The sequence below is a fragment of the Rhinolophus ferrumequinum genome, chromosome 18 (genome assembly GCF_004115265.2).
Source record: "Rhinolophus ferrumequinum isolate MPI-CBG mRhiFer1 chromosome 18, mRhiFer1_v1.p, whole genome shotgun sequence".
In the NCBI taxonomy this organism is placed as follows: domain Eukaryota; kingdom Metazoa; phylum Chordata; class Mammalia; order Chiroptera; family Rhinolophidae; genus Rhinolophus; species Rhinolophus ferrumequinum.
Genome location: NC_046301.1, coordinates 40,179,028 through 40,285,946, shown reverse-complemented (window position 1 = coordinate 40,285,946; position 106,919 = coordinate 40,179,028). Strand labels below are relative to the sequence as shown.

Genomic DNA, 106,919 nt, shown 5'->3' with positions numbered 1-106,919 from the left:
GAACCCTTAGTTTTGTTTGAGATATATTTCTCATAGCATACAATTAACCTATTTAAAGTGTACCATTTGGTGGCTTTTGGTATGTTTACAGAGTTGTGCATCCATCACCACAGTCAATTTTAGTGCATTTTTATTATCACAAAAAGAAACCCAGTGCCCCCTCAGCCATAATTCCTCACCTCATCCCCCAAACTAAGGCAACTACTAATCTACTTTTTGTCTTTATGGATTTGCCTTGTCCCCACAGTTCATATAAATGGAATCTTACAATATGTGGTCTTGGCATCTAGCTTCTTTCATTTACATGTTTTAAAGGTTCATCAGTGTTATAGCATATATCGCTTCTTCATCTCTTTATTACTGAGTAATATTCCATTATATAGCTGTATCACCATTTATCCATTCATCCATTGATGGACATTGGGTTGTTTCCACTTTTTTGGCTATTATAAATAAATAATACGGAATACCTTTTAAGCAGTGATCAGAGGGAAATTCACATACTAAACACTTACCAATAAAAACAAGAGAATAATAAAAAGTAAATACAAGCTCAGAAAACCTTGAAATAGAGTATCAATGCAAATCAAGATATAAAAAGTTATATAAGAATTTACACTACATAAAAAGCATCAAACCCAGATTGGTTGGTTTTGTTTTTGGGGTTTGTTTTTTTTTCCCCTCATAATAGCCTTGTTGAGATACAATTTACATGCCATACAATGCACCCATTTAAAGTGTACATTCAGTGGTTCTTACTATATTTGCAGAGTTGTGAAACCATCACCACCATCAATTTTAGAACAATTTCGTTATGCCCAACTCCCGATCTAATCCCCAGTCCTAAGCAGCCATTATCTATATATTGTTTCTATGGATTTGTCTATTCTGACCATTTCATATAAATTAAAGAAAAAAAAATACTACGTGGCCTTCTGTGACTGGTTCCTTTCACGTAGCATAAAATTTTCAAGGTTCATCTATGTTGTAGTGTGAATCAGTGTTTTATTCCTTTTAATTGATAAATAATACTCCTATCAGTTGATGGTCATTTGGGTTGTTTCCACATTTTAGCCATTGTGAATAATGCTATGAAATATTTATGTACAAGTTTATGAATGGACATGTTTTCATTTCTCTTGGTTATGTGTCTAGGTGTGGAATTGCTGGGTCATATTGTAACACTATGTTTCATCTTTAGAGGAACTGCCAGACTATTTTCCAAAGTGGCTGCACCATTTTACAATGTCACCTGCAGTGTATGAAGGTTCTCCCCATCTTTGCCAACACTTACTATTGTCTTTTTTTAAAAAAATTACTATAGCGTACTTTATAAAGCATTATTATTACACAAACCTAGTTGGTGTGAAGTGGTATTTCATTGTATTAACAGTTTTGATTTGAATTTCCCCAAAGACTAATGGCATCGAGCATTTTTTCATGTGCTTATTAGTTATTTGTATATCTTACTTGGACAAATGCCTATTCTGATCCTTTGACTATGTATTAATTGTGTTGTTTATAATTTTATTATTGAATTCTAAGAATTATTTATACATTCTAGATTTCATTCCCTTATCAGATATAGAATTTCCAAATATTTTCTCCATTCAATAGGTTGTCTTTTTACTTCTTTATATGTTCCTTTGAAGCACAAAAATTTTGAATTTTGGTAAATTGCAACTTGTCTGTTTTTCCTTTGGTTGCTTACACTTTTGGTGTCACATTTAAGAAACCATTGCCAAATCCAAGGTCACTAAAGATTTAGCATTATGTTTTCTTTTAAGAGATTTATACTTTATGCTATTACATTTAGTTCCTTGATCCATTTTGACTTAATTTTTGCATATGGTGAGGTAAGCATCCAACTTCATAATTTTGTATGTGGATATCCAGTTGTCTCAGCCCCATTTGTTGAAAAAATTATTTGTTCTCCCCATAGAATTTTTTGTGGCCCACTTGTCTAGCATCAGTGTACTGTAAATTGTCAGCCCAGAAGTTTTAGATAGGGGAATTATACCAAAACTTCAAAGTTCAGATAGTTCCAGTACTCCATAATTGTTTCAGAGCAATGAGAATGAACAAACACTTCCTAATTCCTATTATGAAGCAACCATAACATTCATATAAAACCTGATAGGATACCAAAAAATGGAAATTTACTTATGAATATTGATTCAAATGAACTATGTTAAAAATTAGCAAACAGCTCACGAAACCACATTAAGAAAATAATAAACTTCGCCAAGTGGAATTTACTCTAGGAATGCAAATTTGATTCAGTTGTTAGTAAATCCATTAAATACACCACATAAATACATTTGTCTAAAAAGATAAATCATACAATTATATCCATAGATGCTGACAAAGCTTTTGACAAAATTCAACACCCATTATTAATATAAGCACTTGAGAAAATAGAAATTGGTGAATCTTAAGATGATTGTCTATATCTACTTGTGTGTGTGTATTCATGTATGTGTGTGTACCAGTGGTATTAGCTAATGCAATTATATAAGAGAAATTAATTAGAAACATAAAAATTGCCCCCCCAAAAAAGTAAAACTATCTCTTTTTGCAGATGATTTGATTTTATACATGGAAAGCCCTAGAGAATCGATAAAATTAATATAAACAATAAAAGAATTTGCTGTGTTAGCAGGATATGAAATTGCCATCTAGAAATCAACAGCTTTCATCTACCAAACCAATAACCAGTAAGGTGATATAATGGTAGAGAAAACCTCACATATAATAGCAAGAAAAAGATACTTCGCATTAAACTGCCCAATAAACATATAAAACCTACACTAACTTTAAAATACTTTATTTTGTTTAACTTTTATTTATTATTTAAGTGTGTTTTTCCAGGACCCTTCAGCTCCAAGTCACGTAGTTGTTTCAATCTAGTTGTGGAGGGTGCAGCTCACAGTGGCCTGTGTCGGGATTAAACTGGCAACCTTGTTGTTAAGAGCACCGCACTCTAACCAAATAGCTAACCGGCCACCCCTAAAATACTCTTGAAAAACACAAAATAGGCTTGAACAGAAGAAAAAACAATCTCCCTTGTTCTTCTGTAATCATCATAAAGATATCTATTCTCCCCCAGGTAAATTTAAAATGTAACATAATTCTAATAAAAATGCCAGCAAGCTTTTTAAAATCAAGTTAAGCAAATTGATACTAACATTTCTATGGGAGAATATATAATGTTCTTAAAAACATCTTAAGATTTCTTAATAACATCTGATGGTGCCCAAGAAAATACTGAAAAACAAAAGTGATGACACATTAAAATATACTGTAAAGCCACTATAATTAAAACTGGTATTGGCATATGAACAGAAAACAGATAAATGGAATAAAATGGAATGTCTAAAAATAGATCCAAGAACATATGGAAATTTACTTCATAAAGGTAGTAATTCAGATCACTGGGGCGAAAATGGAGAGTGCCAACGGAAGAGTTGCGATTTCTTTACCTTTAATGAAAGGTGCTAAAACAACTAACTGATTAGCCATCTGGGAAAAGATAAAACTGCGTATATATCTCACATCACTCACAAAAACAATTTCCAAATGGATCATGTATCTAAATGTCGGGGGGATGAGGAGAACCCATACACATATGTAAGGTATTCAAGAGATTCCGGGACTAATTAAGGGAAAAGAAATGACCATGCGGTGGCAGCAGCATACAAAGGTTTCATTGGGGAAGCACTTCGACAAGTTCTCATGTGGGGAAACTCCCTCATAGTATGAGAAAATCCAGAAGCTATGGCATGAAAGCTACTACTCAGAATGGGACTAGGCAAACTCCTACTCCAGAAGGAGAAGGCGACCACAGAGAACCCGTGTCTCCAGGTGATGTTGCCCTTGAGCCTGCGGTCAGGAGGTGTCTCTGGGTGAGACAGCTGAAGGGCAGCAGCAGCTTGGGGTCTTTACAGCTCCAGGATTTATCTTATCTCGGACTAGCAGATGTTGGGTATAGTTTCATGGGGTATGCAAAGCAAGTAGGCTCTAAATGGCTGAAAATCTCCTTATCTAGGCTATGTTTAAAACAATTGAATGTATAGAATTGTGAGTTTGGCATTTGTGGGCTACTCTAAATAATGCTGCTGTGAACATTGGTGTGCAAATATCTATTGGAGTGCCTACCTTCAGTTCTTTTAGATAGATATACCCAGAAGTGGAATTGCTGTATTATATGCTCATTCTCTGCTTAATTATTTGAGGAAATTCCATACAGTTTTCCACAGTAATCACACCGTTTCACATTCTCACCAGCAATGTACAAGGGTTCCAATTTCTTCACATCCTCACCAGCATGTGTTATTTTCTGTCTTTTGGATAACAGCCATCCTAAAAGGTGTGAAGTGGCATCTCGTTGTAGTTTTTATTTGCATTTCCCTAATGATTAGTGATGTTGAACACCTTTTCATGTGCTTATTGGCCATCTATAAATACCTTCTTTGAAGAAATGCCAACTGTCTTGAAGTCTTTCTCTCACTTTTGAATTGGGTTATTATTTTTTGTTGAGCTCTGAGGGTTCCTTAGAGAGTCAAGAACCATATGATTATACTGATACGTGGGATATAAAACTGAAAGCAACAAGGGAATAAGACAAAGAAACAAAAACTCATAGACACAGACAATAGTTTAGTGGTTACCAGAGGGTAAGGGGGAGGGAGGTGGTAGATGAGGGTAAATATATGGGGATGGGGGCAAATATATGGTGATGGAAGAGCTGACTCTGGGTGGTGAGCACACAATGTGATATATAGATGATATATTACAGAATTGTACACCTGAAACCTGTGTAATTTTACTAACCATTGTCACCCCAATAAATTTTAATTCAAAAAAATATTCTGGATATTAATCCCTTATCAGATATATGATTTGCAAATATTTCTTCCATTCTGTGGGTTGTCTTTTCAGTCTCTTGCTATTGTCCTGTGATGCACTAAAGTTTGTAATTTTCATGAGGTTCAGTTTATCTTATTTTGTTGCCTGTGATTTTTATATCATAGACAAGAAACTACTGCTGAGTCCAATGTCATGAAGGTTTTCCCCTATATTTTCTTCTAAGAGTATTATAGTACTAGCTCTTACATTTAGGTTTTTTATCCATTTTGAGTTAATTTTTGTGTATTGTATGAAGGAGGCGTCCAATTTCATTCTTTTGCATGTGAAAATCCGGTTGTCCCAGCACCGTCTGTTGAATAGATTATTTTTTCCCCATTGAATGGACTTGGTACCCTTGTCAAAAATCCATTCACGATAGGTGTGTGGGTATATTCTGACCTCTCAACTCTATTGCTTTGGTCTCTGTCTATCCTCATGCCAGTATGTTTTAACCATACTTTTAATTCCTGCAAATTGATGCTTTCATAGCTACAAAAAGGCCACTAACTGTTAGTTGTTTCCAAGTAAACCCTGCCTCACCCAAAAACATCTCGAGACTTTAGATAGCCCCGAACCATAATCTCTAACAGTCACACTGAACATAAATTTTGTGGAGGAACCACTATCATATAGAGCTAGTCAATCCTAAGCCTGTTTACTGTGCCTTACCCATTCCCACGGAAACCAAATAATGGTGCTTGTGCCCACTTCCGCTCCCTTCCTCCGCTTTATGACCAACCCCCGTGCTTCCCCTAGGTGGCGCTGCCCGGAATCTATGCTTTCCCCCAAGAACTGTGAATATAACAGAAGGGTAAAACTCGGGTTTCTCTCTTGATCTGCATCTGGCTTCACCATACCTCACCCAAAGTAACATGATGAAAACAACTGGGACAGTGAGTAGGATTGTTTGGCCCCAAATGAGAAAGAGATGCCACTGGACTGCTCTTGGCCTACTAACTGGATTCCCTAGATGGCAGAGGAGGCCGGGAAGACACCATTGCCTGCTGGTGCATGTGCACTTTGACCTATGTGTTGTTTGACTTTGGTATCAGGAAAATGTTAGCCTCATAGTATGAATTTGGAAGTGTTCCCTCCTCTTCAATTTTTGAGAGTTTGAGAAGGTCTGGTGTTAATTCTTCTTTAAACGTTTGGTACAATGCACCTGTGAAGCCATCTGATTCTGAGCTTTACTTTGTTGGGAGGTTTTTGATTACTGATTCAATGTGCTTATTAATTATTGATCTGTTGAGAATTTCTATTGCTTCATGATTCAGTCTTGGTACTTTGTATGTTTCTAAGAATTTAAACTTTTCTTCTGGACTGTCCAACTTATTGTCTTATAGTTGTTCAAATTAATCTCTTGTCATCCTTTGTATTTTTGTGACATCAGTTGTTATGTCTCCTCTTTCATTTAGAACTTTATTTATTTGAATCCTGTCTCTTTTTCTTGGTAAGTCTAGCTAAAGATTTGTCGATTTTGTTTATCTTTTCAGAAAAAAAGAAACCAACTCAGTTTCACTGATCGTTTCTATTGTTTTCCTGTTCTCTATTTCATTTATTTCTGCTCTGATTTTTATCTTCTTCCTTCTGCTAACTTTGGGCTTAGTTTATTCTTTTTCTAGTACCTTGAGGTATAAACTTAAGTGGTTGATTTGAGATCTTCTTTCTTATTACTGGCATTTATTGCTATAAAATTCCCTCTTATAACTGCTTTTTGCTGTATCCCATAAATTTTGGTATGTTGTGTTTCCATTTTTGTTTGTTTCAAGATATTTTTTACATGCCGTCATGCTAGGGTTTGTTATTACCAGTTCTTATACTTCATGTTGAAATACAAACTGCTATTTTGGAAGGTATATTTGACAATTCTAATAAGAAAATTCTAAAATGCAAATATCTTTAGCTCAGCAATGCCACTTTTAGGTGTGTATCTTATGAAAAAACTACAATACAGGTGTAAAAGATATCATTATAAGGGTATTCATTAAAGTACTGTAACAACAGCAAGAAAGATCGGAAACAAGTCCTAATGACAGGGCATTGTTTAAAATACAACTTATTCATGTGAACAAACACAATGCAACCACTAAAATTCTTGTTATGTTACTTTTGATTTCTTTGTTTATATCTTGTCCCTTTCTTGCTATGTTTATTTCTACGTTTTAAAAATATGTTCTACCTATTGAGAATGGAAGTTTTCCCCATTTCTATTTTTACATGAAGCTTGTGTGTATGGGTGAGGGTAGAGTGTGGGTGTGGGTATGTGTGTTGTCTTGTGCCTAGTGTACCTGAGAAAAATTAATATTAATAGTTTTAAAATGGAATATTTTCTTCCTATACATAAAACCATAACTAAAAATATAGATAATATTGTCTCTTCTTTTCTAGTATTTATATAAATTAGTTCTAGACACTAGAATCTACAAAGCAGTGTTAACTAAGCATGGAATATATGGGAAATCTTGACTTGTTCTGATTAAATGGGAATTATTTTGACCCTGTACCATCAATTAAATGAATTCTTTAACAGAATTATTAAATAAAAATTATTCTACTATTGAAATCTGAGTAAGGTCTGTAGTTTAACAACATTGTGCCAACGTCAACTTTTTGGTTTTGATCATTGTGGTATGGTTATGAAAGATGTTACCGTTAAGGGAAGACGGGTGTACTAATTTTGCAATTTCTAGTTAGTCTAAAATTATTTCAAAATAAAATTTTTTTAATTTTATTGGGGAACAGTGTGTTTTTCCAGGGCCCATTAGCTCTAAGTTGTTGTCCTTCAATCTAGTTGTGGAGGGTGCGGCTCAGCTCCAAGTCCAGTCGCTGTTTTCAATCTTTAGTTGCAGGGGGCACAGCCCACCATCCCATGAGGGAATCGAACCAGCAACCCTGTTGTTCAGAGCTCACACTCTAACCAACTGAGCCATCCGGCCACCCCCAAAATAAAAATTTTAAATTCTAGTATTATTGATTTGGGGTACTGTTCAATCCTGGGCATGTACCCAAAATGCCTACTTGACATCTCCACTACTGTGTGTGATGGTCATGTTAATTTTGAGATGCCTTAGACTAACTCATGATTTCCCCCAACACTTGCTCCTGTTCGGTCTTACTCCATTTCCATAAATGAGAATTCCGTTATTGCAGTTGCTCAAGCCAAAATTCTTGGAGTCATCATTCTTTTCTTTTTCTCATAGACCACATGAAATCTACCACAAAATCCTACCTTCAGAATATATAAAGAATACACAAAACGTATTTACGAGTCATCTCATATCACCACCTTTACTGCTATCACTGGACTTCAGGTCTTACCTGTTACAGCAGCTAGCATTACCTAAACTAATGTGATAGATAAAGAGAGAGAGAGAGATCTTTGTAGTACTTGTGGTATATGTGATTCTAGCCTAGATACAAAGACACGAACTGCTAGGCCACTTGGTATGATTTTCACTTTTATAAAAACATCTAATTATTCTCCAAAATGATTATCATTTATACTCAATCCTATCTGTGTAATAAAATATCAGTTTTCCCACATATTTACCTGTATTGAACTATAAAAATATTTGCCAACCTGATGGGAGGAAACTAGTGTCTCCATATTACTTTAATATACATTTCCCTAATTGCTTCTGAAAATATTTTTTTAATTGTCAGGTCTAATTTTATCAACATATGAAATTTTGTTTCTTCTGGTATTTTTAACATATCCAACTGATTATACTAAGTAATAGAAAAAAACTTTTGTATTTTTATGTTCTTATACTTTACTTATGGATTTTATTTAACGATTGTTTCAGTTGATTTTGGGTACAGTCTTGCCTTCATCTCTTTATCCATTTTTCTGAAGTAAGTTTCTCTCATTTGTGTAAAACGTCTCCTCTCAGATCTTTTTATAAACAGTGTTAAACTTCAATAGTGATGTTAAAACTGAGTTTTTTTTAAAAATTCATTATTATTTACTCATCTGTTAAAAATAACAATAAACCATTACATGTAAACATAAATAACATTTTATTTTGTTTATTTTGTTTTTCAAAACAAAATTTAGAGTGGCATTATTCAAAACAAAATTTAGAGTGGCATAGAGTGACATTTTTGCATAACTTTAATATTTGCTTAATAGATAACAGCTGGGTTCTCATATCTGTTTCTGTAATCAAGCTGTTGTGATTTTTTTTTTTTACCAGTATGAAGTGGGACTTAATTTTTAAATTAAATTCATTCCTAATACCACAACTTAATTTTGTCCTTTTTTGCCTTATAGAAATGGGATCATACAGGGTGTTTTGTTTTTTTTAATTTGGTTTCTTTCATTCAACATTGTGAGATTGATGCATATTATTGTGTATACCTGAGCTGGGCGGGGCCAAGATGCCCACCGAGGTGATATCGCCCTTGACTGCCGTCTGGAAGATGTACACTTCCACTTCCGGTTTTGTGAGCAGGCAGAGAGGTGCCCAGAGCTTGGGCGAGGCACAGAGGGGAAAAGGGAGGAGCCTGGAGAAAGCAGAGGGATCGACTGTGTCCTCAAATCTGTCCAGTCTGGGGCAAGTAGGATAGGGACCGGAATAGTGTCCGAAGGGCGTTGCCTGGGTTGTAGACCCATCCTACATAGAAGGCGAGGCTAACAGTAGCCACCAGATTCGGTGGGCGGGTCTAAGGCGGGCTCCAAAGTCAGAGGGCGGAGTCGGAGGTGGGGCCAGGTGTGAGGGCGGGCTTACGCGGGGTTTAGGCGGGGCCTCGCTTCTAGTCGACCTGCCCTCAGGATGCCCAATGAAAGCTTTTTTTGCTCTTTTTCTCTATGGCTAAGAGGCCCTATACAAAAGAACACCAGGCATACAAAGATATCTGCTAGTCCACAAAGTGGATCACACCTCCAGTTCATCCCATTCCTTCTTCGGGCTCTTGAAGAAAGTTTTAATTTTCTTCTTCAGTGGATTGTATCTTTCAGTTAGGTTAACTCCTGAACATTACATATACAAAGGGTACCAAAAAAATGAATACACATTTTAAGAAAGGAAAACTGTATTAAAATTGTAATACTCAATATATACCGGTAACAAAAGATGAATACAAGTCATGTTTGATTTCTGGAATTACAAGAGGTGCTCAAAGTGGTTACCATCAACATCCAGACACTTCTGATTACAACGAACTACTGCTTGCAAACGTGGCCCAAAGTGTCATCTTGTATACATTTTTTTGGCACCCTCAGTATATACATACATTCAATTTTTTGTTTCATTTCCCAAAATTTATTATGGGGGAGTTCTGAAAGATGAGGGTCATGCATGCTCTGACTTAAATCACAAATGTAAATCAGAGCATCCAGCTGATATAACAGATGCCCAACAAATACACATTCCTTTCACTTTCCCTCTTCTGAAGGGTAAAGATGTATACAAATGTTGGGAATTGCTCAATTCCTGTGTTAGGAGGACACAATAATTTACAGCAAATCCAGTGATGTGCTTCCATCTGCTGGGGATCACGGGTATTACAGTCTATCTCAAGCCACTGTTCTGGAAACCAATCAAAACCTTCCGTTTCTATTAGAAAATTCCTATTTAAAAAAAAAAATGTTTTCCCGTCCCACTGTACCTTTGGGTTATAACATCTGCCTAGTGCTTGGGCTGGTGGGAAACACGGCGGTGGGGGGAGTGACGGGGAGATGGCAGGAGAGGAGTGACACTTTGACAGATGAGAGTACTAAGGCCCAGAGTCATCTGGACACAGAGTCACACTTCACCCCCAGCAATCAGACTGAAGAAATTTAGGGAATGTCTGGATTTCTGGGGAAAGAGTAAACATCAAGTGCAAAGGCCCTGAGGCAGGAGAGTGTTTGGCCTCTTTAACCAACAGCAGAAACCCAGTGTCTGAAAAGTTTAAAGTGAATTGGGCAGGATGAAGACTAGAAGGAAGTGAAGTCAGAGAAGTGAAGTCAGAGTTAGATTATACATCATCACCTGGGCAACTGTAAGAATTTGGGGTTTGACTCAGTACAATGGGGGCCCATGAAGTGTTTGAGCTACAGGAGCAACATTATCTGATTTATATTTTTAAAAGATCACTTTGTCTTTTGTGTGACTCTAGGGAGGCAAAGATAGACTCGGGGAGGACACTTAGAAAGATGGAGCTAGCTGGACAAGGGCATCAGGTGAGGATGGAAGGAGTGGGACTTGGGTATGAAGGCAGAGCCGATGGGCATCTGCTGATGGACTTGATGTGTAGTTTGGGGGCAAGGAGTCAAGAATGACTCCAAGGATTTTTTGTCTGTTTTCCACAGTCAAATAAAAATAATTCTGCACATTGGTAAAGAGAGACTTCATTCAAAAAGATTATTGCAAGAGGGAGAAAAGGGCTATTGCAATAAGGAAAACATTCTGACCATAAAATTCTGCAAGCATCTAAAAGGTAGGCAGAAAAAAAAATTTTTTGCAGGGAGGAGTTAGCAAAGCTCAGGGAATGTCTTTGTGTGTAAGGAGGTGCAGTGTACGTGCCTGACATTAAGATTTTGATTGCTGAGGCATCCATTTCAAAGGCATCCATCTCAAATAAACATTGCCAACTTCATGACAGTTACTAGCTACACACCAGATAGAAACCAGGCTGCCCATCCATTGTTTCCCTTTTATAAAGCCCTGGGTAACCTAGGTAACTGCCACTTGAGTAACCCTGCTTTTCCCTTCTCAGGACTTAATTCCTGCTTTTAGGTTTTAAATTCATCAATAAAGAGTGAACCTGCGAAAACTGAGGCCCCCACCCTCGACCCAAATAAAGGCAGAGCTCCAGGTTCTCTCTCTCTTTCTCTCTACCTGTGACCTTACAGTGTGGCCCCTCAGCATACTGTGTACCGTCCAGGATCTCTGAGTAATAAACTTTGTCTTTTTGAAGTTTCCTGCTGATTATCGCACAAGAACCGCAAGGGCTGGAGGAGGCACGTTGGCCCTGGTGAGGGAAATGTCTGTGGGTCTCACAAGTTGTAGGGGCCCAGGTGAATGCCCTAGGCAGTCCTAGGCACTCCCAGTAGGCTGAAACCCACACAAAACACGTATGCAATCTTTCTTTAGTCTGAGTTAGGGAAGAAACTCCATTCCTCTGGCCTTCTGTGTCCGAGTAGGTTTGAATTCAGCTGAAGGGATAGTCCTGACCTCTTTGCACACACACCCACATACTTTTTATCTGACTAGTGGGTTTGGAAAAAGGAACTGAGCTTCCTTGGTTCACGCCATTTCTCTCTCTTTCTGGGAGTCTGCCGGACCCCAGAGAGAGGGTATTTTGACCAGGCTGGGGCCTGGCAGTGATCATCCAGAGGAGCCTGTGGTTGCCCAGCTGTGCCATGCATGAGTAGATTTGGCAAATTCAGGGGTGAAATAATCAGAAAGACCCCTGGGGCCTCATAGTGAAGCGACATGCTCCAATCCTGCTTTTCTCGGTCATGAAGCTGATTTGACTGGTTTCAAACTCAGGAGGGAAATTAAGAGATGCCATTGATTTTCTCCAGTCCCAACAGTAGACCAAGCAAGTTCTAGAAGATTATATGCCAAACGTTTCACAATGATTCCCTCTGGGTCCTGGGATTAGAAAGCAGTTCACTTTCTGTAATGTTAACATTCTTTACAAGCCTGTATTCTTTTCTACATCAGGAAAAATTATTTTTAACAAAAAAAGGACATATGTTTAAACACAAATATTCATCATCTGTGAATGGATAATAAATTGTACTGTAGCCATACGATGGAATAGGTAGCCCGCCCTTATCAACAAGAGATAAGTTCCAAGATCCCTAGTAGATGCCTGAATATAGTTTATATAGTACAGGGCCCTATATATACTGCATTTTTTCCTATACATACATACCCATGATAAAGTTTAATTTATAAATTAGGCACAGGAAGAGGTTAACAACAATAATTAATAATAAAATAGAACAATTCTAACAATACAAAAGTTATGTGAATGTGGTATTTCTCTCTTGTACAGTTACGATGTGAGCTGACACAGTGCCCACAGGCTGAGATGAAGTCAGGTAAATGACATACACATTGTGATGTAGTGTTAGTGACATTCTGACGATAAGTCAGAAGGAAACCATCTGCTTCGGGTGACCTTGGATCTTTGAGGCATGACAATGTCGGTGGTTGGGGAAACTGAATGTTTTCAGACCATGGTTGACTGCGGTTACTTAAAGATGATGGAAATGTTTGTTACCTTTTTTTTTTTTACTTGGAGAATATTGGGGAATAGTGTGGTTTTCCAGGACCCATCTGCTCCATGTCAAGTGGTTGTTTTCAATCCAGTTGTAGGGGACAGAGCTCAGCTCCATATCAAGTCATTGTTTTCAATCTAGTTGTGGAGGGTGCAGCTCACTGGCCCATGTGGGAATCGAACTGGCGACCTTGGTGTTATGAGCACTGCGCTCTAACTGCTGAACCAACCGGCCGCCCAATGTTTGTCATCTTGATTGCGGTGATGGTTTCATGAGTGTATACATGTCAAAAGTTATCAAGTCACTCAAATATGTGCAGTTTATTATGTTAATTATACCTCAATAAAGCTTAAAAAAAAATTTTATATGTCTAGTCTTTAGTTCCTAATGGGCACAGATACTGGGCACTCCTTTCAGACACTATTACATGTCAACAAGGCAACTTCACATTATGGTTAAAACTGTGGAATAAAATTAGTCAAGCTCTGCTATTTTAATAGCTATGCAACTTTGGGCAACTTAACTTCTCTGTGCCTCAGTTTCCTCCTCTGTACCTTCCTCATTGGGCTGCTGGTAGGAGTCCATGCATGAAGGATTGAGCACAGTGCCTGACACAAAATAAATGCTCGATAAATGTCAGCTATTGTCCTTAACCTTTATTGGAGGGAGAATTAATCATGTTTTTATTTCCTATATTTTATGATACTTTGACATCTTAGGGCCATGTTAGGCTAATTCCTAGTGATGGAAAACAACTTGCTTTTGAGCTCACCTTTAAAATGAAAACCAATTGATTCAACCACCTATTTTATCTGTCTCCCATACTAAACCAATATTCCTTCTGCCCTAAATCACCCCAGGACCAGTTAACAGACAATTAGGGACCACCCCTAGAACTTAGAGCGCACTGAAATTCTTCAAACTCGCCAATCCTAAGCTTGCTAAGCTTGCCTACCCTGCTTCGCCCATTCCTTCCCACAAAAATCCTTCTGACCAATTCTGGTGCTCCCTGGTGTGGCCCTTCGTGGCATGGTATGCCCCCTTCTCTTGGGAATTGTAATAAACTGTCAAAGACAAGTCGTCTTCCTGTCTTGTCATCACACTTTCTATAATGTTAAAATTCTTGACTTCCTGTCTGTCATCTTGTCATTAAAACAAATCCCAAGTACACCTTTAAATGGAGGGTAGGTATCCTTAAACCTCCAGACCCTTATCTGGGGGAAGGCAATGGTTAGGGTAGGGGGATCCCAGGAGGGGAGGAGTTCTATCTGACGTCCCATAATCCCACCACCCCTCAGAGCTAAGCCAGGGAAAGGGTTATTATGGTAGAGCGAGTCCTCTAGAAGAAAGATATCTCTAACCAGTGCTGTGCTACAGCCAATTCATGGCAGCTCAGGAGAATCAATTGCTAAACTTTCAGGAATTTTGTGAACCAGTTGTTACACTGTGGGTAGCTTGAAATCAACCGTAACAGTATTTACACCACAGACATCTGCACACACTACATAGTTCCCCCACCACCACCACCTGCTAACTCTGGCTGTTAAACATTTACACGTGTAGCACTGCCTCTAACTTCACAACTTCTGCTCCATTCCTACTGGAAAGACAGGGAGGAGAGGAGAGGAAGGAAGCTTTTTTCCCCTGGAGCAGCTCCTGGTGGAGCACCTGCTGCCCACCTCTGGGACTACCAGTGGGGCCCCGCACGGGACTGGTGTTGACCCTTCCGTCATCCTCCCCACGATGGACCCGACCTCGACACCTTCTACCAGCAAAACAGACCTCATTTCCCTCCGACACTTCTCCGATCCCCATGCCCCAGCCTAGATCAACCCAGTCACCCAGGTGCCAAGCTGGAACTGCCGGGTTTGTCAGTGTTGGACAAGTAGACCCTAACCGGGGCCTCACTGAGGGAGAACTCACACCCCAGTCCTCATGTGGCCTCATGGGGAAGGAATTTCTACTCCACCATCCGGTGGGAAAAACGGAGAAACATCTGGGGCCTCTCTGACGGGTGCACTTGGAGTAAGGAACCAAGGTTACCCAGCTCGGCCCCCTCTTCCCTCTCTGGCTCTGCCCACCACCAAGCAGGCACACTGGGCTGGTGGGACGGTGGTGAGCCCACAGTGCCCTCCTTCCAGCTCACATCCTTAGTAACGCTCGTTTCGTGGGTAGGCACCCGTGATCGCTACCAGTCCGCCACCTGCATCTTTCAAGTGGTTCAGACTCAAAAGGCAGGAAGTGCAGCCACCGTGAGACCCCATCATCTCTCTGACTTCACTTCCTACTGCTCACACCTTGTTCTCTTGACCAGACAGACCTTTTTCTGGTTCCTGGAAAATGCCACGTTCATTCCCATCTCAGCACCTTTGCCTTTTCTGTCTTCCTCAGCACTTCCCGGGGCTGGTTTGTTGTCACCGCTCAGGTCTGGGCTCAGAGGCCCCCTCTACCATAGGCGCTTCCATCACGTGACCCTCTTTTACCGTCTGTGTTTCTGAAACTGTTCCATGGATATGTTCACCTGTGTATCACTCTGCCTTCTTTTCAGGTCCTGTGTGTTTGGTTCACAGGACCAAACTGTGGCCCAGTGCCCACAAAATTGCAGGGACTTAGAAACGTTTGTTGAATAAAATGAAGGCTGTTTTGGAAAAAATGAGTATTTTTCTTTCATAGCAAAATAATATTGTGGAAAACTTGGAAGAATACAGAAAATACAATTTAGAACCTTTATTAACATGTTGATCATGAGAGACGAATCACACCTGTGCTTTCTGTTTCCACCATGCACGCAGGTCTATCAGTGGTGTGTAGGTTTGTGGGTGCCCCTGTGGACAGTCCTTCCAGGCTTCCTAAGGGGCCCCGACCCCTCAGCTTCCTCTAACTCCTAAACACACCCTTCTGCATCTATCCTGTTCCTGAGGATGGCCCTGAGAACGACCCTTCATTGAGGACCTCCTCAGGCTTGGGGCTGATAACGTGTAAGGCTTTGCAACATAACCATGAGGTAGCTGTGGTCCTCTCCATCTCCAGATGTGGGGACCAGGCCTCCAAGAGGCTGGCGGATGTTACACAACTGGCAACACAACGAGGCCACACAACTGGCAAACAGCTCCGTCTGGAGGCACCAAGGCCTCAGTTCTCTACCTGGGGCCTTCAGGCCTGTCCAACCTAAGTACCTGCCCCCTGCAAGGTGCTGCTCAGAGGGCCAGGGGCTCATGAATGAAAACTCAAATGGGTCTCAGGAACCGGCGGTGCAGTCACATCCACCAGTCCATGGACTCTTTGGGGCAGGCCCTGACGATGACCAGACAGTGGGGCAGCCCCTTACACAGGGTCCTCTCAGCCTCCTGCCCCTCCCACCCCAGCCCCTGCAGCTCAAGGACCTTGAGCTTGGGCATGGTAAGGCAGGAGGAGACGATTTCCGCTGGGGAAGGCATTTCTGGGGTGATGAGTGGGCCCAGAAGGCACAGGTTCTCCAGGGCCGGCATTCCCTCCAGGACTGACAGGCCGGTGGCAGAGAGCCCCCTCACAGTTAGCCGGATCTTCCGCACGTCTCGGAGGTGGCGGCTGATGGCCCGGAGGATGCTGTCGGCTGATAGGGTGCAGCCCAGCACCTCCAGCCTCTGCAGGTAGGTCAGCTCCTGCAGGCTCGCATCCAGCCCTGTCTCGGTCACTCGGTAGGTGCCGCCCAGCACCAGCGATCGCAGGGCACGGAAGCGCGTCAGGCCCTGCAGGTGCTCGTCCCGGAAGGCGGGGACGCGGTCCAGCACGATGCACTCAAGCTGGGGCAGCACAGTGGGGTCCTGCCCCTTGAGGAGCCAGGCCATGGAAATCTCACAGCTGTGCAGCTCCAGAATCTTCAGGGTGGAGGGCAGGCTGGAGATGGGCACCGTGCTCAGATCGGCCACGTGCAGGCAGAGGCGCTTCAGGTTGGGGCACTTCTGGCCCAGGGCCCTCATCAGGGCTGGGGACAGCTGCGGGGCCTGGGAGCCTGAGAGCAGGAAGCCGCCCAGCCGCAGGGAATGGAGTCGGGATGCCATGTATCTACGAAGGAGGTGCCACATGACTTTAGGCCGCATCTGTAAGACCCAGAGATAGGGGTGACCAGGTGAGAGAAACAGGGGCTCTTCCAAGGTCCCCGCCTGCCTGGAGACAGACAAGCCCCAGCGGCGTTCTGTTGCTCCCCTGGAATTTTGTTCTTCCACCGCCAGCCTCACTCCACCAGACACCTCCCCAGGGTAACAAGATGATTCAACCCCTCCATTTTGACTTCTAGATTTGAACAGAAGCAATGAGGGAAAGAGAAGATCATAACAGATCTGTCTTTAGCAACAGAGGGGCTTCTCATTATCTTCTGGAGTAAGAAAGAAAAGCAACCCACCGCAATTTTTATCCACCTTCCCTTTTGTTCTTGTCTTTTTTATTTTATACCTTTCTTAATGACCACCTCAGATAGAAATAAGTAAAGCAAAATAAAACTGAAAAAGGCTAACACTGCCCGGGATAAATTAGATTTAGGTTAAAAAAATAAATTGCAGCCACAGCTACAAAAATTAACCCAGGAAAGTTAGACTTCGTAGAAAACAAACAAAATATAACTAACTGAAAGCACGGTGCATGCATTTCACTGTGTGTACATTTTACCTAAAAAGTAAAGAAAAAAATGCATAGTATAAATTTTGTTGACATCTTCCTGGACAAATTAAAACCTGCAAGTTTGTACTCAGGGGAAGGCACTCAGTAGAAATACTGGCCACTAAAAAGTAACGCACAAGGGTAGAAGCCATGGTTGGCAAAATTAAGATGGACACAAAGCCAGTGGATGAATCAACTTTTACTTGTAAAAGGACAAACCCTTTATGTTTCAGAATAACAAATACTGGCTAGGATGAGGAGAAGCTGTTCTTGAGCCCCGCTGGTGGAAATTGGTCTGGCTACTTTGGAATGCAATCTGGTGGTTTCCATTAAAATTTAATATATACTCACTAACACCTGTTTTGTTTTGTTTTTTAATACAGATGTTTGTGTTTCTGCATGCAGAGAATATCTCTAGAAGGATTCCAAAGAAAATGGGAGCATTTGCTGGGGGAAAGAACAGGGTGCCTTGGGTGACAGAGTACAGAGGGCAGGGAGAGACCTTCCTTTTCACCTCTGACTATTTTGCATATTTTGAATCCTTTGTACAGTATGTATTATTTTTAAAAACTAATTCTTTAGTTTGTTTAAATGTATACATTGCCTGAACTAATAATACCTCTTTCTGGGAATTTACCCTAGAAAAATAGTGGTTTCTGGCAGCATTGTTCTAACAGTAAAAACTAGGAAACAAACTGAAAGTCCTTTGATAATAACAGCCACGTAGGTAGCAACTAAGAACAAAGTAGATCTAAAGATACTAACATATGTAACTCAAGAGGAGCAGTAAAGAGTGGCAAAATGATACCTTATAGGTAAAAGAAAAAAGAAACAATACTATATATTTTACATGGATACAATTATCCCAATCATAATGGTAACATTTATTGAGTACCTATTGTTTGCCAGGTGCAGGGCTGAGCCAGCAGTAAAGAGTGGCAAAATGATACCTTATAGGTAAAAGAAAAAAGAAACAATACTATATATTTTACATGGATACAATTATCCCAATCATAATGGATAACATTTATTGAGTACCTATTGTTTGCCAGGTGCAGGGCTGAGCATTGAACTAGAAAGTTCACACCTGGTCCTGCAGCAGGTGTCTGGAAAAATGTCTTGGCCAGAATCTTGTTGCAAAATAGAGAGTGCTGAGATTGAACACAGCCTGACTCCAAAAACCAATCTTACTCTTGTAACTAACTACTGTACTTTCCTTCCCTGTAGAGGCACAAGGGTGTAAATGCATAGAAGATGGGACAGAAGGAAATACTCCACTCTTATGATAGTGGTTACTCTGGGGAAGGGTTAAGGACACCAGGAAACAACTGTCAGAGGCTCTTCGCTTCATCTGTGGCAATACTTCAAGTTTTGTTTTATTTTTTTGTGGGTGTTTTTTTTTTTTGGTTTTTGTTTGTTTTTCTGCAACTTATTTTGTAATGCATTTAAAAAACTAAAATGGATTGATGGATGTAAAGAGGGATGGCTGGATGGATAAATGGATGGATCAACAGGTGATAAAACAAATGTAGTTCAATATTAATGGTGGATATCTGGGTGTTTTCTGTACTATTCTTTCAACTTTTATGTATGTTTGAAAAATTTCACAATAAGATGGTGGTATAAATAACTAATAGAAAACAATAATAATTTTTTAAAAGGTGATCTCTATAAAAATAATTTCTATACAGGGCCACAATTCCTTATCCAAAACCCCTGGGGACAGATGGGTTTCAGAATTCAGAAGATGGTGCAGATACCATATATAACACCATCAATGGGGTCTAGGGCAGCACCCCATTATCAGATTAATATTATTCAGTATACCATAAGACTATTTATTCTAAGTGGGATAAGGAAAAGGACATTAATAGCCTCACACCACCAGTTCAGGTCAGGTTTTGCCACCAAATGAATTTGTGCCAAGCTTCCAAAAATACTTTCCACTTTGAAAGATGTTTTATTTTGGAATTGCACATAAAGAACTGAAGATGAGAAAATATAAATGACCCTACCTCTCAGAAATTGCACTTCTAGGTTTCAGAGTAACTTGTACCTGGACAGAGGACAGACACAAGGACATTCTTGTGGAACAAGGACCAGCAACATGGGTAACACCTGGGAGGTTGTTAGAAATTCAGAATCTGGAGCCCACTCCAGGCCACTGAATCAGAATCTGCATTTTAACAAGCTCTCCAGGTGATTCGTTTGCACAGCAAAGTTTGAGACACTGTCTTATAACACTGTAATAAGTCAAGAGTTGGAAATAATCTAAACATCCAACAGGAAAGTAGACAAACAAATTTGGTATATTCATTTAACAGCAGTTAAAGGTTTAGATTTACACATGCCAATTAGAATAAATCTCAAAAGTGATGTGTGAATAAAACTGGTTGTGGGTGGATACATAAGTAAAATAGCATTTAATTATCTAAACAGTAGAATAGCATTATCTCTAACATCAAACACACAAACAACCCAATTAAAAAATGGGCAGAGGACATGAAAAGACATTTCTCTGAAGAGGACATACAGATGGCCAACAGACACATGAAAAAATGCTTAACCTCACTAATCATTAGAGAAATACAAATAAAAACCACAATGAGATACCACCTCACTCCTGTCAGAATGGCTATCATCAATAAATCAACAAACAAGTGTTGGCGAGGATGTGGAGAAAAGGGAACCCTCATGCACTGTTGGTGGGATTGCAAATTGGTGCAGCCACTATGGAAAACAGTATGGAGGTTCCTCAAAAAATTAAAAATGGAACTACCTTATGACCCAGCAATTCTACGCCTGGGTATTTATCCAAAGAAATCCAAAACACTAATTCAAAAATATATATGTACCCCTATGTTTATTGCAACACTATTCACAATAGCCAAAATATGGAAACAATTGAAATGCTCGTCAATAGACAACTGGATAAAAAAATTGTGGTACATTTATACAATGTATATTGTATATACATATACATGCTATAAAAAATGAAATCTTACCATTTGCAACATGGATGGACTAGAGATTAGGCTAAGTGAGATAAGTCAGACTGAGAAAGACAAATACCATATTATCTTATTTATACGTGGAATCTAAAGAACAGAATAAACAAGCAAACAAAACAAATAGACTCAGCATCACAGAGAGAAAAACTGATTGTTGCCACAGGGGAGGGGGGTTTGGGAGATGGGGGAAGAGGTGAAGGGATTAGAAACTACAAATTGGTAGTTACAAAATTGTCATGGGATGTGAAATACAATATGGGGAATATAATCAATAATGTTGTAAAGATCATGTAGGATGCCAGCTGGGTACTGGACTTTTATCAGGGGATCACTTCATAGATTGTATAGATGCCTGACCACTGTGCTGTATACCTGAAGCTGAAGTAGAATAATATTGAATGTCAACTATAAATATATAAATATAAATATATATAAACACATATATATATAGTCATAGGATGTAAAGTACATCATAGGGAATATAGTTAATGGAATTGTAACAGCTATACACCATGTCAGAGGGATAGTAGACTTGGGGGGGGGTATCACTCTGTGAGGGGTGTAAATGTCTAATCGTTATGTTGTTTTATACACCTGAAACTAATATAATAAAAAAAAGCAAAATGTCAAAAAAATAGCATTAGAGAAACTTCAGAAACACATTAACAATACCATATGTTGCTTATGGGCACACACATAGGAAGTGAATAAAAACATCAAAGGAGGGCTACAATTCCATTTTGTAACAGTGTTTACCTCTGAGGAGAGTTTCAAAAAGTGCAATAAATATATCTGTATGTCTACATACATGTATACATAAAATTTGTATGTGTGTTTCACACGATTTGCAGCAAATAAGGCCAAAGGTTAAAATAGGTTAAAGCTAAGCAGTGAGTACATGTTTGTGATTTGAAACCATGTTATCCTCTATACAGTTCTATATATTTGAAATAATTCATAACGAAAACAAGAAAAATAAAATGCAAATGGTAGAAAGCGGAAAAGCTTCGGCTGCACTACTCAGAGAATTCTGGAAATAAGCTGACTATGAAAAATGATTTCCCCACGAAAACTCATCAATAATAAGTGATTATCTAATCATCAGCCAGCATATATTATGTTTGCTATATATATCCCAGACACTACTCTAAGCCCATTCCTTGCACAATCTCAGTTATCTTCATTTTGGAGACGTGGAAACTGAGGCGGGAGGTCGCAGAGTAGCAGGTAAATGACAGGGCCAGGACGCGCCCCGGTATGCCTGGTTCGGAATCCAGGGTGGAGGTCCGGCCACCTGACTGCGGCCCAGGCCCGCCCGGTCGGCCCCACTTACCTTGTAGAGTGTCAGGTCGACGTGTCGCCACAGCCACCGGTCGTTCACCAGCCTCTTCCAACGGTGACAGACCCTGAGGAAGGAGACCCGCCGTTAAAGCAACCCCGACCCCGCTGAGACCGGATCCGCTTCTCCAAGTGCGGCCTCCCCGCGGAGTGGGCGGGGTGGGGAGCGAAGGGTCAAGCGGGGGGCGCACCGGGAGAGGCGGATCCGGTCCCGGACCGGGAGGTAAGAGAAGATCTCCAATAGCACCGAGTCCGGCAGGTCTGTCCAAGTTGCCATGATCCCGCCGACGTGCATTTCACTTCCGGCTAAATGATGTCTGGGACGCGCCCGGAGGGCGCTCCAAGGGGGCAGAGGTAGTGGGAGTGTCGGCAGGGCGATGGCCACGGCCTCCGGAAGCGGGCCGAGAGTTTCAGCTTCACTTTTGCAGGAAGGTGGTTGAGTCCCTGCGCTAGACTAGCGGGGCTGTGTATGCCCCGCCTAAGACGTGGCTTTGAACTTGGATGAAGCTCGGAAGGCGGGGCTACAAGAAGACCCAGTTGGAGAGGCGTGGCTAGGGCGGTGACCAGGCCGTGGGGCAGGACTGTGACGAGGCTTGGGAGGCCACAGCTGGGGACCAAGGCGGAGCCCGGGAGGCAGAGCTGAGGTGATGAAGCGCCCTGAGGGCGGGGTTGGGGGCGGGACCACGAAAGGGGACGTGTCGGAGAGCTTGACTTCTACTTTTTAGTGCTTAATACTTTTTGATGCATATGCACGAGGATATATTTATAGAAGTGAAATAACTGTTAAAGGGCGTGTTGAATTTTTCGTTTTGATTGATAGGGCCAAATTGTTGGTCACAGAGGCTGTGTTGACACTTCCACCAAATGTTACTTTTAAAACAGCAATTCGTAAGGGTAGTGAAATATATTGAAACATTCCCTTATTTCAAGTTGCTGCCAGATTTGTTACCACAAACAACACTGGGGCATTCTTTTATATATCAGCAAATTTCTGTTTACTAAATATCTGCTCTTATCATCCTGTAATGACCCTTAGCAGTCCCCCAAGGCACTTTACCTCATCCCTAGTTCAGAGTGTCTTATGTACCCCAATGCCCCTTGCTATCTCTGTACTACTTGGTCATGTGGGGTCTGTGCTCTCTCAGGTATGTGGGGTTCCCAGATATAGGAAAATTCTGACAATTAAGTTCATGAACTTGTTGCAACAATGTTGCTAACCTTTTTTTGGTTTTAGAGTGATTATTCACAAACTGGACAGTTAACCAAGTTTACTATGTGGAAGTGCTGAAAATGATGACCTGAACTTTTCACCAACAATTCATGGCTCTTGCATCACGACAATGCACCAGCTCACACGGCACTGTCTGTGAGGGAGTTTTTAGCCAGGAAACAAATAACTGTATTGGAACACTCTTTCTATTCACCTGATCTGGCCCCCGATAACTTCTTTCTTTACTCAAAGATAAAGGAGATAGTGAAAGGAAGACAGTTTGATGACATTCAGGACATCAGAGGTAATACCACAACAACTCTGATGGCCATTCCAGAAAGAGTCCCAAAATTGCTTTGAAGGGTGGACTGGGCACTGGCATCAGTGCATAGCTTCCCAAGAGGAGTACTTCAAAGGTGACCGTAGTGATATTCAGTAATGAGGTATGGAGCACTTTTTCTAGATGAGTTCGCGAACTGTATGTATTAAATTTGGTTATTTTCTCTTGCTAATCTGTCTCATGTCTATTTGATTATTAGACCAGCAAAAAGAACCTTGAAAGTAGAAGTAAGTTTCTTCCTCCCTCATAGTATTTAGGTGTATGCATACATACACCGCCTACGTTTTTATTTCTGCAGGATAAATAACCAGGAGACACTTTGATGGCTCAGAGGACACATGAAGTTTACTTTTGACGGGTGCTTTTGAAAAGGTTTTGCTAAATCACACCAAGAGCCTACAATGGTGTTTTTAATAAACACATGCAAAAGCAGGAATTGGAGATGTTGAAAATTGTTTTAAAAAGAAATGCAAGACTCATTAAGATGTATACATTACATGTGTGCAATTTTTGTATATCAATTATATTACAATAAAGGTAAACAATAGATCTATATGCTCACATTTATCCATAAATAAAAAGTAAAACACTATGGTTTTCACATATCAGATTAAGAGATGAAGCAGCCAGCAAATACCACCTTGGCCTTGGTGTAGGAAACAGACCTTCTCAACCACCGCACGTGGAGCACAACTAAGGCAAGTTCTTTGAAGGCACTTTGACAATATCAGATTGCAGCCTTTGTTGGACTCAACAATCCCATTTCTAGGACCTCAGCTTGTCAAAAAGAATGAGGTAGGTCACTCTGTGCTACTTGGAACAATCTATAGGATATTGTTCACTTTTGAAAAAACAAAGTGTAGAGAACAGTACATATAGTTTGATCTCACTGAATATATATATGTGTGTGTGTGTATTATATGCATACACACACACACACATATCCAATAAAATGAATACACAATTTATGATGTGTTTCACTGTATACATAAAGGCCTGTATAAAACTAAGTTGTTTGCTTCTGTCCTTTGACATAACAAAATATTGTATGTTACTTGAAACTACAAGGTCCCTATCTCTATTGAAACATGTTATTAATATCTGGTTTTATCATTTTCTTGGGAGATTCAGTATCACACATGTTTGAAGATGCAGAGACTATCTTTAGAAAATGGAAACTTTTAAGGGTAGTTGTTCCTGGGGAGCGGACTGTGGTCAAGAGGGTAAGCAGACTTTGTGTGCTGCATATATACTTTTGTACTGCTTGACTTTTTACCATGTGCAAGTATTACCTTAAAAAACATAAATTCTACATGTTTATTAATAAATCAAACGTTTGACATTTTTCCTCAAACAAGAGCACTGAAAAAATGCTTCCTGCTCTGGCAGCCATCTGTCCACTGTGGAAGGAAAGATCAAAGGAACTGCACAGAGGTGAAGTCACTTGCCAGGGCCATAAGCCCAGATCTTTCTGATGCCAGCACATGGCCCTCAACCACAGTGCTCTATACAGTCTGTCAGTCGTGATTCCCTCTGGAAAGCCCACGCCAGCATGCAGAGGCAAAGCTCCCTGGCTCCCAGCACTTAGGCTTCCCCTTCAAAGCACCTGTCCCAATGTATTGCAACGACCTCTTCACTTGTCTTCTTGTCTTCCCTCTTCGATCAGAACTCTGGGGTGGCAGGTCGGCCTTAGTCACTGCTGTATCTCCAAGGCCTGCTGACAGGCCAAGATGTTGGGGAAAGCAACTCCCTCCAAACCTAAGATGATTTCCCTCTAGTGAACCCAGAACCCAGGTATCCCTGCCTTTGGCACAGTTGCAGTGGGTTCCTAAGAACCATCTCCTGCCCCGTCTGCAGGGTAGAGGGAAGGGATCCCCACATCCAAGCTCCTGACTGTGGGTCAGAAACCGAGGAAACAAAGGTGGGAAGGGGACCTGCCCAGCTTGCTCTTTGGGTCCTGACCCAGAACTCTCCCTCCTGGGAAGTACCTACCTCCCCCAGAAGGAGCAGCTCTGACAACAGATCTTACTACCACCCAGAGATGGGGATGGGGCTGCCCTGGCCCTTCATGGGAAGCCCCAAGTTATAATTCCCAGGAGGTGGGGAGGCGTCACTAACGTGAGATGTCCTGTCTCCTGAGGCCTCTCCCCCTCTCACCTGGGTCCAGGGTAAGGAGTCTGCGCAGCCTTGGCAGTCTAGTTCCAGGACTTCCCTTTGCCCCACCCCATCTCCTCCGCAGGATGGCTCTGCCCAACTGGAGCTGGCAGCCCCTCACCCCCCCACCCCAGCTCATGGAGACCAAACTCCCAGCCATCCAGACTTTATTTTCCTCCTCTTTCAGCAGCACTCCCCACCCCTTTCCAAACCACCCCAGCCCATAACTCAGCATCGTCATCCTGTGCTTGAGCTATCTTTGAATCACCGAGAAATTAGAATTTATAAAGAAATAAACAGCTAACATTTACTCCCCTCTCTCCCCAATTACATATGTTCATTGTAGATAATCTGGGGAAACACCAAAAGCACCAAAGAGAAAAATAAGCCTCAACAAGTGCACCATCTTGTGGTAAGCACCATCAACACCTTGTGTGACCCTGTATTTCCATGTGAATGCAAACACAAGCTCCTTCCAAACTTCCTGGGCACATCAGTGCCCTCAGCTCACCCTTGACCTTCCAACCTCGCCTCTTGCTGCATCTGTTCTTCCACAGACAGACTCTTACAGGACTGTCAGGGGCTGGTCCAGGACCTGTCCTTGGGGTGGGAATTACTATCCCCTTTCCACAGATGAGGAACAATGAACGGGGCTCACTTAAGGCAAAGATAAACCTTTTACTAAAAAAGTCATACGTCTGGGGCATGACTACTCACCATGACCTGCCCAGTTAGGAATTTATGATCAGATCACCCTGTTAGGTTATTTTCCGTAGCACCCCTTTTCATCCACAGAACTTAGGGAAGGTGCCCCTCTGTCCCACCAGCCCTGGGGAACCACACCAGCAGTCCAGGAGCTGCCAGGCAAGGTTGAGATCTCCTACAAAGTGCACACACCACACTCACCCCCCGCCCAGGGCTCGGACGACCTTTCTTGAAGATACAGACCTGGGAGATTTTTGCACGTGTGTTGTTTCCACCTTCCTCCTCGGTGTTGCAGGTTCGCGACCAACGTGGACTCCATTCTAATAAGTGCTGATATAGAGGTCAGGATCAGGCAGCTCCTCCGCTTATTAACCCCAGGTGGCCCGAGGGGGCAGAAGCAGTTGCCAGAGGGGTGGGGTGAGCAAAACGCTTCCGAGACCCAACCCTGAATGAGGGCAAGAAGTTGGACGGGATGATTGCAGGACTCGACCTGGCTCCCCGTAGCCCTGTTGGTGCAGCAAGAGGCTTCGTGGGGCTCAGGAACGGGAGGTCACACCCCTCTCGGATGTCCCCCAGGTCCCTATGGAGTCCCCACCAACTGACGGTGTCTCCCCACAGCGAAGGGGCCTCAATGAGTTGGGCGCCGGCCCCTGACCTTTGACTCTCCCTCCACGCGCCTTCCCCTGTCCTTGCGAACCGACCCCAGTGTCCCCCTGCCCAGGATCGGACCCCAAAGCCGCGCCTAGGAACCTCAAGCCCACGCCAGGTTTGGGACGATAAAGAACCGGCCGGATGTTGATAGGCACAAGGAGGGGCGGGCGCTTTCGGCCGCGTACTTCCGCTTCCGGTTCTCAGCGTAGACCCTGGTCCTGGTTCTGCTCTCCAGCGAGGAGGTTGTGGCGTCGGCAGGTTCTAGGCGTTTCGAGGTGAGGGGGGCCAGGTGGGGCGCTCCGGAGTCGGGGAAAGCTAATGGGACCCGCCCTCCTACGGTCCACCGGCCGGCGAGAAGCGACCTGAGGGAGGAGGCGCGGCTGCCTGGGATCCGCCGTCCTGGGACGAGAACTTGGGCCCCGGAGGACTCGGGTCTGGGGGGTTTGGGGAGTGAACAGGAGTCTCAATAACCGGAGGTTTTGGGGTCTGGGAGACCCTTGACCTCCTGACTCTGCTGCCTCCCAACCCCCTCCCCGTGTAGCTCCCGACAGGATGATCGAGGTGGTTTGCAACGACCGTCTGGGGAAGAAGGTCCGCGTGAAGTGCAAGTATCCACGGGTGGCCAAAAGGCAGTAGTCTGTGGGGTGCTTGGCATGAGGCATCTCAGTGTGTGTTTGAGGGTGATTTTAGTTAAACGCGGGAGAGGGGGCGAATGGGGTCCTGGCAGAGCGCGTTCAGCTCTGCAGTGTCGTCCTCCCCGTTCCATTTTCCTTAACTCCTCTGCTCCCAGCACCGATGACACCATCGGGGACCTTAAGAAGCTCATCGCAGCCCAAACTGGTACCCGTTGGAACAAGATCGTACTAAAGAAGTGGTGAGTGCAGTGGCAGAGCTGGGGGCTGGACTGTTGGGCCGGGGGAGTGCTGCAGGCAGCCCTTTGCTTAGGCAGGGCTTCCACAGCTTGCCTCCGTGGTCTCTGTCTGAAAGGTTTTTGTCCCCTAGGTACACGATTTTTAAGGACCACGTTTCTCTGGGGGACTGTATCCTTTGTGTGATTTCTTGAGGAAGGATCTACATACCCATCCTGGTTCTCTTTGTTAAATACTGAGTCTATCTGAGATTATGCACATAAGGTGCTTAACTTAGTATGTGGTAAGCATTTACAAAGTGGGAGTCACGTAATTATTTTGTTGGGGAAGGAAGGTGGTTGAATGGTGAAATATTTTGAGGTTTAGAAGACACTTTAAGGTCAAAATACTTATTACTGAGTTCCACCTAGTGTGGACAGGAGGTCAGGGTGGAGTGAGACTCCAGTATGTCTGTTGTGCAAAAGCAGCATGGACTTTTTTTTATAGTTTTGATTCTGTCCAGATCAAAATGACAGAGTCCATAATGGCTTGGTTGGCCCTCAGTGGAGCGCTCAGCACCGTGATCCAGCTGAGAGAGATGAGAGGGGTGGGGATGGAGCCCACAAGGATTCCTTAACACCTTTACTTCAGATGAAATCCACGATGGGATGAACCTGGAGCTTTATTACCAATAGAGCAGAATTCCTTACCCCTGTCCTGCCCTCCCCTCTCGTCACCCCCTACTTCTCCCACCGTCACCCCCCACACTGGTATGGATGCTTGTTTTTAAAAAGTCATGTTAATAAAAACTTAGAAGCAGCTTCGTTGTTGTCATCTTTGAGTGAGGGCTATCTAATGAGGGGAGCTTGATATCTGGTTGTCACTATACTCTCAGTACCCAACTACTCAGTAAGAGCCCAGGGTTGAGTGAGGGTTCAGTGAGGGAGGAGTAAGCGAGTAGATTGGGAGCCTGTGTAGCAGCCCCGACCTCTGGGGCTTGCCATGGGTCTGTGAAGGGCAAGAGATCCTGGGATTATTCTCATCCTAATAGACCAAGGAGCCTCTGGGTAGGGACAGTACATATAGTTAGGAATACAGGTTCTGGATTCAGACAGACTGGGTGGAATCCCAGCTCTGATACCAACAGCGACCCTGGGCAAGTTACTTACCCTCCCTCAGCCTTCATTTCTTTTTCCAAACTGCAACTGATAGTGTTTACTTTATTGTCCTGTCGTGAAGTATAGATGAGATAAAACATGGTTAAACATCTACAGTTCCTGGCGCTTATGAAATCCTAGTGGACAGAGCAAGACTGTGGCATAGGCTGAAATTTGACTGATCTTACGTAGTAGTGGGATTTGGGGAAGTCAGCCTCTCTGATCCAGAGTGTTCCCCTCGAGAAAGGGATACCATGATGGCTTACATCTCAGTGAGATAATGCAGTTAAAATAACACGATGTCTGATAAATAGTGCTATTAGGTGTCTCCAGCCTTCTCCCATGTGTGAGCAGACGACGCCAAACACTCCATCTCTGTTCCCCTAGCCACAGACCCTGGGGTTGACCTTGGCCCTGTCCTTTCCCAGAGCGGCATTCTGGAGCCGTTCTCAAGAGCTTCACCCACAACCTGGCTCCATCCCTTCTCCCCTCTCTTGTATTGACCTGCCCTGTCCTCGGTTCACAAACACAGTCGAGTGTAGTCCACTGACCCTTCCCTTCCCCCAAAGTCCCCCCAGCCTTCTGCCTTCCCTTCACTACCAAGCTTTTTTTTGTTGTTTATTTGTTTCTTACTACCACCAAGCTTCTTGGCAGCTGCACCTGCCAGCTGTCTGGGGGCTGCTGGCCTGTAGCCCATTGAGAATGGTCTCTCTTTGGTCTCCCATTACTCACCTCCCTACCTATCTGTTGGCTTCCCTCCTGTCCCTAGGACTCCACTTCCTCCTGACATGTCAGACATGTCTGTTTCCTGGTACCCTGGCCCTTACTGCATTTACAGCTCAATCTCGCCCCTTACTGTCTGTTAGAAAAACAAACCCAACAATTTTTTTTTTAACTACACGAGGGACTTGACAAGGTAATCCCTTATTAATTTCAAATCAGCCTAGAAAAGTACATGCTAAAAGTAAAACCCCTTTCCTCACCCGATTCTCTCTGCTGAGGTCAGACCTTTTCTAATGTATTTTTATAAACTTCAATTTGGTTTTTAAAAGATGTCTATGCTAATATCTGGTTCTTAAATAACATTCTCCAATAAAAGGAACTAGGGCTTCTTGGAAAAGTGATTGGTTCAAGAGCCAGGGCAGGGAAAATACAAGCTAAGCGTGGAGCATCTTGTGGTGTCAGGAAGTAGGAAGTGCTCAATTAAAAGGATGGAAACATGGAAAGAGCACAGAAGCCAGCCTATGAAAGAGCTCCCAGTAACCAAATTTGGAACAACTTGAGCAACAAAATAACGATAGTATTGGACTATAACCCAAAGAATAAATACCCTTGAGCCCATGATCATATCAATAAATAACTGAATATATAAATAAATGGAGAAGGGGCAACTCGTCATTACAAAAGGATTTCAATTAATAAACGTAGACGATTAGAGGAAATAAGAAATCATCCACCATTGGCATACCATAGTAATAATTGCTGTAGGCAAGATGCACTGATAAATGCTAAACTCGGTGGGTAAAAGTTTAAGCAGAAGTAGGATATTTGCACACTCTCAAAGTATCTCCTCAAAAGTATTTATTCATTACAATAGTAACTTTAGAAACTGCCTAGACCAAGTGATCAAAGTTAATATTGCCAAGTGTGGCAGGCAGCCTGTAAGATGGCCCCTAACGATCCCCCCATTCTGGTATTCACACCCTTGTGTAATCCCTTCCTCTTGAGTATAGGCTAGACCTCGCTTCTAAGAAATAGGACATGGCAAAAGTGGTGCACTATCACTTCGGAGATAAGGTTGCAAAGAGACTGGATTCTGTCTTGCTTGCTCACTTGCTCATTGATGAAAGCCAGCTGCCATGTTTTGGAGAGGCCGCCAGCCAATAGCCAGTGAGGAACTGTGGTCCTCAGTACATCTTGTTAGCAACTGAATCCTGCCAGCAGCCACATGAGCAAGCCTGGAAATAGATCCTGCCCCAGTCAAACCTTCAGATTAGACCACGGCTACCCCTGCTGACACCAGCTAAACTGCCTGGATTCCTGACACATAGAAACAGAAAATAAAATGTTACTCCCCTAAATTGTGGGGTAATCTGTTATGCAGCAATAGATACCCTAATGTAACCAGGAATACACTGCAACACCGTCGATCACCTGGTATGATGCACTGAGAAGGGCACGACGACTCTGGGGTACCCTTCCCAATAACTTCAATCGAATCATGAGAAAATACTGACAAACCCCACCATGACAAAACATCAGAATGAAGGCCAGTTCTACTCTTCAAAAGTATCAAGATCGTGCAAGACAAGGAAAAACCTAAAAACTGTCACATACTGGAGGAGACGAAGGAGACATGACAATGTGGATGCAAGTCTAGTTAATAGTATTATACCAAAGTTGATTTCTTAGTTTTGATAATTACTCTATGGCAGAGTTTCTCAGCTTTGGCACTGTTGGCATTTGGGGCTGGATAATTCTTTGTTGTGGCGGCTGTGCATTATAGGATGTTTAACAGCATCCTTGGCCTTTACCCATTACATGCCAGTAGCATTTCTCTCCCCCGACTTGTGACAACCAAAAATGTCTGAAGACATTACCAAATGTTCCCTGGGGAACGAAACCACCCCTGGTTGAGAACATGTTCCTTTACTATGTACAATGCTAATATAAGGGAAGTCTGGGTGAAGGGCATATGAAACTATATTCTATACTAAGTCTAACATATTTTTCAAAAAGGATTATGCTAACATGTGCTTGTAAAAAAAAATGAAAATCATATTAAAATCTAAGTTGCTCATTTCTTCACCTGCATCACGTGGCAGCCATTATCGTATTTGAATGAATCCAGAAATTCTCTATGATATAAACCTATAGTTTTTACACTTTTCAATTAATAATACATACTCTACATACTGATACTGTTCAGCAGCTTGCTTTTTATCTTTGATATCTTTCTATAAACGATGTCATTCTTTTAAAGCAATTTTATTTGTTGGTTTTTGTTATGCTTTTCTATGTACTATCAATTGCTATGCTGTACTATGATTTGCTTTTTTTTGCCCAGCAAACACATTCTTGCTATGTATAGGCCAGGCACTGTTTGAGTGCTTTATATAAATTAACTCATTTGATCTTTACATCAAAGGTATATATGAAATATATTTCATTTCTTATCCTCATTTTGCAGATGGTAAAGCTGAACAGCAGAGGTTAAGTAATTTGTTCAAGGTCATGGTAAATGGTAGAGCCAGGCTTCAAACAAGTAATCCGTCTCCTGAGTGCTCTTAGCCTTCTACCGCATCCTGTCTCTACTTTCTCGTGAACATGTTTCCCTGTGTTTTATGTCACTGCGCCTCATTCTTTCTAAGTCATATGAGGGTCAGTGCTATAGATGAACTGTAATTGAACTCTTCCCTGTTGGTAATCTTTGACTTCCATAGCTATCTCCAGCCCTGGGTCCCCCACCACCTCCTCAGTGCCCCATGGGTGCCACAGACTCCATTTTAAATAGAATCAAACTGAACTCATCCTCCCACGCTTGCCCCCTTCTGTGTCCCTCTCTGAGTGGCAATGCCATCACCCACCAGTCACCAGGATAGAGGCAAGAGACAGCTTTGGAGGGAATAAGTGATGTAAGTAGGTTCCAAAGAAAGTAGAAGGTGTTTGGGTCATTGGTAGAGGGAAAGGGTTAGACTTGCACAAAAAAAATAAAAGGGGATGGGTTAGCTTGGGACATCTGGAGGAAAGAGATGGGAAGAGGGAGGATGGAAGAGCCAAATTTAGGCTTCTGGTGCTTAGCTGCTCATCACCAAGGCAACTGCGTTGCTGTGGCAACAGCAAAGCCAGCATCTCTTCTCCCAAGTACCTCGTCAGCTACCGTTACCTCCACACCAGCCAGACACTTCCGTATAGGGGGCTGCGGCCCTCCGGAAACGGCTGAGGAAGGCGAGAATTGCTGCTGCAGTAGCCAATCGGATGGGCTCTGTGGCGAAGGACGCAAAGGAGGAGTTGGGACTTCTTTGAAGCTCGCCAAAGGGCTTTGAGAAGGCGGGAGTATATCCCTTCCCCACCACTTACAGGACCAGGAGAGGAAGGGGGCGGGGTCGGGTGAGGCCGACTAGGGGGGGACCGGGACCCAGGTAAATGTGGGGAGGATCCGCCCACTGTCGCTTCTGTGCAATAGAAAGCCAGAAGTCCAGTCCGGACAGTTGGAGTGCCCAGTGAGCGTCGTCTCCAGGCCCTGGTGCAAGGCAGGCCTAGCCAATCGGTGGCGGCGGTGGGCGGGCGGCAGAGGCGGTGCGGCGGAGGCGGAGCGGGCGCTGCGGCAGGAGGGAAGATGGCGGATGAGGAGAAGCTACCGCCCGGCTGGGAGAAGCGCATGAGCCGCAGCTCAGGTGCAGCGGGGGTCGGGGCTGGGGCGGGGCCGCGCGGGCCTGTGGAAGCAGGGCTCGAGCTCGCCTCTTGGGCGCGGTGTAGTTGTCCGATTTCCATGGGATCTTGGCTCCTCCGAATCGTCTAGGGTAACGGCCCCGGCCCGCCCTGTGGAGGCTTTGAGCCTCAGGAGCCAGGAAACCGAAGGAAACTAAGGCGGGGATGGGACCGGGAAAGCCTAGGGCCCTGTGGGGGAAACGGGGGGAAGGGGCCGGTGATCCTACGGCACTCCTCCGAGGGATGGTCTTGGTCCTGCCGACCGGGCTGACACTTTTCGGCCTAATGCACCTGACGTCGCGGGGAAACGTCTGTGCACCCCGCTGGGCCCGGGGGCACCCCTGGGGGAGGAGACCCTCTAAACCCATGCTCAGGGCGTGGCCCTAGAGTTGCCCGGCCTCACATCCCCAACCTACTGCTAACACGCGTGCCATCCACACCTAATGCTGAGCCTATGGTGAAATTCTGCCCGAGGACGGCCCCCGTGCTGGGGCCCGATTTAAGGCACATGTACAGTAATGGCAACACCAGGGCACTTTTATCAGCGTCGAGCATTATGCCGGGCGTTTTAAGTGTTTTCTGTCACTGAATGGCCACATCTCCTGGAGGTTGGTAGTCATTACCCCTATCTTGCAGGTGAGGAAACTGACGCCAGAAAACTTAAGGAACTCGCCCAAGGTCATTCATTTCAGGGGGTGGGGGCTGAGTGTGAGGTTAGAACCCAGTTTGTCTCCAGAGGCCCCTGCCCTTGTCACTGCAAACTGCTGAGAAGCAGGCCCCGCTCTCATTCCACTGCCTCCATTGCCCATAGCAGTCAAAGTCGCAGTAATAATTCTGGTTTATTGAACGCCAGGCACTCTGGTGAGCACTTTGCATACATCATCATTTTCTCTCCACTTGCACCAACCCCATAAAGTCTGATTGTCTCACTTCACTGCCACTTTTCAGCTGAGAACACTGAGGTTGGGAGAACTAGAGCCCACTGCCAAGGTTTTAGAGGCCGTCGTGGGTTCCGCTCTCTCCCACCCTGCCTCAGCCCTGGCCTGTGGCTATGGCCTGCAGCATAAAACTGATGCACTGTCCAACTCTGGGCCCCAACTCCTGCCATTCCTGCTCTGCTCAACCCTGACAGCCCTCCTCAGGGGTGACATTCAACCCTTCACGGTGCTGGGCACAAGTCCTCCATGTAACCCAGGCAAACTGGTTTTGTGGAATGATACCCCGTCTCTCCTAGGTCCCTCTTCAGGCTTCTTGTGTGCCGTGTTCGCTCCATGCTGCTCAGTCCCTGCCTAACGTCTGGCCCCCAGTAATGCTGGCCCCTTGGTGCAGCACAGTACGCTGTAGGGGAAGAGAGCTGAGCTTTGGTGTCTGACACGCCTGGGCGCAGTTGTGCCTGGAGCCCACTGAACACTCAGGAAACATACCTAGTTTTGTCATCTATAAAAGGAATATAATCATAGCTATCACACTCTTAATGTGTGCCAGGAGCTATCCTGAGCACTTTACAGATAAGAACTCATTTAGTCCTTACAATGGCCCAACAAGCAGGCGCTGTTGTGTCCGTTTTACAGGTGAGAAAACCGAGGCCTGGGGAAGGTAGATCATACAGTGAGTAAGTAGCAGAGGCAGATTTGAACAGGCAGTCTGGCTGCTGAGTGCATGCTTTGAACCACTCCGTCTCCCCCACCCTGGCTTCCTCTCTACTGTCACCCTGGGTTATTCAAAGTTATCAGTGACTGAAGTTATCCTGTTGTCTCATTTGCCGGCACCTAGAATGTTAGCTCCCTAAGGGCTTGTGGCACGTGGTGGACACAGTGGATTTGCTGAATGATGGCATCTCATAGACCAGTTCCTTATCCTGGCCTATGAGCAGGTCCCAGCTGAATTCCTGCCTCCTCTCCCTTCAGGCCGGGTGTACTACTTCAATCACATCACTAACGCCAGCCAGTGGGAGCGTCCAAGTGGCAACAGCAGTGGCGGTGGCAAAAATGGACAGGGGGAACCTACGAGGGTTCGCTGCTCACACCTGCTGGTCAAGCACAGCCAGTCACGGAGGCCTTCGTCCTGGAGGCAGGAGAAGATTACCCGGACCAAGGAGGAGGCCCTGGAGCTGATCAACAGTGAGCAGGGCTGGAGATGGGCTCTGGGGGGCAGGGCGGTTGGTACCTCTCCCCCTCCAGGGGCCAGAGTGGGCCTTGTACAAATCACACCAGACCCTCCATCCCACTTGCTCAGCTGTCAGGTGTGGCGTTGGCCAACACAGAAATGCCTATATGTGACATGAGCCTGGCCCAGATGGCCACCTCTTCCCACTAGGGACGGTAGGACCCAGCCTTGGAGCCTGGCAGACCCAGGTTAAGAGGGTAGCTATGTTGCCCTGTAACCTCCATGACCTTGGGGATTCAAGTCACCTCCATGAGACTCAGTTTTTGTTATAAAATGGGCAGCGTCATATATTGTCTATAAAATGGGCACCTCTGAGGGCTGTTGTGAAAATTCAGTGGGATGAGACAGTGCATGAAGCACAGTGGGCCCTCAGTCAGTCGGAGCTATTGATGATAATATCATCAAGCAGGTTTCTGTGGCACATGTGTGGGTGGGTCTGGAAGAAGGGGGAGGGGGAGGGAGGTTGGAAAAGTAGCAGCACAGAACTAGCCAGCAGTTATAAGTTAATTCTGCCCCAAGACAGGGGGCTGTTCCTTGCTTTGTTTTGTGTTTTCTCCACAGTCTAGAGCAGCAGTTGGTAACCTTTTTCTTAAAAGGCCAGATGGTAAATATTTTAGATTTTGTGGGCCATACAGTCTCTGTCAATTCTGCTTTGTAATATAACAGCCATAGACAGTATGTAAACAAATGGACAGGGCTGTGTGCCAATAAAACTTTGTTTACAAAAACAGGCTATGGCTCGTGGGCCATAGTTTGCAGAACCCTGGTCTAGAGCACTCCAGTATAGCTGCCACTACCTACATGTGGCTATGTCCATTTACTAATTAAAATTAAGTGACACTAAAGCTTGGTTCTTCAGTCGCACTAGCCACACTTCAGGTATTCAGTAGCCACATGTGGCTAGCGGCTGCCATCTCAGGACAAATAGAAAACATTTATGTCCTTGCAAGAAGCTCTGTTGGACAGTGCTGGTCTGGATCTCACGTGTGGTTTTATCATCCATTTAGCCTTTCCCACTAGAGACCCCCCGACCCCTCCCTGGCTGTTCTTACACCACATAGCTGGTCCTTCACCCACACCCAGACAGCCTGAGTTCCCATCCAGCTCTGCCAGGTCCTGGCTGTGTGACTTTGAGCAAGTTACTTAACATCTCTGAACCTCAGTCTCTTTCACCTATAAAATTAGTATCATAATAATAGGACCCAACTCATAGAGTAATTGTAAGGACTCTGACGTAATGCAGTAAAGTATGAATAATAGCACCTGGCATCTAGTAAATGTTCTATTATTGCCAGTGGTTATTGTGGTGGTTATTATTAGCACAGGCCTGGCAGAGTGCACACTCAGTTAGTATTGGCTATTGTTTGACTATCATATCACTTGGTCCAGTACTTGGCCCACACCCCCCATATGGTGTCTGGCATAATTGGCACCTGTTAACCTCATGCCTCGTAGCCTTGTAGAGAGGAGCTGAGTTCTTGCGCAGAATGTTGAAGGCAGATGAAAAAGCTCGCCTCCAGAGCTCTGAGGGCAGGGACTGTATCGGTCTCTTACCCCATTATATTCCCACCACTCAACACACAGCCTGGTCCATCTTAGCTCTCACAGCATTGTTTCGTGAACCAATAGGAAACGAGGAAATTGCCTCCTGGCAGAGAAAATAACAGAAATAAAGGCCTGCGGGCTGGGCTGCAGCCAGGACTCGGGAAGGCTGAAGAGGGACCAGACCCTTCAAGAGCAGGTCCTGGCCAGGCTGAGACCCCAGAGCAAGGCAAAGAGTTTGAGGCCTTTCCTGCAGACAGCAGGAAACACATGGCCACGTGTGGCTGGAGAGGGGCCCTGCTGTGCTACACTTTCAGGAAAGAGCTGTGTGGCTGGAAGGTGAAGGGCCAGGGAAGCCAGAAGGCCCAAAGCCCAGGCTGGCTGGGACCCACTGTGAGCGATGAGGGGAGTCTGGTTGCCTCCACGGAAGAGGAGGAAATGGTGGGGAAAGCCCAGAAAGAATCCTGAGATGATGACCTCTTGTGTCTTCCCAGCTGAAGTGGTCTCTGTTCTGAGGTTTCTGGACCACATGGGAGTAAGCAAGAGGTAACAAGCATTCAAGATTGAGTGGCAGGAGGTGCCACCCCTGGTAGCAGGGACTCACTAAATCTGAGGAGCCCAAGGAAGAAGCATTGGGGAGGCAGCTGGGAGAGTAAGAGCCTGGGTTCAGCATGGCATCCAGGCCAGAGGCAGAAACTCTTGGGACAATCCTGGCACAAGATGGCAGGAGGCTAAGGCAGGTAGGCGCAGTGAGATCTCAGCATGGCTTGGAAGGAAAGCTGTCAGGCTGAGGGGACTGCCTGGAAGTGGCAGGTGAGGGTGCCTCCCCCATCTCTAGGATGGACAGGGGTGTGCGTCTGGTGGGGCTGTCGCTGCGGGGGGCCTTGAGAGTGCTGAGGTCAGCTCGGGCCTTGGGGAGGGTTACCTTGGCAGGAGCAGGGGGGCGGTGCCCCAGTAAGCTGCTAGGCCCTGGGGCTTTACCTTAAGTGGATGCAGCCTGGGATTGTTGGCAGGGGTAGGGCGCCTGCCTCTGCTAGAGGGCCTGCTGGAAGCTGGGGGAGGAATTGCAGCTAGAGGCAATGTGACTTGAACTTGGGGGCGGGTGGGAAGGGTGGTGCAGATTCTAGAGACATGGAGGAGGCAGAATCGAGAGGACGGGGTGATGGATTAGATGCGTGGGGAGGGGTAACGTGAGGGCCAGTGTGGCCCACTTGTGGCCCACCCTGGAGTCACACACAGATGGATCCTGTGCCAGGTGTGTGGCCTTGAGCAAGTGTCTTCATTCTCAGAGCGTTGGTTTCCTTTTCTGTAAAATGGGGGCAAGGTAGCCATGAAGATGCAGGGAGTGCCCAGCAGAGCAGTAGGCTCAGTGTCCAGTGCTCACTGTCTACGCAGCGGAGCCTTGACCTCAGTCCTTCAGGCGAGTGTGGGGGGCCAAGGTCAGGACACGGCCTCTGCTCACTGACAGCCCCTGCTGCTTCCCCGAGGCCCATGGGAAGAGCTCTGGGCAGGGATGTGGAGGCCAGTGGGCTCCACCGGCAGACCCTCAGGTGACGTTGGGCGGTGACCTCCCTCTCGGCCTCAGTGTCCAAGACACTGAGATGGGCCAGGGCAGGCTTCCTCGGGGGTTAGGAGGGAGCAGTGAGACGCAGGCATGGTGCCGTGTCCGCAAGCTTTGGGCCTTGGGGCCTCCTTTTCTCGAATGGAAGTGGATGTTCCCCCTGCCATGAGCTTGTTCCAGGTGCTCAGGAGGTCAGGATCTGGGCAGCACGCTCTGTAGCTGGCAGCCTGGGTCGGAGGCTCAACAGTATCCATTTAGAGCCAGTGCTCCTCGTTGCCCAGAGGGGATAGGCTGCCTGCAGTGAACCAGCACGTCCAAGTTTTCTGCTGAGACTTCTTTTTCCAGCGTCGGCTCGCTCTGCAGCTGCTGGACTGCGGTCAGGGATCCGAGGCCTGGCTGCCCGTGGTGCCGGTGTCCTTGTCAGAGGAGGCCAGGCCGTGGAGAAGCCCTCCCCACCTGCTCCCCTTCCCTCTGCCCCAGCATGCCCAAGGCCCGAGGGCCCCAGGGAGACCCCCACACATCCCCATCCCCAGAGTCTGAGGGCCACTGAGCGCCTTTGGCCCAGTGTCCCCACTCCAGGTTCTTCCAGCCTGCTGGCTTCAGGGTGGGGGTCTCTGGGCCTCTCCTGCTGGATCTGGGGTCTTCTGGGATGGCAGAACTAAGCCTGTCACCTTTTTCCTGTCTAGGCTCCTTCCCTAGATTGTCTCCAAACCCTTTTAGGGTTAGAGACCACCACATTTGTTCACTCACTGTCCCTTAAGTGCATATGCTGTATTAGCTCGGGCTGCTATAACAGAATACCAGAGATTAGGAGTTCGACAACAGCTATTTATTTCTGACAGTTCTGGAAGCTAGAAATCTGAGATCAAGGTTCTGACCGATTCAGTTTCTGCTGAGGGCTCTCTTCCTGGCTTATAGGCAGCCACCGCCTTCTCACTGTGTTGTCACACAGCCTTTCCTTGGTGCTTGTGCGTGGGGAGAGAGAGGTGGAGCTCTCTGGTGTCTCTTCTTATAAGGACACTAATCCTGTTGGATCAAGACCCACCCTCTGCTGGTAGCACCAAGGTTGCCGGTTCGATCCCCGCATAGGCTACTGTGAGCTGCACCTTCCTTAAAAAAAAATAAAAGCCCACCCTCATGACTTTGTTTAGCCTTAATTATTTCCATAAAGGCCCATCTCCAAGTACAGTCACATTGGAGGTTCGAAGCTTCAACATAAATTTGGGGCACACAATTCAGTCCATGTTATGGGAACTGACGGCTAGTAACTGTCAAGGGCTTGTTCTGGGCCAGGCCCTGCTCTAGCAGTAGCTCTTTTACTCCTCACAATAGCCATCCAGGGTGGGAGCTGCTGATGAGCCCATTTTACATGCCAGGCAAATGAGGCTCCAAGAGGGAAAGTCACCCACCAAGGTCACAGAGCTCAGGAGCAGTAAAGCTGGGATCTGAACACAGCACTTGAGGTCCAGAGTCCACCCTCCTCGGCCTCAGGGATATATATGATCTGCCAACAGAGGCAGCTGCTGTTTTGTTGTGCATCCTGTATCAGGGGTTCCTGAACTCCCCGAAGCAGGTGGCAGGTGCCTGCTCCAGACTGGGCTCCTTGAGAGGCCACCTGGGTCTGCCGGCTCTCAGCCCGTGCCCCGGCCAGAGCCTGGTTACATGAGGCACTGTCTTGGTGACCGGTGTTGACTTAATCAGGCAAGGTCTGGGCATTGCCAGGAAAAGGCCAGGGAGGGTTGCACTTCCTTTCTTGCATCCTCTAGCACTTGACTTGAGGTTCACAGAAAAAAGGCATGAGATTCCAGCATTTCTGCCAACAGAGCCCAGTGGTGGATCCCTCGCCCTCCTTCCCCATGGCCTGTTCCTGTCTCATTTATTCACGAATTCCTTCAATGTTAGTGGACACTCGTTCTGTGCACAGCACTGGGTGCTGGGGACACAGCAGTGAGCTAGGCCGACCCAGCCCCTGTCCTCTAGTATGAGGCAGGCGACAGACGCACAAACAGGACGGTGGTAAATGCAGAGCCCCGGGAGGTCCCTCATGCAGCGCAGTCTTAGGGAAGGCTCCCAGGTGAGACCAGAAGACAGCAGGTGAGCTTCAGGCAGGAAGAGGCCTAAGCGAGGGTGGCATTTAGGGACACCATCGAATTGGCGGGATGGGTGGGGGTGAGGTGAGCAGAGGAGCAGGGCCGGATGGGAGGGACATTGTGGTGGGGTGTAAGACTGAGCTAAGGTCATACCGGGGTCAGGAGGTTCCCTTGCATCTTGGCTTGTGGCTAGGACCAGACAGACCCCTGAAGTTCAGCCTCTAGAAAGGTGAACTCAGGAGGAAAGCATTTTTAAAAAAATATTTCAGGCTCCATCTAAGCAGAATATTTCTGAGAGCTGGCTGGTTAGAGGAAGATTTGGGTTCTCTGAAGGGGGGGCATGGCAAAAGCTTGTCGGATATTTAGGCCAATAGTACTTGCACCCTGTACTTCTTGGCCAGGCCATCTAGTCTCGGGGGTCCCTGTGGCCAGGCCCACAGCCACAGCTGCTGGAGAGGGAGGCCACATGGTGCTTGTAGTGGGCTTAGGACCGGGCCTGGCTCCAAAGGTGCTGGGCGGACAGTTGTGCCTCCGGGGGGCGGGCAGGTGCACGGGCAGGGGGTGCTGCATCGTGTGCTGGCGAATCGAGGTTCAGACAGAAGGAACCTCGGTGCTGTGTGGGTGAGAGCGAAGGGGTAACGGGCATCAAGGAAGAGGGGTATTTAAGTGACATCTGGTTCAGATGGGAGTCACCTGTGCGTGCTTCTGGCACAGGGGGACCACCTAGCAGCCCCAGGGACGTGTCCTGACCACACCAGGGCAAATAGGCAGAAGCCACTGCAGCGTCCACGCCGTAGTGGCTGGGGTTTGTGTCACATCAGCAAGCCTTCCTGACCTTCAGCACATCACTGTGGTGGCCAGGTCAGACTGAGACGTACCAGCGAGGACGACCAGGGATGGGCAGATCAGAGAGAAGTGGGGACAGCCTCATCACAGGGACATGCAGCCCACGTGGAAGGGAGAATGGTGACAGCAAGTGGCATTTGTCAAAGTCTCACTCTGTGCCGGACACTGTTCTGCTTGTCACTGTGTCCTGCTGGTACATGACAAACGATTCAGACTCAGAGGCAAAGGAGTGGGTAGGACGGGACAGAGTGACAGGGTGACAGTGGTGGTCATGGGAGCGTCAAGCTGGTCAGATACCAGGACCTACAGTTGCTGCTGTGGTGTCAGCGAGATGGGGTGACAGGCATACAGTCAAGTTTGTGCCGTTTTAACTGCAGTCCCAGGCAGATGGAGGGTAGTGACCTTAAGATCAAACGAGCCTGAGGCTGACGGGCCCGGGGAAGTTTGCAGCAGCCCAGCGTCAGGCAGATGCCCCCAGCTGGGTATCTGGGCCCCAGGGCACCAGGTAGACTAATCCACAGTGTCCCTGTGCTGCTCGGACAGGTACCAGGCAGGCGTGTCGCAGCCTTGTTAGGTCACACAGTGGGTGGAAGTGTCACGGTGTGCAGACACCCTGACAGGTGTGACAGGGTGACCCTCCCATCTGAGGCGTGACCCACGCCCCATCACTGAGCTGGTGCGTGCGTGGTCCTGGGCACCCCCAGGGGCCTCAGGGAGAATGCCCCCAGTAGAGTGGCTGTCAGGACGGCCATGCAGGCCCAGACCAAGGGAAGTCTGGGGCCAGGTGTCCTGGGAGCCCTCCCTGGGGCTGCGCCTGGAGGCAGGGAGGAGCCTGGCAGGGATGCCCAGAGCAGGATAGGGGTGTTTCAGGGAGGAAAGGACGGGTTCCTTTCCGCTGGCTCCAAGGGCTCCACCCTGGACTCAGGAGAACAGCTGCTGGCTCCTTCCTACCCACACACACAGCAGTGGTTCTCTGCGCTTTCTGCCCCCCAAACATTAAGTTGCACAGATGCTCGTTGCTGGCCCCTGCACCCTCTGCTGGGAGCCCTTTTCCTCAGTCACCCTTTTCCTTCCTTCCGTCAGCCTCGGCCTTCTTCCTCCAGGGGCAATCAGGATCCAATGGGGACAGTTTGAGCTGTACAGAGGGTGAATCTGGTGCACTGCCAGCACACCCTTTTGGGGTAGCTGGGAGAAGAGCCATGATGGCTGTCTCTGGGGCCATCATAGTCCATGGGAATGACAAGTGACTATTCCCAGGGTCTCTTCATTGCGCCAGTAAGCAGCCCAGCCCTTCCCTCTGGCTTACGACAGATGGGGACAACTGAGGCTCAGGGGCCGAGGACGTGGCCAGCTCCTGTGGCAGAGCCGGGCTCATGCCCTGGCCTGCCTTTCTCCTAGAAACTTCTAGAAAGCTTTCCCACCACTGCCCTGGGAGTCTTAGGGGGCCCTAGTTCCCAGCATCCCTCTTTGTCTTGTTTCCTGGGGTCCCCCCCAGTGAGGCCTGGAGGTAGATTTTCTCTCAGAATATGTGTGGGGGGTGGGAAGAGGTCATGCTAAGTTCATGTTATATTTATGTGCAGTGGGGATGGTGACAAAAGGAGCAGGGGTTTAGGACCGGGGTGTGAGACCAGCATGGCTGTTGAAGTCACTGCAGTGTCACATGCATGTGGAAGGCACCACTCATGGACACCTGTGACTCCAAGCGTGACGGCACATGTGTGCAGGGAGAAGGCATTTGTGGGTGTGTTAGCATATGGGGTTGGCGAGGGTTCACGTGTGTGCGTGGGTACACGTGTGTGGGTGGGTACACGCGGTAGGGCAGGCGTTGCACACCCCTTTCTCAGCGATGTGCCAGCGTCCATCTGGAGCCCTCACCGGGCCCCACCCCGCCCCTGAGAGGTCTGTGCCTCATGTGTCTGCAGGCTACATCCAGAAGATCAAGTCGGGAGAGGAGGACTTTGAATCTCTGGCTTCACAGTTCAGTGACTGCAGCTCGGCCAAGGCCAGGGGAGACCTGGGTGCCTTCAGCAGAGGTGCGCAAGCGATGGGCACCCCCAAGCCCCGGGGACCCTCTGTCCCACAGCCGGTAGAGGATGGGGGAGACGGCCCTTGCCGCACAGGCTCGCGGGGTCCACCAGGTGGCAGCACAGTCCCTCCCTCAGGCTCCGGAGGCTGCCTTGCTGCGGGGGGCGGGGGTGACTGCAGAGCTTCTCCCCGGTGTCATTCCCTCTTGGGATAGGGAGTCAGCCTGTGTTCTTCTCTGCGCAGTTGTCCCCATCACGGGCCTGCCAAGCTGCCATTTGCCTGTCCTCTTGGGGGTATAGGGCAGGGCCCCTTGAGAGCCCCAGGGCGTGGCCTTCAGAATCCTCCGCCCCGCCCCGCCCCCCTCCCAGGTAGGGAACCAGGGCTGAGGGGACGGGGGCGGGGTCCGATCAGCAGCCTGAGTTGAGGCTTGTCGGGCTGGGGCAGTGGGAAGGGAAGAGCAGAGGGGAGCCGGCCAGCACCTCCTCTGTCCTCCTTCCCCTTCATCCTCTTCATCCCTGAGGTACCCAGGATGGGGTGAGGGGTAAGGTAAGGAGCTGCCACCTACCCCAGGAGGCAGGCAGGGCAGACCACGTGGAAGGCCTGGAAATTGGGCCCAGGGAGACGCGTTCATCACTAAAATGCGTCTCTAAGCACGCAGCAGTGACAGCAGCTCTGCCTGCCATCCCTCATGCTGTCCTCAGGCTTCCTGGAGCCTCCTTAATGGCCCTGCCAGCCCCAGCTGGGCCGCTCAGCCCTGTGACAGGGCCATAAACCGCGTGACCCATGAGAGAGGCTGGGCGCAGGTGGGAGCCCCGTCCGGCCGCCCTGTCTGGTCCTGGTCTGCAGCCGGGTCCCGACCCCACACCATCCTTCATGCTTCCCCAGGTCAGATGCAGAAGCCATTTGAAGATGCCTCCTTCGCGCTGCGGACGGGGGAGATGAGCGGGCCCGTGTTCACGGATTCCGGCATCCACATCATCCTGCGCACGGAGTGAGGGGCAGCTGGGCCGCACACCCCGCTTCCCACCACCAGCACCCGTGGGTGCCCCTCCCTGCTGATGCCACACAGTATTTATTGTTCCCACAATGGCTGGGAGAGGGGCCCTGTACCTTTAGGGGGCTCCGTGTCTCCCCAGGCTGGGGCTGACCCCGCCAGATTCCCCTCCCCTTTAGGGATTGACTTCAGAAGGGCAGTGGGGCGGGGAGGCTCCCAGAGCTCCCAGACCCTGGGGGTGGGGTGACCTGTCCCAAAGGGAAGGCCTAGTTAGCTGAGCTACCCCCTGTGTCCCCCCAGGTCCAGGACGGGGGCAGGAGGGCCTTACGTTGTTTCTGGTTATGCCATGTTATTCTGTGCGGTCGCAAAAAGCGAATGTTCCATGTGGGGCCCAGCTGCTCCCACCTTGGGGCCCTCTGAGCAGCAGTGCAGCACCCTCCACACCCTCCATTAAACCTGGAACCACTGCTCTGCGTCCTGGTCTCATTTCCTCCCTGTCGCGGCACAGTCCTCTCCCGCCACCCCTGGTGTTCAAGGGTCCAGGCTGTCTCCTCCCCAAGATGCCTCTCTTCACCCTGGACCCAGGGGTGTCCTCCAGGAATTCATCCCAGTAGCCAGACTCCAGAGAAGTGGGGCATGGTACAGTGCCAACTGTCCTCAAACTTGGGTGTTCAAGAATGTTCTAGAACGCAAGGGCCCTGCTTTGACCCCACAGAGGGATTCAGCAGGTCAGGTAGCTGGGGATTTGCACGGGATCCTTGGGAAGCCAGGTTTAAGCCCCTCTGCTCTAGGTGCTCTCTGCACCCCCTGACTCCCTCCACACATGGGCCACCCCAGTTAGAATGAATGATTCCCACACCCTGGTGCCTGCTTCCCTGGCACGCCACCTGCTCTTCTGGCAGGTTGTGCCTGGGTCCTGCCGCCTCTGCAGATGCTGTTACCACAGCAACGGGGGCCAGCCAGGAGGGGAGGGGACTACTGCCTAGCCCTCATGGAGTAAGGCTCTCTGCTGGAACATGGGAGGGTGGTGTCCTCAAGCAGAGGAGTTCCCTGTGGCAAATGGGGCAACTCTCCCTCCTCTCGGGGCACCTACTAGGGTGGGGGTCTGTGGGTGTGGCGAAGCTGCTGTCCGGCACAGCCTTACAGCTGCCCCCGTGCCAGGGTCTGGGCAGGGGGCTTGTTCATCCTGGAGATTTACGAATCTGTTAGAGGCGGTTATGCCTACTGCCTCTCCCCGCCCCCTCCCACATCACGGAGATAGCAGGCCAGCAGGGCCTGGGCACCTGAGCAAAACAAAGCCTTGTCTGGCTTGACCCCAAGGGAGGCCCCCCAGGGCCAAGCCTCTAATAAAGGCCTGAGTCTCATCAAGTCACCTGGGCTGACTCCCATCTGACACGTTTCTGGAGCGATTGCTCTCTGCCTGCCGGAGCATTTGTCATTAGGAAGCTTTAATGAATTTCCTCTCACCTCTGGCGGGCTGGGGAGAGCCAGCGAGTTGGCTGCACCTCCAGGCAGAATCTTCTGTCCTATAGGGGCCACAAAGCAGGCAGCAAGCAGACCTACTATTTGCGTCAACAGTTCTGTGGGGTGGAAGTGATCGCACCCCAGCTCGCCCAATGGAGCCTCTGGGAAGGATCAGAAATGAATGCTTGGCGGGGGCAGGAGCGCTCGTGGGATTCTCCAAGGCGAAGTGGTCACTGGAGAATGGGCCCGTGCCCTGCTCTGAATACCAAAGGATAGACGTCCCCGGCTTCCCAGGCATCTGAGATGTTGCCAGGGAGGGCTGTGTATTTTCCTGTGCGGGCTGGCAGAGAAATGGTCTTTGTGCACTCCCTGTAACTTTGGGCGTGTGTGTGTCTCCAGATGTGCACGTGGTTGTATGACACGTCCCTAGGTGTGTCCATTGCAACCCTGGGAGTCCCCCTGTCTGGGTGTGACTCCCCTGCCTCTGTGGACCCCTTCCCCTTCCTTTGTCTAGCTGTGCAGCAGCCAAAACCCAAACACAAAAGAACACTGCTGTGAGATAAACATGCCCCTGGAGCCCACTCACCATCGGGCTGATTCATGATTCAGTAGCTGTGGCTTCCCTCGTCTGCTCCATGTTCTCCCCACCCTCTCCTGCCTGGAAGTGGGGCCATAAATCCCAGCCCTTCAGGATGGCAGCACCAGGGTAGTCTTCCCTCCCAGCCAAACTCTACCCCAGGGGGCTAGTGTCCACTCCTCCTCCCTGTGCACTAACCCAGGCTTCGGTGGCCACAGGCAGGGCTAGGTCAGGTCCCCCCAACTCAGAGTAACACAGGTATTGCCACGGGATGGGCTACAGTGCTTCCCCAATGTAGATAGGTGCGTGTCCCTGAGGGGAAGTCACAGCTAGCAGAGGGGGGCCTGAACCCCAGGGGTGCCATGATCCTGGCCTGGGAGGGGTGTGGGGTGTTATTCCTGCCTGTCCTTGGTTGCAGGTACAGTTGACCCTTGAACAATGCAGGTGTTAGGGGCACCAATACCCCACGCAGTCAAAAATCTGTGTATAACTTTTGACTCCCCCAAAACTTAACCACTAATAGCCTACTGTTAACCGAAAGCCTTATGGATAACAGTTGATTAACACTTACATTGTATGTTATATGTATCATATACTGTATTCTTAGAATAAAGTAAGCTAGAGAAAAGAAAATGTTACTAAGAAATTCATAAGAGAAAATACATTGACTATTGAAAAAAAATCCACATATGTGTGGACCCGCGTAGTTCAAACCCATATTCAAGGGTCAGCTAAATCCATATAAGTATGTATAATATACTTAGTGTATATCTATAGTATATAAGTATATCCAATATAAGGAACGCTGGACCTCCCTGTGTGTGTGTGTGTGTGTGTGTGTGTGTGTATGAGCGAGAGAGACAGAGAGAGAGAGCAGCAGTTACAACGCCAGGCACTAGTGGCATCCGTTGGAGGACTGTTGTGCAGATGTGACAGACACCCACATCTAGCCCTTCTCCCAAGTCTGTGTGTCATGCAGGGTGTCATGTGGGGTCTCTGGTCCCACTCCCCACATAAGAACGCAGGACATGGTGAGGCCAAAAAGGAACACCCACGGAGCCATAGATAGGGGAGTCATACCACTGTAGTCTCGATGGCAGCTGGGTTGGAGACACAGGAAGCAGGAGCCACACGATCCGCAACCCGCCATGCGCTTCTCTGCCAACCTACCTCCTTGCTAGCTGCAATCCGCCGTGCTAACTGCAATCCGCTCTTGCTAGCTGCAATCCGCTCTTGCTAGCTCAGCCACCGTCTTCTTGCTAGCCCCCATTTTCCTGCTAGCGTAGCCACAGCAGTTGTATCCATGGCCATTGGCTCACTGGTTACAGCTGACAGCCAACTAGCCACAGCTGATGGCCATCCAATCACAGTTGACGGCCATTTACTACCTGAGCCAGCACCTTTCCACGTGAGGCCGCGAGCCTGGAAACTGCACTCCTGGCCCCGTCCCCACACTGTGTTTTAGACAAAGATTGTTGAACTCAGCGCCCTCAGCCCCCGACCTTAATTGGAAAGGACATGGTATCAGAGACCAATGGCCTGCCCCCCACCCCCATGCTCGCCTTGGAGATTTGCCTCCAAATGAACACACTCGGACGGCTGGTGTACAAATGCTCCAAGTGTCCCAGCCCTGTGCCTTTTGTTTAAGCAGGTACACAGCAAAGTGCCTCTCAACATGTTTATCCAGGAATTGATTTCTTTTTCTATGTCATACTCGATTTAAGTGGAAATTAATTGCTTTTCTTGAAGATTTCTTTAAAAATTAGTTTTAAATGACTGCATTAGGCAGTCACATTTATTATTCATTGGTTTCCTTCACAATATGGCCCCCGTGTCCCAAGTTCCCGGAGATGCCAACACGGAGCGGAGATGATTTAATCAAGAGGCCATTAATTAGAGATGGGGAGATCAGGGAGATCCCGGAGGAGCAGGTTTCTGCAGCCTCTGGCCTCAGCGGGTAGGGGTGGGGGCTGTTTACACATTGTTTCTGCTCAGGAGTCAGTGGGGGACGGAGAGTTGTGGTAGACAGCACTACCTTTGTTCCCCACCACCGGCCCCAGAGGTCACTCTCCCCACTCCTTGCGGTTCATCTCCCCCAGGCCACCAGGGATCTGGCTAAAATAAAGCCTTCATCTCATTCTTCCCCTTCCGTGATCCCACAGCCTTCCCTTGGTCTCGTCACCAAAGGCTCCTGAGGATTAGGCCTCAGCTGGCTTCTTCAATGTCGTCCCCACTCCCTCACACACCCCTGCCGTCTCCGTACTTCCCAGCCTTGCCTGCCCTTCCCCTCCAGGAGCCCTCACAGGCCCATAACCGCCCAAGACCCTTCCAGGCGAATGGGCTCCAGGTGTGTGTGTGCAACTAAAGGCACCCAGTGCACCTTCAGGCTGTTTCTAGCCTTTGGTTATTAACTCAGAACAGGTGCGACTCATACAAAATGATTTTGAAATTACAAAGTAAAAAGAGAAAAGGAAAAATTCTGTCTTACCCACTCATACCCAAATTCATAGAAGCAGTCAAATTGTTAAAACCCCATTTAAAAAGTTGCCAGCCTTTTCGGCAATGCACCAGAGTAATCAATGAGTGAAAAAAAACAGTGATGGAGAATATTCATTTGAGGCCAGTTTTCATCGTGATAGAATTCTCGGGTGTTTGGATCAAATTGCTTAAACAAATTGTTTTCGATCGAAATAACTTTGCCTATCTTCCCAAAGCGCTTGCCCTGCCAAGCCACCCTCCCACGTCCCATGCTGGTCTCGCCTGCCCCCGTTCACAAAGCTTGCTGTATGGGACAAGGGGTCTCCAGGCCCGGACTTAGCCTTCACCACTGCCTCCTCTGCCCCTTCCAGACACAGAGCAACTGAAGCATCAAATGTCAAAGGTCCCGTTTATTTCCAGCAACCCGGAAAGAAAAGGTGTAAAATAAAAAGAAACAAATCCATGCACTCAACTCCTTGGGGACTGGGAAGAGGGAGGGGTGCAGAGAGAGGGAATGGGGAATGGATGGGAAGCAAAGAGGGAAGCGAGGGAGGGATGAAAGACAGGCAGAGACAGGGAAAGAGTGGGAGAGTCAGATCAATAAAAAGACAGAGGGACATCAATAAAAAGGTAGAACAGCAAAGAACTGGAGTATCAAAATCAGAGATCGATAAAGAAGAGACAACATTGAGAAAATGCACCAATAGAAATACAGAGGCAGAGAATGAAAGCTGGGCAAAAGGCAGGAGAGAAGAAAAAGGACAGGAGGGGGGAGAGAGGGCTTGGGCATGACAGACAGATCAACTTGAAGGGACACAGGCAGAGTAGAAAGGGCCTCCGGTGGCCCTCGTGTGGCAGCCCCTAGGGGTCCCCGGCAGTGCTGATGACATGGAAGAGGGTGACATTGTAGAGCACCTGGTGGCCGTTGTTCCAGGTGTAGAGGGCCCGCTCCCGGGGGTTGTAATCCAGCATGGAGATGTGGGAGTACTGATTGTGGAAGGGCACGTCCGTGTACTCATAGCTAGACGTGTTGGTGAAATAAGCGAAATAGACCTTGGCCCCGGCCAGGTGGGAGTTGGTCACGTAGAGCACACCACAGATCATGAAGGCCTCGCCGGCACTCCGCTTGGGGTAGCCGGTGTCCCAGGACCGCATGACCTCGAGGGTGTGCGGGTCCAGCCGGCTGACCACAATGTTGCCCGCGTTCTGGTTGGTGGTGTACACGGCCCAGAGCCCGCTCTCATCCACCATGAAGTCCATGTCGGAGAAGCCGCCCCAAGAATAGGGGAAGGTATTGTTGTAACCCGCCCCCGGGAGACTCCTCTGCACCAGCACGGAGCGTGATCGGAAGTGGTACTTGACCACCACGTTGCTCTGATACTTGTTGTAGAACAGGGAGCCGTTGTACACCACGTGGCCCGTGCCCGCCCATGGCTGGGGCAGCAGGTGCTGGATAAAGTTCTGGCCTTTGATGAAGTCTCCCAGGGTGCGGAATTCTAGGACGCGCCGGCCCTTGTAATAGCCATCCATGTACCAGACCTAGGAGAGAGCCACTGGTCACTGGGGGACCACCGCCAATGATCCAAGGCTCCAGCAACCACCCAGGAATCAAGCGTGGTCATTAGGGATCAACAAGTGACTAAGTGGTCATTCGTCAGCCATGGGACAACCAATGACCGACCACTCATGACCCTTCATAGTCTCAGCGACTGGGGTCATTTGGTCAGGGACTGCCATTGTTCTTCACACACACTAAGTGGATGGTGCTTGATCCCAAAGGATCAGGGCAAATTACAAGCCCTGGGGGCTCACTGGCCCTGGAAATTCACTGATCATTGGGTACTGGATGGTAGTGGTCATTGGACAGCCACTGGATGATGAGAAGTCACTTGAATTCATTGCCCATGGTAACCCCTGTAGCCACAAGATGCCCAAGCCCGTAATCAGCATCTTCCCCATCATCATCACTCATCACCACCACGTTCACTAGCATTTGTGAGTGCCCTTACTGGGGCTGGTTATTGGGCTAAGCATCTTAAAAACTCTAATGCCAACATTATCATAACCTTTTTGAAGATAAGGAAATTGAGTCTCCAAGACATTAAGGAACTTTGGACAGATATGAATTGGAACTGAGGTGCAAATCCAAGTCTGATTCCCAAACCCAAGCTCTTAACCACCTGGTTGAACTACCATAATCCCTGGGAGACCAATGATGATGGCAAGGATATCAGTCACCAGGACAGTCACTGGGCAGTTCCTGTGGGTCAGAAGTGATGGGAAATTGTGAACATGGAGGCCACTGGACGTCCAAAGGTCACTGAGCAGTGCTGGGGATGGGGAGTCTCTAATCCTTGTGAAGACACCGGTTACCGTGTAGTAACTTGGAGGTCAGTGGTCGTTGGGAGCTGGTCACTAGTACTAGTAACTATTAGTCTGTCTCTATACAGTTATCAGAGGTCAACACACTTGGAGATTCACAGGGCTAGAAGGCCCTTGGTCACTTTGTGGTCACTAGACAGTCAAGGGGAGGTGCAAGGGCCCTGAAGGTCCCAAGACACTTTGAGCTACAAGAGAATCATTGGTGTGAAATCACTGGGCACCTATGGGCAGCCATAGGCTATGCCCCTCCCAGGCTCTAACCCCTGGGATGGGCACCGTCACTCACCCGGCTATCCGCACTGGGGGCCATCGTGTCGGTCATCCAGGAGCCGAAGCGGGACCCCATGGCCCGAATGGTGATGGGGTTACTGACCCCAGTCAGCTTTCCACAGCCTGGGAGGCAGGAACAGGGGGAATGAAGGGGTGGGAAGTGGGAAGAGCCCAAGGGAGGCAGGGCCAGGATAAGGTGGGACTGAGAAGAGTTGGGACCAGAGGTGAGATAGGATCCAGTGATCTGGTTCCAAGATGGAGTTAAGTTGGGGGTGAGGGGCTGGAAGTCAAGGGTCAGGGCCATTTCCAGCTTTAGGTCTATTCTTGGCCTTAAGTAGGGAAGTCAAGAGTCAAGGTTTAGAAGTTACAGGTCAACTAAAAAGTTTTGGCACAGCAAAGGAAACCATCAACAAAATGAAAAGGCAATCTACTGAATGGGAGAAGATATTCACCAATGATAGAAGTTAGAGGTCAACACTGTCTAGCTTCTGCACACACAGGTGGTGTTGGGGTTAGGCATGAAAGTCAGGGGTCAGGGGTCAGGTCAAGGGTCAAAACATACCCAACTTCTGGGCACAGGCATGGAGCCGGGCCTCCAGAGCCATCACTCGCTGCTGCAGATCATCATATCCGTAGGCACCCATCTCCTCCTGGATGGTTGCAAGGCTGCCGGACAGATTCCTCACCTCTTCTCTCAGGCGCACAATGGTCCGCGTGTCCGCCTTATACTGCTCCAGGACTGAGCTCAGAGGCAACAGCTCCGTCATCCTGTCCTTCAGCTCCTGCCCACCAAGATGGAACTGTCATGGATCCCTACTCCTGATCTTTGACCCAGATAAAACCCCAACCTTTGACCCATAACCTCACCCCCCCCTTTTTTTCTCACTTCCCCACTTTGATGCACATATGGCCCTTGACATTTGGCCTATACTGGACCCTAGATCCCAGCCAACCATCAGTCTTCCCAGATGTGAGCCCACTCTCGAAACTAATGGGCACCATTCCCGATTCTTCCCTTGACCTCTAACCTGAACCCCGAAGGACCCACCTGGAAGCTCTTGGCTGAGAGGGACCCATCGGCTGCCCGGAGCCGCGCATCCAGGCTCCGCATGAGGGTCTCCATGCTGCGCATGTACTGGAGGTCACGGTATGTCCTCAACTCAAGGACCTCCATGGACTGGGAGACATTCTGGACCTAGGAACTGGGAGGGTTAGAGAGAGCCAGACTCCTGCCCCGACTCCTGCCCCAGACAAAACCTGGCAAACGCCCAACCAACCTTCTCCTGCCCTGATCTCACTAGCAGCCTCCCAATGCCCAATCCATCCATTGGCCCCACCTGGAATAGACCCACCTGGAACGGTTCACCTCTCACCTCTCCCCTCCTTCCGGCCTCCTGGTCCCACCCTAGATCCCAACAGTCAGTTCTCCACACAGCAGCCAGAGAGGAACTTTTCAAAAGGAAGATTGGATCACCTCCTGCCCTTGTAAACCCTGCAGGCTGGTCCTGCCCGCTCACCTACCTCCCCCACTTCATTCACTCCAACCACAAGCCTCCTTTGCTCTCACAGACTCTAAGCTCCTTCCCTCCTCAGTGTCTTTGCACTTGCTGATCCCTCTATCTAGAGCGCTGTTCCCTTCATCTTCCTACAGCTGGCTCCTTCTCATCCTTCAGGTCTCAACTCCAGCATCACCTCCTCAGGGTGGCCGTCCCTGACCACCCTGTCTTAAGTAGCTGCTCACCCTCTCTCCGCTTACCCAGTTTTTATCTCCCCAGCTATGACTATTATCTGGAACAGTCTTATTCACCTGCCTCCTTCAGGTGGGATCCTCAGAGGCAGACTTGGTACCTAGCATGTCCACAGTTAAATCCCCAGTGCCCAGCATTGGTCCTAAGCCATCGCTTAATACTTTTCAGCTAAATGAGTAAACTGAAATTCCCTAGCCCTGGCCTGACCCAGATTAAGGCTTCCTAGCTCCCACCTCCACCTGGGTAAAGTGACTTGCACTCACCTGGCCAAGGTGAGCCTCACTGGCTAAGGTGAACTCAAAGACAACACTGGATGCTTATTGAAACACACAGACTTTCCAGGTGACCCCTGGAAGTTCTCAGAAACCCAACAGCCTGATACCCACTCTGGCCACCACAGAACATTTTATAGCCATGGCCCACAATCAGGGGACATCACAGGGATGTCCAAAACTGCTGAGGAAAGCAGTTCTGGGGCTGTGGGCGGGGAAGCATCCTGCGGAGTTAATGCGCGGGAGACTCCAGTGCCGAGAAGGATCTCTTCTGTCCTTTATAGGGTGATGTGGGGAGTAGCTGGTCCCTTTCAACACCAACACCAGAGCTGTTTAACGGGCATTAACAGGGCAGTGGCAAGGGACAGCAATCAGTCCATAAAGGGCACCAAGAAATCCTTGGCGAGGTACTGAATGGGGACCATTTTCTATTGAACTCAATCAGAAAGGGAAGGAACATTTATACGAGTCTCTTGAGATGGAGGGTGAGACCCCTCCCCAAGGGACACAAAACACCTTCTTAGCAGGCAAGCCTAACGAACTAAGGGGCTGAGTGGGGTGTGCACAGCAGGGCTGGAGCTCACACATGCAGGCAACGCAGATGTTGCCACTGGGGCCCTCTTTCCTCCAGGGCCCCACGTGGCATGCAGCTTCTCCTCCAAAGAAGCACTGAACAGATTTTCACTAAAATACCCACCTAGACGGAAGGCAGGTTATCTGCCAGCTCTGAATAACCCACATGGCTAGATGTGGCCCTGGCTGACCTGAATAAGGACAGAGGGCAGGGTGGCAATTGGGAGATTTCTGCAGTTTCCCCAAGGAATCTAGAAGGTTCTCACCTTCTCCATCAGTTGCCGCAGCTCCCGACTTCTGCCGTCCCGGGAGCAGGTGCTCTGTGCAGGGATCACAGCTGTGCAGATGCATTTCCCATCAGGGGCCTGGGCCGAGGTGTACAGCTGCCAGCCTTCCTCTGGGCTTTGGAAGAGGGTCTGTGAGGAGGTCAGAGGTCAGAGAATGGGAACTCAATGGGGGACTCAGCCATCCCCACCAGGGGAGAAAGGAAGCCCGGGAAAACAACAGATGCCCTTTGCTGGACCCCTGGAATATGCCAGACCATGTGCCACGTGTCTGACAAGATAGAGTATGAGGGGTTAAGGAACTTGGCGAGGAACTATGGGATTCGAGCCCTTCCCCAGGACAGGAATTTATTCTCTCACACACATTCGCCCACATGCAACACTGCCTCCATAACCACCATTAGAAATAGACCTGCTCATACTGACACCCAAACCTGGACCTCCCTCTCTGCTTCCCCAACCCAGGGTGACACATAAGGTCTGGATATACCTCGGGCCACTAAGCACAGCCCTATTTTTGTCCCCACTTTCCCTCCGCCCCTGCTCCTGAGAAGCCAAGGCAAGTAAATGGCCAAAGCCTGACAATCGTCACACAGACTTCTGGGCTGCTACCTTCAGATTCCTCCTAAACTAAACTTCAAGTCTGTTTATATCACTCAGATCACTCAGAGATCATTCACGGATGTTTCCCAAGCCACGCTCCTTGGAACACTGCCGCTCTTACCAGGCGTGCTGGGAAAAGGGTCCTCTACTGGGAAATCGGTTTGTGCATTGTTCAAAAAGCAAAGACTACCACTGGATGGAACATGCTGGGTCCCCAGATCGGGCCCCCCTTGACCTTCCCCAGAACATACTGGAGTGAGGTCCCATATTTTTTTTATTAGGCATGATGGTCTCATTTGTTCAACAAGTATTTGTTAAGTCTCTACTGTATGTCAAGCTCTATTATGGATATTGAAAACACAGCAGTGAACAAAACACACAAACACAAAAGCTCTTCTAGGAGCTTACATTAGAGAGATAGAGATGAACCAATAAGTAAACACCAAGTACTTAAAGGGTGATGAGTGGTGTAGAGAGAAGTAATACAGGGAAGAAAAGATGGGGGCACTGGGGTTGGAGGAGGTTAGGGGTTGCAGTTTTAGGATGGCCTGGGAAAGCCTGCATGAGAAGATGCATTTGAGTCCAGACCTGGAGGAGGTGAGGGAGAAGCCACGTGCATATCTGGGGAAGGATGTTCCAGGCAGAGAAAACAGAAGGTACAAAGGCCCTGAGGCAGGATCATGCCTGGTGTGTTTGGGAAACATGGAGGAGGTTGGTGTGGCTGGAGCACAGTAAGCACAGGGGTAAGTGGCGGGGAGCAGGGAGGAGGGAGACGAGGGCAAGAAGGGCAGCACATTCAGGCCTGAAGGCGGTGGGGAGGATTTGGTGTTTGCTCTGAGTGAGGTGGACGCCATGGAAGGGTCTAAACAGGATGGATGTGACCTGACTCAAGTGTTCACAGGCGCCCTCTGGCGGCTGTGGGGGGAACAGACTCTGTGTTGTGGGGGCGAGGGAGAAGGCGAGGGAGCGGGAAAGGCGAGGGCAGGAGACCAGGGCAGAGGTGACTGCATGTCCAAGCAAGCGATGATGGGTGGTGACCGTAGGGGGGTGGGGGTGAAAGATTCTGGTCCTATCCAGGATGAATTCCTACAGACAGGGAAGAAATTCTGATAAAACCCCAAGTGTTTTCAAGAGAAAGCAAACCCCACAATAATTGATCATTTGCAAGCCGTTTACTGACCGCCCAGCAGAAGCTGTTCCCCTGCTGGAGCAGATAAGCCAGGCTGTGAGCTACGCACAATCCTGGAGTCTCCAGCTATTATAAGCCCACCTTTTTCTCGCCTACTCAATAAAGTCTTTTTTAAGCTTATTGGAATGTGAACGAGTGATATAATTGTACAGATGAGCCTGACTCCTCACTAATTTATAAGAAAAATAAACCATTCATAAATGCCACCTGACACAATTGTAATTAGTCATTCTTTGCACCTTACGTGCACCCTTTCGAAGTTGGGGGAACCCCCTTTATGAATCCACGCGTCCCCTGTGAAGGAATGAAGTTCCCCACCTTCCCAGCCTTCCTTGCGTGCAGGTGTGAGTTAAGCCAGTCTTGCCACGGAATTGCTCAGGACCCCCCCACGCCAAGGGCTTCGTTTGGCGGTCCTGCGCCGTCCGCCTTTGACTAGGAGGCAGAAGGCCCTCCCACCTGCAGTCCCCACCCACGCCTCATAGAACTTAGTGATAAATACCAGCCCTCTCACTTCTCCAGTGCGTTGCATGCAGTTTCCCAGGGGAGCTCACTGGGACCTGTGCCCCAGGTGCCCAGGCTCATGAGCTCACCCCGCATGGGTTTCCTTCGCTTCCCATCTCACTGGTTCCTCTTGGGCTCACCTCCCAGGTGAATATTTGTACTCAACTTCTCTCCTCCAGCTCTGCTTCTGAGGGAGCCCGACCCAAGACAAGAGGGGTGAGCTAAGGCAAGACAGATGAGCCAAGACAAGAGGGGTGACCCAAAAATCTTCCCCCTAATCCCTAGTAGCCAGTGATACCAGACTGGCTGCCCCCGGGATTCAGGAGCCAACCTTCTGCCTGGAAGGACCAGGAATTGTTTTTAAACCAAGACATGGGTTGTTTGGGAGAACATAGAACTAGCTTTGCCTCTTTTCATGACAAATCCAGTTCTTAAAAAACAAAACAAACAAACAAACAAAACAACAATGAACGTGAGTCCAAGCATCCTTATCCACGTCCCTTTGGCTCTCATCCTCAAGCAATTTGGACAGAACCCCCTGAAAATTCTCATTTGTGCAGAGACAAAGCAGCCCAGTCCAACATAATTAAGATCTCCTTCCTACATTTCCTAGCCTGTTCTTTGAAGCAAACAATCCACTTACTCTCAACAATTGAAATACTGAATTGCAAAAGAGAAGGCAGATTTAAGTGGCAAGGAGAGGTGGCCTCCACGGCTTTCCTAAAATAATTGCCTGCGTTGGATGCACCTTGCCGGAAAGCTCTCTGCAGCAGTGTAATCAAATGCCTGGGGTTTGGCTGCCAACTCTCAGCACAGCAGAGATCCTGATTTTTGCCCATCGTCGTCAGGTTCAAGATCAAATACACAGACAAGTTCATGTCCCCAGAGACTGCTGGAATGTCTTGGAAGGCTCCATGTTTGAGAGCCAAATGCCTGCTCTCCCACACAGGGTTTAGCTTGGAACCAAAGTCATGAACTCTTGGAGATCACAGCCCTAGGCACAGAGGATGGTCTATACTAAGGGAAGTGCTGTAATAGCAGGTGTGAGAGCCCAGGAGCATCCAGACCCCTTCGATGACGTGGCCTATCTCACCTCGGATGTGGCAAATGTGCAGGAGAAGCCAGCCGCTTTCTTCGCTCAGCTGTTGGTTCCGAGTTTAATATTCCTGCTAATGGGCTCTAAGAGGGTAAGCTATGCATTCGGAGGCTGCTCCTTAAAGTGTCTTTCTGGCTGTGATTTTTTTTCAAATACTTTTGCTGAGGCTGCTGCCCCAATTAAGCCGATGTCTCCGTAACAGATCCAGGATTGACTGTATGAGAAACGCAGGAAAAGTTTTTCTCGCTGTCACACCTGAGGTCATCATCTCAGCATACAGCTCCACCACCTATGTCTTGGTTTAAAAACAATTCCTGGTCCTTTCAAGGCTAAGGGCTGGCTCCAGGATCCCAGGAACGGCCAGCCTGGCATCACTGGCTCCCAGGGATTAGCCCACAGGAACAGAGCAAGTGGCTGCCTCTTAATAAGACAAGGATATTACTGTGTTTGAGGCTGGACAATTTAATCAGGAAACAGAAGTGGCTTGGGGTTTATGTATTTATTTGTACCCTGCCTTGTTCCGGAGAGGATTCCAAGTGGTTTACACATGATAGCTCCAGTTAAATAGGAGACTCAGAATTAGATGTTTCTGGAGGGCAGTCTGCCAATCCAGAGCCAAAGCTTTAAGGTTTCTGCATTTGCATGTAACCCAGCCAATCCGAGTGTAGGAATTTAGCCCAGGGAAACTGTGTGGACAAGCACACAATTGCTCCAAGGATGCTCATTAAAGCACCGTTTAAAATTGGACAACTGGAGTTTTCCCTCATGTTGGCTAATGAGAGGGGCATTGATTTCAAAACTACAGGTGCATCCACAGGAGGGAATTCTATTCAGCCATTAAAATTGGGGATTAGTGGGGATTTTTATTGCCATCTTCAAAAATATCTTATTTTCTAAGTTTTCTACAACAAATGTATTTTTTGCAACGGAGAAAAGGAAGAAAGAGAAAAGTGGGGACACAGACAGAACCAGAAATGAGACTAAGAAAACCTCATCCCTTAAAAACCTGAACAGCCAGCATATGGATGGGCCATAAATGGGTCTCCAGCCTCCTTAGCAGTCAACGCAAAAAGGGAGAGCTGGCCATTTGTGCAGTTCTCAGTGTCCTGAAACAAAGCACGCCAGATGCTCAGGAGAAAGCTTACGTATTTTTGGTACCAAGAACAGGCAAGGATCTCTCCCACGGTCCTTCCAAAAAGGAATGAATCTCTGTAATGTCACCAGCATCTTTCCAAACAACATCCCTCCGATAGAAACAACTCCTTCTCTGGATGTCTCTCATTCCCACTTGGATGGTAAAGTAGAGCCAGATGGTGAAGAGCAGTGTCCAGGGCTCAGGCGGCCTGGGCTGATGTCCTGCTTCAGCCACTCACTTGCTGTGTGACCTGGCAAGTCAGTGCTGCCATTTCTTCATTTGTAAAATGGACCTAACTGTACCTACCTCACAGGGTTTCTGGGAAACTTAAATGTGTTAACACTATATGTACAAGCAATTAGAACAGGCACCAGCGTGTAGTAAACACTACAGAAGTGTTTGCTATTATTTATTATTATTATTATTATTATTATTATTATTATTATTATTATTATAACCCTCATGACACTCTAAAGCCAATTCAGTAACTTCCCGAAGTCAAAATAGTTTGAGCTTGAAGTCGCTGAATTGAGACAATCTGGAAGAATTGATGAAAGTCCTGGGGAGTTGGGGCGGAGGCTGCAGAACGAGGAGGAATAACAGAAAGGTCCGTGGTGGAGAGGGGTGAGAGTCGAGCCCCGTGGAGGATGCGCAGAGATGCTTGCCGCGTCCTGGCCCCCACACGGCTCGGTGCCTTCTTATCCTGGGGCAGCTCCTTGACATAACTTGGCAGAGGCAAGTCCCATTTCCTATTAACCAGCAATCAACAAGGCTCACGCTGCCGTATCCTCTCTGGCCCAGTTCTACCCTTCCCAGAACACACCGTACTTTTTCCCACCTACAGGCCTTTGCACTGGTTGGACCCTCTGCCATCAACCCTCTCACCCCATCTCCTGGCCAGGCTCACTCTTCCCATTACCGGGGCTTCCAAAAGCAGGCTCTGCTGTACCTGTCCCAGGTTACCCACCTCTCAGCGCATCATGTGCTTTCCCCCTAATATTTCTATTCTTTACTATATAAGCATTGTTCGCAGCACTTTGCATATTGTAACTAATGTGATTCTCACCACAACGCTAGGAGGCAGGCACTGCCATTATCCACCTGTGAGAGGTGAAGAAACTGAGCGAGAGTGGGCTCACATCTCTTGGCCAGAACTTCGCAGCCTGCTAGTGGTGGGCCTGGGATTTAAACACAGGCCATCTGGCTCACAGTCTGCACCACCGTGCCGCACCTCCCCTGTCCTCCATCAGGCCCTGATCGCAATGGCCATTAGGACCTCATGGGTGTGACCACTGGCTCAAGGCCTGCCTCTGCTCCTGGACAGGAGACGGCATGGGGGTGGGGAGTTCTGTCTGCTTTGCTCATCACTGAATCCCCGGGGCTTGGCAAAATGAATGTTGGTTGAATGACCAGACGCTTGTTGGTTGGTGGGACAGAGAGCAAATATCTTCACAGATCCACCATGCACTTCCCTTTCTGCCAGCGAACTGGCTTCCATCACTCCCTGGGACGGATGGTCTGAGATCAGGTTGCAGACAGGCGCCCAGCAGGCTCAGAGGCAGCTGTAGTATCTCTCGGACTGCTGGCATGGCAGAAGGGCTGTGATGAATGATCAGGGACATGGTTGTCTGCCACGTCTGAGCTGTGACAGGGGCCGCATCCCTTTGGAGGGCTTGAGATAATAGCAGGCTGCCCCTGCCAAACCTCAAGATATTGGGCAAATCTCCCCTGAGTGATAAGCTTGACAGGTCCTAAAGAAGATATCAGCTAACCCATACCAAGAGAGAGAACTAGGGCCTCCCTCAGCCTGTGAGAAACTCTGACCAGGGGATGGGCCAGGATGGGGGCAGAGGGAGCAACCGTGAGTTCATTCATTCTTTCATTTATTCATTCATTCCCTCCCAATGTAATTACCGCATCTTGCCCTGAGAGGCTATCCAGTCTGGCACCCTCTGAAGCCATCCAAATCTTGGCAGAAGACCCCAGTGCCCCCTGAGACTCAGTCCAGGCCAGTACTTACGTTTCAGCATGACTTAGTCTCTCTCTGCCATCACAGTGCCAATGTGGACCAATAATCAATTAAATAGATTTTCTTGGAAAAAGCAGGAAGAGAAACAAGTCTCTGAGTTCAACTGACTTCCCTCCCTGGAGTCCAGGGAAAGTGTGGAGGAGGCTTGCCTTGTGCAAGAATTTGCAAATGTGAAGACACAAATGAAAATCAGAAATGAGGGGCAGCTGGATGGGTCAGTTGGTTAGAGCGCGAGCTCTGAATAACAGGGCTGCTGGTTCGATTCCCACATGGGCCAGTGAGCTGCGCCCTCCACAGCTAAATTGAAGACAACGAGCTGCCGCTGAGCTTCCAGAGGGGAGGCCGGATGGCTCAGTTGGTTAGAGCACAGAGCTCTTAACATCAAGGTTGCCGGTTCAATTCCCACATGGGATGGTGGGCTGCGCCCCCCCGCAATTAAAGATTGAAAACGGCGACTGGACTTGGAGCTGATGGGCCCTGGAGAAGCACACTGTTCCCCAATATTCCCCAATTAAAAAAAAAATCAGAAATGAAAGAAAAGCTACAAGGACACCACAGAGATATAAAGGACTACAAGAACACTGTGAAAGGCTATCTGATACCAAATTCGATAATCTAGAAGAAATGGACAAGTTCTTAGAAATATATAGCCTTCCTAGACTGAATCTAGACTAAAGCATGAAGAACTGGAAAATCTAAATAGACTGATTAACAGTAAGAAAATTGAAATAGTCATCAAAAACCTCCCCCTGCCCCGCATAAAAAGGTCCAGGACCAGATGGCTTCACTAGTGAATTCTACCAAACATTCAAGATTTAATAACTATCCTTCTCAAACTCTTCCATAAAGTTGAAGAAGAAAGACTAATTCCTAACTCGTGTTATGAAACCAACATTACTCTGATGTCAAAAACTGGTAAAGACAACACACACAGAAAGAAAATACAGATCAGTATCTCTTATAAATATAGATGTAAAAATCCTAAACAAATCAAATACAACAATATGTTAAAAAGATAACACATCACAACCAAGTGGGGTTCATCCCAGGGGCACAAGGATGGTTTAACATACACAAATCTATCAATGTGATGCACCACATTAACAAAATAAAGGATAAAAATCATATGATCATATCAATAGATGCACAAAAAGCATTTGACAAGATACAACATCAATTTATGATTTAAATACTCAGTAAAATGGGTATAGAAGGAAAATATTTCAACATAGTAAAGGCCATATGCAACAAACCCTCAGCTAATATCATACTTAATGGTGAAAAACTGAAATCTCTTCCTCTAAAATCAGAAAAAAGACAAGGTCGCTCACTCTTACCACTGTTATCCAACATAGTATTGGAAGTCCTAGCCAGAGCAATCAGGCAAGAGAAAAAAATAAAAGGCATCCAAATTGAGAATATAGAAGTAAGTTTGTCACTTTTTACAGATGACATGATTCTATATATATAAAAAACTTTAAAGACTCCACCAAAAAACTGCTAGAAACAATAAAAAAAAATACAGTAAAATTGCAGGATACAAAAATCAATGTACAAAAATCCATTTCGTTCCTATATACTAACAATGAAATTTCAGAAAAAGAAATGGAAAAAACAATTCCTTTTCCAATTAAAGATTTAAAAAAACAAAGATTAAAAAGGTTAAAAAAAACAAACAAACCTAGGAATAAACTTATCAAAAGAAGTGAAGGACCTATACACTGAAAACTACAAGACATTCTTAAAGAAATTGAAGAAAACACAAAGAAATGGAAAGATATTCCATGTTCATGGATAAGAAGAATCAACATAATTAAAATGTTCATATTACCTCAATCAATATGTAGATTTTGTGCAATCCCCATCAAAATCCCAAGGGCATTTTTCAAAGAAATAGAAAAAAAATCATCAAATTTGTATGAAACCACAAAAGACCCTGAATAGCCAAAGCAATCCTGAAAAAAAAGAACAAAACTGGGGCTATCACACTTCCTGACTTCAAATTATACTACAAAGTGATAATAATCAAAACAACATGGTATTGGCAGAAAAACAGACACACAGGCCAGTGGAACAGAACTGAGAGCCCAGAAATCAATCTACATGTATAGGGGCAACTAATTTTTGACAAAGGAACCAAAAACACAGTGGAGAAAGGAAAACCTCTTCAATAAATGGTACTGGAAAAATTGGGAAGCCACATGCAAAAGAATAAAACTAGACTGCTATTTGACACCATACACAAAATTAACTATAAATGAAACAAAGACTTAAATATAAGACCTGAAACAATAAAATACATAGAAGTAAACATAGGTACTAAATATATGGACCTTGGTCTCAAAGAGGCTTTTACGAATTTTACCTCAAAGGCAAGGGACGTAAAAGCAAAAATAAATGAATGGGACGACATCAAACAAAAACGATTCTGCACAGCCAAAGAAACCATCAACAAAACCAAAAGGCAAGCAACTGAAGGGGAAAAGATATTTGCAAACAATACCTCTGATACGGGGCTAATATCCAAAATATATAAAGAAGTCATGCACTCAACAACAAAAAACAAACAATCCAGTTAAAAAATGAGCAGACGACCTAAACAGACACTTTTTCCAAGAAGACATACAAATAAATGGTCAACAGATATATGAAAAGATGCTCAACTTCACTAGCCATTAGGGAAATGCAAATCAAAACCACACTGAGATATCACCTCACCCCGGTTAGAATGGCTATCATCAACAAGACAAGTAATAACAAGTGTTGGAGATGTGGAGGAAAAGGAACCCTCATACACTGCTGGTGGAATGTAAACTGGACAGCCACTATGGGAAACAGCATGGAGGTTCCTTAAAAAAGTAAGAATAGAACTACCAAACCCAGCAATCCCCCTTCTGGTTATCAACCCCAAAATTTTGAAAACATTTGTTCGTAAAGGTATATGTGCCCCTATGTTCATTGCAGCATTATTCACAGTAGCCAAGACATGGAAACAATTTTAAGAGTCCTTCAGTGGGTGATTGGATAAGGAAGATGTGGTACATATACACAATGGCATACTACTAAGCCATAAGAAAAGATGAAATAGTGCCATTTGCAACAACAAGGATGGATCTTGAAAGTGTCACGCTAAGCGAAATAAGTCAGATGGAAAAGGACAAGAACCATATGATTTCACTCACATGCGGTATATAAAACAGAAAGCAACAAATGAACAAACAAACTCATAGACACAGAGAACATTATGGTGGTTACCATAGGGGAAGGAGGTGGGGCAGAGGGTGAAGAGGGTCAACAGCATCAAATACATGGTGACGGAGGGAGACCACACTTTGAGTTGTGAGCACACGATGCAATATAAAGATGATGTATTATAGAACTGTACACTTGAAACTTATATGTCATTCACCAATTAAAAAAAAAAAGGAATTTACAAACGCAGTCAGTTTCCTCTGCGTGTGGCCCAGGCTGTGTTGAAACCACCATGGACTCCTGCAGAGAGCTCTAAGAGTAGGATTTATGGATAGAGGGCTACATCGAGGCTACAAATTCTCACACAAGAGCCATCCTAAGCCTGCTTTGACAAAGTGCAAGTCTCCCACCCCAGCACTCAAGAACACCCCATTTGAGAAGACCCGTCTTGGAGGAAGCAAACTCTCACTTCAGTCTCCTGAATCTCATGGACCTCCTTTCAGGCCCACAACAACTAAAGAGCTCTTTTTCAGCCCAGGGCTTTTGAACATCCTGCCCACACCCACAGGCATCTAGGGGAGCCATGAGGAGGTCTTGCACCACAGTTGATATGACAAACAAATGGGTAGATTCTTGTTTTATTTTATTTAAAAATATGTTTTCAATGACTGTTGACAATCAATTTTATATTAGTTTCAGGTGTACAGCATAGTGGTTAGACATTTATATAACTTATGACAAATGCTCAGGATACTCTCCCCCTCCCCCTTCACGTATGCAACACCTGCTCAGGCCTCAGCAGAGTGGGTACCCGGGCTCCAGGTTGAGCCCTGCCTTAATCAGTTCCATGGTATTTTAGTATCCTCCCCCCACATATACAGAGAGTCCTGTGACAGTGGGATATGACAGTTCTATGCAAAGGAAGGTCCTTCAGCATCATAAAAATGGCGGCCATCATTATAATTCTCTCCATCAATAATAGCTCACATTCGTGGATCATATATTGTGAGCCAGGCCCTATTCTAGGGCTTTGCAGCTGATTCGTCACCCGTCCTCAGAAGAATCTACAAGGATGAACCACAATCAGTGTTCTGGATCTGCCACTTCCTGTTATTTGTGAGTTCCCAAGCACATCTCTGCCACTGTTATTTGTAAAATGGCGATCAGAACTGTCCCCTGACCTACTCCTTCAGGCCCTCCATGCACACACATGCTTAAGAGTAAGATACCACACAGCTGAATTTTCATTCCCTTTGCCTCCCCTGCCCTGCTCCGGGGGCTTGGGAACTAAATTTCCCACACTCCTTTGCCCTCTGGCTTCCAGGAAGGTTCAGCCAATGGGAGGCATTCACGGAAGATCCAAGGGCAGGACAAAGGAAGAAACAGAGGTAGTTCCCACCTTTCTCTGCTTCCTGTGCTCTTCAGTTGGCTGCATCTCTTCTGTGCCTTCAGCTCCCACTTGTAGTCACACTCCTGGGCTCCATTTATACCACCTCTTCTATCCCTGGGTGGGGTAGGAGCTCTCTGCTATTACTAATCTCTGAGTTTCCTCTCCATCCTCTGTTCAGTTTCTCATCTCTTCCATCGTCCGTGTAACCAATTCCCTGGATTTTAATTCATCTAGGCTAATGAAAAGCCTAGAAGAATTCTGTTTCTCTGGTCGGCCCCTGAGAAGGCACAGTGGCTATTCAACAAATACCTGTGTGTGAACAGCTCCTTGAGTCCAAATTCTTGGGCAAGTAGCTTAACCCCTCTGTGCCTTTCTTAACCTCTCTGCTTCCTTGTTTAAAAGTTGGGATCATAATGGTTGGGCTTCTCAAGGTTGTGTCAAGATAATGAGTTCATACATCAATTTGTTCTAGAATAGTTCCACGTCTCCTGCTGACTTTTTTTTTTTAAATAAACCTTTTTATTTTGGAATAATTTTAGATTTACAGAAAAGTTATGAAGACAAGACGAGAGCTCCCATATGTCCCTCACCCAATTTCCCCTGTTGTTAACATCTTACATGTCCATGGTCCATTTGTCACAACGAAGAAACCAACATTGGTGCGTCACTATTACTAAACTCCAGACTTTATTTAGACTTCTCCAATTTTTTCACTCATGCCCCTTGTCTGGTCCAGAATCGCACCCAGGATCCTACATGACATTGAGTCATCACATCTCCTTAATCTCTTCTGGTCTGTGACAGTGTGTCAATCTTTCCTTGCTTTTCATGACCTTGGCAGTTTTGAGGACTAGTGATCAGGTATTTTGTAGAATGTGCCACTGGCTTAGAAAGGCAGGCACTGGGTTCTAATCTGTCCCTGCAGTTTCCTCAGCTCACAGCCCCACATCTGGCACAGAGAAGCTGCTTCCCAGACACTTGCTGAATGAATTAATACATGAATGGCAGTCATTTACTGCTTTATCCTCCCACACTCCGTATTCTGTCGACATCCCTGCCAGAGGCTAGATCTACAAAAGTTCACAATGAAATAAAAGCCCTTCTCCTTTCAGAAAGGTTCGTTTTTGATCCTTTTTTGTAGACATCAAGGATTCATTTCTTTAATATTGGACCAAAGAGAAACAGCTACATTTGCACCAGACATTTCATATTTCAATGCAAGTGAGAGAGCTTTCTAGCAAGATGGGGATTCTTCCTTCGCAGAGCCGTCACTTGATTTCTCTGCTTCTCCCTCCACCACCTTTGGGCCTCTGGCAGGGGGCAGAGTGGGGGTGAGGGGCTCTGGAAATATCCACACTTTGATGTCCTCTCTGCTACAACCCAAGGAAGCTTAATTAGAACCTTGTAAAGTTGCCGAGACTGAGTTGGCCTCAGGAGCTGGTGCAGGAGCCTGGCGATGAATTAGAAGCTTTGCTTCCAATCCCTCTGAACGGCTCAGTATTTGCCACGGGGACCAAGAGGCCTGCCTTTGGGTACACAGAACGTGCCCTTTTTTTAACATTAGCTGGTCAGAAATGGGAATTCCCTTTAACCACACCGGTCTGCAGGCCTGGCTGCTGTTTATTTTTCAGCCCTGAGAGGCCACGCGGAAGGCAGAGAATGTAAGAAATATGCCCGCAGTGAGGTCGTTTCCCCACCACTACAATCCCTGCTGCTAGGAGACATTGGCCCAGGTTTAATCTCTGGACTGAAGTTTGTCAGAAGTAAAAATGAGCCTGGGTGAGCTTTTCAGACACTTCCCTCGACTTACAGGAATTCAATTTCTGGCATGGGCATAAATTTGCAGCCGTCGGCGCCTGTGGTGGGGGCTGGGGCTGGGCAGGCTGGCTGGGGATGGATTTCTGAAATCAATCCATCAGCGCATGGAAAAGGTCGTCATGGGGTAAATTTATCTTCTGTGGCTGGCGGAGGCATTTCACGCCAATAGGCAGGGCCACCCCTGCACAAAATGGAGGTGTCTGCTGCAAGGCTCCCCGGCAGGGGCTGGACAGAAGAGGTCCTCGAAGGCCAGACAGTGTAGCCAGCAGGTGACAAGGGACCAACCTGCCAGCTAATAACTCACAGGGATAACCAGGTGCCAGCACTGCCTGAAAACCCACTTTCATGGGCTCCATGTGTTTCCCTGGGGGAGGCAAGTTAATTTGGGTCCAAATTTTTTATCATGTAGCTGCACCCTGGACACACATTCCAGTGTTTCAAAGAAATGATTCTCAAAGGCATTCAGTTCCCCTGGCCAAGGCGAGGCAACAGAGTATGTCATTTAGGGTGCCAATGCTGGAGCCAGGTGGCCTGAGTTCAAATCCCAGTTCTACTGTGTGGCTTTGGGCTAGTGACTTAACAACCCTGGCCTTCCATTTCCCCAGTTGTGATATGGGGCCAGGAATGGGTGGTTGTTAATATAATCAAATGGCTTAACATAGGCGAGATAATATAAGTGAGTGCAATAAAACTGATTATGGAATAAAAATCAGCAAATAGGTGGTTCGAGGGAGCACACAAAGGCAGTCTACATAGTCGGAAAGAGACACATTTAAATCGTGGCTCTGTGTTACTGTGGGCAGTTTACCTCCCCTCTGTGCACCTCAGTCAGTTTCCTCATCTTTCAAAGGGAATGGGGGTGAAGACAATGTTGGTATTTTGAGGGTTAAGTGAACTAAGACAAGGAAGTGGCGACTGTAAAATGGTGTGACACGTGCTATGATGGGGACAGCACAGAGCGCTCTACGAACAGAGGCTGGCGATGGAACCTGGTTGTGAGGGTGTGGGGACAGCCTCCTGGAAGGAGCAGTAGCTAAACAGACTGGAAGGATGAGCAGGAGTCAGCAAGGTGAGGAGAGGTTTCCAGGCAGAGGGAACAGCATGGGCAAATGCCTGGAGGGGAGACAGCATCTGTGCAGCTCACAGATATTTACTGAGCACCTACTATGTGCCAGGCACTACTCTAGGTTCTAGAGACACAGGAGCCAATGAGACAGACAGGCCAAGATCCCTGCCTTCGTGAAGGCTCTAATCTAGTAGGATGAGGCACGGCATACCTAAAAAGTGTCCAATGAGGAGCCGATGCTCAAATTGGGAAGCCCCTGTCTGCCCTTCCAGATCCTCTCTCCCCACTTCTCCATCACTCTGTGCTCCGGGAGGCTGACCCCTGCAGCCTGCAACTCCCAGAATCTCCTGCCCTCCATCCAGCCTCTGGCAAGATCTGGCCAATGACAGGGGTCACAGAAGACTTGGGGGCGGGGAGGGGCAGAGGCGAGAAAGCCTTGGGTATGTACTCCCCTCGTTCCGTTCCTGCCAAGCAGTGGTTCCACGCTGCATGTATTCCTCTCCTGAAGCTGGTAGCTCCCCTGGGGACCTCCCAAATGCATATATTGAAGTCCTCACCCCCAGAACCTCAGAATGTGATTGCACTTGGAGAGCGGGCCTTTAAACAGGTAACTAAATGAGGTCATTAGGGTAGGTCCTGATTCAGTATGAGTGTTGTCCTTATAAAGAGATCAGGACACAGATGTGCACAAGGGGAGACAAGGAGACGGCGGCCATGTACAAGCCAAGGAGAAAGGCCTCGGAAGAAACCAATCCTGCTGGCACCTTGTTCTCAGACTTCTAGCCTCCAGAATGGTGAGAAATTAAGTTTCTGTTGCTTAAGCTGCCAGCCTGTTACTTTGTTGTGACAACTCGTGCCTGCCCCAGGGGAACACTCTCCTACGGCCACCATGCTTTGAGGCTTAAGGGTGGCGACAGCTCCCCTTAGTTGCTGACCCCAGCGGTCTTCAACATCCCCTTGCTTGTTCTCTTAACCCTGCCCAGCCCTCTGAAAATAGTCATTTCGTGGAATTCTCTTCACGTGTCTGTTTTGAGAGAGCCAAGCTTCCCGCCAGACCCTGACACACAGCCATGTCGAGCCTAGTAACACAGGGTCTTGAATGATGGACTCAAGAGTTACCCCGAGGGGGTGGGAAGCCATAAGGGCACGTGCATTGGTTTGCTGGGACCACCACAACAAAGTTCCCCAGACCGGGGGATTTAAACCACAGAAATTTAATTTCTCTCCATTCTGGAGGCAGAAGTCCCAGATGAAGATATCACCAGGGTTGGTTTCTCCTGAGGCCTCTCTTCTTGGCTTGTGGACAGATGTCTTCGCCGTGTCTTCACACGGTCTTCTCTCGTGTGTGTCTGTGTCCTCATCTCTTTTTATCAGGGCACCAGTCATACTGGGTTAGGGCCCACCCGAATGACCTCATTTTAACTTCATTACCTCTTTCAAAGCCATTTCTCCAAACAGTAACATTCTGAGGTTCTGGGGGTGAGGACTTCAGCATATGGATTTGGGGCGGGGACACAATTCAGCCCATAACTGTGTGTGAGCAGGGAAGCATCTGGTCAGGAAGATCACGGAGGGCGGACTGGCCAGGGCAACCCTGAGGCAGAGATGTCCTCCAGGTGAGCACACAGGGCTGCGGTGGACGGCCTGACTCAGTCCATCCTAGGAGTCTTCCAGAGCTTTCAAAGAAATGAGTCTCAAAGACAGAAAACAGCTCCAGCCAGCTGTAAAGCACATCCTCCACTCAGAGGGGAGGGGGCAGTGACGGCCACCTGGGTCACTGGAGCCCTTTGTTAGCGAGAATGGGCCAGTTGAAGGGAAATCGATTCTGGCTAAGCGTTGGGCAGCTGCTCCCAGCCAAAGCTGCCAGAGAGAGGCCCTTTGCCCCCTCTCCTCCAAGGCTGGGACAGGAGCCAGCAGGAGTCTGAGATTGTTCTTCCAGGTGGCAGGTTCCAGAAGGGCCTTCAATCAGTGTGCACTGTGGCCGCCAGTGCCTGCATCCATCTGAGGTGGAGTTTCAGCATCACCTCCATCCTGAGCACTCAGCAGAGACCAGCTCCACATGTCATAATTCTCATTATTCTCAGCCTTGCCCAGGACTGCCCGTATGCCAGGCACGTCACATGTACAATGTGTGCGTGAGGGACCTCCTAGTGCTACCTTCTAGCCGTGTGACCTTGAGCAAGTGACTTGAACCTCACCGTGCCTCAGTTTCCCCATAAAACAGAGCTAATCGTAGCACCCACCTCTTAGGATTGTTCTGGAGGTTAAATGAGCACCTGTGTAGAGCTTCAAACCATCAGATAAGAATCGTGTAAGGTCAGCTACTGAGAGCGTTGTCTCCATTCACCTCACAACAGCTATGTGATGTTGAAGGGCAGAGAGGAAAAGTCAAGTGGCATCAGTCTGTGAAGGGAACAGAAGCCATGCCGGATAGTTCATGGAGGACATTTAATATGGGAAGTTTGATGCTGCAGAGCCAAAAGGGCGGAAAGAGGGCAGTGGAGAAGGTGAAGCGATCAAAAGAAGAGCAACTGCAAGATGCTGCCGGGCTGGCAGGGCAAAGGGAGGAATGTTACCAGTGCCCTCCTGGGCTGGAGTCACCAAGCAGGAATCACAGCTGCCTGAGTGGACGCCAGGTGGTAGCTGGATTCGTGGAGGAGAGATGCCACTGCCTACAGCAAAGAAACAGGGCGAAATCCCCTGGCTTCTCTCTTCCTCCCACCGCCGAACTCCCACCATGGCATCCCATTAGCTGAACCTAGTAGGAAGCCAGTGAGCAAGGGAACCTGGGAAGTGTAGTTTTCAAGGCTCAATCCCTGAGATACAGAGTACAAGGGAAGGGCAAAGAATGGATATGAGGGACACCAGGTAAATGACCAGCTAACAGAACTCAGGGCCCAGACTGCCTCTCTCTAAAGTTGTCTTAACCACCAAACTACATACTCAGGGAGCATTTGCTCATGTCAACTGTCCTGTTTCACCCCTTACAACAAGCCTTTGAAGGAACAGTGATAATGCTGGATCCTTCTTGTCCATACTTAAGAACTAAATTTAAAAGTCACCTCCTCAGGGAAGCCTCCCCTGACTGCCTCCTTAAAGAAGCCCTTCTCAGTCCCCAACTCCCTGCCTGGCATTTGTCATAGCAGAAACCATACTAAATATATTTGTTGGCTGGTGTACCAATAGGAAGGACATGTATAAGGACCTCATGTCTTGGTCATTACCATGTTCCAAATGCCTAGAAAAGCACTTGGTACATAGTAGATGCTCAATAAATATTTGTACAATTTTTTAAAACCTTGAGGTGATGCTGCTTGCTCTATATATTAAGTGGTAGAGCTGGAATTATGAACCCAGGTCTGTGGGTGTTTCTTCTCTGCTGCCCTCCTGACAGCTACACCAGGACTCTCCAAACTCTGTCCATCCGTCAGGGCTTAGAGGAAACATCACCACTTCCAGGAAGCCTTCCCCATCCCTGCAAACAAGACAGGGTCCCCTCCTGTGTGCGTCTCCCCAGTTCATTACCCCTTCCTTCTCACAACCTTCTTACAGTTTATTCTCTTCCTTGCCTGGGTGAGAGTCTGTGTGTCCTATTACACTGGAAGCTCCAAAAGGGCTGAGGTCTTTTTTCTTTTCCACTGTGGCCCCAACACCAGTACACGCTGGACGAAGCAGGCGTGCGTCATCAGGGCATGAACGAATGAATGCCTCGCGCACACTCCAAGTCCTCCACGTCACCGCTTTCCCCTCACGCTCCGCACACCTTACGTTCCATTCTCTCAGGTTCATTTCCCTTTTTCCCGTCCCTCCCAGGGTAGATACAGGAGCTCTGGGTTTTGAAGGAGTCATGGGTCTAAGGCAGTTGAGTGTAGCTCTGAAGCAAATAGACCCCAGAGCCTAGTGACTTGAGTTCAAATCCTGATTCCTCCACATTTTAGCTGTGTGGTCTTGGGCAAATGATTTAACTTCTCTGTATATCCATTTCCATATCTGTAAAACGGGGATGACAGCAATGTCTTCCTATAGGGCCACGGAGAATTAAATGATCCATTTTGACCTGTTTTAGGATGGCATCTCTTCTTTTCAGCTCCCTTCTGCAATTCCCAGGCAAGTCTGGGAAGCAGAGGGCTGAGGCTCTGGCAGGTAATGAATCCGGAAAGGATCTCAGCTGTGTCAGGGGAGCCCCGGTGCCAAGCTGGCCTCATTTTCATCCCAAGAGAGCTGAGAACAGGCTCTTGTGTCAGACATCCATGCTATGATTGGCGTAAATGCCTGGTGCTCCTCTGACCCTCTTCGGTGGAGCCTGGGGCTCTGCCCAGATCTCCTTACTGACTGGGTGCATCCACCCCGCAGGTGTTGAGAGCAGAGGCTCACAATTAGCACCTGTGACCTTCTCCAGAAGCCTGCCCTTGGCTTTTGGGAGCCAGCATGCCCTGGAGATGCCTGGGAGGCATCCCCTATCCCCAAGAGCAGCCAATGATTAATTGGTGCAGTGGCCCAAAAGCCCACCCCTCTGCAGTGCAATTTACCATCTGGAGAGGGCCCCGCTCCTATGGATCAAACCAAGCCTGGACTTTACCTGAGACCTCATCCTTAGTCAATCCATTTCCCCCCTCAGTCCGGTTTCCCTTAGCCCCCTTTCCCAATTAATTGTGAGCTCCAAATCCCCATCTCAGGTTCTGCTTCTCGGGAACCCAACCTAAGATGGAAAGAAATAATGAACATTCAATGTAAGGGGGTATTTATGAGGTGTCCCTTCAAAGCTCAAATTCATACCTCAGCACCAAGTTCTGTCATTTCCACTTACCTATGCAATCTGTCAGCCAATCCTGAAAGGAGCTCTCACTTTAAAACGTATCCCAAAGTCTGCCCAGCCACCCAGTCCACATGTGCTGTCCCCATCACTCTCCAAGGCCCGCTCTGCTGCATTTTTCTGCATAAAACTTCCTACCCCCTGACCCTAGATTAAAATTGATCTTGTTTCGTGACTGTCTTCTTCATGATACTGACAGATCCCTAAGGGCAGGATGATTACCACTTTGTTCAGTGCTGTGGTCTCAAGTCAGAACAGTGCCTGACACATAGTAGGTGCTCAATAAACATTTCTGGAATTAAAGAATGAATCCTTGAAATGCATTCATTTAGAGACGGCTTTGTTTCTTTCTTACACAGCTTTACAATCAGAATTTACTTACTTCTCCACCTTCTGTGAGCCAGCCCCCAGTGCAGTTGCCTCTGGCCGGGCGCCCCCGGCTCCCACCCTCGCCCTCCACAGCCTGTTTCCACCACAGCAGCCAGAGGGCGCCTGTGAGCTCTTGAGTCAGGTCACATTCTTCCTATTATCAGAACCTTCCATGGCTCCCACCTCATGGGGGTAAAAAACAAAGTCTTCCCGGTGACCCACAAGGCCCAGCAAGACCTACCCTCCCCCACACACACCCGTCCTCACCTCCACCATGCTCCCCTTCGCTCACTGTGCTTCAGCCACACGGAGCCTCCTCGCTGTTCCTCCAACACCCAGAGCATGCTTCTGTTATATCTAGTCTTTGCACAGGCTATTCCCTCTGCCTAGAATGTCCTTCCACCTCCTTCAAATCTTATTTAAATGCCATTGTTTCAAGAGGACTTTCCTGATCTCCCCTCCGCCCCCAGTCAGAACTGCAAGTGTTGCAGCGCTAGCCATCCCCTCCCCACCCCCGCCTTTTATCAGCTTCCAACACACTACGTCGTCTGTGCACTCATTTTACATATTATCTTTCTTCCCCTCCAGAATATCAGGCAGGCATTGTTTTACTTGTTTTTGTTCACTGCTGTGTCGCCAGCACCCAGAATAGTACCTTGCATACAAGAGGCACTTTACCCACTTGTTATTTTTAAAAATCTGCACAACTACCCTGTGAGGTAGGGACCCTCTGCACCCCCTTCACTAGATGAGGAAAACGAGGCCCAGAGAGAGTAAGTGCCATGCTTGGGTTGTGGGTCAGGGAGCGGCCTCTGTGGCATGTGTGATCATGTGCCATTGCGTGTTGTGTGTGCCGGTCTGAGTGGACACAGGAGGCTGCCCAGACGAGTTCTACGTTTCAGGGTCTGCGTGTGGAAAGATGACAGCAGGCCTGGCCCAGGAGGTGCGAATGTGTGTCTGTGTGCTCAGCTGTGTGTGGATGTGTGCATGTATGACAGTGCGCTGGACAACAGGAATTTGTTCATCCACAGCCAAGCCGTGTGTGTGTGTGTGTGTGTGTGTGTGTGTGTGTGTGTGTGTAGGGGCAACTCTGCGAGGCTTGGATGTGGCTTGAGCTAAAGTTGAAGGAATGTGGTGGGTGAGGGAAGAACCCCATCAACCACAGGCCTGTTATTTATAGACGTATCCTGATTCATAAATTCCATTTTTTTTTATCTCCCTTACTGCCAGAGCCCTATAAATATTCATGAGTTTCCTGCCTTGGAATATCTAAGTAGTCAGAAGGAGGAGTATGGCAGGACTTGAGAGGGGAAGGAGAGGGTCCCAGGTGGTGTTGGGGGAACGTGCAGTGCGGAGGGCGGAGGGTCTCCCTGGATTTGTCTTCTCCCCGCCGGGCTCTCCTTCCAAGTTGCCGCTGGCAAGATGGGGAAGGTTCTCGGCCAACACAGAAATCTCCCAATGCCTATTATTATTCTTCCCCAGTGTCTGTGGAAAAATACCGCCCACTCTGGGGGCAGAGAAGGTGTCTGCGCTGTTTTTCTCATCTCTGACTCTAGCTCTGGCTTGGAAATTTGTTACCCTGGGACCCCCCGCTCAGGAGGGAGGGGAAGACCCCTCAGATGTGCCACGAGGCAAAGGCACTTTGGAGGCAAACTAGGTGGAGGGCATGTGTGGCTTCCCGCCTTGTCCCATGGAGAATAACAAGTCATAAAGACCGGTCCATACGGGAGGGAATAAAATGTGCATATGTGGACTGCATGTGAGTGTGTAACTCTCTGAATGTGTAAGAAACTGTGGCAGTCAATAGAACTGTTCACAAATTTTCCAGTTCTTCTCTCTTGGGCACAATAGAGCTGTACTTCCTCAGCGTGGCGTTGCAGTTTCCTTTACCAGTGCCATGTGAGTGGAAGTGACTTCCAGGTAACAGTTTTAAGAGCCATGTTTTTGCCTCAGCAACAGCAGAATTTTGTTGATGAGAAGCTTTTGTCAACTGGTATCTCTGAGTGACTACACTAGGCAGAGACCCTTGCTAACACGTATGTGACATGAGCAATAGATCGTTTGGTTGTACTAATCCATTGAGACTTGAATATGTGTTGTGCAGCACAGCCTCACCTCCACTGACTGCACAGAGCCTGGGAGTGTATGAGATGGATGTGTGGCATGTCTGTGTCCATATGGCCAAGAACACACATAAGTGTATAGCCATTTATAGGCCTAAGTGTGTGAGCATCAGCAAGTTCATAAAACTACACATATGTAGTGTGTAAAACCAGAACTCAGAATGTGCGAGACGGTGTATGTGGCTGAGAAAATGTGAATGTGAAAGACAGGGCACTGCATAACTCCAGGGGGCACTGTTCTCTGAGAACACCACGTCCCCTAGGGGGTGCCACTGTTGTAGACGTGAAAGTGTCCTGGTGTGGGAGGCTATATCTGAATGCGCTGGCTGGACGCTATATATATATCTGAATGCGCTGGCTGGACGGGCTAGTGTGAGACCGTGATGTGGTCTGTGCATGTGTGTAAGGATTTGTAAATGGCTGCTGGGTCAATGCGCATGTCTGTGCAAAATGTGTTGCTGTGTGTTTGAGGCATGTGCCTGGGTTCGGGTGCTGTGTGTGTGTGTGTATCTGCTGTGGTATGAATATGTGAGTCCCTGTGTGTGCTGAGCATGTGCTGGAATGTATCAGAGTGATCACAGCCAGCATGGATGAAGGGACGGCCACCCTGGGCATTCCCAAGCCGTCAGCTTCGCTGAGCATGTTTCCAGGTTCATGGGCACGAGCTAGCTCAAATTGAGTCCTCAGATGACCTGGCATTAGAAAATAAAATTCACTTCCCCTCATTAGTCCTGGGACATTCCGCATCATTTGCAATGGACATTAATCCCAGAGGTACTTAACAGTTTGAGCAAATTGGCTCAACAAGGAGGGAGACCCCTGCAGGGCAAATCCAGTCTACCCCAACTTCTCCACAATCAGCCCGTTTTCTGTTTCTATCCTCCTGAGCTCTGAGGTCTAGCTCAGGATGTGGGCCCAGCAGTGGTCCATCTCAGGACTCAGGTTCAACTCTGCTCTGTTCTGCGTTTGGTCTTGTGTATCTCAAGCTCGTACTGTAACCCTGTTTTATCCAGGACTTGGATGCGGTCCTGGTCTCCCCGGTCTCCTAAGGACCAGGTTTGGTGTATCCCTAGATCCAAGTTCAGCCTTTGTCTATCCAGGGCTGTCTCTGAGTCAACCATGGAGTACCGTAAGACCTCAGGGATATTTCCCTGTTCTGTCCCAGAACTTGAATTAATCTACAGTCTCGGGACCTGAGCTGAGCCTAGTCTCTCAGAACCTGGTTTTCCTCAGTGTGAGTCCACCTTGCTCTTGCTCAACTTTCACGATCAGGTGAGAAATACATAGCTGAGGTTTCTTTTTCCTGAGTATCTCCCCACTATGGAGCACTTCCCTCCACAAGTACTTAGGAGTCCTAGATGAATATCCAGGTGTGACTCAGGATTAATGATGGTAAGGGTATTTTATTTTTCCAATGTCATTATCTAAAATTCATTAAAGTAGATTTTATGGTCTTTTTCAAGGATGATTACGAGGCTTCCTTGATGGGCTATTGCAAACGGCACTAATTTTCAAGAGTTGGGGACTTTATGAGAACCCATCATGGGTCTTTCCTCATAAGTACTGGAGTTGGATATCCCCCATCTGAGCCCTCTCTAGGTTCAGATGCCAAACCTCAGGCCAGAAGTTCAGGAGGGGGCTTTGAAGAGGGCTTTCTTCATGGGTGTGTACCATGGGGAAGGCCAGCACGCTGTCGTGGGGTGATTTGAAATAAACAGGAAGACTCAAAACATTCTCCATTCTTTCAGGGAAGAATCCCTGACCTCCCAGAGAAAATAAGAGCCATAAAGTGGAATCCCTCTCCTTCCCTGCCATAATTTACAAACTTTTGTTCCATCCTGGACCCTCCCTCCTGTTACAATGGAGGAGCTGCCCTTCGTCTTAAGGTTCATGCACCAATTGCTTTGGTCCTTTTCTACCTTCTTGGGAATCTCATACAATCAATATCTTGCCTTTATCTTGCGTATTCAACATCTTCCTCTCAAGCAGAACTTTCCCATTGGTTTCTAAATAAATGGAAGTCTCTCCTATTAAAAAACAAAACCCCTTACTTTACTGCTTCCATCTGTCTCCTACTTCTCTCCTCCTCTTCTTGGTTGCCTATAGCAACTGCCTCCATTCTCTCACTTCCTGAACTTGCTTCTCCACCACAACTATCTAGTTTCTGGCCTCATTGTACCGACACAGCTCTGGCAAAGTCCACCAATGGCCTCCATGTTTCTAAATCCAACGGACGCCTTTTAGCCTGCCATCTTTCTTGACCTCTCAGCAGGATTCGACTCTGTTGACTGCTCTCTCTTTCTTGATATGTTCCCTTCCCTTGGCCGCCAGCACATACTTGCATGGTTCCCTCCACCTGGCTATTAAGTGTTACTCTAGACCCACGTTTTTCAACCTGAGCACTACTGATACTTTGGCTGGATAACAACTCCGGACACTGTAGGATGTTCAGCCTCGTTCCTGGCTTCCACCCCCTAGATGCCAATAGTACCCCCTCCCAGTTGCAACAACAAAATATCCCCAGACATTGCCAAAAGTCCCCTCGGTGCAAAATCGCCTCCTGGATGAGAACCACTGCTCTAGACTCAGCCTTAGGCTCTCTCTTTACCTCGATCTTTTTCCAAGGGTTCTTAACCTTGTCAAATCTCCCATCACCACCTGCATGCATATATGTCCCCAGAACTCCAAATCCATATATACGTCTGACTTCTTGAGCCTCCAGCCTTGGATGTCTCAAAAGCATCTCAATCCCAACACGCTCAAAATAAAATGCAAGACCATCTCTCTTGAACCTAGTTCTCGTCCAGTACTCCCTATGTCACCAGCTCCATTCCCTCAGGTCAGTGGTTCAGATGCCCAGGCATTATTCTCATCCCCATTTCCACTCCTTCACCAAGTCTGGTTGACTTTAACTCCGAGATATTTTTACATGCATGGTTCTCCATCTCTGTCACCACTCAATGGTCTAAGTCACCCTCCCAGTTCAGAAAGTCTCTCTGGTCTACCTTGACCTACCCTTTCTCTCATCAGTCCATTCTACACAGAGGAGCCTCAGGGAACTTTTATAAGGCACATCTGATCATATCATCCTCCCAACCAAAACCTCGTTGGTAAATTCCTTTTATTCTTAAGCTACAGATAAAACTCCTTAACATCACCACAAGGCCCTGTGGATCTGCCCTTTACTTACCTCTCTGCTTTCATCCTACACTGTCTTTCCTCTCCAAAGCCTTTTCTAGTCTGTCACACTGTCCACACTTTCTCTTACTGCCAGGCCTTTTGCATAAGCAGTTCCCTCTGCCTGGAATACCCTTTGCTCCCTGCTTCTGATTTCAGCTCTTACTTCCTCTGAGCTTCCAAATTAGATCTATCCCTTTATTAGAAGCTCCTGTAACACGAAGGATCTTTTCCTCAAGCTGTTATTGCAGCTGCGATATTTGTGAACATTTGATCCTGTTTCTCATTTTAAAGGAAGCTCCATGCACCATGTCTGCTTGGCTCGCCATCTTATCTCCTGTGATGGTTACACATAGTAGGTCCTCAAAAGTACTTGTTGAATAAATACATGGATGGGTAAATGGCTCCACTGCTTTCAGGATCAAGTTTGAGTGACTTGCTCCGGCACCTGAGGTTCTCCATCGCCTCCAGGTCTGAGCTCTTAGTCCAGATAAAGATTGGAGCAGAGACCGAAGGGCAATAGATGGGGAGTAATAAACAACAGAAGCAGGAAGCTGGAGGCCAAGACGACCAAAAGAATATAGGCCCCTCATGGAGGGGGAAATCTCGAGGAGACACTGGCCTTCCATGGAGCGTGGAAGGGGGTTCAGGCCATTATCTCTTCCTGGCTATTAAGAGGGAAGGGGACACAGCTGATATCTGGTCTATTGTGGTCCTGCCTCCCCCGATCTTTCAGAAAGTCTCCCTAGGCCTCATGCTTCTCTCCGGCTACCACCTGTGTGTCTGTTTCTGTCTTCCTCTCACCCCTCACATCTACTTCATCAGCAAGTCCTGATGACTCTGCTACTAAGATGTGAGCCAAATCTGCCCACTGCTTACCATTCCAGATGCTTCCATCCTGGCTCAGGCACCCCTGGCTTTTGCTTGGACTATTGCAGTCACCTCCTCCTTGGCCTCCCTGCTTCCACCCTCTCTCCCTGGAGTCCTTTCCCTATCACAGAACTTAGAGGGATCTTTAAACAATGGGAATCAGATCATGGCGCTCCTCCCCACGGCAACTTGCCCAGCAGCTTCTCATTGCACTTAGAATAAAAACCAGCAACTCACTTTGGCCTGTGAGGCCCTGCATGCAGTACTCCCTGCCAACCTGTACAACCTCATCCCCTCCTCCTCTCAAGCCACCCCGCCCTCTCTTTCCAGCAGACACCAAGCTCGTCTCCATGTCAGGGACATTTGCACTGCAATTCCCTCTCCCAGAATGCTCCTCTCCTATTCTTTCCACCACTGACTCCGTCTCATCTGTCAGGTCTCTGTTCAAATGTCACCTTCCCAAACTTCCAGTTATAAGATGAGTAAGTTCCGGGGATCTAATGTACAGCATGGTGATTATAGTTAACAACACTGTATTATATACTTGAAAGATGCTAAGAGAGTACCACACACACACATAATTATGTGAGATGATGGAGGTGTTAACTAACCCTAATGTGGTAATCATGTTGCAATATATACATGTAGCAAATCATTTCACTGTACACCTTAAACTTACATAATGTTATACATCAATTATATCTCATAAAACCTGGGGGAAAATGTCACCTTCCCAGAAAGCCTACTCCAGTGTGCCAACAAAATGATGTCCCCCAGTCACTTTCTTTAATGTCTCCTTATTATTTTCTTTACAGCACTTATCTAAAACAAACTGTTTATTTGCTTACATGCTTATTGTGTCTCCAGTATAAATACATATCACAAGACAGAGGTAGACCCACCATACTCACAGCTATGTCTCAGCACCTACAACAGGGCCCGAAACTCTAGGCACTCCATAGTTTGTCAAATGAATGAATGAATGAAAGAATGAGCGATGATGTCTATCATTGACTCGCCTCCCAGTGCACCTTCCAAGAGACGTTCCTGCCCGTAAATCCCTCCTGAGAGGGAGACCTCTATAACCACATGTCCCAGGAGTCCAAGGTGTCCAGTCTCAGAGAAAAGGACAAGTGGATTCCTGATGCAAGTTGAAAGAGGCAAATTCTCCAGTCCAGGGAGATGGAATTGGAACGGGGAAGTCAAGGTGATTAAAAGGTGTGGGGTCATGGAGCTGAATGTGCATAGGGACCGGGGCTGCAGAAACCCAGAGTCATGGGCCGGCTGGACTGCGGGGTGCAGAAGCAAAGGGCACTCAGAGTGGAGGGGAGGCAGGAAAGTGGGGATTTGCTCCTAAATCCAAACTAGCGCCACCTGCACGCCATCCCCCCGCCCTGGTTTAACGTTCAGCACAGCATCATTACTGGATGGGGATTTCTCACTCGTTTGTTTGTTACTGGTCTCTTCCCATTAACACGTCAGCTGCGTGTGTCTTGTGTATCGTGTCTACCTGGTGCACAGTAGGTGCATAATAAATATTTGCTAACTGAATTGAGAAATGAGTGATGGCTTTCCAAGTCCTTGGAGCTTCAGCTACTGGGTTTTGTAGGTTCCCTGCATTCCTTTCATGAAGGTCCTATTTCACTGGGCCATGTTAGGGGGCTTTCAATCCCAACATGCTCTCTGATAGCCACCCACCCCCAGGTATACAGACAGACCAGAACTGTGATGCTTGGAGGCAAATGAGAATGAAGAGAGATATCAGGAAAGAGCCCACTGGTGAGAAAGGAAACCAAGGCTTTCAAGGACTGACTCTCTCAAGCGAGAACAGGAGAGAAACAGAGGAAGCTGGAAGGCTGGAGGGAAACTAGGGTGGGTGCTAAGACAGGCAGGGGGATGAGAGGAAAGTCTGGAAAACTAGACAGAAAGGAGCAGGGTCTCTGCATTTCAAGAATACTCATACTGGTAATAATGATTCCACTCAATAATAACGAGGCTCCCCAGCATGCACTGGGCTCTTTCTTGTGCCAGGGACCACGTTAAGCCATTTCTGAGTCTTGGCTGCCACAATTAGCTCTGAAGGGAGGGGTGTCAACAGGGGAGAATCTTGGCTAAGACAGCCCGGTGAGCAAGAGTGGGCTCAGGGCTCTGCTTTCCTGGATGGCATTTCTGGGTCACCCAGGCACCCATGTGACTCTGTACTTCCCCTCCATGGTTCTCCAAAAAGGGCCTGTGCAGTTCTGAGGCCACCCTTGTTGGTTTTGAAATCTCACTTTGCCAGGAGTTCAGGGAATATGAGGGGATTTGGTCATTTGTGTCCCAAAATGGTGGCATGTAGTTATTGGGGCCTACACAGGCTCTGTGGCTGCCCGTGGATGTCCATGTTTATCTATAGGAACTGTGAGCCACATTCTGGACACATATGGCAGCTCCGTGACTCGCCATGTACGCAGGTGCCCACTCCGGAAGCCCAGACAAATGCCGGTGTGCGTCAGGGGACACGTGCAAGTACATGTGCAGCTTGTATTGTTGCCCACGGTCATGAATATTCCCTTCATCCAGACATGTTCACAGCATTCACTTCCCATATATTCTGTGTATAATTCATGAGCCCACAAATCAATCTTGATATGTCTACACTGGATATATTTGTGTCTACGTGCCTCTCTCCCTGAGCGATGGGGTCCATGGGCCTCCCTGTAGCCATGTGTGTAAATGTATATCGTTTTAACCACAGACAGCGCTGCCACAGTGCACCCATCACACAGGTGAATGCCTCCCTGTAAATACCTGTGACCCTCTGTGTACTGTTCAGGACAGCCTTATACACATGTCTACCCAGAAGCCACAGACATGTTACCTATCTGAGTCCGTTCAAGAACATCCATGCCCTTCCTCGTATAATTCTCCAAGGCCACACATGCCCATCTGCCTGTATCTGCAAACACTGCTACACTCCTTTCAGTAGGAAGTGACATCTGTGTACATTCTGTCAGCGGCTCTCTTCGGTCACCCCAGCTCACTCATTAGCATTGCAGTCAGTCCTGAAATACTCCTGCAAAATGTATGTATTACTAATAAGCCTGGTGTCCTGCTGAGGTCAAATAGCACTTACAAGGGCTAATGAAGCCACCCTTGGCCAGCAGGGGTGGGGAATCCTGGCCTCCTGGAATAGCCAGGGAACGCACTCCCCAGAATGAGCAAATTCTCCTTCCTTCTCACTGCACCAAATGTCCCAGCCAGCGTCTGTCTGCAGAACCAAAGTCACATTTCGAGATGTTTATGGCCCCAACACTACCCTGGCACCATACTCACGGCTGCATCACCCGATTTGTCAGTATACTGAAGGCTGCGTGGCTCCTCAGGGCGCTACGCTGAGGGCTGCGTCAACAGACTTGTCATTCCATTCCACCGCGAGCTGCATCACCTTGTTGGACGGCACAGTGAGGGTGGCATCATCAAACCTGCCTCCGTGTGCAGACTGAAACACCCTTTTGGTCATACCACTGAGGGCTCCAGCCTGAGCATTACCCTGAGCGCTTCACAACTAGAAGGTAAAGCTTAAGCAGCAACATTTTCCCTCTGCCCTGGGAACTGTTCTGTGGTGTGGGAAGGGACAGGCAGAGGTGCGGTTGAGAAGTCATCCTAAGGGGCCTGGGAAGACTGTAGCAAGGGGGAAACTGGGGACCCTGAAGCTCTGCACTGGGGGCGGGACGCTACAGAGAAGCAAACGGTACATCAAGAGCTGGAACTCAAGCCTCCTGATCCACCAGTGCCGAAGAGGCTGGGGAGATTCGGAGTGTATAGCAGGGGCGGGATGTGACCCGTTCCTCCTGGAAGCTGTAGATATTGGCATGCCCCCACTACCTTGGCCAGGGGCCCTGCAAAACATACTATGCCATGCCGTTCAGGAGGGATGCGCCTGACATACTCAGGCATGCTATGCTCAAAAACTCCCCCTGTGACAGACACGCTCTGACCTGCTCCAACATGTCCCACGGGCTCAGGCGTGCCCAGCGGCCATCGGACTCTCCTTATACAATGGAGCAGGCCTGCCACAAAGACATGCTGTGACGTGTTCGAACATGCTGTGACCTGCCCTGACACAGTCCGGCACACTCTGGGAGGCCAGCAGGTCTCCAGCCGCTGCCCCCTGAGTCTATATGTGTGTGGCCACCTTGCCCTTCCGGATGGATTGACGGGGCTTGGAGAGAAAGCAGCTATAAATTAAACATTGAGACAGTCTGAGCACCAGACTGCCATCCACTCATTGGCTGGTTTTCTCCCAGGAGGCACAGGACCACAGGGTGGGGGAGAGGGCAGGGGAAGAGTGGCTCGCTTAATTAATTAGTCCTAATTGAGATATCTTTGTAAATATCCCTTTATTGAAGGACACGGTCCCATCGTTCCCTGGGATTTGCCATCTCTATTTGTCTCTGGCCCCTGAGTATCACAGAAATGACAAGAAAAGACGGAGCAGTCTAAAGGGCCGCTTGAGCTGTGCTTCTGATAATGACAGCAGCACCAAGGGACAGATGAGGAGTCTCAGAGATACACAGAGATCCAAGTGGAGCAGCAGGCAGAGAGACACAAAGATACAGGCAGAGAGAGATGGGGAAACCGAAATCCAGGGCAGGCGGCCGGATAACGGGCAACAGGGAGGCTGAGGGACACAAGCAGAGTCAGAGATGCAGGCTCTGAAATACAGGAAGAGGGAGAGACAGGCGGAGAAACTTCACGACAAGGAGGACCAGAACCGGGGGCAGATGGACCCACGGCTGGGCAGACGACAGACCTCTCTGCCTTTTCTCGCCTCTCCCAGTCTCCCCACCTCCTGGGCAAACCACCCACTGCGGCAGCAGCAACAATCAAGCCTGATTCTTTTGGCCCTTGCCACCCTCCCCTTTGCTCTCCCTCCCCCAATCACTCCTGCAATCATCTCCCTTGTTCAAAATGAGCTTTTGCAGCTGCAGCCCAGACAGCTGTTCCATCTTGGAGCCAGCGCTGGGGCCGGGTGGCTGGGTCCTAGAGGGATGCCCTCCTGGACAGCAGGAGGTAGTGGGAATGGGGGTGGCGGGGAAGGGGTTGCCTGGAGCTTGGGGACACTCCCACCTCTCCTCCCAGGCTCCCATCAAAGCTCATCCCCGACATCCCCCGGGGTCCAGACACCCTGGGCCCCTCATGCCGGTCTGGCTCATCCTGTCCTGCTCACTGAATCCTGCCCAGCACCCAGCACCCAGTCTTGGCTCTATCCTGCCTCAGGAGTCCTCTCAGGTCTGAGAATTCTCGTCTCTCCTTCACCCTGGGTCCTAGACTGTGATATAGCAACTATGGCGATATAGAAAGAACATCTCAGAGAGACAGACAGACAGACTGAGAGACAGAGATGAAAGAGATATAGAGACAGAGACACCAAGAGACAGAAATGACAGAGAGAATCAGAGTCAAAAGAGACACATAGAGACAGAGAAAATGACAGAGACACACAGAGCAGACAAAATAGACTCAGAGACACAGATAGAGACAAGACAGGCAGAGAGAAGATAGACGGTACAAACACGGAGAGGCAGATAGAGAGAGAAAATCACCAATATTCACTCAACAAACATTTATTGAATGCCTACTATGTATTGTGGATACACAGTTAAGACAGAGAGAAGGGATAAAGATAGTTAATGAAACAAAGATGAGAGAGGGAGGGAGGGAGGGAGAGAGAGAGAGAAAGAGAGAGACTGAAGAGTTTAAAAATACAGCCGTGTCAAGGCTGAGACAGAGACAAAGACTGGCACCCAGCGTGGCCGCCTCGGTCTCCCAGTGGCAGCCTCTTCACTCCCACACACACATCCGACCCCCCATCACACTCTCAAAGCACCTGGGCCTCCCCGAGACGGCCGCCTTTCTTCCATGCCCAGCTTCAGCGCTGCTCCCCACTGGAGCTTCACAAAGAGGTGTCAGCCACCCAGGGCCAGAGGTGAGAAGGATACCAGGGTATTAAAGACACCACGAGTCAGAAACCAGAACTTCCTTCTGGAAGAGGGGGAAGCCCGTTTTCGCCACACTCAAGCGCCCCAGGGCACTTTGCCTTGACAGCTGTCTGTGGTTCTGACTGGATGGAGCAAAGGCCACACCTCAAGCCATTTCTATATGTGGGCATCAAACTTGGGGTAGACTGGCTCCGGGGAGGTGGTCTGCAACACCCAGTGGGCTAAGTAAGTCTCCTTCCCACGTCACCAGACCCTCAAACACACCACCTGCCATCCCACCCCAACACCTCACACACCCCGTTCTCTTGGCCTCTCTTCCTCCACCTTACCAGCTCTGACCCTCTACCATACAAACTCTTACCATCCTTCACGTCTCAAGGCAAATGCCCTCTCCTCAGGGAAGCCTTCCCTGACCACCCCTTCCCGACTGCATGCCCTCAGAGCTCCACATCTTCTCTTTCATGGTCCTCACCGGGCTGTAATTATAGAACCATTTGCACAATTTCACATTCACTGTGTCTCCCTCCAACGCGTCATAAGGGGAAAGACTGAGTCTCTTGTTCACTGCTGTATGCCCAGTCCTGTATGCCCAGCCCCCAGCTCAGGACTTGGCACCTAGAAGGGCTCAACTGCTGCTACGTGGGGATGACTCTGTTTTGCTCTTTGGTGGCAAGACTACCTCATACCTTTCTGTGGGAAGTTGGCAACATGCCCATTTCCAGACATCCATTCAGACAGAGCAGCGTTGAGGAACAAGGACACAAGAAGAAGAAAAAAATGCTTTAAGAAACATGCTTCCGAGACATGGGAGAAGACTCAGGGGTCACAGGAATACTCATCAAGGCGCAGGTGTAGCACTGGGAGGAAGAAAGGGCCAGTGGTCTCATGGAGCGAAACTGAGACCATTCAGAAAATCCCTGCTGCTTGAAATGAGACGATCCCAGGAATCAACAAGAGGAGCACAATTTTTGCTCACATGGCAATTCCATTCTGTTGGTGGTAAACAATTACCAAGATGATGTCAGATAACCATGAGCACTGGGCAGAAAATAGAACCGGTTCAAATAATAGAATGGGGACATGTTAGCTGGGGTGGTCAGGGGAGGTCACTCTGAGAAGGTGACATCTGAACTGGGACCTGAGTGGGGAAAAAGAGCTGGGCTAGAGGAAGGGCTAGAGGAAGGGTGTTCTCAGACGATGGCACAGTAAGTGACAAGTTCCAGAGGCGGGAACAAGAAGAGTAGTGAGTAATAGATGAGTGATCAAAGCTCTGAGACTCGGGCAGGTAGGGTCTTGTAATAATAACGAGGATGATAACAATAACAGCTAACCTTTAAGGGCACCTTCCGTGTGTCAGGCATACTGCTAAGCCCGATGCTATAAGGTACATTCTATTCTCCCCATTTTATGGATGAAGAAACTGAGGCGTAACGAGTTGGACGAGAGCAAGGAGTCTAGGTTTGGTGCACGTGACGGGGGGCAAATGTTTAAAGGAGGCAGATTTCACACTCACAACCTAGAAGGATTTTCTAACAATTAGGTCTTTTGAAAAATGCAGCAGCCATCTCACATTCCTTTACTACTCCAAACCCCTCCAAGTCTCCCATCCTTCGATACCCAGAACGAAGTACAGGCACCTCAAGCCGAATCCCTTTGTGACGGGGCCCCTTCTGACCACTTCCACACTCCTCCCTACCTGGCATGTTAGTCTCCAGCAACTCTGAACAGTGGCCAGTCTCTCTGTGCCCACCAGGAGGTCCCTCGTCTCTGAGCCTCTGTCCATGCTATTCCTTCTGTCTGGAGTGCCCTCGCGCTGCCTTCCTCTGGCCAGTTCCTTCTTGACTTTCACACAGGCTGGGCCTCAGCGCCTCCGTCTCACCCTGACTGGTGTCCGTGCCCTTCCTCGATGTCCCGTAACATTCTAAAAACATCCATATCACCACACGTACCAGGACTTGTCACAAGTACTGTTTGATGAGATTGTGACCTGATTGAAGTCGGGGCATTATTCATCTTTATATTCCATAGTCTAGGACCCTTTCCAACATAAAGTAGGTGCTCGATAAATATTTCCTCACACTTCGAGGTGTCTGAGTAGACGTTGTAAGTCCACCATTGGGGCAAGTGAATATGGCAGGTATGGTCAAATCCACAGTACACCCATTTCTCTCCGCCTCCTTGGCCCCTCCCCCGGCCCAGCCCCCATCATCACTGTCTGGACCAGTGCGTTGCCTCCTCCCCGGTCTCCCAGCTCCTGCCCTCACTTCCTACAGTCTGCCCTTCCCATGGGGGCCACAGGGAAACCAAACACCTGAGTCAAGTCCCACCCCTCCTCTGCTCAGAACTCTCCATAACATCCATCTATTCACCCAACAAGTATTTATTGAACACCTACTGTGTGTTAGGTCCTGGGCTAGACACGGGGGTTACAACAGTCAACAAAAATTGATTTTTAAAAAACTCCCTGTCCTCACAGAGCTGACGTTATAGTGGGGAGATTCAGACAACAAGATACATATGTCAACTACACGGAGTATATTAGAAGGTCAAAAGTAAAATGGAGAAAAAGAAAGCACTGAAGGAGGACAGGGAGGGCGTGAGGAGTTGCCAGTTAAATCTAAAATTCCTCCAGGGTCCCCCACATCCCTAACATGATGTGGCTCCCGCCACCTCTCCACCCTCACCTCCTCTTGCTCTCCCCTCTTGCTCACTCTGCTCCAGCCACACTGGTTTCCTCACTATTTCATCAACATTCTTCCAGGCATGTTCCCACCTCAGGGCCTTTGCACTTCCTGTTCCCTCTACTTGTAACTCTCTTCCTCTAGATATGAGCCCTCTCTAACTTCCTTCAGATCTCTGCTCAAATGTCACTTCCTCAGGGAGGCCTGGAAAATAGTTCCCCTCCACTCCCCTTATACTGCTCGACGCTTCTCCAGAGCACATGTATCCTCACCTGAAACAGCATAGACTTTTCTATACACTTGCTTATTTCTCCCCGTCCCTGCCCTAGAACGTCAGTTCCACAAGGACAGGATATCTGTCTGTTTTGCTCACTGTTATGTCCTTGGTACCTAGCATTGTGCCTGGCACATTGTAAGTGAATGAATGAATGGAGACGCCCTCTAAGAGAATTCTTGTCACTTCGGAGAAATGGAGGAGCGATTGGCAGAGTGGGGCAGTATTTAGGGTTGTTCATAAATATCTGACCACTCCTCTCCGTCCATGTCATGGTAGAACCACACTTCTTACCCTCTTTGAGGTTAGGCATGCCGTATGTGGCTTGTGTTGACCAATGAAATATGAGCAAAAGTAACACATGTCACCTCCAGGGCTAGGAGCTGGTGGGGGCTTTTTGGTGCCCTCCTTTCCCTGTCTCAACGATCATGTTACCATAGAGCCTCCATTATTCTGGGTCCCTGAGTGACCACCATGTACAAAGCTCTCCAGCCAACAATGGATACATAGTTCAAGAGAGAAATAAACTTGTGCTGAATTAAACCACTGAGACGGGAGGCTATTCATTACCACAGTGTAACTCAGCCTCTCTTGACTAATGCTGAGTTTCTGGCGACTTTCCCCCCAGAAAACTGTCAAGAAAAGACATGGATTCTGCACTTTGGTTCTTCACAGGAAAGTCCTCAAAGCCTTTTGCTGATAGCTACTCAGGCCTTTCCCATTCCTCCCATGAGAAAAAGGGTCCTCCCCAAACAGAATACCTCTCCTCCATCTCCCCTTTCTTCCCTCCAGCCCTTAAGGATGAGGGGATAGGCAAAGACATAACATAAGATGCTGGTAACTCACTTCAGGGCCCGTAATGATGACAGCAGCTAGCAATGAGGCCGACAGCTTTTAGTCTCGTTCTGGATTTATGTCCCCCAGGTGAGGAGCCTTTCCCTCGAACGCTCCCATCCCACGGGTTGGTTTATGGCTGGGAGTCGGCCAACGTAGTGGCCGAGGCAACTTCCTCCCCCTCCTTTCCAGAGAAGGTCTGTAGAACCATCTCAGAATCCCTTAGAATGCTAACCTGCTCCTCTCGGTCAGATCAGGGAGGAGGAGCCAGAGACAAGAGGGGCACCACCACCCACCACACCTCAGCACTGAAGTCCCTATTAGGCCAAACACCAGCATATAATCTTCTGCTTCACGACAGGGAATTCTCACTGAACCAGGCAGCTTGCTCATGTTGGTGCTCCACACCTTCTTATAATTCCTCCTTACTGAGCACCTACAATGTGCCTAGTCACTTCCATTTGTTCCTCCCGATCCTTAGGAAGGTGGATTCTTGATTTAGACACTTGGCAAATACTCATTCCAGGCCCACTATGTGCTTGACTACAGTGGCAAACAAAGCAACTCCTCCTTACCAAGCCCCTACTATGCACTTAGTAATTTGTTTCCATTTGAAGGTGGAACCTGTGAATCCTTACAGAAATGTGATTGTTGATTCAGCCATTTGACAAATATTCATAGTAGGCCTACTGTGCATCAGGCCTTAGGGTTCAGTAGTGAGCAAAACACAGATGTCCTCATGGAATCCATGGTCTAATGGGGACTCTGAACTCTCCTTGACTAATGAGGACACTGGAGCTTAGAGAGATTAAATAATTTCGCTCAAGATCATACTGCTAGAAAAATTGCAAGGCCAGAATTCAAACCCAGATATGTTTGACTCAGAGTCCTATCACTAACTGAGCACCTATTATGTCAGGCACTGAGCTGGGGCTTACAAGCATGTGCATGCTTGACATAGAGGAGGAACTCAATAGTTCTGTTGACTAAACAAAGTAGATGGAAGGATGGATGGATAAAAGGCTGAATACATAGAGGGTAGATGAAGAGATAGTTGGATGATGATAATGGGTGAATGGAGGGATAGGTGGATGCATGGATACAGAGATAGATGGATGGAAGGATGGATGCATGGAAAGATAGATGGGGAGACAAATTGTGGAAATAGATGGTAGAAAGACAGATGGATGGAAAGGTGAATGGAAGTCTAGAGATAAATGGATGGGTGGGTAAGTGGGTGGATGGAGAGGTGAATGGAGAGATGGACGGAAAGATAAAGGGATGACTGAATGGGTGGATGGAAGGATGGATGAATGGGGAGCTAGACAGTAGAACTCTGTTACCAACGACAGTAGATCTTTGTTATCCACAACAGTTTTATGAGGTAGGAATTATCATGCCCATTTTACAGATGAAGAAACTGCAGCTCAGAGTGGTAAAGTCAGTAGTCCAAAGTCAAGAGCATTCATAGAGCAAGTTGGGGGAACACATGGATTCCACCTGGGTCTATCAGACTCCCAAGACCCTTCTAGAGCACCCTCATGTCACAGTCTCCTCCCAGGTCCAACCTGAGTCCCTTGGCTTCTCACTCCACAGAGCCCTTCTGGCAAGGCTTAGTGAGACCGAGGGATGGGGTGGGGATCAGGGATGGGAGAACTATCAGCTTTCAGCAGGTGATTTCATGGAAGCATTGATCAAGGTTCTGTGAGCTACAGATGGGCCAGAGCGGAGACCGGGTCTGTTTGGGTACACACACACACACACACACACACACACACACACGCACTTACAGAAAACACATGGTACACACAGGAATCCACCCACATGCATATATACAAGACAGGCACACACATCATTTATAGATACACACTTGCATATATATATGCACACGCTTCTAAAGACCTGCATGTCCACACTTTTATGCACACAAAACACATGCATAAGTACATATTTGCACAGATACATAGGCACACACAAAATCATGACTCAGAAACATGCTCTTACACACTTATGTACACATTCCCCAGACACACCATATGCTCTCATTTACACATCATATGCTGCACATAATACATGCACACATTTACACAAACACACTCCGTAGATGGTGGGGGAGGGGAATCTGGCTTCTGATTTCAATGAGACATCTTTCTTGTCCCTCAGAAGGCAACAGCAAGAAGCTGTCTCAGACTCATGTATACAAATTCATATGCGTGCGTGCAATCACATAATCCACGCAAACCCGCAGTCAGGGACATACAACTGCAGGTGCACACTGAGATGCATCCACACCCAGACACACTCGCTCAGGGACACACCCATGGTCATTCTGGGATGCATCCTTACACAGAGGAAGCCACACTTGGACCCTCATGCTGGCAAAGTACATAAACTTTCTCACACCCTCTACTCACACACACTCCACAGACACACCAGGACATACTCTGAGACACACAGAAAGACTGTTTCACACACTGGCTTCAAGTCAGAATTTGGACTGAAAGCCCTGACCTGTGCCAAGCCCAGGGCACAGTACATGGCAACCCCCTCTCCACTTGCCTGCAACCCTTGCGATCAAAGACCCCTTTCCTTCCAGCGAGGGAAGAGAAAGAATTGGTGTGGTGGCCATTGGGGGTTGAACAGCGGAGCTGGCGAAGTTGGGGAAACATCAAGCTGGAGAGGGAGCCTATGCAACCCAGCTCCACATATGGGGAGCAGTTCCAAACGCGGATTGAAGAGGGGAAGGGATGGGAGGGGCGCATCTGGAGGAGGCTGAGGGAAGTTTGCAGGAGAGGATGCCTCCTCCCCTCTCCTCAGGACACCCTGACCACCATTATTAATCCCGATTGAGTCCCCCTGCCTCCAGATCGGTGGCAGGAAAGCTGGCGGATGAAGGTGATAGGTGGCATGGGGGAGGAGGCAATACTGGAGCTTCTGGGGGCAGCATCAGCCCCGGCCCCAGTGTGTGATCCTTCTGCCTCCTAGGGAGGGCAAGTTATGGGAATAAATATTCAGCACATGGTAAGGCAGGAAATGAGGAGGGGTGTTGGGGGGAGGGGCGGGTGCAGGGGAGAGGAAAAAACGAGACAGACAAAAAGAGATACAAAGTCAGAGAGAGCGCCTCTGAGATGGAGACGGAGACAGGGAGAGACAAATAGAGAGGCAAACCAGAGGAAAAAGAATAGGCGGAGAGACAGAGAGAGGAGACAGACAGACACGGGACTACTCAGAGACACCGAGACTCAAACAGGAAGAAATCCTGAAGGTGGAGACACTCAGAGACCCCGAGGCGCCCCCATTCAGAGGCAGGGTCCCCGCCGCCCGAATCTACCCTCCCGCTTTGCCCCACTCGGCCAGGACCCTCGCCGCCTCCGCCCGGGGAGGGAGCGAGCCTAGTACATCGTTGCCACTCGTACACTGCCCACTAATAAGAAGAAATAACAATAAGGAACTGCACGGAGGTAGCTAGGGTTTCGGGGGCTCCTCCACCTCCGCGTCCAGCCCCCAGCCCCGGGATGGCGCCCCGGGGCCGGAAACTACCGGGCAAGGGGCCCTCCGGGGGCTGCGGCGGCGGCGGCGCGGGCACCACGCCCCCCGGGAGCGCCCCCTGCGCGGCGGCCACTCACGATTTTCTCGGAGGTGCCCGCGCGGGACACGGTGCCGTTGAGCCCCACAAGCGAGGGCAGCGTCTGCGACATCCAGTTGGTGACCATGGCCATGGTGCTCAGCACCGCCCCGATCTTGAGCAGCGGCACCGACATCGCGCCCCCGCCTCATGCCCCGCGGCCGCCTGCCGCGCGTCCCTTCTGCCGCCCGCCGCCTGGCGCTCGGTCCCTCGCCGCCCAGCCGCCCCCCGGGGCGCGAGTGCGAGCTGGGGGCCGGGACCCGGCCAGTCGGGGGTCTCGGGGACGCGGGCTGCGGCTCCGCGCGCTAGGCGGGCTCCTCTTATAAAGCACCCGCTCGGCCCCCGCCCCCTCCCGCGCCTCCGCGACAGGCACTTCCAGCCGCCGTGACGTCACGACTCCGGCCCAGAGCCTGGCGGGGGGCGGGGGGCACCCGGACTGCCCCACACCCCTCATCAGGCCTTGCCATCCCCATGTCCGGGACCATGCCACCGGGAGAGACGCCCCCTCTGGTGGCATCCCCACCGGCCCACCTCCAGCGCCGCGGCATTCCCAGCCCCGCCCCCAGAGGTGTTCCCGCCCCCCCATCGGTGTCCGCCAGCCCCCACACCCAGCGGTGTTCCGGGGCCACCCTCCGCCCACAGAACCCCCCGCGCTCGGCCCACACCAACCACCCAAATGCTGGCAGGGGACCGGAGTCACAAGTCTTCACCCACCTCCTGTTAGGACACCTATCCCGGTTCTCTAAAACCCGGGAGGGCAGGTATGGGGGCGCTGTGTGGGGCAAGACTCTGGTGCGCTTCCATGAATCAGGCAACCTGGGTCTCCTTTTCCTTGGGGAAGGGGCCTTCCCGGGACCAGAACTACTCTGGAGACCCCTGCGTCGTTTCGCAACGAAGGAAGCCCAGAGTGGCTGGTACGGAGCCAGTAGAGGCGGTGACTTGGATGAAGGTGGGGTAATAGGGGTCACCTGGGCAGCGGGAGGATTCCCCAGTACACTAAGGGCGGCATTATGACCGAGGATGGAAGAGACAGGAGCTAGCCTTTTGCAGACAAGTCCCAGGCTGCTTTCCACTCACAACTTGAACTTGTGATGGCGGGGAACTGACATTTGGGACCATCCTCCGGGCCCCAGGGCTTCGGGGCCCGCCCCTTCGCGGAGCAGGAGTGCAGAGCCCCCCCACACACACACACACACCTCCCACCCACGCACCGGCCGGCGGCCGAGGCAGCTAGGCTGCGGGAGAAGCGGCCGGCGGGTTTAATTTTCTGTTTTCTCTGCACTCACGCCCCCTCCTGGCGTCCCCGCATCACCTCGCGCCGCCGCCGCCGCCGCCCTCAGCCCGCGGCCGCCGCCGTCTGGAGGCGGCAATGACTCAGGCCTTTCCGAGGGCTCGCCTGAGGAGAAGCACTGAACATAGGGAGAAGCACTTGAACTGTCCATTTTTCTGAGCTTAGCAACACCGAGAGGCAGGTTCTGCCCCTGTGTGACCTGCAGCAAAGACTTCTCTCCTCCTCAGTTTCCTTATCTGTAGGTGGTTGCGAGGACCATGAACCATATGTGTAAAGGGCTAGGGTGTCCTGAGAATCAAGTGAAAGATTTACTGAACATACACTATGTCCCAGGCATTGTGAACAACAGACAAAATGCCTGCCTTTGTGGAGCTGGACATTCAGTGGGGTGAATCAGACAAAAAATAGGGAAAAAGTAAAAATAAAAAGTAAAATAAGACATCAGGATTCGGGAGGGGCATAGGAAGAAATAGAGAAGTAAACTTTAAACAGGATGGTTGAGGAAAGTAACATTTTAGCACAGACCTGAAGAAGGTGAGGGAGAGAGCCATTCGGAAATCTGAGGGAAGAATTACAGGCAATGGGAACAGCAAGTGCAAAGGCCCTGGGGAAGGAGCATAAGTGTTCAAGGAACAGGAAGGCCAGAGTGGTTACAGCAGAGTGAGCTGGGGGAGAGTGGGGAGAGATGGTGCTTGTAAAGCATTTTGCAGGGTGTCTGGGACATGGTAAATGTTTCATAAATAGTAGGTGCTGTTATTTGCAACTAATAATGAGCTTTTTAAAAATGAGATGTGTCCTTGCCTACTTGTACTACAGCTTGCATTTGTAAGTGCTGAACACTTTGCAAATGTGCTTGCTGAGCAGTTGTTGCAGCCTCCCATGAAAAGCACAGTGACTTCCCTATTTATAGGTGAGGAAACTGGGCTCAGAAAGGAGAGGAGACCAGCTTAAGGTGACCCAGCGGGTAAATGGTGGCCCAGGATTTGAATCCAGGTTTGTCTAATTTCAGATGCCAAAACCACTGGGCTCCCAGGCCTCCTGGCTCAGAGACCCTAATGGTACTCTCTCACTCCCTCATCATTGGTTCTGTAGGAAACTGCCCTAGCTCCTTACAGCCAAGCTTCTCCAACGAGTGGTCTCTATTCACATCTGCTCTTGCTGTCGTCTCCCAGGGCTTTGTCCTAGGTCCCCAGCCCCTCTCTGTATACTGTGCCTTAGACCATCACAACCACTCCGAGGGTTTTGGTTCCATCTGGCCTCACCCAGAACACTATTACCGCAGATACACATATGGTTTGCTCATTTACTTCATTTATATCTCTGTTCTATCATAGTGTGGATAAGATACATGCCCTACCCTTCTCCAGAAAACTACATTTCCCAGGTTCCTTGCACACTGGCTTCCTGTTAGACTCATCCAATGGGAGGAACTGGAGGGAGACTGGAGGGAAGGACAGGTGAAGCCAGGTATTACTCCTCTATTTTTCCGCTTAGAGTGAGGATGTGTTCTGACAGTGGCTACCCTCCTTCCATGGTCCCAGCAACCACACAAGAGCCCCTTCCTTTATCACCCCACCCTTTGTCATGTCTTAGCACAACAGCCTTGTGCTAAGACTTATTGCTGGATTCCCTGATCAGTTTGGCTTCTCAACTCTTTCATCTCACACTTAACCAATTTCTTGTATTAAATTCCCTCTCTTTGAAACCCTAGAGTAGTTTGTTTCCCTGACTGGACTCTGAGTAATGTGGCCATTATATCTGAAGGACCTTCCCTGGCCACTTCATACCCAACAGCAGTCCCCACTACTCTGTCCCTTACTCTGCTCTGTTTTTCTTGAACAGCATTTATCACTGTGTGACATTATATTATACTTTTATTTGCTTAGGGTCTATCTCCTCCACTAGACTTGCAACTTCACAAGAGCACCTACATGTCTGAATTTTTCACTGCATCCCCAGGACTTAGAACAATGCTTGGCACATAGTAGGTGCCCAAGAAATTGTGGTTGTTGTTGATTGACTGACTAAATGAGTCTACAGCTGAGGCCTCCCAAAGGTATATCTACACCCCAGACCTCCAACCCCTGTGCCCATCTGCTTCTTGGATATCCCCACTTGTATGTTTCATACAACTAATAGCACATGACCCCACCAGAATAACCTCAATCAGAAAGGCAGTACCAAGTACTGGTGATGATGTGGAGAAACCTGGACCCATTGCTAGTGAGAATATAAAATGTTGCAACCACTTTGAGAAACAATTTAGCAGTTTCTTTAAAAGTTAAACAGAAACTTACCATAAGATCCAACAATTCTAGCTACCCAAGAGAAATAAAAGCATGTGTCCATGGAAAGCCTTGTATATGAATATTCACAACAGCATTTTTCACAATGAAGGAAACAATCCAAATACCCATCAACTGGTGAATGGATAAACTGTGGTCCTTCCATATGATGGAATGCCATTCAGCAATGAAAAGGAACAAACTACTGACACATGCTACAACATGGATAAACCTAAAAAATATCTGGCTAAGTGAAAGAAGCCAGACACAAAAGGCCACATTTTGTATGATTCCATTTACACAAAATGTCCAGAAAAGGCAAACCTATAGAGACAGAAAGTAGATTAACGATTGCCTGAAACAGGGGGTGGGAGTGGGGATGGACTGCAAATGGGCAGAAGGAATCTTTGGGGGAGATGACAGAAATGTCCTAAAACTGGGTTGGGGTGATGTTTACACAACTCTTTAAATTGACTAAAAGCCATTGAAATGTACTTAAGCAGGTGGGTTTTATGGTATGTAAATTTATCTAAATAAAACTATTAAAAGAGGGGAGCATTCTTAAACTTTCCCTGCAAGCCCCCTCCCCTGAGGTGCCCTTGCAGCACTGACATGACAATGAGTGCTTCCCTAACTTCTGCACCTGAGATTCCTTGCTGCCTAGGAACATGGTCCAGATGTACCAGTTAGAAACTGTATGTTTTGCTCCCTTTATCCCCTTGCTCTTCCTTCCTACTCCTCCATCCAAGCCAGCACCAACGCCAGCTGATTTTGATGCAGAAATATCTCCAGAAAGCATCTCCTGCTCTCTACCACCATCAACACTCTGAGCGTGGTGTCTGGGAGTGCTGTAGATTGAATGTTTGCATCCTCCCAAAATTCATATGTTGATGCCCTAACCCCTAAGGTGACGATATTAGGAGGTGGGGCATTTGGGAGGTGATTAGGTCATGAGTGTGGACTCCTCATGAATGGGATTAGTACCCTTCTAAAAGAGACCCCAGAGAGCCCCCTCACCCCTTCCACCATGTGAGGACACAGCAAGCAGATACCATCTATGAAGCAGGAAGTGGGCTCTCCCCAGGCACTGGATCTGCTAGCACCTTAATCTTGGACTTCCCAATCTCCAGAACTGTGAGATATAAATTTGTACTGTTTATAAACCACACAGTCTGTGGTATTCTTTTATAACAGCCTGAATGCACTAAGACTGGGAGCCATGGAAAGCAATGTTTTTTTTGCCCCGAAAATTCCCAGGAGGAAAAAAGTTCGTAACTGTCAGAAATAATAACAATAATTGCTAAGGTTTATTGAATACTTATCATGTGCCAGGCACCATTTGCAGTAGAATAACTCATTTAACCTTCAGAATACTGCTATGAAGTAGATAGGATTACAGTGCCCATTTTTTAAATGAGGAAATAGAGGCACAGGTATGCTAAGAAACTTTCCCAAAGGACCCAGGGATTCTATCCCAGACAGGCTATATGGCGCTGGGTCGATCAGATCTATTCATAGGGGAAAGAATAAATGTTGATCCCTACCTCACATCATATACAAAAATCAATTCCAGGTAGATTGTATTAACATATCTAAACATGAAAGGTAAACAATAAGGCTTTTAGAAGAAAATATAGAAGAATATCTTCATTACTCTGCGGTAGGCAGAGATCACTAAAACAGGGCAGTAATAAGCACTAACCTTGAAGGAAAAAATTATTTGAACTACATTAAAATTTAAAAATTGTTTATTGATCAAAAACACCATTAAGAGAACGAAAAGACAAGCCACAGAGTAAGAGAAGATATTTGCAATCCTTATTTCCAATAAAGAACTCATATCCTGATTTTCTATGTATATAAAATATGTATAGATAGAGATATAAAATCTGGTTATGTGCACACACTTATTTCTACAAATCAATAAGAAAAACGCAGACAGCCTAATAGAGAAATGGGCAAAAGACCTGAACAGGCATTTCACAAATGGAAATACCTGAGTGGTCAATAAACCTGTGAAAAAGTATTTAGCACTATTAGTCATCAGGAAATGTAAATTCAACCCATAAGGTGATATCACTACACACCTATTGGAATGAAAAGCCAATACCAGGCGTTGAGGACGACGTGGAGCCACTGGAATCCTCAGGCACTACTGGTGGAAGAGCAAACCGGTAAACTCTGAAGAGTTTCTGGAACTTTGGAAGGCTGTTTGGCAGCATCTCCTAAAGCTCAATACAGCCCCCGCTATGACTGAGCAATTCTACTCCCAGGTATATATAGTTGAGTCTCATTATTCGCAGATTCCGTATTAGCAAGCTTGCCTACTCATTATAACTTACATGTAACCCCCAAATCGATACTCGCAGGGTTGTGGTGGTCATTTGTCGACATGTGCAGAGTGGCAAAAATTTTGGTCCCCCCACACGTAGGTTCCCAGCGGAGGGCTCTGCTCTCGTTTCTCCTCACTGTGAGAGTGTCTTTTTCAGTCCAGTTAACACCAAAGGTTTCACATTTTCCTGCTTTTTATTGGTGATTTCTCTATTTTAAGTGGCCTCCACGCATAACGCTGAAGTGCTGTCTAGTGATTCTAATCACAAGAAGGCTATGATGTGCCTTCAGGAGAAAATACTTCTGGTTGATAAATTTCATTCAGGTATACGGCGTCTTTCTTTGGCCATGAGTTCAAGGCTAATGGACTAACAATATATATTAAACATGGTGTTTTTAAACAGAAACATGTATAAAACAAGGTTGCATATTATTTGGCCCACACAAACGCTGTGACCAGAGTCTTACAGGAATGTAACCCTGCGATGATTCACTATTCACTAATTCAGTGTCCGAGGGGGTCTTTATAGAACATAACTACTGCGAATAATGTTTGTTTGTCTGTCTGTTGTACCCAACAGACATACAAACATTCACTACACATTCACTACATGTGTCAGAGTGTCTGTCTCAGCACTGCTTGTGTCAGCCACAAACTTCACCAACCCAAATGTCTAGAAACAGTAGAATGGATACGTCATGGTATATTCATTCACACACTGGAACATCATCAAGAGATAAAACATGCACTCTATCACAAAATAATAATACGGAGGAATCTTACAAACATTATGTTGAGCAAAAGAAGCCAGGCACCAAAAACTACATACGTCATAACTTCATTATGTTAAAAAGGGGGCCAAACCAGTGCATGGTGAGAGATGTCAGCTTAGCAGGTACTTTGGGAGGGTGGGTGGCGCCTGAAAGGAGCATGAGGGGACCTCTGGATTTTTGTCAAGTTCTGTTTCTTGATCTGGTGCTGGTAACACTATGTCACTTCAAGACAATTTATCAAGCTGCACATTTACATTTTGTGTACGTCTCTATAGCTAGATTTTATGTCAATTAGAAAATTTACTCAAAATTATGAATTAAGGTATCAAGCATAAAGTATAAGTTCCACCTCTGTTTGATGGGCAGCAGGTAAAAGTGATTGAACTTTCCAGTTCAAAAGCTAGAAAACACAAACCAAGCAAAACTAAGTGTCCTTTGCAATAAGCCAAGTGGCCTCTGTTAGTTGGGCCCTCTCGGCCTCTCATTCACACATAAGAAAGGCATGAATTCATGTCCACACACACACAGCTTTGCATCCCTCAGAATACAAATGCTGTGAGCCTTCTCTCCTGTGCCTGGTTTGAGGGTTTTTTCCTAGTTACAGCAAGTTTTGGAAAATGGTGTCGAATTATATCTCCTTGCCCTCCCTGCCCCACCCTGCCCACCTTGGAAGAGCTGTTTTTTCTCTTTTCTCCTATCATCTCTGCTTTCCTGCCAGGTTCAGAATTCCAGGAGGAAGTTGGGAAGGAGACAGTGGGCCTTGATAAGGACTTCAGACACCAGACAATGAGAAGTATCCTCCCTCCATCCCCCCCAAATGTTAGTCTTGTTATGCTTCTGGCTGCCACTAATCTGCCTCAGGCCTTATCAGATCCTAAAATAATTCTGTCTCTGTGCCTTTACTCTTCCCACTCCAGTCTGTCTTCCATGTTATAGCCGGAGGATCTGTCCCACACACAAATCCAACCTTGTCTCATTCCTGGCTTTAAAACCTATTTAAACAACAAAACCCAAACGACCCAATTTAAAAATGGACAAAGGACTTTACTAGACATTTCTTCAAAGAAGATACACAAATGATCAATAAACACATGAAAAGATGCTCTACATCACTAACCCTTAATGAAATGCAAATCAAAGCCACAATGAGAGATCACCTCATACCCATCAGGATGGGCTAGAATCGAAAGTCAGATAATAACAAATGTTAGCGAGTATGTGGAGAAATTGGAACCCTTGTGCACCGTCGGGGGGAATAAAAAATGGTGCAGCCATTATGGAAAACAATACGCAAGTTCCTCAAAAAATTAAATGTATTATTACCATATAACCCAGCAGTCCCACTTCTGGGTATATATCCAAAAGAGTTAGGAGAAGGGTCTCGAAAGATATTTGTACTCCCCTATTCATAGCAGCATTATTCACAATAGCCAAAAGGTGGAAGCAACTCAGGTGTCTATCAAAGGATGACTAGATAAACAAAATGTGGGGTAGCCATACAGGGGAATATTATTCAGCCCAAAAAAGGAATGAAATTCTGACACAAGCCACAACAATGGATCATCATGCTAAGTGAAGTAATGTAATTATAAAAAGACAAATACTGTACAGTTTCACTTATATGCAGTCCCTACAGAAATCAGATTCATAGAGACAGAAAGTAAAACATTTGCCAGGGCCCGGGGAAGAGAGGAATGGGGAATTGGTGTTTAATAGGAACAGAATTCTAGTTTGGGAAGATGAAAAGAGTTGTGAAGATGGAGGGTGGTGATGGCTGCACAACAGTGTGGATGTATTTCATACCACTGAAGACCTTCAAGTATTTACACACACACACACACACACACACACACACACACACACACACACACACACACACACACACACACACACACACACACACACACACACACACACACACACACACACACACACACACACACACACACCCTTCGCCAGTCTCAAACTTCATTCGACCACTAGGTGTCGCCCCAACTCCTTCATCTCGGGCCCAGCCCAACCCCGCTCTTCCGTGGGAAGAAAATGTCCAATTCAATTGTCTGGGAGTCCTTAAGATTTCTCTTTACTTCCCTCCACCTGGGATATTTACATTATCTAAAGGAGCCCGAGAAAACAGCGACTTCCCCAAATAACGGTGCCCTGTAATGTGGAATTTTAGGCACAGATGTAAAAGGGCTTTCCTGATGCATCATACCCAGGAACAGAGGCTGACTTGAAATAGATATGGGATGGTGCAAGGGGAGAAGCGTTTCCCCCCTACCCTCTCGTGGCACAATAGTTCCACGATTTGAGAAAGAAAAGACTCCATGGGAGGAGGAGAGGGATTCATCCATCCATTCATGCAACAAGTATTTGTTGAGCAGCTGTGAATGAATAAGCAAATCATGGAAAGGTAGTGACAAAGGCTCTGAAGAAAAAGATAACACAGAGCAAGAGCTCAGAGAATGGCAGTGGGGGGATTATTTTAGATTGATGTTCAAGGTGGGCCTCTGGGAGGGGGTGACATTTAAGCAAAAGGAGAGCGAGGGAGTCAGGTAGCTACCTGGGGAACAATGTCTCAGGCAGAGGCCCTGAGGCGTCCATTGCAAACTGAACTTCTTCTCCTGTCCCATCCTGTGGGGACCCCGGGAAAGAGGTGACCCCAAACCCAGACAGTGCCAAAGATGTAGCTGGATCTTAGAGAGGACTTCCCAGTTGTCAATAAGGGGGCATCTTTCCGACAGGGTAAGCTTTCTGGTAGCTCCAGTGCACTCATGGGCCACACCCAAAACATCCGGGCAGACCATGAATAGATGGAGGACTCCTCTGACAGGTGCTACTCCTCCGCTCCCAGGATCAATTCCAGACTCCTGCCCACAGCCCACAAGTTCCCATGTGATCCGGCCCCTCCTGACTTCCCTGGTCTCATCTGCCCACAGCTTCCCTTCCCCTCACTCCTCTCCAGCTATATCAGCCCCGGTGCTCCTCGGCAAACTCACCAAGATTGTTCCCCTCTCAGGACCTTTGCACTCGCTGCTCCCCTGCCTTGAATGCTCTCCCTCTGGATACCTAGAAGGTTCCTTCTCTCACCTCCTTCAGGTATCCCCTCAAATACCACATCCTTAGAGACACTGCCCCTGACCACACTTGCTAAAATAGCCCCCACTCCACCACCACCACTCCATCCCCCTGCCCCTATTTATTCTTCATGACATTGAAGGATAAATTGTATTATTTATTCTGCATTGTATTATACATTTATTTAGTTGCTGACATTGTATTATGTATTTATTCTGTTTTTGTCTGTCTCTCCTGCCAGAAGGTCAGCTCCAGGAGAGCAAGGATTTGGTGACTTGATTCATGGCTGCGCCCCAGTGCTTAATCATATCTGTTGATTGAATAGACGAATGAATGCTTTCTCAAAAGGACCCCTGCTGGAGCACAGAGTCCAGCAGGGACTGTGGAGGGGGCTCTGGGAAGCGATGGAGGGGGCAGAAAGGGGCAGAGCATCCATTTTTCAGGCCACTTCCTTTCCTGGGGCGTCAGGCTAGTGGGCATACTAGGGGCTGAGGCCAGTTTCGACACTGTAGTGACTGTGCCCGTGGCACTATAGCCCTCACCAGCCCCGCCCCAACTGATTACCCCAGTTGAGCTCCGCCCCATCCGCCGTTTAACCCCGCCTCTACAGACCCCAGTTTAGTCCCGCCCCAAGCAGCCCCGTTTAGCCCCACCCCCATGAAACCTCATGTTAGCCCCGCCCCCAAGCAACTCCCTCCCTGCGCACCTCTAGTCAATCTTGGCTGGAGTTCCCCTAGCGGCTAGTAGGGGTGGAGGAGAATCCCCAAGTGGTGGTTCCAAGAGTCCTTGGAAAAACCAAATTCAACCTCATTCCTGGTTCATTTTTTATCAGCAAATTCTCAAGTATGTGCCCTTTTCTTTCAGTCGTCTCTCTTCTCTCTGGCTCATATATCAGTTGAGCACTTACTCTGTGCAGCCTGATTCCAGGTGCTGAGCACACATCCTATCCCACCCAGTATCTGGGTCCCGAGATGGGGAAACAGAGGAGTAAGGAAGGGGACCCCACAACCTCTCCTTGTGGCCTGGAAATCTTTCTATCTAGAGTCTGACTTCCGTCCCTCCCAATGCCCCCTTTGGGTTAGATACAAGGGTCAGATTCCATTCTTCTTTTGACCAGGAAAGAGAAGCTACCAGGACTTTTTTTCCTCAGAGGTTCTACCTAAAAGCCACTGCTAGTGTCTACACAGGCACTGTCCACACCCATGGAGTGGATTATTTTACAAGAGGTTTGACATGTGGGCTCAAAAACCAGACTGCTTCTATTGAATCCTGCCGATAGTTCTGCCACTCCCGAGCAGTCTGAGCTTGAGCAAGTGACTTAATTTTTCTGTGCCTCAGTTTCTCCATCTGTTACAAGAGGGTAATAATAGCATCCACCAGTGCAGTGCTGGGAGGATTAAATGCCTTAGTTCATGCTATGTGCTTGACACAGTGCCCAGCATATAATAAGCACTTAATAAATGTTAGCTGTTGTTATCGTTATTTTATTTTTTTCGATTCCAGCTTCCCTCTGAGCTCCTATAGATCTGAGAACTTGAGGGTGCTCCCAGTCCCAAAATAGAGGAAGAAAGAGGTTTCCCAATAGCTAAAGGAAGCTTGGACCCCAACATTTTGCAAGTCCCCCCAAGCCTGCCCAAGAGATAGGGTAACATGGAGAGGGAGACCTGCTTCTGTGAAAGCATGAATGGAGTGTTCGAGGCACCACCAAAACACACACACACACACACACACACACACAAATGCATGGATGCATTTTGCATACACAGCCCTTGCCCTTCATACCCCCTTTTAAGTAATTTACTCAAAGGCACAGAACAGCACTGTCACCTCAAAGGTTTCACACAGTCACACATTTTGTACAACACCCAGGCAGATGGACTGTCAGGGGGACACTGCCACACACAGTCCTTTACACACAGCTATGGCGGCCCAAATGCCGCCAGGACTAACAGTCCTCACTTGCTGTCACATCACCAGTCACACACAGACACACAACTCCCAGTCACAGCCTCTCACTGTCATAGACCCTCACGTACAAACACCTACCCTGATCACACCCAACTCACGCACAGTTGGACACACACCAGCACAGCCACACACACAAACTCTCAGTCACACCCAGCCATGACACAAAGACACACGTTTACCCAGCACCCCTCGGCACCTCACACATGTCCCCGTCAGTCACTCACACGTGAGTCCCGCCCCCTTCTCCACACTGGGGGTGCAGGCGAGGCGTGGGGGGCTTCAGAGACTGGGTACCTCCAGCCATGATGGGGGAAGTGAAGGGTAAACACACCCAAAATCCCCCAGAAGTTGCCCCCCAAGCCCCACTCAGCTCCAGCTAGATGGCGGGTGTGGTGGGCTCCGGGTCACCGAGGAGTTGAGAACCCTGAAGCTGGGGTCACAGTGCTCCCAAACCATCGCAGCCTGAGGCTGAATTTGAAGCCCCCCTTCTTTTTTCCCAAAGCCAGAGTGGATGTTCCAGCCCCTCCCCCGCTGCGACCTCCGCCCCTCGCAGCCCCGAAGGGGTTCGTGGAGCCCCAAACCCCGTTTCTGCGGGAACCCTCTCAGCTCCGCTCCCTTCCTAGAGCCCCCTGTGCCCGCACCTGCCCGCCGGGCCCCTACCTGTCCGGCGAGGCCTGAACACAGCAGCAGCAGCAGCAGCAGCGGCGGGACCGTGAGCCGCCACATGACGCGCCCCCAGCCCAGCGTCCGGTCCCCCCGCCAGCCCCAGTGGCGCCTCGGAGCGGGGACCGCCACCAGGCGCGACCCCGCCCGCCCGGCCGGGCGACCCTCAGCCGCCGCCTCCCCCGCCTCGCCGGCGGCCGGGATTTCGCCCCGCCCCGGCCCCTTCTCTCGCTTGAAGTCTTTGTTGCGGGCTCCGCCCCCTGCCCCACCCCCAGCTCGTCTTGGGGCGCAGACCCAGCGGGGTCTGGAGGCAGGGAAGTGGAGGAGCCGGCGATGAACGGGGTAGCAGGGGGCAGGACCCGGCAGCCCCCCAGGACATTATGGGGCGGGTCACGGAGATGGGGGTGGGGTTCCATCACATATTTGTAAATTTTACCCTCCCTGGACATTTCCCACTTTGAAAATGGGGGTGAGAGCGGGAATCAAGGGTCAGGGGAAGTAGGAGGAAAGCCTGGTAGCAAAGAAGAGAAATTGACAGGTTCCCTCCTTAACGAACTCAAGAATCAAGAGAGAAACTGAGGCAGAGCCTGTGAAATTGGAGATTGGGGAAAGGGGAATTACTGCTGGGAGGAGGGGTGTGGGGCAGAGTGAAGACTGGGAGTGAGAGGCAAGAAACAGGGCAGGAGACAGACCAGAGGCCGATGGGCATGGCCAGCCCGGTGGGCTTGGCCACCAAAGAGGGCATCTTGTTTTCACCCCCCCATTTCCCAAGGGCCCTCCTACTCAAAGACTCCCCTCCTATCCCCTCCTCCTCCTGGGACACTCTCTTGCTCCCGTTTCAATGGCCAAGATGAGAGACCAGATCCTGAGAGAATCAAAATA

General features: G+C 48.1%; 4 protein-coding genes across 7 annotated transcripts; 2 read left to right on the top strand and 2 right to left on the bottom strand.

Annotated features, from left to right (window-relative positions):
- Window positions 1-15,838: 15,838 nt before the first annotated feature.
- FBXL12 (F-box and leucine rich repeat protein 12) lies at window positions 15,839-27,283 on the bottom strand. Of its 3 annotated transcripts, XM_033135496.1 has the most exons (4): window positions 27,175-27,258; window positions 26,763-26,964; window positions 22,106-22,178; window positions 15,839-17,205 (listed from the first exon to the last, which is right to left on the bottom strand). In XM_033135496.1, the coding sequence occupies exon 4, from the start codon at window positions 17,203-17,205 to the stop codon at window positions 16,384-16,386; it is 822 nt and encodes a 273-aa protein (XP_032991387.1). In that variant the 5' UTR covers window positions 22,106-22,178; window positions 26,763-26,964; window positions 27,175-27,258; the 3' UTR covers window positions 15,839-16,383. The 3 variants fall into 3 exon arrangements, with proteins under 3 accessions (XP_032991387.1, XP_032991386.1, XP_032991385.1); XM_033135495.1 differs by having other exon boundaries at window positions 26,763-27,283; XM_033135494.1 differs by lacking the exons at window positions 26,763-26,964; window positions 27,175-27,258 and adding an exon at window positions 22,302-22,626.
- A 56-nt stretch (window positions 27,284-27,339) lies between these two features.
- On the top strand, window positions 27,340-28,839 carry UBL5 (ubiquitin like 5). The gene is made up of 5 exons (XM_033134608.1): window positions 27,340-27,445; window positions 27,712-27,778; window positions 27,961-28,044; window positions 28,173-28,210; window positions 28,670-28,839. The coding sequence occupies exons 2-5, from the start codon at window positions 27,723-27,725 to the stop codon at window positions 28,711-28,713; spliced, it is 222 nt and encodes a 73-aa protein (XP_032990499.1). The 5' UTR covers window positions 27,340-27,445; window positions 27,712-27,722; the 3' UTR covers window positions 28,714-28,839.
- A 4,590-nt stretch (window positions 28,840-33,429) lies between these two features.
- Window positions 33,430-45,297, top strand: PIN1 (peptidylprolyl cis/trans isomerase, NIMA-interacting 1). The gene is made up of 4 exons (XM_033135014.1): window positions 33,430-33,572; window positions 35,514-35,726; window positions 43,734-43,844; window positions 44,722-45,297. The coding sequence occupies exons 1-4, from the start codon at window positions 33,515-33,517 to the stop codon at window positions 44,829-44,831; spliced, it is 492 nt and encodes a 163-aa protein (XP_032990905.1). The 5' UTR covers window positions 33,430-33,514; the 3' UTR covers window positions 44,832-45,297.
- Window positions 45,298-49,739: 4,442 nt separating this feature from the next.
- Window positions 49,740-106,232, bottom strand: OLFM2 (olfactomedin 2). 2 transcript variants are annotated; one of them, XM_033133383.1, is made up of 6 exons: window positions 106,035-106,232; window positions 54,861-55,010; window positions 53,050-53,196; window positions 52,564-52,783; window positions 52,018-52,124; window positions 49,740-50,888 (listed from the first exon to the last, which is right to left on the bottom strand). In XM_033133383.1, exons 1-6 carry the CDS (start codon window positions 106,098-106,100, stop codon window positions 50,211-50,213), a joined length of 1,368 nt encoding a protein of 455 aa, XP_032989274.1. In that variant the 5' UTR covers window positions 106,101-106,232; the 3' UTR covers window positions 49,740-50,210. The 2 variants fall into 2 exon arrangements, with proteins under 2 accessions (XP_032989274.1, XP_032989273.1); XM_033133382.1 differs by lacking the exon at window positions 106,035-106,232 and adding an exon at window positions 93,649-94,050.
- Window positions 106,233-106,919: the final 687 nt, after the last annotated feature.

Bases quoted from the DNA above. Each gene is read 5' to 3' on its own strand.
- FBXL12 (XM_033135494.1), bottom strand. From the start codon at position 22,405: ATGCACGTCGGCGGGATCATGGCAACTTGGACAGACCTGCCGGACTCG. The intron at 22,179-22,301 runs GTGCGCCCCCCG...CTCCTTCCTCAG, and splicing joins GACCGGATCCGCCTCTCCCG to GGTCTGTCACCGTTGGAAGA. The intron at 17,206-22,105 runs GTAAGTGGGGCC...TGGGTCTTACAG, and splicing joins TCGACCTGACACTCTACAAG to ATGCGGCCTAAAGTCATGTG.
- UBL5 (XM_033134608.1), top strand. From the start codon at position 27,723: ATGATCGAGGTGGTTTGCAACGACCGTCTGGGGAAGAAGGTCCGCGTG. The intron at 27,779-27,960 runs GTATCCACGGGT...CTCTGCTCCCAG, and splicing joins AAGGTCCGCGTGAAGTGCAA to CACCGATGACACCATCGGGG. The intron at 28,045-28,172 runs GTGAGTGCAGTG...TTTGTCCCCTAG, and splicing joins AAGATCGTACTAAAGAAGTG to GTACACGATTTTTAAGGACC.
- PIN1 (XM_033135014.1), top strand. From the start codon at position 33,515: ATGGCGGATGAGGAGAAGCTACCGCCCGGCTGGGAGAAGCGCATGAGC. The intron at 35,727-43,733 runs GTGAGCAGGGCT...ATGTGTCTGCAG, and splicing joins GGCCCTGGAGCTGATCAACA to GCTACATCCAGAAGATCAAG. The intron at 43,845-44,721 runs GTGCGCAAGCGA...ATGCTTCCCCAG, and splicing joins CCTGGGTGCCTTCAGCAGAG to GTCAGATGCAGAAGCCATTT.
- OLFM2 (XM_033133382.1), bottom strand. From the start codon at position 93,783: ATGTCGGTGCCGCTGCTCAAGATCGGGGCGGTGCTGAGCACCATGGCC. The intron at 55,011-93,648 runs GTGAGTGGCCGC...ACCTCCTCACAG, and splicing joins CGGGCACCTCCGAGAAAATC to ACCCTCTTCCAAAGCCCAGA. The intron at 50,889-52,017 runs GTGAGTGACGGT...GCTCTCTCCTAG, and splicing joins CCCCCAGTGCGGATAGCCGG to GTCTGGTACATGGATGGCTA.